At 33.7% G+C, this 133,635-nt stretch overlaps 14 protein-coding genes and 1 long non-coding RNA gene across 21 annotated transcripts; 9 read left to right on the top strand and 6 right to left on the bottom strand.

Annotated features, from left to right (window-relative positions):
* Nucleotides 1-2,451: 2,451 nt before the first annotated feature.
* LOC108217098 (glycosyltransferase BC10) lies at nucleotides 2,452-4,651 on the top strand. Its single transcript, XM_017389948.2, has 2 exons — nucleotides 2,452-3,091; nucleotides 3,944-4,651. Exons 1-2 carry the CDS (start codon nucleotides 2,480-2,482, stop codon nucleotides 4,577-4,579), a joined length of 1,248 nt encoding a protein of 415 aa, XP_017245437.2. The 5' UTR covers nucleotides 2,452-2,479; the 3' UTR covers nucleotides 4,580-4,651.
* A 6,774-nt stretch (nucleotides 4,652-11,425) lies between these two features.
* LOC108218898 (rab GTPase-activating protein 22) lies at nucleotides 11,426-18,492 on the top strand. 2 transcript variants are annotated; one of them, XM_017392057.2, is made up of 6 exons: nucleotides 11,671-11,812; nucleotides 11,899-12,041; nucleotides 15,376-15,511; nucleotides 15,586-15,635; nucleotides 16,506-16,559; nucleotides 16,925-18,492. In XM_017392057.2, exons 2-6 carry the CDS (start codon nucleotides 11,920-11,922, stop codon nucleotides 18,162-18,164), a joined length of 1,602 nt encoding a protein of 533 aa, XP_017247546.1. In that variant the 5' UTR covers nucleotides 11,671-11,812; nucleotides 11,899-11,919; the 3' UTR covers nucleotides 18,165-18,492. The 2 variants fall into 2 exon arrangements, with proteins under 2 accessions (XP_017247545.1, XP_017247546.1); XM_017392056.2 differs by lacking the exon at nucleotides 11,899-12,041 and having other exon boundaries at nucleotides 11,426-11,812.
* A 1,765-nt stretch (nucleotides 18,493-20,257) lies between these two features.
* LOC108216690 (protein transport protein Sec61 subunit beta) lies at nucleotides 20,258-20,865 on the top strand. The gene has a single exon (XM_017389519.2). It carries the CDS (start codon nucleotides 20,370-20,372, stop codon nucleotides 20,688-20,690), a length of 321 nt encoding a protein of 106 aa, XP_017245008.1. The 5' UTR covers nucleotides 20,258-20,369; the 3' UTR covers nucleotides 20,691-20,865.
* A 144-nt stretch (nucleotides 20,866-21,009) lies between these two features.
* Nucleotides 21,010-27,240, top strand: LOC108215555 (benzoate carboxyl methyltransferase-like). Its single transcript, XM_064091768.1, has 4 exons — nucleotides 21,010-25,698; nucleotides 25,782-26,192; nucleotides 26,259-26,516; nucleotides 26,600-27,240. Exons 1-4 carry the CDS (start codon nucleotides 25,624-25,626, stop codon nucleotides 26,954-26,956), a joined length of 1,101 nt encoding a protein of 366 aa, XP_063947838.1. The 5' UTR covers nucleotides 21,010-25,623; the 3' UTR covers nucleotides 26,957-27,240.
* Nucleotides 27,241-27,371: 131 nt separating this feature from the next.
* LOC108215554 (benzoate carboxyl methyltransferase) lies at nucleotides 27,372-29,160 on the bottom strand. The gene is made up of 4 exons (XM_017388043.2): nucleotides 28,958-29,160; nucleotides 28,452-28,862; nucleotides 27,944-28,201; nucleotides 27,372-27,860 (listed from the first exon to the last, which is right to left on the bottom strand). The coding sequence occupies exons 1-4, from the start codon at nucleotides 29,030-29,032 to the stop codon at nucleotides 27,504-27,506; spliced, it is 1,101 nt and encodes a 366-aa protein (XP_017243532.1). The 5' UTR covers nucleotides 29,033-29,160; the 3' UTR covers nucleotides 27,372-27,503.
* A 1,401-nt stretch (nucleotides 29,161-30,561) lies between these two features.
* LOC108215556 (protein ABA DEFICIENT 4, chloroplastic-like) lies at nucleotides 30,562-33,477 on the bottom strand. Of its 2 annotated transcripts, XM_017388045.2 has the most exons (7): nucleotides 33,153-33,477; nucleotides 32,248-32,479; nucleotides 31,988-32,088; nucleotides 31,726-31,854; nucleotides 31,545-31,633; nucleotides 31,328-31,461; nucleotides 30,562-31,159 (listed from the first exon to the last, which is right to left on the bottom strand). In XM_017388045.2, the coding sequence occupies exons 1-6, from the start codon at nucleotides 33,195-33,197 to the stop codon at nucleotides 31,332-31,334; spliced, it is 726 nt and encodes a 241-aa protein (XP_017243534.1). In that variant the 5' UTR covers nucleotides 33,198-33,477; the 3' UTR covers nucleotides 30,562-31,159; nucleotides 31,328-31,331. The 2 variants fall into 2 exon arrangements, with proteins under 2 accessions (XP_017243534.1, XP_017243533.1); XM_017388044.2 differs by lacking the exon at nucleotides 30,562-31,159 and having other exon boundaries at nucleotides 31,246-31,461; nucleotides 33,153-33,474.
* An 8,245-nt stretch (nucleotides 33,478-41,722) lies between these two features.
* On the top strand, nucleotides 41,723-49,504 carry LOC108218368 (uncharacterized). Its single transcript, XM_017391283.2, has 6 exons — nucleotides 41,723-42,044; nucleotides 42,128-42,155; nucleotides 44,143-44,370; nucleotides 46,674-46,737; nucleotides 46,814-46,873; nucleotides 49,203-49,504. Exons 1-6 carry the CDS (start codon nucleotides 41,929-41,931, stop codon nucleotides 49,256-49,258), a joined length of 552 nt encoding a protein of 183 aa, XP_017246772.1. The 5' UTR covers nucleotides 41,723-41,928; the 3' UTR covers nucleotides 49,259-49,504.
* A 7,732-nt stretch (nucleotides 49,505-57,236) lies between these two features.
* LOC108218366 (beta-galactosidase 8) lies at nucleotides 57,237-65,924 on the top strand. Of its 2 annotated transcripts, none has more exons than XM_017391279.2 (20): nucleotides 57,237-57,444; nucleotides 57,760-57,984; nucleotides 58,078-58,173; nucleotides 58,454-58,566; nucleotides 58,684-58,750; nucleotides 58,848-58,940; nucleotides 59,038-59,181; nucleotides 59,297-59,385; nucleotides 59,465-59,570; nucleotides 59,694-59,781; nucleotides 60,062-60,180; nucleotides 60,821-60,985; nucleotides 62,417-62,619; nucleotides 62,702-62,811; nucleotides 63,420-63,529; nucleotides 63,646-63,759; nucleotides 64,041-64,142; nucleotides 64,907-65,118; nucleotides 65,188-65,524; nucleotides 65,606-65,924. In XM_017391279.2, the coding sequence occupies exons 2-20, from the start codon at nucleotides 57,814-57,816 to the stop codon at nucleotides 65,711-65,713; spliced, it is 2,547 nt and encodes an 848-aa protein (XP_017246768.1). In that variant the 5' UTR covers nucleotides 57,237-57,444; nucleotides 57,760-57,813; the 3' UTR covers nucleotides 65,714-65,924. The 2 variants fall into 2 exon arrangements, with proteins under 2 accessions (XP_017246768.1, XP_017246769.1); XM_017391280.2 differs by lacking the exon at nucleotides 57,237-57,444 and adding an exon at nucleotides 57,506-57,658.
* A 421-nt stretch (nucleotides 65,925-66,345) lies between these two features.
* On the bottom strand, nucleotides 66,346-67,773 carry LOC108218367 (uncharacterized). Its single transcript, XM_017391282.2, has 2 exons — nucleotides 67,341-67,773; nucleotides 66,346-67,253 (listed from the first exon to the last, which is right to left on the bottom strand). The coding sequence occupies exons 1-2, from the start codon at nucleotides 67,630-67,632 to the stop codon at nucleotides 66,535-66,537; spliced, it is 1,011 nt and encodes a 336-aa protein (XP_017246771.1). The 5' UTR covers nucleotides 67,633-67,773; the 3' UTR covers nucleotides 66,346-66,534.
* A 2,678-nt stretch (nucleotides 67,774-70,451) lies between these two features.
* On the bottom strand, nucleotides 70,452-72,494 carry LOC108217100 (uncharacterized). The gene is made up of 2 exons (XM_017389950.2): nucleotides 71,469-72,494; nucleotides 70,452-71,325 (listed from the first exon to the last, which is right to left on the bottom strand). Exons 1-2 carry the CDS (start codon nucleotides 72,436-72,438, stop codon nucleotides 70,595-70,597), a joined length of 1,701 nt encoding a protein of 566 aa, XP_017245439.1. The 5' UTR covers nucleotides 72,439-72,494; the 3' UTR covers nucleotides 70,452-70,594.
* Nucleotides 72,495-84,853: 12,359 nt separating this feature from the next.
* LOC108217101 (uncharacterized) lies at nucleotides 84,854-86,702 on the bottom strand. Its single transcript, XM_017389951.2, has 2 exons — nucleotides 85,834-86,702; nucleotides 84,854-85,744 (listed from the first exon to the last, which is right to left on the bottom strand). The coding sequence occupies exons 1-2, from the start codon at nucleotides 86,627-86,629 to the stop codon at nucleotides 85,023-85,025; spliced, it is 1,518 nt and encodes a 505-aa protein (XP_017245440.1). The 5' UTR covers nucleotides 86,630-86,702; the 3' UTR covers nucleotides 84,854-85,022.
* Nucleotides 86,703-92,547: 5,845 nt separating this feature from the next.
* Nucleotides 92,548-99,724, top strand: LOC108219577 (serine/threonine-protein kinase GRIK2). Of its 3 annotated transcripts, XM_017393084.2 has the most exons (13): nucleotides 92,548-92,753; nucleotides 92,849-93,055; nucleotides 93,723-94,148; nucleotides 95,168-95,242; nucleotides 95,322-95,366; nucleotides 95,675-95,749; nucleotides 96,125-96,212; nucleotides 96,338-96,462; nucleotides 97,743-97,838; nucleotides 98,593-98,659; nucleotides 98,754-98,869; nucleotides 98,998-99,076; nucleotides 99,334-99,724. In XM_017393084.2, the coding sequence occupies exons 3-13, from the start codon at nucleotides 93,786-93,788 to the stop codon at nucleotides 99,462-99,464; spliced, it is 1,260 nt and encodes a 419-aa protein (XP_017248573.1). In that variant the 5' UTR covers nucleotides 92,548-92,753; nucleotides 92,849-93,055; nucleotides 93,723-93,785; the 3' UTR covers nucleotides 99,465-99,724. The 3 variants fall into 3 exon arrangements, with proteins under 3 accessions (XP_017248573.1, XP_063948323.1, XP_017248574.1); XM_064092253.1 differs by lacking the exon at nucleotides 92,548-92,753 and having other exon boundaries at nucleotides 92,914-93,055; nucleotides 93,817-94,148; nucleotides 99,334-99,698; XM_017393085.2 differs by lacking the exon at nucleotides 92,548-92,753 and having other exon boundaries at nucleotides 92,915-93,055; nucleotides 93,811-94,148; nucleotides 99,334-99,698.
* A 2,476-nt stretch (nucleotides 99,725-102,200) lies between these two features.
* LOC108216252 (F-box/kelch-repeat protein At5g60570) lies at nucleotides 102,201-104,144 on the top strand. Of its 2 annotated transcripts, none has more exons than XM_017388961.2 (2): nucleotides 102,201-102,354; nucleotides 102,475-104,144. In XM_017388961.2, exon 2 carries the CDS (start codon nucleotides 102,788-102,790, stop codon nucleotides 103,946-103,948), a length of 1,161 nt encoding a protein of 386 aa, XP_017244450.1. In that variant the 5' UTR covers nucleotides 102,201-102,354; nucleotides 102,475-102,787; the 3' UTR covers nucleotides 103,949-104,144. The 2 variants fall into 2 exon arrangements, with proteins under 2 accessions (XP_017244450.1, XP_017244451.1); XM_017388962.2 differs by having other exon boundaries at nucleotides 102,222-102,354; nucleotides 102,524-104,144.
* A 10,872-nt stretch (nucleotides 104,145-115,016) lies between these two features.
* Nucleotides 115,017-115,670, bottom strand: LOC108217102 (peptidyl-prolyl cis-trans isomerase). Its single transcript, XM_017389952.1, has one exon. It carries the CDS (start codon nucleotides 115,668-115,670, stop codon nucleotides 115,017-115,019), a length of 654 nt encoding a protein of 217 aa, XP_017245441.1.
* Nucleotides 115,671-118,198: 2,528 nt separating this feature from the next.
* LOC135152366 (uncharacterized) lies at nucleotides 118,199-119,413 on the top strand. The gene is made up of 3 exons (XR_010291447.1): nucleotides 118,199-118,361; nucleotides 118,569-118,660; nucleotides 118,733-119,413. It is a non-coding gene; the product is annotated as an uncharacterized LOC135152366 (long non-coding RNA).
* The last annotated feature ends 14,222 nt before the right edge of the window (nucleotides 119,414-133,635 follow it).

Below are 133,635 nucleotides of genomic sequence, written 5' to 3' on the forward strand. Positions count from 1 at the left end.
TCTTTTCACACGAATAAAAAGTCTCATGAATTTACTTGCTCATATGTCCCACGTTCGGCTATTATTTGATGCGGCCAGTTTAATATTATAAAATTTAAAATGAGTGTTGACATATATATTTTATAAATATCTAGTTAATTTATCGTCATGACTATCGCTCTAACTTTCTAATATTATTGTGTTTTTAACATAACATGCATGCTATTTTTACACAAATTTTAAGAATTTTACTCGTTTGAACAATTTTTTTTTTTACTTGAATTTCTATAGTTTTCCATCCATGTAAAGGATCAAGTTTTGAATCCCGACAACAACATATATTATTAATTCAAACACATTTAAAAAATTATTAACTATTATAATACACACGTGCATCACATATAGGCGAGTATATTATTAAAGCTAAACATGAAATATAAAAATATCAAATATTCTTTTGTTTGTACGGCACACACATATTATATGTATGATATTAAAATGCAAATGACAAGCTAGCATAGTGTTATGAAAGAAGTGGATGCTAGTAGATGCACTCAAGTTCGATTCGACAAAATTACAATTTTTTTAACAAACATTAGCCAAAAAGTTAAATCTATCTTTTTGCACGAATAAAAAGTCTCATAATTTACTTGCTCACATACTTATGTTGGGCTATTATTAATATATAATAGATAATAGATAGATTCCATTAAACTTTCCTCTGGCTGAAATTTTTGGCTGCAATTGAACAATAAAACGGTTATACGCGGGCCTTCTTGATGTAGCATGTTTCATTACAACATGGGCTTCTTTATTGAACAAAACCTAGCGAGTAGTATTTATAATAAAATAAGAGATATAAATTTATTATAATTAATTTATATTATAATATGAAATAATTGAATTGATAAAATGATGGGGATGCACTACAAGAAAAAAGGGTAAATTTGACTTATTTTTTCGGTCAAATTTAGTTAAAAATAGTTAATTTTAGTGGATAAAATTGACCGGTTGGTGGATTTTAGCCTTTTCGATCAAAAATAGTTAATTTTGATCGGATAAAATTGACCGGTTAATATATAAACACAGTATGTTTGTCATTAATTTTTATAGTTAATATATAAATATTATATCCATATTATATATGAAAATTAGAAAATTTCGGGATTGAAAGATATTATTTACAGAATTTGTTCCAATCCTGAAACTTTTTCTAAATTCCTCTCCGTCCTTTGTCTTTATCCGAAATATTCATGATTCTCCGATTAAAACAGAAGGGAACGGAAATCGAATCACAATCGAACTGGACGTGAAAATGCGATCATTAGTACTATATCACCTCACTCAGTCAAGCATGCAGACTTGATGAAAAGAAAATGGAAGGATGCAGAATTTTAAGCTAGCGATTCTAAAAAGAAAATGGAAGGAGAAACACTGGGTCAAGACCTAAAAAAGGTCAACATGGCCATTACATCGATCCCTGCAATTGTACAGATGGAAATGGAGTGGGTCAATTGTTTCCTCGAATGGGACGGGCGAAGAGCCTGTTTTCTCACGGACTGAATTAAGGAACAATTAAAGAGTTCAGAGTTCGTGCAGTCGAATCTTGTTACGGATTGTAATTACACGTGTTTTCTTACTCATAAAAATTGCAGAAATGACAGCAAACACTCTTTTTTTTCTCCCGAGCAAAAACTCTGTGTTTGACCATGAAATAAGTTGTATAGAATCTACTCCAAGTAATTGTTTATTGTGACCGTTTTCAGAAAGTCAAGCATTTCATTTCAGTATGATTAGTACTCAAGTAACTGACTAATTGCCTAATTGACCACTAATTGTCTCCTTTTTGCTAAATAGGAGTCCTAGTATATTTATTGTTCAGTATACAATGACTTTTCTTAGCGTAATCGGTATCAAAGTTTTGTTAAGAAACACCACCCACAAAGTTTGTTTATGCAAATTGCGAATTATTTTTACTTAATTAACATTACTTATGTTAATGCTTATAGATGTGTCCACATTACACCATCCTTTTCTTCTTCTGATCTCTGCGACGAGTAACATTTAAATTTGTGTAAAATATTTTTTTAACTCCTATTTAAATTTCATAACAAGATTAACTTAGAGATGGCGTTCAAATTATATTGCATTTTACCGGGTTATCAAAAATTATGGTTTTATATATCGGTTCTCTCTTGAGCGCGACCATTTATATATATTCTATCAATTTACTCACGACTTATTCAATGTATTCAAAGGCTGGTAACACAAAATTGAAGTTTTGCCCAAGGAATAATTAACATGTATGAACAGCGAACAGTACTAAATGTATAAGAAGAGCTCGAGTGTCTGTGTGTGCGTTCATATGATCATATCTGTAAATTACTTAAACTTACGCGACCCTCTGTCAACTTGATTGTATATATAAAATCAAACAATTCATAACATAAACTCAAATCATTCCCTCTTTGAAAAATTTAGCTCAATACATGCAACAAAAATGGGCGAGATTAATCCTCAAGCTCCTCAGTCAACTTCCCTATTCAACTTTTTTCAGCTCAAATATCTTCTTTATTTGCTAATCTTTTGCCTAGGTGCATCAATGGGCAGCTTAAGCACTTCATATTTCGACAGCCTTTCATTCAACATACAAAACTTCATTTCCACTTCTTCATCTATTATCACATCATCGCCGTCATCACCTCCATTCCCTGCACCACTTCCACCACCACCGCCACCACGACAACCCGAAGAAGTAGTCCTCGTGTCAGCCGACAATGCAACTAGTCCTAATACAACATGTAGTGACAATTTGACTACTTCTAGGGTTGTTACATTAAAGGAGGAGAAGTCTATCATGCACAATATGAGTGACAAGGAGCTGCTTTGGCTCGCTTCTATGCTGCCGAAAATTCGAGATTTCCCGTACGAACGTGTCCCGAAAGTGGCTTTTATGTTCTTGACGCCAGGGTCTTTGCCACTTTCGCCTCTGTGGGAGATGTTCTTCAAAGGGCATGAAGGTCTTTACTCTATCTACGTGCATGCTCATCCTTCTTACCATTACAATTACCCGAAGAACTCCGTCTTCTATGGTAGAGCTATTCCTAGCAAGGTCAGCTAACTTGTTTCATCATTCATGTGTATACGTGTCTTTATCTTTGGTTTCTTTTACTAGTTTCCGGGTTACAAGTGGGAATTAGATTCTTCGTATAGTTTATTTGAATAAATTATAAGCTAATTTCTATTTTCTAGTAAATCAAAATAGGAGAAGTCAAAAATATTGAAATATAACATAAAATATAATATCCGCGTCTAATAACTTATAATTTTAGATGGATTAATTCTCAAACTGGTATCAGAGCTCATATTTGATAGAGGGCTTAGACTCGACTCTCCGTCATTTGCATGTTTCAAAGATAAGCACTCGATTATGATAAACTCTTCAACAAAAAAATACAATTTCGAACGAGAAGAGTGTTGAAATATAACATAAAATCTATTTGGTGTCTTCATCTAATATTTTAAGATTTTAAATGACCCGATTCTCGATGGAAAATGCTGCTACATTTTATGTTGTGTTTGGTTGGAGAGAATGGAATGGAATAGAATGAAATTTGTAAAAAATACTTGAAACTAATAGAGATAATAAGAAAGTTTTGAAAATTTTGAAGAAGTGCAAAATTGCTATGATGAGATTTGAGAAGAAATTGAGGATGGGAGAGAATGAAGCATTACATCTCAAATGGAAGGGGATGATATCTAGCATATGATGTAGGGAATGGAATGGAGGAAGGAATGAAATTTCTTAAAAATCATCCATAAAATAGTTCATTTTTCATTCCATTCCTTCCGGAATCATTCACTTCAACCAAACACAACATTAGTTTTAGAGGCTTATTTTTCCTGGTCTACTTATAAATAACTTGTATATAGCACGTAACTTAGTTATTGTCTCATGTGACAGCCATTATGGTGGGGAACAGTATCAATGATAGATGCCGAAAGAAGACTTTTAGCAAACGCCCTTTTGGATCTTTCGAACCAAAGATTCGTGCTACTATCCGAAACATGCATTCCACTCTTCAACTTCACCACCATTTACAGGTACCTCACCAATTCAAAGCTCAACTTTCTCAGCTTATACGATGACCGCTCAGGTGTCGGCCGGGGCCGATACCGACAAGGAATGTGGCCACCGATAGCCCTTGAAGATTGGCGGAAAGGCTCTCAATGGTTCGAAATTGATCGTGTCCTCGCTCTCCGAATTGCATCTGATAAACCATATTACGACGCATTTAGTAAATTTTGTTTACCACCTTGTTATAGTGATGAACATTATTTGCCAACATTGGTGAACATTTTGTACGGGGAATCGAATTCGAATCGGAGTGTTACATATGTGGATTGGTCTCAAAGGGGTGCTCATCCGAGAAGATTTGAGCGCGGTCAGATTAATCGTGAGAGTTTGGATCGAATTCGATTCGGATCGGAATGTATCTATAACGGGAACAATACAAGAATGTGCTATTTATTTGCTCGGAAGTTTCATCCGAATGCGTTGGAGCCCTTGTTGAAAATGGCTCCTGTGTTATTTGGTTGAACTTTAGAATCTATTCATTTATACAATCATATTGAAGACTTTACACATTCCTTGAACAAAGAAATATTATTGTTGACGGCCGTAACAAATGAATTACTTTTCCTTCGTTTAATAAGAAATGTTATATATTGTGGATTGCTGCTTATTTGTTACAACATAGCATGTGCGGTAGATTTTTATATCATTTTTAAAAACTAACAATATGATTTATTGAATAACATAACAATCCTAACACTATTTTTAACACTTGTTTTATGATTATATTTTATTTGAAAAAAGTTGGGGAAGGATTCGCCAAAAGTAATACAATCCGCGGAGTAAGATGAATATTATAGTGATGAATAATAAAAAGAAAGAGCGCCTATATATCTATACATGATTGAAATATTAAAAGTTTGGTCGGTCGGTACTTAAGCTAATTATGGGTCTACTTATATAATCATTTATTCTTTTTAACTAATTTTTTTCTTCATATTTTCTAACTAAGACACACAATTTTCTAAAAATAACATTGGACAACATGACAACTATTCATTTTAACTAAAACACATTATCGATTTAAGTGTACACAAGTACACAGCCTCCATTAGGGGTTGAAAAGCCGTCGTCTTTTTTCAAGCTAGGTGAGGGGCTTCCATCGATTTCTTCTCCGGTGAAAAACCCCAATCCCTTTGTTTTCTTTCATCTTCGTTGATTTTCTTTCAATAAAACCCAACTTTTTGGGTGTTTGTGTGTCTCTCCTTTTGGAGTGTGTTTGGTTTGTCTCTACTTTTAGAGTGTTCTGTTATGTTTATATTTTAATTATGTTTGGATTCATCCGATGCTGATCTATGGAGAATGATTTTATTGATGTTTTTTTGGATTTGGAAAGCCCGCGTCAAATATCAGCAGGTGGTAATTATGGCAATAGCTCACCTTTCACAACCAAAGATAGTTCATCTGTTTGAGGGTTTACACTTTCTGCATGTCTATAGCTGGTATCCGGCATGTAGATAGTTGGGGTGCCGCTCCTCCAATCTCAGTTTATGAGATTAGGGTTCTCGAACACTGTTCTAACACCGGCTTTTATGTGATAAGGTCAATTGTGATGTTGCTGCTTCCTGTGATGTTGGTACAATTTGGATCGCTTGGAAGATCTTTGATTTCATTTTTAGCTCTAAAAATGTTTAAATTCCATGTGTCAAAGGATCAGAAAACAAATCAGCTAATTGTTTTTAGTATGATATTTGTTTTCCAACCTGGTTATATGGTCACCTGGGGGTTTGTCTCGACTGTATTATTAGATGATTAATGAAATTGTTTTTCTTTGTGTGAAAAAAAACACATTATCGATTTCAGATTGCTAATTAAAAAACCTATTTCCTAAAAATAACACATGCTACATACCTATAAAAAAAATAATATTATATAATTATTAATAAACAACTGATGATACGTTTCAACTAAATACATTAGTGTTAATTTTAATTACTTCATATTATGATTTTAAAAGTAATATCATAGATCTATATTATCTATTTATAATATATATTATATATTATTGTTGTTATTATTATTCTATTAAAACTGAAATATTAATACTTTTATTGGTCTGTAAAGTTTTTTCAGCTAGTCGGTATTATTCTACGAGTCTCCTTAATATATAAAGTGTTTTAGTAAATTTTTATTATCAATTATGCCAAAAAATTTAAAAATTTGGTATGTATGATCGGTTTGTATTTCAATTAAATTTAAAAATATAGACGATAAAATTTTAAATATTAGACGATAAAATTTCAAAATATAGACGATAAAATTTAAAAATATAGACGATAAAATCGTAACCGGCCATCAAGATGTGGTTTCTGAAATTGAAAATTAAAATTGAATCATAATTATCAGTGTGATTCGGTGATTGAAGCAGTTTCGATTTAAAACTTTGCGGTTCAGTTTTGAAACCAAGTTGATAACAAGGATCCTTCCATCCTGGAAAGTTATTATATCTACTTGGTAAAGATATCCTTTTATATAGATGTAGGGAATTTCAGGTGAGATTCGTAGTATCATAATGGGTTTTTTGTTGTTTAGTTCATCTATCTTCTGTCTTCCTTCCTCCTTTCTTCTATATCTTGTGCCCCTTGCCTTTTTCCTCCTGCATGATTTTACTTAATAATCTCAGAAGAAGCCTCGCGGGTTCTTCATCACCACCATGTTAAAGATATTTTATAAGCATCTGCTCACCACCCTACTTTAGCACCATCCTCCTCTGAACACCTATCTCAACTATAAAGAGGTTATATAGTGGAAGATATATAGCCAACCAAGGGTGACAAGGTTCTACTTGAGGGACCTGTTTATGGTTGAACCACACGTGGATGAGAAATCTATGACTATACTTGTAAGTTTTCGAATGGGCTCACTCATAGCTTTAGTCATCTCGGAGGGGACTAGAATAAGGAAGACTCAGAGGTATGAGGTATTAGGACCGTAGAAGAAATTTGGCGCCATCAGAGGCCCCCCATGCGAGAGGGTACCCTTTAGGGGACCTAATTCTTGTGGAAAAAAGAGGGAGATGGCAGCGAAAATGGTTTTATGTATTTTGAATTTTCACAGGGAAAATGGAGTGGAAAATCATATTTCATACTTTCTTTGTAAGGTTTTGGCCCTTTGAATATTCCATACATTATTCTAGTTTTATCAGAATAAGGTCGTCATGGTGACGTGTGTTTGTCCATGCAGAGTCGTTACTAGAAAATATCATCTTGCTGCTTAGACTATGACGAATCTCGTATAGAAAAAAATAAACAATGTTAGAATTCCTAGAGTGTATGATTATTTTGCATTAAGAGTATTTGACATGGTAGACTTATTACCTATAAAATTTTACTCCGAAGTTGTAGAAGATATTATACTTGCTGTTTAAGAAAATACATGCGATATTTTGAAAGAAATGACATATATGTCAGCAATGAATTAGAAAGTAGGATGCAAGACATAATACTACCATCTGCTGTTTTGCTTTGCAGAGATAAACAGTCTAAGAAACGGCTTGGGGATCGCCAAATTTTAGGAAAAGAGAAATACATAATGACTCTTGTGAGTTTATATAATTGTTTCATTAGAAAACTTTCCAATCAGATATACAAGAGAGGAACAAAATTGAAATGACATATAGATTCATAGAAGTACTAACATCAGATAATCATGAAAGATAAAAATGAAGGTTTGAAGTATTGGTGTCTTTACAAAGATTTTATAGAATTAGTAATGATAATGCTTAGAAAATGGTAGATTGGAGTTGTAAGTTGTTTGATAAATAGGATTGTCTGGATATTTAGTGCACGTTATTCATCTAGACTTATTTTAACGATATTATAATCATGGAAATATTCGAGAATGAATTACTCTACAGCTCCCACATTTTTAGTCCAACATCCTCATAGTTCTCTTCATTTCTTTGCATTGTTCATTTACAGATTTAGTTTGTGATTCTCTTATTCACTTATAAGTTTTAAGTTCATCAGAATCCGCGCCAACTTTGTAAACTCGATTAAATTACTTGACCAGACCATGAGAGTTTTAAAATTATGACACATTATATTATTTTATATTTTGTGATGTATCTGTAATTAACTGAGTAACTTCAAATTTTTGTGTATGTTAGCTCGATACATTCCATCCTTGATACACATGAAAGGCTCACAATTACCCATAATCTTTAACAAAGATTGAGGTTGAAAACATAATTATGCTATTGTTGTAATATATGTAATTGACGATTTTTGATATATACAAGTCTTATTACGTAAAGGCAAATATCCTAGTGGTGCTCTCATGGATGCATTTTGGAAAGCAGTAACTACAACTCACCAAAAAGCCTTCAAGTCTGCAATAAAATTATTGGAATGTTCCTCCAAGGGTGCATTTGAGAAAATCAATGAACTTGATCCTGGTGTGTGGTCCAAGGCTTTCTTCAAGACACATTCACTAACTGATTCTCTTGGGAATAATATTAGTGAATGTTTCAACTCCTGGATTCTCAAAGCAAGGTACATGCGCCTTATTAATATGCTCGTCAAAATACATGATATGATAATGACAAGAGTGCATGGAAATAGGGATAAAATGGATAGAAGAGATTGAATACTTGTTCCTAAAGCTTAAAAAATTCTGGATCAGGCAGTGAAAGACTCATGTGGTTACTCTGTGCTTTAGGATGGGAGGGAAACTTATGTAGTGAAAATGGTACTTCATGTTATTGAATTTGAGAAATAGAAGTTGTTCATGTAGATTCTGGAATTTGATAGGAATACCATGTACTCGTGGGGTTGTTGCAACGACATATTTGAGATGTTATTCTCACTACTGGATGTAACAAGGGGGGAAGGATTCTGGGATGCCCCCATTGATTGTCAAATAACTCAAGGGTAGGCCTAAAATGATAAGAAGAATAAAGGGTTGGGAAGGTGTTGTCTCTAGTGGTAAGAAGGCCAGACTTAGCTTCTCAGGTAAAAAAATGCACTGTGGTCTGTGTAGGAAGGAAAGTCACAAGAGAAATAAATGTCCTGATAAACACATGTATCTAGAGCAATCAAAGGATGAAATGGTGAGTCCACAAAGAGAAGTAGCCTGGTTCTGAGCCTATGGAAGAAGAAATTGTAGAGGTGCACTTACAATAACAGGAAATCCTAACTGGTGAGGATAATCTGATGAATGAGGCAATGTCACACATGGAAAATACAGTTGCACAGGAAGATGGGCCTAGCAAAGGGTTGAAATTTTTAAGATTTTTTTTTTCATGTTTTATGATTACTTTTTCTGCATATTGTTTTACTAACTTACGTATTGTATTGTGTTTAATAGATGCCAACTCCTAATCTGGTCCAACTCACAAGTACTGGATGCACACCACCAACATCAAAACCTCCACCCGTTGCACACCAGCCAAGAAAAAAAATAAGAGAGTTTGTCAAGTCTTTGGCAGCCCCAAGACCAAAAAAGCAGTGATCATGCTACTTTAAATATTTAGAATAAGATTATGCAACGGAAATCTTTTGAGACATTTTGTCCAATACATTGTGATATGTTCACAGCTTTCCACTCTTTTGAGAATTTATTGAATATTAGTATTGATCTTTGTAATGAGAATCTTTTAAATATCAGTATTAATGTTCAATCTCTATTTTTATTATATGGTCAAGTTTGGTTCTGTTTTTTTATTAGCAACACACATCACACAACATTCAACATGGGAAATCCATAAGATTCATAAACTTCCATTACATAATATTTTTACTAAACAGAAATACCAAATTCATAACATCCATGACACTACTTGAAGAACCTAAGAACAACCCAGGCTATGATCATAAGCGATACCAACTTCTTCATTTTGCTGCCATCTCTTTTGTTGTGGATCGAAGCTGTCAACTCATCAGTTTTCTTACGAATGGACATACATTCTTTGTTCAAGACCACCTTCTTTTTTTGGACAAAACATACTCTGTTATAGCTTTTTCAAGTTGGTCATCTTTGGCTCTCAGTTTTGTCTTCAATTTTTGAACCACCTCTCTTGCTCTTTCTTTGTATGGGGGATTAGCCCATTGGAAAAAGTTATATTTTTTTTACTTGCATCCAAATCAAAATGGGTCGAGGTTAGCTTAATACAGTTAAAGACTAAATCAAAAAATACAAACAAAGTATACGTGCCTTGTATTGACTGCAACAGAAAAACCTTCTTCCCGGGTCCAATGTCCCTTATCTCCAAGTTTCTTGAGATGGAGCCAAAAGATCACACCTACATTTGATAGCATTTTAGCGATATTCCAGTTCAAAGTTGTAGTGTTTATGGGTCGTGAAGGAGTTGCTACTTATGCCGAACGGATTTCTAATTGGAGAACTATTACTCTTTTTATTCGACATAAAAGATGGAAGTGGAAAGGGGAAGAACCCTAATTGAGAGATAAAAATGGGGGAAATGAAGATTGAATGAGATAGTTAACAACTGGGTCGGTTGTTAAAATGCCCAGTTGAGATGGTAGCAACGTCAAACTACTCACTCTGCTTTCCATCCAATTTTTTACGTCGTTAACAGCAGGTGATCCTTTTGAAAAGTTTTAGGCGAAAAGTGAGTTGACTACAGTTTTTTGAGTCGGATGACCCAATTAAAAGTTAGTATCGAGTTCAGTGACCTAAATTCCATTTAACCCTAAAATAATAACATCCAAAAAACAGACACAATTGATTATAAGGTATTTAACAAGAACTAATATAAAAAGAATTAGAACTTGATTTTATTAAAAAACTGGTAAATAAGAGATATGGTGGAAAAGAGGAGAGACCTAATTAGGGAAGAAAATAAAAATTAAAGAATGGAAAGACTAGAACTCTAATTTTGGAAGTCGACTATGCAAACCCAAATATCATCCATAGCTCAACTATTCCGTAATATAGTATTATGTATTGAAAAAACTTGGTGTACATAATTGTGTACAAAATTTTGTACATAATGACATGCGGTGAGTTTTAATTGGAATAGACCCATACCCATATATTTCAATCAAAAACTCCAATTAGAACCCATCATATCAATTGTCATGTCATTATGTTCAAATTTTTAGGACACAATTTTGTGTACATATACTCATTATGTTGGCGTTGAGTTATAAACGAGAAAGAAAGCAAGTGAAAAGAATTAAAATTATGTAACCTCTACTCTTATTTGTACTCCCGAGTTTTTTATACGGACGAAAGCAAATAAAAATAGATATAATTATAACTTAATTTCACTCCAAAACTTTCACTCAAAAAATGAAATGAAAATGAAAATTTATCAGCTTTCACCTACATTCACTTTCTAAGAAAAACTTAAGAGCATGGTCTTATTTCTCATTGTTTATGACGAAAATTTCACTGGAAAAGGTACGTGATCAGATCTCACCTCGCAGTGCGAGGAGGAGGGATAAATCCGTCAATTAGAAAAAGTTAAAAAACACTCTCTCTGGACACCCATTCTCATTTGAAGCAACACGTGATGCTCTCTCTCCCCTTCACCACCGGTGCTAATGCTGTGAAAGACCTATCCATTTACAAACTAAGCGCGAGATTCATCGACATCCTCGCCGGCGAAGGCGGCGCCGGCGTCGGAACTGTCGGAATGTGGACCGACTCTTCTAATCCAAACGCCTCTGTAGTTGTCGCCGTCACTGCCGTCGCCGGAATCGTAATAGCCGCCGCCGTGTTCTACTCTAATAGGTAAACACTAAACACTACAATACTTACACATATATAGATAGTCACATATATAAGTACACGCTATAAACCCTAGATTTATGATTTAGTAACTAGGAAGTATAAATTAAATGAAAGGACTACGGCGAAGTAAAAGTTCGTCGAAATCATCTTCGTCAGCGTCTCGGAATCAATTGAGATCACTTTTTGTTGTTGCTTCGTCCTCACCCGCCTCCATTTCTTCTTCTGATCGGTGAGTTTTTTGTTCGCTTTCGATTTCTTCTAGTAGACACTGATTCAGCTCAAGCTTAGCTAATTCTCGATGTTTTTGTTCGGATCTCTTTTTCAATTGTGACATCTTTTCACTACTGCTTTTCTTTTCCGAATTAGGTTATCAAACAGTCGAAGAAGAATTTAACTAATTTTAATATTTTGTTTTGATTTCCATAATTAGGAAAACTCTTTTAACAGCCTAATATGTATTTATTCTACTATGTTTTAGTTATTGATTTGTTCTGCTTGTTTTGGTTGCTTTTTCAGTTGTTCAGTAGTAGTGATAAGTCAGTTGATGTTATCCATGTTCGCTAGATGCTTCTAAATTGGTTATACGTTTGTTCCTTTTCTACATTTCTTTTTTGCTTTGATTTAGACAGTATGAGATGTATGCTTGTGATAGCTTTACCTTGAATTGCCATTGTGCTGTGTTATGCGGAACACTTTGAGTTGTAACGGACTTTGCTTAAGCCAATAAATTTGTATCATCTTATATGAATGTTAACTAAATCATCCAGATGAGACTACACATGTAAGATATTTAAGTTAACCCTATTAATTGTGAAGGCTTCTTAGATTAATTCCAAACACCAAAATTGTCTGTTGAGCTCTTGCATTACCTGTTTTGGTACTTATACCAGAACAGAAGATGGGATGCTACATAAATATATTGGATTGCACTAGAAGACACTATAGCTTGATGGTATTGTTTGGAGAGATGTGATAAAATAATCTACGACTTTACATACTAAGAAGTTGTACATATATCAGTAGATCATTATTAAAAGCTGTGATTGAGGAGTGTACCTTCCCTTTTTTTTTGGATAATTAAACACACTCACTTACCAATCTTGTCTTTGACAAGATTTTGGCAAGATTTGAAACCTTAACCTCCAGTAAGTGGAGCAAGGAGATACCATCTGCCCAAGAGGTGTACCTTTTGTTTTACATATAGTCATTTAATTGCAATTTACATTATTCCAGAAAAATAAGAAACTCTTTTGTCACAGTTTTTGTAATTTCTATACCAAACGAAGCTTTACCTGGTTGGGTTTGGAATGAAACGGAGGTTGGAAGGTATTGAATAGAATAAATGGGATTAGAGGTGGAAAAGTAAGATGGAGGAGGTGAGTTTGGAGATGATAAGAGTGTTAAAATTTTATTAGTTTTTTGAAGAATATGACTTATGAGTGGTAGAAATGAATGAACATTTCTAACTTCCAATTTTGTTACATTCCATCAAACCAAAAGCAAAACTAGTTTGTTGTTTAATTCCTATTGTCCTTGTTGATTCAGTTGCATATCCTGTTCTCCATTCTTTATTCGTCGCAAGCTTTAACAGCTTTTTTAAACACTCCATCTTTCTCATCTACTCTGTTCTAATTTGCCTGCTTTCTTCCTTTCCCTTGGCATGCACTACTACAATATCGCTCTTTCTATTTTAGTGAAGGAATGGTATGGCAGCAAAAGAAAGCTTAACAAAATGTTTGTGCTTATGCATTTGCCAGGACATCTTATAAAATGATCTTAAATTACCAGAGCATAGTACTAACCTTCACCTGAATTTGATTTTGGAGGGTCATTTATAGTGGAAACGACAAAAGGGCGGGTCACTTAGTTTAGTACCAGGTCACTTTCTCTAGACTCTATCATACAATAAAATTGAAGTGGTATGGTTGTATGTGTTTGAAGTGGTATGATTGTACTTGTATTTTTCCACTGAAGCTGAAAAACATGTTATTTGCCTGAAAAGAATAATAAAGATCTGAGACCTAAGAGAAATATTTGTAATATAAAAGTTAATGAAGAAGATTAAAAATTTCCAGAACTCTCTGGGGAGAAGTGAGAAATAAGAGAACACCAATCTAGCATCAAGAATCACCACCCCCTTTTTTTAAAAATTATCGAAATCTAGTTTAATGAAGTTCTCAACCAATACTTTAGGTGACAAAATGATATGTCATAGAGGGGATTCAGTTAAATATTGAGAAGATATGATAGAATTGGGCTGTGACAAGATCAAAAGGACAAAAATGCATCCTGATGTCAAAGGCTGATAGGCAGACAAGTAACATATGATGTGGCTCTATTTTTATAATTTTTATTCACATCCAAAGGACCAAATAACTTAACAGTTAAACTGTTCATTGTATTTACTACATCACTGTATAATGAGCATAGCAAAAGCGAAAACCATAAGAGCAATGTTACATGGGAAGACTTGGACCCTCAGCATACATGTTCATTAGTTTATACTATATGCACCTATAAATTGATCTAAACTCTTACTTAATACTATGTAGTATGTACATAAAGATTTCATATATAATAAAATCAGTATCATTTTTATTCTTCCGTCTTATATCTATAGTCAAGAGCTAAAATAAAAATAATCAAGTGTTCTATAAGAATCTGAATTTCTTTTCTGTGAATAATAATGTCAAAAATTGACACACTCTCGTAAAGTTTCAATCTGAACCATGGGTGCAGTACTCAATCTGATGAATATTAATAAATTACCTTATTTACTTGTATAAAACTATAATGTTATTAATTTTATAATGAGTTTGTTGCTTTACGTATGTGCTGAACCTATATGAGATGCAAAGGATTTCTACGGTGAATGTATAGAGGGTATTTTTGCAATTGCAGAACCTATATTCACTAGGCCTGACAATCTGACACGTGACACGCTAACATGAAACAAAACAACACGAGAAAAATGGATATGGGTTTTGATTTCGATACACGAAACACGGAAGTACAAGGACACGAAATTACACGATAGATTTCTTATCGGATATGGGTTTTCATTTTGAGTACACGAAAGTTCATGAAATATTATAAATATAATTAACCCATATAATTTTATTTTTTATATGTTATAATATATTAAATACATAATTATGTAAACAACATATATTTATATGTATATGTAGATATATATTTGTATGGAATTGTATGCAAACATAAATATTTCATTCATTTAGTAAAGTTTTACATAAAAATATATTTTGATTAAAATTATATTACTAATATTTTTATATATAATGTACATGAGAAGTACATGAAATATACACAAAACGTTTAGAATCGGATACGGGGTTTATTAAGTACACGAAATTAATAACGGGATGGATACGGATTTCACCTTTAACCTTTAAGTACACGAAACATGAAAATACACGTCATGTAGGCACACGACACAACATGATCGCCAGCTCTAATATTCACTGAGATACCTTATTATGAAGTATATGATATTTGTAATTTGACTGTTCAAAAGCTTGATTAAGTGCGACTGCTAATATCAGGGGTCATCTGAACTCTCCATGGTCTCGTTCAAGAAGAAAACCTGCCCTGTCACCTGAGCAGTGGAAACTTCTCTTTACACCGGAGGGGAAATTTATTTGCGGTGGAGTTAAGTTTTTAAAAAAAGTCCGCAGTGGGGTAAGTCCAATTTGTATATTTTTCTCTGTTGTATATATGTTCGTGCTAATGTCTCAAATGACTTTGTGATGTAGGGTGTTGATCCTAGTATCAGGTCTGAGGTCTGGCCGTTTCTGCTTGGAGTGTAATTACCATTACCTTCGTCCTTCAATCTTTTTGCTAACTTGGCATTGTAAACAAGATATGAGATATTGTCAACAAACTTTATGACTTTTACTTTGCAGTTGATTTCATGCTTATCTGGTGTGTTTTCTGTGCATGATGTCTTATATTCCTCAAATCTTTTTACATGTACCAATATCATCATAATTGTTTTAGTGATAAGTAGTGTACATCTTGGAGTCGGTCATAACAGGAGGTTTTTAATATTATTCTACTATCACCTCCAGTATTCCAGAAACTTTGGGTCTTCATTGGTGACTAGTTTGTTACATTTCTCTATTACATGGCAAAGTTTGAGGGACTCGGTGCATTCAATTTTCTCCTTGTCAAATAATTAGCAAACATTTGGTCCGAGTTCCATGCCAAATCTGTTACAGGCCTCTGCTTACTATCCTATAATAACTTTTTAAATGTAAGTTAAAGCACACTTTTTAAGAACTGCTGGGTACTAGAGATGTGTACTTTCAGGAGTATGTGAGAACCGGATCTCCTATTTATATCATTTCTTGTCATCTGTACCCTGTCACGACCAAAATGTGCAGTAGAAAAGTTTTTCCAACCTGAGATCACTTGTTTTGAACGTATCTATAATTTTTTTTTTTTCATGTTTATGCTTTTTGAAATAGGCAATACAGTGTAAGGTTGAAGTCATGTGCGTGCGGAAGCTTTTATGTCTCAACGTTTGCATATAATTAGTAAAACAAAACCCATTTTTTTCTAATGTAAATCTTTGTTGGTAGTGTGCGATGTTGTGTGCATTAGTAACTGTATATGATCTTTCTCTGTGTTGATTAATTAGCTAATGATTTTGTTTATGGTTTTTCCTTTGCAGCTACGAATTGAATAGTTCTGAAGAAGAAAGACGTAAATTGAGAACCGAGAAGAGGTCAGCCTTCTAGCTTTATATCATACATTATTCAAGCTTCTTTTCTAGTAGATTAAAAACATGTTTTGACCCTATCATACTAGTCTATCCATCTATTAACATAATATTGGTATTGAGAGTGGTGTAAGGTATCAGTATTGCCAAATTCAGCAATAATATTAATTTATTTAAGTAGATAGTCACAAACAATGACTGTTTGACTCTACTATCAAGAAAATTGTGGGTAGACTTTTTTAGTTTGTTACCTTTGTTTTCATATGCATAAAGTAAGCATCGGTATTGTAGAGTTTGACTACCCGGATCTGAATTGTCGGATATTTCTAGCACATGTAGTAAACGGATCTGATATTTCGTTTTTGTTGCAGAAAGGAATATGAAAAACTAAGGAGGCAGTGCAAACAACTTCTAGATTCCAACAACAGTCTGAAGGTGAAAGAAAGTAGTGGGGATAACAAGATTGAAGATAACGAGAATCATAGTCATGTCATAGATTCTGCTGCTGACACTGAAGAAGACACAAGTACTAGGAATTCTCCATGTTGGAAGGAGATGAACCCTTCTGCTGAATGCTCAGATGATGTCTCAAGTGCCTTGCTGGAAAAGGATGCTGGTTCAGAAAGAGTCACAGATGTTAAAACTTCGGACACGGATTCATCAGACTCAGACTCGGACTCGTCTGTTGAAGTGAGTCAAACTTTTACTACAACAGAGAGCACCGAGGAGAAAGGTCCTGAAGTTGCATCTAATGCAGATTCTTCTAAAACTGAAAGCCAGTCAACACCGACCAAAAAGGAAGATTTTACCACTTGGCAGCGGATCATCCGTCTAGATGCAATTCGTGCTAATGGAGAATGGGTGGCATATTCTCCGGCACAGGCTGCAGTGTCAGCTGAAAGGGCTATGAGTTCTGCCGAGGCTGTTGGGCTGAAGGACTATGATCACCTTGAGCCATGCTTGATCTTTCATGCTGCTCGACTAGTTGCTATACTTGAAGCCTATGCGGTGTATGACCCTGAAATCGGCTACTGCCAGGGTATGAGTGATTTACTTTCTCCAATAATAACAGTGATGGAAGAAGACCATGATGCTTTCTGGTGTTTTGTTGGATTTATGAAGAAAGCTCGGCATAATTTCAGGCTTGATGAGGTGGGGATCAGAAGGCAACTAAATAGGGTTTCTACTATTATCAAATGCAAAGATTCTCGTCTTTTTAAACACTTGGAGAAGCTCGAAGCAGAGGATTGCTTTTTCGTGTATAGGATGGTGGTGGTTCTATTCAGAAGGGAATTGACGTTTGAGCAGACAATTTGCCTCTGGGAGGTAATGTGGGCAGATCAGGCAGCTATCAGAGCTGGTATCAGGAAGTCCGCGTGGAGCAGAATAAGGCAGTCAGCCCCACCAACAGAGGATTTGTTGCTTTATGCTATTGCAGCTTCTGTACTGCAGAGAAGGAAGCTAATAATAGAGAAATACAGTAGTATGGACGAGATAATCAGGGAGTGCAATAGCATGGCAGGACATCTTGATGTATGGAAGCTCCTAGATGATGCCCACAACTTAGTGATTAATCTGCATGACAAGGTAGAAACTCCATTTGATGGCTGAAGCTGGAAATCTGCGTGTATCTACTCTTTAGCACAAGAATATTGCTATGGTTGTGCATGGGTTTGTTGTACTAGTCCTGGGGAAGTGCAAACTGGGAAAGCAATACATCAGAGTGAAAGATATTGTCGAGTCTACAATGTGTTGCACCTTTGGCTTGAAAGATTTACGGCTATTACTTCATGTAAAGACTGAAAAAGATAAAAGTTGTAGCAAGGTAATCACATTCTGGGATCCTTTCTATAATGTGGCTCTTTCTTTATTGTCATGTTGTGATACTAAGTAGGCACATCTAAATTGGACAAAATTATCAGACGAATGGATTTGATGATACTCCCTTGTATTAGTCCCCACGTTTCCAAATTGTAGTCATATTATTGACTCTAGAGCAGTATTTCAAGGGGGATTAACGGATAACGGATAGTTTCACAAATTATTTGTTTGGAGTTGCTCTTTCGAAAGTGTTTTTTTTTTTTTTTTTGAACTTCTATTTAGAAAAATAGTTCTAATAACAACTGTTTTTTAAGTACGACATGCTGAGTTTTTGCACATATTTCAAAATACTTGGATTGTATGATAAAATTATAATTTTTATTAATTAATTTTGTAAATTCAGATTTTAATTACATATTTTTTCAAAAAATTTTTAAGATAACTATTTTAGTTGTATGATCAAAATATTCAAAATTATGTGTGCTTTAAATATTTTGGAAAAAAGGTCTGACGGCAAGGGTAGGGTTGTTAAACGGATAATTCGGATACGGATATAGATAATATTCGTTTTATTTGAAATACGGTCACGGATATTTTGAATAGATGTCGGATATTTTTATGACCAGGCTGTATTGATGATGATTTTCGAACCAAATTCATCAAAATGTTTAATAACCAAACCAGCAGAATCCCTGAATCCCACAAAGTGAAAGTGGATGCAGCTTACCAGGTCCCCATGGTACTGAATAGTGAATGCTGCTATATAAAATACTAAAAATTATCCAATTTTCAAGAGACAGAGAGAAAAAGTTAGATGTCCACATGCTTTAACCACTGCACTAGACGGCAGACGCCCATGCTAAAAACGACATGATAAATTATTTGTACCCTAAGTATGAAACGGTTTTTCTAGTATGTTGATGTGCGCATGTTCAATACTAAAAATCATGAGTTTGATTGATTCTTATTCCTTAATAATAGTGGATTCTCTTGCATATATAATAACCACACTACTTAGAATAAGCGAAACATATAAAATTTTGTGTTTAGCATATGCCTATGGGCATACACCAGATAAATCCTACGTCAAAATCACGGTAGCAAAAGAAAGTCAAAACTAAAGACGATGGACCCTTTGGGTGAGTTTAAAATAAGTGCTTATTTCTTAAAATAAAGAAGTGAAATAGAAGTGAGAAGCAAATTAAGACTTACAAGTGAGAAGTGAAATAGAAATTAAAAGTAAGTTAAGATTTACAAGTGATTAAAGTGTTTAGAAAAGAAGTAGAAAATGTGAAACAAAAACTAGCATTTCTAACTTATTATAGGTGCTTCTTAACTTTTTATATAAACAGTACAAATAAATGTTTCTAATTTATAAACCCAGAAGCCAGGCAACACCCTCGATATCTCCTTTCCCTGATCCAAAAGAATAATTGACATTATTCATCGATGAATGTCGAGACCTAATAAAGTTCAGAATCCCTATTACGGAAAAAAAAACCTCCAAAAATATTAAAAAGAAAACTTAAAATCTTAATAAATGAATTTTCAATCAATTGATTATTTTATGAACACCACCATATCTTTAACCTAAATAAATTAACAATATTACCTGAAATTTTCCAATTCTGAACGTATTAATTATAGAAATCAATTTCTAGCAGACAAATAGTTTTACATCAGATGATTTTTTCTCCTATATCTCCAAACAGCTAGGGTTCTAGTTCATTTAATACAATTTTTATTAGATACACTTTTTCTCGACAAGATTTATTGGATATTCAAATAACCATGAATATATCTATCAAGATCGCTCTTTTTGTATTATTATTCCGAATCTCGAATTTACATGTATAAAATGCAAGTATATACATCCAACTGAAAGTCTAGCAACTTACCTCATTAAAACAAACAACAGCATCACAACACAATCATTTACTCTCTCTCTCTCTCTCGATCTCGCTAATCTTCTTCCTCCTCGAAATCTCCGCAGCAATGGCACGAGGCTCCTCTCAATCTCAATCCACCTCCTCCGCGGGTTCCACCCGACCCGGCCCGGTCGGCATCGCTCCCCGTGGCACCGCCGCCGCGACCGCCGGCATGCGCCGCCGTCGCCTCGGCGGATCCTCCAACTCCTCCTCCGTCTCCGCCTCCTCCGGCGGCAGCAACATGCTCAGATTCTACACCGACGACGCTCCCGGCCTCAAGATCACCCCCACCGTCGTCCTCGTCATGAGCGTTTGTTTCATCGGCTTCGTAACCGCTCTTCACGTCTTCGGTAAGCTTTATCGCTACCGATCTGGCGCTGGTAACTGATTTCACTTCTTTTTTCACTATCGAATCCACTCGAACGCTTTCGATTTTATGATCTTGTAAATTTTGCTTTGTGCTACTGTAGACTTGATGATGATGAGGATTTTAGGTTCTGTGTCTCTCACTATGATGATGTTGATCCTTTCGGAATAATCGATGAGTACTGTTAGTTCTGCTAGTTATTGATAGTTCGCCATGCTTGCTTCGTAATTGAGGTTGATCTATGATAATCCTTTTGCTGACTCAGAATAATTGATAATTATTGTTAGTTTAATTATTCGTGAATGCTGATAGAATGATTACAGCTATGGGAACCTGGAAATGTAGATACTCGTGCAAGTAAATCGTTTACCTATTGTGTGTTTTCGACATTGTGATATGTTACGAAAATGAATCCAAGGTACATTTTTAATCTCTTTTTCTTTGTCAGGAAGGTACATTTTTAATCTCTTGAATATGATATATGATTATTATTTTTAATTAGAAATGACAGGGATGTAAATCGTGCTCAGGAAAACTTCTAATTAGATTAATAGTTTATCCTTATTTGTTCACGGATTGTGATTCAAGGAAACAGCTTTAGTATAGCTTATAATCAGAAAATATAATTTGTTACCATAAAACCTATGACTTCCTCTCTTCAAGTAAGTTTTTCTTTGTGAAGCTAATTCACAGAGATAACTATGGGGGCCTTTGGATTGTGAGTGAGAATGGAATCGGGAATATGAACAGGGCCATGGGGGTATGGGAATGGGTATCCCAAGTGAAGTAGAGCAAGTCCAACACTATGCTAAGAGGTTCCCTAAAAATATTATAAAATAATACTTCTTCCGTCCCACCCATTTCTTTCCACTTTCCTTTTTGGGTGTCCCATCCAATTCTTTACATTTCAAAACTTACCAAAAATAGTCAATGGGTCCCACCATTCTTTCCTTTTCACACTACTTTCTCTCCACTATCTATTTTTTATACATTAAAAATCAATGGGTCCCACCATTTCACCCACTTTTCTTCCCCTTTTCCACTATTTTATACCTATTTCTTAACCTCCGTGCCCAACCCATTCGATAAGAAATGGGTGGGACGGAGGGAGTATTTCTTAGTGATTTAGCACAAGATTTAGCACATGAGCTCCAATAGTACTCCCTATATCCATTCCCTATTATTATAATAATATTAAATTTAAATACTTTGAGATGTTGTGAAAAAGGAAATATTAAATTTAAACACTTTGGGATGTTGTGAAAAGGGAAATGATGTGGAGGAGAGAGGGAAATGAATATTTTAATGATAAAAATAGTTTAGAAGTGGCTAGCATATTCTAAAAAGCAAGTCCAATAGGTGTGCTAAATCAAGTCTTAAATCCAAAAATAGGGAATATGGGATAAAATTACGCTCCAACACTATGCTAGTGATGTGCTAAATCACTAGCACAAGCCTCCCCTTCCCTATTTTTAGAATATGCTAGCCACTCCTAAACTATTTTTATCATTAAAATATTCATTTCTCTCTCTTCTCCACATCATTTCCCTCTCTCCTCCACACAAAAGTTGTTTAAATTTAATATTATTATAATAATAGGGAATGAATATAGGGAGTACTATTGGAGCTCATGTGCTAAATCTTGTGCTAAATCACTAAGACATATTATTTTATAATATTTTTAGGGAATCTCTTAGCATAGTGTTGGACTTGCTCTAAGGAATGATTTACCCTCCAAGTGGGATAAGGGTTTCCTTTCCATGTCACAAAATTACAAATCCAAATACCAACACATGGGTTTGAGGTTTCGATTCTCGTTAACCGAGTTTATTAACCATGAACGGAACACCCCCTATATGTATGGAGTACGGAGCAAGTGGAAATTAACGTGTTTCATGATCATTTCCATTTTGCTAATGTGAAGGGAAGACTTGAGTATTGTAGTGTTTCAGTCATTGTAATTAATATATACCGAGTTTTAACACAGTCACGGAGTATAGTAGTGCTCCTACTGTAAATATATAATTTGACCTGCATGTTATCAGCCATCAAGAATGGAGACTCCGACTGGAGGCTATGTGTTACTGGTACTGTTAATCACATTCAATCATCTCTAGAATTCTAATTGCGACTGCCTACTTGCTATTTATCCATGTATGTTGTTATGTTTGATTTTGCTTTATGTTTGAAGTAATTTTGAAACAGGGGAGATTCTTAGGACTTTACGTAAAGACCCCGAGTCATTGTCTGCTAGGACATCCTTAGTTTTGAGATTTTAGGGATTAAAGTCTGTTACATTTTAAGGTGAGAGAGTTTTAGATTAGTTAATAGGGTCTTTCTGCCCACACAGTGGAAGATTTTGATTGGTGAGAATTTTTGTGCATGCAGAGGGGCCATCATTATTAATGGGATGGGATGAGAGTTGATTGAAATTCAACACCTAACTATAAAGTGATTGTTAGTGTGTGCCTAGGACACACACTAGAAAATCTGTAGTTAATATGGACTTTTGAACTTGTTTATGTTCTTTTATACTACTTTATAGTGATAAGAATATGGGTCCGGATTCGATAAACAACTGATTGATGACAAATGATAAGCAATAGATGTAGCATACTGTCATCCCTTTTTCTTTCGCAAAAGGGAAAATTATCCCTTCAAGGATTTTTTTTTCCTTCCCCGCAGCGGCGATGGTATGCTGCTAAGAATCGTTTAACACAGATCACTTGTATTCCCTATCCCAAATAGTTATATTAGAGGGAGTATCTCTTAGTGATAGTTATGGAGTTACTTGAGCTTGAACCATCACTACTCTCAGAAATACTCTAATCCGAATAACAGACGACAATATGATTATAACCTCAGCCTGCCAGGCTTCAAATTTTAACACGATCCACAAATGAATTTTGATTATGTTTCTTGGGGCTTGAAATGAGACGGAGGTTAGTAGATTGATGCGAGTGTTGGGTTTAAATGGTTAATTAAATAGTGGTTTAATAGATTAATCAAGTCATTTATTTAAATTTCGGTTTTTCTAGTGTTCCACTTATTGACTCTTATTTCTTAATAATGGTGGACTCCTTACATATACACAGTACACAACAAATTCTTTAGATTTTACTAATATTTTGTTAACCAGATGACATTTTATATCTGCAACTTAGAATGTAAAAGTATCATCGATAAATCATAAAAAACCCCAAATTTAAACTTATTGACTCTTATTTCTTAATAATGGTGGACTCTCTACATATACACAATACACAACAAACTCTTTAGATTTTACTAATATTTTGTTAACCAAATGACATTTTATATCTGCAACTTAGAATGTAAAAGTATCATCGATAAATCATAAAAAACCCCAAATTTAAAATTCGTATCTTGATGAATATAATGTTCCAAATATATATTTTCCGGTGAAAAGTGACTTGGACATGAAGGGATATTTTTACACTCATTCAGCCATTGTTGGGGCGTGATATTACGAATTTAGTTAAAGAAAACCATATTCGAAACCAAAGCAATTGGGTTTAATTTAATTACTATATCTTTTTATATTTCGGTTCTTTTAACAGGTTTAATTGAAATTTGGATATTTAAAATAAATTAAAACTTAAAAATATTTTTTATATTTATATTCAAAAAATGTATTTATTCAAAAAATTTAACGGTCCTGATTTTATTAATTTATAGAGATTTTATGGTATGCCATTTCGATAATTATATTTAAAAAGGCAGTATTCACACTATTTATGGAAAATCTTGTCTTTTTCTTGAACTAAATTATTTGTTAGAAATTTGAAATATACAAAGGTTATCATATGCTATCTCTGTCGCATTTAATTGTATACGTTTCTTTTTAACTGCTCGACACGCATTTCAATGCTCTTATGAAATATAGTTTGTAACTTATTTTTGAGATTTTCTGTTTCTGTATAAAAATATAACATCCAAACTTTAATTCAGAAAAAAAAAAATTTAAAATAGATTGCACAACAACACTTTACAGGAGTAAGAGCAACTCCAATGCATCCATTCCTTACCTATATTTGATCTACATGGACAAGATTTGAGAATTGAGAACAAAAATAGCTCCTCCAACGCAACTCCCTATCCTCTATTAATTTTAGGTGAGAGAAAAGTTCAACCCCTTATTTGAGGGATGAAAAAGCAACCCCTATATGCTCCATGTCATCACCAGCTCATATCTCACTCTTATTTTTCTGTTATTTATTAGTTCAATCTTTCTCTCTCCTTGAGTTGTATATATAAATTTAAAATATAGGAAATCAAATAGGGAACACCGTTGGAGTAAAATAGCTTTTTGATCCCCAATATTTTAAGTATCCATTAATATATAATATTTTAGGGGTTGAAAATAGGGAATTGCATTGGGCTTGCTCTGATAAAGTCCATGCCGCGTACCCCACCCAACGTATACTACTAGGGGACGGAGGTTAATACTGTGTTCATTAAATGAAATTGAGAAGAACAGAATGATAAATATATTTTAAATTGGAGTAATACTTTAATTATTTTATTTCAAATTATTTGGACCGGAAAGAAGGAATGCTGGTTGACTTCAATATTATGTTTCCCTACCATTTCCTACCATTTTCGTCGTAGAAAATCTACACAGACTTGTTGTAGATAGTCAATATTTTCTTAAAACTTCTTCATAATAAATTATTTCATGGTCTCCTCTCCTTATTAAATTTCACCCCCTAATATTTACCTTCCCTCATATAGAAATCATAATTCTTCGTTTGTACTCTTCCTCTGCCTTATTTTGAATTTGCTCAAATGAAAAAACTCATGTGATATCGAGTGTCGGCTTCTGGTCCCCGATAAATTTACCAAACAACAATGACTCTTCTGTCGATGATAAGCAAACCTCGTGACCAATGAACTAGAATCATTACAGAGAAAAGAAAGGAGAGAACAAAAAAAGATGGACTTGGTGAATGTTCTGCACATGAATGCAGGTAATCGCAAATGCAGCTATGCCAACAGCTCCTCCCTGCAGGTGCCTCTTTCTTTTCCCCCTGATCAATATTTATTTTTATATTATGTCCAAAAAATATTGAAACAATGCATTGTTATCTCCAGAAATATGTGATATTGAAGTCTGCTAAAGTGTTGGAAGACACCATCGAAGATTATGGTACAAACGGATTCTCCGAATGCTTCAAGCTAGCTGACTTGGGCTGCTCTTCCGGGCCTAATACCTTTTTGTTTGTTGCAAATACACTTGCAAATGTTCATAAAGCATGCGCGAAAAAAAATCTGAAAGCACCTGATGAATTTCAAGTGTTTCTCAATGATCTTCCAAATAATGATTTTAACATGGTTTTTAAAATGACACCCGCATTCTATTCGAAGCTTGAAAATGATGAAGCTCTTGCAAGAACTTTGAAGTGTTTTGTATGCGGAGTGCCAGGTTCTTTCTATACTAGACTCTTTCCCAGTAAAAGTCTTCACTTTGTTCATTCGTCATATGGTGTTCACTGGCTCTCTCAGGTAGTCATTTTAGTATACAGCATGCAATCAGAATAATTTTATATATACTGACAGAGTAGATCTCAGGTCCCTGAGAATCTGCTGGATAATAACAAAGGAAATGTCTATATTGCCAAAGCTAGTCCTCCGGGTGTTTATGAAGCATATTTTAATCAATATAAACGAGACTTGACGACATTTCTGCGCATGAGATCCGAAGAAATTATCCCTGATGGCCGCATGGTCTTAACACTCCTGGGTAGGAGAGCTTCAGATCCTGCCAGCAAAGATTGTTGTTATTTATACGAATTACTTGCTATGTCACTTCACGACTTGGTGGCTGAGGTACGAACAAAGATATAGCATATTAAATACTACCGATTCAATGTTGAGAAAATTTAAATTCAATTATGTGTTTGTTGTGCAAGGGTTCACTTCATGAGGAAGACATTAGCTCATTCAATCTACCGTTTTACACCCCAAGCCCCGACGAGTTGAAGACAATAATAGAATCTGAGAACTCCTTTTGTCTTGACAAACTTGAAACCTTTGAGGTTAAGTGGGATATGCGCGATGAAGATGAAATAATAAAGTCTGAGGATAGCAGTGGAAAGTTTATAGTGAAAACGGTGAGAGCTGTAATGGAACCATTGATTGCTAGTCATTTTGGGAATAGTTTCATGGACCAGATATTTGAGAGGTTTGCCAACCATGTCACTGAGCATCTCTCCCGTGGAGAGAAAGGTAGCTACTTCAATATTCTCGTCTCCTTGAGAAGGAAATGATGTTATCTTAGTTCATTACCATTTGTATGTGGTACTGGCAAGTAACAAGAATGTTGCAAGAGGCTAAACTCATGGGATTGCCAGCGAAAAACAGCACAACCGAAAAGGTACTATTGCAACTTGCAGGGCTATATTATATAAGCTATCTGCTTGACAGAGCAGTATCTTAAATATCCCATCTTTCTATTTTGTTGTCGTATTCTGAATTAGGAAATTTACTGTAAACATGGTTTCTAAAATAGCCAAACTCCGTAAAGTTCAGGATTTTAATATATTTTTTTTAACATACTTAGCGTTTTTTAATCGCTGAATGGGTACCTGTAAACAGTTAAAAAGGGCCAAACATCTTAAAATAAATGTTATAATTATGACCGCTAGATATTCATCTGACAGCTAGCTAAAAAACATCTTAGCAATCAATTGTTGGGGATCAGGACCCTTCTTTTATTTCCAAGTTGGTATAGTTGTGTTTGTTAAATAACAGGCATATTTAGGACATAAAAAGTCCATAAATACCCGAGATACAAATGATAATTTACTGATAACATCATTTCCTTCTCAAGGAGACGAGAATATTGAAGTAGCTGCCTTTCTCTCCACGGGAGAGATGCTCATTGACATGCTTGTCAAACCTCTCAAATATCTGGTCCATGAAACTATTCCCAAAATGGCTAGCAAGCAATGGTTCCATTACAGCTCTCGCCGTTTTCGCCATAAACTTTCCACTGCTATCCCCAGACTTTATTATTTCATCTTCATCGCGCATATCCCACTTAACCTCAAAAGTTTCCAGTATGTCAACACAAAAGGAGCTCTCAGATTCAACAATTGTCTTCAATTCGTCGGGGCTTGGGGTGTAAATCGGTAGATTGAACGAGCTAATGTCTTCCTCATGAAGTGAACCCTTGCACAACAAACATATAATTGAATTTAAATTTTCTCAACATTGAATCGGTAGTATTTAATACTCTATATCTTTGTTCGTACCTCAGCCACCAAGTCGTGAAGTGACATAGCAAGTAATTCGTATAAATAACAACAATCTTTGCTGGCAGGATCTGAAGCTCTCCTACCTAGGATTGTTAAGACCACGCGGCCATCAGGGATAATTTCTTCAGATCTCATGCGCAAAAATGTCGTCAAGTCTTGTTTATATTGATTGAAATATGCTTCATAAACACCCGGAGGACTAGCTTTTGTTATGTAGATATTTCCTTTGTTATTATCCAGCAGATTCTCGGGGACCTGAGATCTACTCGTGAGTTTATATAAAACGGATTTTCTAGTCACACTAACAACCACTTTTTAGTTAAGTGGTGGATTTCTATCAGTTCTCATCCCATCAATAATGATGGCATCTTTATGCACAAAAATCTCCACCGATCAAAATATCCCACCTAACGAAAAAGTAGTTGTTAGTGTGTGCCCATGGACACCCACTAAAAAGACACTGTATAAAATTATTCTGAGTGCATGCTGTATACTAAAATGATACCTGAGAGAGCCAGTGAAGGCCATATGATGAATGAACCAAGTTAAGGCTTTTTCTGGGAAAGAGTCTTGTATAGAAAGAACCTGGCACTCCGCAAACAAAACACTTCAAAGTTCTTCCAAGAGCTTTATCATTTTCAAGCTTCGAATAGAATGAGGGTGTCATTTTAAAAACCGTGTTAAAATCATTATTTGGAAGATCGTTTAGAAACACTTGAAATTCATCAGGCGCTTTCAGATTTTTCTTCGCGCATGCCTTATGAACATTTGCAAGTGTTTTTGCAACAAACAAAAAGGTATTAGGCCCGGAAGAGCAACCCAAGTCAGCCAGCTTGAAGCATTCGGAGAAACCATTTGTACCATAATCTTCGATGGTGTCTTCTAAAACTTTCGCAGACTTCAATATCACATATTTCTGGAGATAATTAACCAAATGCATGGTTCAATATTTTCTGGATACATGATGGAGACAATATTAAAAAAATGATTAGGAGGGAAAGAAAGAGGCACCTGTAGAGCGGAGGTGTTGGCATAGCTACATTCGCGATCACCTGCATTCATGTGCAGAACATTTACCAACTCCATCTTGTTAGTTCTCTCCTTTGGTCTCCAATTATTGCTGAGTTTTGTGGCTTATAAGATTCGAGTTATTGGATAACAGTAATGTGCTGATCATCAATACACCATCTATAGCCTATAGGTCCTGCGTCCTGGTAATTTAGTGGTGAGGGACCAGAAGCCGACCCTTCATGTCACACGAGTTTTTCATTAGAGCAAATTCAAGAATGAAACACGGAACTTGCTATATCCAGTGGTTTCTACTTTCTAACAAGTACCTATCAATAAAGTTGTGTAGTTGTGGCGAGGTCCAATTTGTATGTAAATTGTTAATGTCTATCAAAAGTGTAAAATCTTAAGAATGTGGTCATTGGCTTGTTATCATTGTTTTGTTTTATTTCATCTGCAGGACCATATCATTTAGAGCTAAAGAAATTTAAAACACACTCTGACAATAGTAACTTTTATAATGAAATACAAAAATATTAAATATGTGCACATGATTTCTAATCACATTGACTAAAATATTAGTCGGTCCCATTCACTTAGGAGTTAGGGGATGACAGTTTTATCCGACGTGATAAAACTGAGTTAACTCTCAACCCACTCACTTACCGAGTTCTCGCAATTAATCAAACTCAACAAACCCTGATCCTAGCCAGATCAGATCTTTACAACACCCCCTGTCCTCAAAAGCTCATCAACACCACTCTCAATTCCAGTATCTTCACTCTTGATTCCCACAATGTGAAGCTTAATTTGTTTTACGGGTGCTTTTCATCGATAATTCCTCCGTCACTGAACGTGTTTAGCTGTAATGTGAATGGTGCTGAGTCTAGTGATGCTTATTACTTTGCTGTCTTGGTTCCAGTGATCAATTATATTCATAGTACTGTCAGTGTTGTGGTTCCGATACTCGGGATAGCTGGAGAGAGATTGAGGAGTAATTTAGCTACTCTGGATGATGTTTTGGTGTCAGGGTTTGGAGTGAAGTATAGTGATCCTTTTAGTCATCAGTGTTTGAATTAATGTAGTATATCGGGTGGGCAATGTGGGGTTTTGGCTAATCCGATCCGACCTGTTTGCATTTGTCAAGATGAACTGTGTGCTGATGCAGGTATCTGATCATTTCATATACTGAATCATTGTTTGTTGTAATCGTTTGTTTTAGATGAATTGTATTTAGAATTACCACATTATAATTAATACACCAGTTTTTTTCACATGAACGGTAATTGTATGTTTTAGATGAATTTTATTTAGAATTATTAGTTAGTACTTTCTTAGGCTTCGTATTGATCAACTAGAGCTTGCCCTTGTGTTCTTATTGAATTGTGAGAATATTAGAGGTCACAAGGAGTCGTCCTCAAGTCTCCCTCCAGCCCCTAAACTCGTGTTAAATGACCAATTCTCATGAAACCTGGAAGGAAGGCTTACCAGGATCATATTATATTTTAACAATAGTTAAAGGGTCCGAGTAGACTACATTTTAATAGCTAGTGTGAGATTTAGTTCATTAGCTCAGTGGTACAGATGTAACAGGGAAAGCAATTTTACTGAATCCGAAAGTCATGTTGGCTTAGGAAAGGTCCGTGAAAATATTATACCTGGTTATGTCATTAACCCTGATTGATTCCCCTGGTGCGGTCACTGGATTAGCACGTAAAGTATATATAATTTGACCTATGCATTTCAATCCTGACGAAGTTGAATCATAAAAACCTAGTAAAGTTGTATGGATGCACTTCCAAGAGAAGCCGAGACCTCCTTGTTTATGAATATATACCAAATGGAACGGTAGCTGATCATCTACATGGTAAACAAGCAAGTTGAGGTCTGCTCTCTTTGTCTGTCCGGTTGAAGATTGCTATAGAAACAGCTGAAGCGTTGGCTTATCTGCATGTCTCTGGTATCATTCGTCGTGATGTCAAAAGTAACAACATTCTCCTGGACAACAGCTTCTGCGTAAAAGTTATATGTTCTTTTGCGAGGCATTCATATGTTCTTTCATGTCGTGGTTAACGGGAAGAAATTCTCTGTAGTTGTTACTTTCTTATTGTTTTGCTGTGGTTGCAGCAATGTAATGTTCAACTTCATGCATGGTATTTCAAGGTCAGCTGGTTTGCCATTGACAACTGTTTAACCGACTTGTTTCTGTGATTTTGTTACCAGAAGTTAGCAATTGTGAGCAATATATCATGGAAAAGCTAATTGAAATTGTAAAATGCAAAACCAGGAAATCTGCTCAACAAATATTGTACTTCTGTAGTCAAATGAAAAGCATGCTTTAGCCTTTAGGCATAAGTGAATCTTGCTACTTACTGTATTACTCTGTACTTTTGGTTAGTGCTTTGGTGACTACATGAGATATAATTCCTATAGGACAAAAAAGTAAGCAGAGGGAAATTGAATGCCGGGTCTCGATCTTGTTCTCCAGTCCATCATGATAAACCTGCCTGATAGGATCACAAAATGTCAAATGTTAGAGCTTGCTAAGTCCTACGACAAAGCTTTTCATCAACGAGGGAGAGAAACGGACCTTGCAGCAAAGAGATCTACAGCTAACAAATGAATCCATGCAGAAGCTAGTGTCATCTCACTGGAGAACATCTTTGCTATGCCAGATAACTGTCAGAATGTAAATATGTTAATTAAAAAATTTTAAACAAAGTATTTCTGCGAATAGAAAAACACGTGTTCTTCCCACAATTCAAACACACCTCAGGGAGCCAATATTCGCTTGCAAACATCAACTTCATTGTATCAGGTGTCCATGAGAGGTAGAGTAGGTAACCATACAAAAGACCAAGCGCAACATATGGTATGCCACTTTCAATAGACTTTTTGGTCTGAATATCGGAGCATGTAAACATTCATGCATATCAGTAATTTACCTCAAATTTTAGAAGAAAAAACATTTTGGATTCAGAATGGATCGTAGTATTTGCAATTCAGTAAAAGCTGTCACTATATTAAGCTTACCAGCTCAGATTTCGGAGCTACAACCATAAGGGTGTAGTACGGAAGAACAGCTGCAGTTCCCAGGGTGAAAGCACTACTTGCAATTTGAGGATTTGTCAACCCTGCAAGGCCACAAAAAGCAGTTCAACGTTGAACGCATGGCAATTTTTTTACTAAAGGATAAAAATAATTCTCAATATAAAAGATCGATAGTAAGATACCGAGGATAACAGCTTAGGGTATGCATAGTAAATTAAAATTATATGTGAAAATAAATTTACATAAAGCAAACACTCCACAGTTTTTTCTGTAACGAGCAAAGCTTTGAATATTTGGTCCAGTGATCACCCTCGATCCTCCTTTGAAACTCCATTCAGTTCTACTCTTTCTTTTTATGCTGTGTGGATGTCGACTAAAAGGGTCAGTTTCAACACTTTTGATAGAATAAGTTGTTATCTGGTCCTTTCCTGTATAGGCTAATAATGATTTTTTAGCCAGTCTTGATTCATCGTTCTACAATGTTAAAGCAGAAACAAGGTTATCACCAATAAGATATCTGAAGAGTGAAGACTATTCATTATTACAGAAATCGCATCAAGGTTAAACTCTCAACTAAATTTCACATCAAGTCTGTTATATTTTCTACTATAAACAGGGATAGATCATAGATCAAAAGCCCGACCACCATTAGTAAAAACATATCCAACAAAGCAAATAAACTCTACTGGCTTCAAACTTGAACTTCTCACTTAACTCGTATAACTAATGCAGTTTAAGATCCTTGTAGAATTTGAAATTCTTTTTGAAACCCGGAGTTCAATAAACCAAGAACTACAAATTGACAACATCATACATAAAGGCCAAAACCTAAACTTCAATGAAAACTGAACTCATCAGCGTCCTTTTTTATTCATGATCCAATCGCTTAACTGAATTGTATAATTTTCTTCTACTGAATGACACCTATGCATAACTATGATTTGTAGTACCGCTGAGGTAGTTTTCGCTTTATATCAGGGTGTTGCCGCCCTCTCTGTGAATAAATCATGCAAACACTTATGTTAAGTGACCAGTTATCCCAAAACCTCGAGATGTTAGAAGTATGGCTTACCAGAATTATATTATATTCTAACAATCTAACGAATACAAATAGAAACTATATGAAAAGCAAACACAGAACACATACCTTAAGAAACAGAGGAGGACTGCAGAGGCAAGACAGGGAAGCCATCAGTTGTCAAATGTTAAAAGAATCACAAAGTTTTTTCATTCGGTTACACCTTATATAAATAGGCTCGTGCCTAAATGAGAATAGAATCAACTTGTCGTAATGTTACATGATTATTTTCTCGTAATTATTCTCTCCTGTTCTCACGCTAAATTCGGTGAAAATTTGTAAAGATAGTCCGAGTGTAGTGGGGAAATTGAGTAGTACAGACAAGAAGATTCAAAGTGGGAAAGAGCTCCGGTGGCCATGTTCATTAGCTCATTGCCAACTGGCCACTTCCTAAATATTAGCATCAAAAGTTAATTGTAACATAATATAATAATAAATAATAAATTAATACTTATATAATCTCTTGTAAATTGATAGGATACTAGAGTAGATATTTGGACAAATGAATATTGACCATCTTGATAGCTGGCTTGTGTTGGTTGTTTTCTTTTAGTTTGTGCCCCTTGCGTTACCATTTTCATTATAAAAACTTATAATATTAGGATTTTTTTGTATTTATACAATTATATTGCACTAATTATAGATCATTTGTTACGAGGTGACCCGCATAAAGTTATAATGACATAAAACTATAAAATGGCTTTTTTTATTTTAAGTTGTAATGAAAAACACCGTAAAAAACAAGAAAGCCGGTGGAGTAATTACCACAGTAGTTAGGTTGGGTTGGATGCACTATTCGGGTTTTGAATCTCCAAATTTTGGAAGAAAAGGTACAACATTGACATATATTCCCCCGTCTCAATTTATAGGTCCCTTTTAGAAAAAAAATTTGTCTCAAAATCCTTATCCCTCTCTTCTTTCAATACAAATTTATCTACATATTAATTGTGATTTTTTTGAAACTTAACATTATTCTCATTTCTCAATGCACTAAATCCCTATATTTATTGTGATTATTTTGAAACTCAACTATATTCTCATTTATCAATGCACTAATTAATAATATATGAGATAAGATTCTATCTAACCAACTTTTTTCTTAATATGTGTGTTTATTCCAAAATGGACCTATAAATTGAGACGGAGGGAGTAAGAGAATTGATATTAGCTCGCAAGACAAGTTTTTTGCATTAATATTCTTAAAAACTTTAGATAAGTTATAAAATAATACATGAAGTGATTGTCAAAATTTTAATCGAGAAGCAAAACTTATCAAAAAAGTCTGGCGAAACTTACTAAAAGAAGACTCGCAAAGCTTATCAGGAAATGATGAAACTTACTGAGGGAAACTCACATAACTTATCGAGGAAGACTAACGATATTTACTCGAGAAGATTTGTAATATTTAATCTAGGAGTATTGCAAGCAAAACTAGTTAAGAAGATTTATCAACCAAACTCTATAAATAGCTGGTTTTGCTGAAATGAATTCTATTCTGAAATATTCTGAACTACAAATTACTTTCTCTCTACATCTTCTATTATATTTATACTTTCCAAGATAGTTTCTATTTTATCGTTGTGTAGTTTAATAATATATTACAAGATTTACAAGAAGATAGAGATTAATTGATATTACGGTTTGGCTAGTGTGTGCCCATAGGCACATGCTAAGCGCGGAAATTTTTGTATTTTGGGAGATTTTGATTGGTTTGGTTGGTGTATTTGCAGGGGGGTCCACCATTATCATTAGATAGGAGCCAATCAAAATGATCCAAGCACAAAATTTTCCGCGCTTAGCATGTGCCCAAGGGCACACCATAGAAAAACCGTTGATACTATTATAGTTAATAATGCATTAAAAGTAGGACAGAAATTAGCAAAGAAATAAATCTGATACAATACTGCTAGTGGAATGAAAAGGTGTCTGGTTGTCTCATCACTGATGTATCCAACTTTCAACTTTTTAATGCAACACAAACATGTTATTAGGCAATTTAGCAAGAATAAAAACGAACATGTTATTAGGCACCATGTTTGCTTCATTATCATACAGTACAGTATAGAACAATGAATTCAACCATGCAGGTAACCAGAAAAAGAAATCAAACATGTAACAAAAAACAATCTACTCAACCCCTCAATGTTTCCATTGATTGCTATTCCGATAAACCAACTTTGTTTCTACCGTATGTCGATGCCAAATCCGTATCACATTGGCGAAAAGGACAAATAAAAACTGAATAAAGATCAGATTCCAAAATTGATCTCCCATACTGATCCATTAGGGTTAAAAATCCAGTTTCTTCAGATTAGACCTAACCTTTATCTCAAGAACTTCAGTTTCTTCCGAAGACTGAAGCTAATTATAACATTTTACAAGTGTTCTAATAATTTACTAGCAATAAAGGCCGATCATTCATACGTGGCTTGGAATGTTTTTATGCACATAAACTGCAGAATATAGAGAAGCGAGAGGAGTTACCAAGGAATACTGCCGCAGTCAATATTTTCTTTCAGTACAGAAATAATTGAGCATTCACCGGAGATGGACCACTTGATCTGAAGTAGTTAGGCCCTGCTCCCGAGTGTGCAGAGGAGGAAAAGACAAAGATTCAGCAACAGCTGATTCAGCCTAACCAGGAATTTCTTTCAGCACAAATTGACTAGCAAAAGAAGTTATAAACATAGACGAAAACAAGTGGAAGAGGAAGTAAAATTATATAACTTTAACTCCTATTTATGCTTCCGAGTTTTTTGAAGAGACGAAAACATATGAAAATGGATGCAATTATAACATACTTTCACACCAAAATTTTCACTCCAAAATAGGATGCAAGTGAAAGCACACTTTTGCTTTCACTTACATTCACTTGCTTTCACTCCTAAAAAAACTCAGGAGCAGGGTCTCAGAATGTTGGATCATGAACAGGTAGGTCCGTAGGTGTGGTTTTAGTATGATCATCAAGCCACAAAATTATACTCCCTCCGTCCCTCTCATTTCTTTACAGTTATTATTTTGAGATGTCCCTCTCATTTCTTTTCATTACTATAAATAGTAAGTTTTTCTCATTATTACACCCACTATCTTCCCTTACTATCTCATATTTAACAATAAAAACTACTATAACACCCACTATTTTCCCCCACTATCTCAAATCTACTCCCTCCGTTTCAAATTAGATGTCCACTTTCAAAAAATTACACGGTTTAAGAAAAGTGGTTGTTCACAAATTAATTGCATTAAATGAGCCTAATATGTGGTGTGAGATTGATCTAGGAAATATAAATAAGAGATATGTGGAGAAGAATTGACTTAGGAAATATGATTTTGCATTGAAAGTTGAAGTGGACAAGTAATTTGAAACAAAATTTTTTCTTGAAGGTGGACATGTAAATTGAAACGGAGGGAGTATTATTAAATATTGATAGGTCCCACCACTTTACCCACTTTTCATCAAATTTTACTCATTTTTTATACATTGTTTTGGTCTCCGTATCCCTCTCCAATGTAAAGAATTGAGGGGGACGGAGGGAGTATCACCCAAAACACGAAGTATCATCTCATCTGGTTCGCCTTCAAGAAGGGATATATAGGCCTCATCGTACAAATCAAGTTTCGTATCTGAACTTTTAGCTTTGTCGTATAAAGCCTTGCTCACAGATGGATCAGTCACTACATCAGCTTTCACATTTAGGATGAATAACTGAAGTGAGATCTGAAAAAGATATGACTCTGTCAGAAACTTATTAGTGCTGTATTCGGTTTGCATCTACAACATCTCACACTAGATTTAAGTCCTGACTTTCCTGGTATATAAAAAAGCTTGACAACCAGCATAGGCTACATATTATCCCAAGGTTCATATATTGTTACGGAAACTGTAAAATGCTAACATGTAACTAAACTCTGACTGATTCGACACCATAATGCTAGTAGTTTACTAGATTGCTGTAATAATAGAGAAATCCACAAGTATATTTGCATAATCAACCGTTACATATTCTATTTACAAGGCAAGGTATAGTAAAAATTACATTAACAGGATATATAACCAAAAAATTGTCTTATATAAGACGTAGTTGACAAAAAAGCAGTAGGCCTAATAAAAAGAGCTCAAAATTTTAAGTAATGCCCAGGTCACAAAATACAAGAATAGCACCAGCCCATGAATATAGTTGCTTCAAGTGTACTTTGAGGGCCACTGCTCCACCCATAGATTGCCGGAGTAAAAAGCTTGGAAGAGTGTGAAACTCAGGGTTTTTTACAACCAGAAAGATCATCCAATTAATTCTACTCAAAAATTTAAAAAAATTATCAGGCATATTGCACAGATTGCACGTGCAAATGACCTTGCAATTTCAAACAATCAGAATACTAACAGAAAAGGGGAATAAATATGATCGTTGAAGTAGCTATTCGTATAAAAGATATGCTATTTCGTATCATCTGCTAAACAGACATACTCTTCATCTTACAAAGAGAAATGCTAACTGCATATAACCAAGAACATTAAGCTAGTTTGCGAAGAGCACAAACAACAGCTTACCAGGGGAGGGGAATAACTGAAAGAGATAAAATCAATTTAAGCTCCGGATATGGTTACAGATTGATAAAATGAATTTTGAAAGTATACATAGCTGCAATGTGTAATGATTATACAAGAAAATAAATAAGGTGACCAGTACCTCTAACTTTTGGGTAATGCTCAGCAACATCATCAACTAGCTTGTGGAAACTTGGTATATAACCATGAAGACCTTCTGAAAGACCAAATCCTGCATGATCCATGGCAAAAACTCCGTACCCAGAGGAAGCCAACTTCGAAGCAATCCCTATGAGCAATATGTTATAGAAGTAAGTATCTTTAATTCCAACTTACAATCTTTCAATTAGAGTAATTTTTATAATAGTGAGCTACATGCCTTCAACAAAAAAAGTACAAGTGTCCCCAAAACCATGGCAAAAACAAATCAATGCTATGAGAGGACTTGTCCCCGGAAGCCAGCTTTTAGAGAAAATCTCCAAGCCTCTGGAGTTCAACTCATATGACTGGTTATGAAAGAATCTCACACATTAATTTGGTATAAATAAGTTTGTTTAACATACATCAAGGCAATAGCAAATTTTTGCCAACATGAATAACAATAAGCCAAGGAAACTAATAGATAATATTTTAACGCTTTTAATTTTATTTTAAAACATGACAAAATAATTAGTGTGGTAGAATATATCTTTGCAGTTGAGATGGTTTCTTACCAAGAATTATGAATATGCTTGGACGTTTGAAACTAAGGTTTAGGCACCAATAAGAACAAGAAACCATACATATTATAATTAAGTCCTTTATACCTCTTTCATCTTTACACCTTCACAAGGAATCTGCAACAAAAATGGAAGAAGACCATGTTATGCCAATAGTTGGTGCATTTTTAAACTTGGAAAAAGAAACAACAAAAGAGAGCCTTGGTAAACTCCCAAAATTGAGCATATTGTATGAACTTCAATTTTAAGTAATTAAGTAATGCAGAAAAAGAACACGCTCAAAGATCAAAGAGAATCACAGTAGAAAAATTAAGCTAATATATGTGATGAATACTATTTAGCAATTATCAGAGTGACAACTAAAGCTCTGTCCAAACATAACATAAGATTCAACACATGTTTAGGGATGTTCGCAGTGCGGGCGGTGTGATTTTTTCCTAAAACCGCGAACCAACCCGCGCATGCGGTTTGAGAAGATTTATAAACCGCAACCGCACCTCGTAATATAATAATCGCGTAAACCAAACCACAAAATTGCGGTGCGGTTCATGCGGTTTGTGTGGTTTATACATTCAAAAAATTTATACTTTGAATGACAATATAAATATAATTTTGAAGTATGTGTATTTATAAATAATTTTAATAATATATATATATATATATATATATATATATATATATATATATATATTAACAAATTTAGAGTTATGATACTCATTAAAAGAAATATAAACTAAAATATAAGTATCATGATTAAGAAGATGAAATTATTTCAAAAGTAACAAATTAGTTTATAGAAAATAGATATAATTATAATATTTAATTATTCATATTAAAACTAACCTTAATTGATATTGTAAAATTATTAAAATTTAGTTGAGTAACTTGAACATATATATACACAAACACATAGGAGATAACATCATAATAAATAATTTATTGTATATTATAAATATTTGTAATTATATGTAGCATATTTTTTATATATTAAAAAATAGTGATGCGGTGCAGTTTGAACCGTGTTTGTATAATCTCGAACCGCAACCCGCACCTTATCCCGCGGTTTGTTAAAATTTCAATCCGCAATCGCACCACGAAAAATAAAAACCCCATTTTGCGGTGTGGTGCGAAGCGATGCGGACGGTTTATGCGATTCGTGCGGTTTGATGAACACCCCTAACAATGTTGTAACCTAGAAGAAAACTGAATTCTATGTGAGATCAGCTGAGCTGTGTAAATAAAAAGAGACACAGGATACAAGTCAAATAGTTCAGAACAGGCATGCTTGTAAAGTAGCTCATATACATTTAAAGCTGCTACAGGGTTGTTAGAAAAATTGTTTAAACTGCCAAATATTCAATATATTTAGAGAAACATAAAATTTATTTAGGAAAACATAGAATATTCAATATATTTAGAAAAAAATAAAAACATAATTAAATTTATATAATTTAACCAAATATTCAATATATTTAGAAAATGTGTGTCAAAATTAATTTATGAAAAGACGGGAGTGTATCATATGAGTATTATATAACAATCTGCGCTTTTTAGAAATAAATAATTTTTATGAATTTCGTCCTTGCCCCCCTTACAGGGATTTTGTCCTCGAAATCACAGAAAGAAGGTGGATTGCATTTATCTAATCCATAGAATACATATACTCACATGCAAACCATTTATCTTATCAGAATCACACACAATACTCAATTATAGCCAACAATAATATCTAGACAAATTAGGTCTATAATAATCATAACTTGAGTTTTAAAAACACGAGATATTACATTCTACCTCCTTATAAGGATTCCGTCCTCGAATTCTTGAAGAGATCTAAAACGTACTATTCATAAGATTGTACTACACGCTTTGTAATATTGTATCATCCTCCACCTTGATGGACCTTGGCTTACCTTCAACTTTTAAAGAAACACGAATGTCAAAACTTTCCTAAATACATAATTTATTTCTCCGAATCAATCTTTAAGAATTTAAAATGGAACAAGATGTTTTCAAAATAGGTCACATTTAAATAAAAGAGTGATTGAGAGATCAATATAATCAAACGAACTTAGTGTTGCGTGTCCATATTAGACACTACTAAAGGTTATTAACCTTCTTGTAATCATTTTAAGTTTGACGGGAAAGCGAAACGAATAAGGAGAGTTTTTTCTTGACGTGCTACCGATCGCCGCGGCAACAAGGGAAAAACGAACCACAAGGGAACAACGAACCATCGACTGACTACACCGTCGAAGACGTTTATATTACAGTATGGAGGGCTCTAAGCTCAAGACTCGGCACTTAGTTCGAGGCGTACATGTCTTCATACGCAATTCCTCGATGCCAATCTCGCACACACACAAGTGATGGCGTCTCATCCAAATCCTATCACACGTACAATACCAAAACTTTCACTTGGGTTACCAGCCCAAAAAAACTTTCAGTCAAACACCTGTACAATAAAAATATTTCGAAGAGGTTCCTTCCGTTAGTCCCCCGTTAAATTGACTAACGGCAGATGACATGACGACCCATTAGCTCTGATTGCCCGATTTAAACACCCGATTTCAGTCCTCCTTTCCTTTATACATACGAGCTCAATTAGGGTTCTTGATTTCTCTCTTCGCATACCCTAAATTTGAGATGAATAACATGATTGTACAACTTTTTCTTCGAGTAACCTTATGGTTCGAGCACGAAAATACCTGCAAAACACATAAATTGCGACTTCGACTATGACTATGCTGGTGTGAGATGCAAGTGTGATTTACCAGCACTTTGTCAAGAAACTTGAAAGGAAGGTACACTTGATCCGGACAGCTTGGAATAAAGCAGCAGCTGCAAACTTAAAGAAAAAGGAGACCGGAGGTTGCACCTCGAAGAAGATGGTGTTAATCTTTTTTGTTGTAGTTTGTGTTGAAATTTTTTCTTGACCGGTAACCTTAGTGAAAATTTTGATATTGTACGGTAACGAAAATGCTCATTAGTCTCTTTTTAATCTGCGTTTTTGATTTTGGTCGGGTTCTGGGTTTTTGATTTGGGTCGGATTAACGGCACTCCGTTAAAGTCAAAGACGATTTAACGGATGTGAAAATTATTTTAATTTTAAAAATGCAATTGACATATTTTTATTGTACAATAATGTTAATGAAAATTTTTTTGACTAATAACCCAAGTTAAAGTTTTTTTTATCATGCGGTAACGAAAATGCTCATTAACCCGAAACCCTTTTTTCCTTGAACAAAATCGATGAATACATGACAGCAAGAGGGCGAGAGTGGTGCTGAAAAATAAACTCGGTCAGACTTGACATTGACGCCAGTAGAATGAAAATAGCTGCAGCTTGATTATTCTCCATATCTGTCGCTCTATCATATTCATACATCCATACACACATACATGCATATCCACTCAAATCATTATTGCACTACGCTACTTTATTATATTATTGCTCACTACATTTCACATTACTCGCTCATTCCCTGCTGTCAATTGTCCCTTCTTCACCAAACCCCAATATATACATATCGATATTATCGCCGGAAATTCAGCCGACTTAATCGGAGGAGAAGATTTCATGGAGGTCCGTAACGACAGAGACGATCACCACCCTCGCCATCACCAATCTCCCACTCCGTCCAAGCAAGGCAAAGCTCCGATTAATTCGGTCGACACCAATTCCGTTACTCAGAGGTCTTTCTTATATACATATATGTATATATATTGCCCTAATTTTCATGTTTTTAATTGTGTTATTTGATTTTGTGATTTTGTAGGTTACAAAAGGAGCTCATGTCTCTTATGGTATGTATGTATAATTAATTGTATGATTGATTGTAATATGTGATTAATTTATTTTGAGATAATATGTTTTCGTTTCGATTTTTTTGAGAGTGTTTTCTGAGTAGTTCTATGTTGTATTTCGCAAAAAATATGAATAAAGTGTGATTATACTGTGTTTGATATGTGATTTTATAGGTTTCAGTTGTGTTTTTGGGCATAAGGGAATGGTTTCTGCTGGTATAATAGGCTAAACTACAGCAGAAAAGTAACTCAACCATGTTTGGGTTTGGTCTCTAAATTGATTTTGGTTTTTTAGGTAGTTTTTGTATTGAGTTCGAGAAAGATTAAGACCGGTTCTACTAAATGACACATATTATTTCAAACAATCTTAAAATTTGGATGACATTCTGGCAATTTTCTGATACCTGATTTTGCTGAAGATGGAGCGTCTCAGCCTCAATGGTCAAATTAAAAATTGGTGTGTACAAGCAGTATTAATTGGGTACTATGAATTGTGCCTTGTAAGTCGTAGCCTACGAATGCGGACATGATTGATGCTACAGCCTCTATTCAACTCAGAGTAATTTATGTTCGGGTTGTTCAGCCAACCAGTTGCTAGGGGCTGGAACAAATTTATGGGTATCATATCAGACATTGAACTTGGGGGAACTGAATGCATTCTTATATATTACATAAAGTTAAAAAGAGTAATTTTTGATATAAAAAACTAGGCCATCGAATATGTTCATAATTAAGATGATGCAGAATTCAAAAACTATTCCACTTAAAAAGATGAGGTTAAGTTTGGTACATGTATATAATAACTGAACAAACTTTAAGGAGTGGTTAACTCGAAGTGGTTCAAGATGACCCGGGTTTATTCTTCTAGGATTGTGGAAACTGGAAAGGCCTGTATACAATGAGAATATGTGGTTAACAGAGCTTTGCTTCAGTACGAACCCTCATCTTTTCAGGTGCAACTGTTCTAAGTCTTGTCTTATTCACTTCGCAATGGATTTCTGTTTCTTAATGTGCGTGGAAGAGAAAAATGTGTGTTCTTCATAGACTACAATCGGAGATCGGGTAGTCCTGCTGATTATAAAAGTTAGATTAAGTATTAGGCTCAATAGAAAGATCACCTGTGTGTGTTGGAATCTGGGACGTGATCATGAAACAATGCTAGTGCAATAAGCTATTTCTAGCACTTTTTGAAGGTTGACTGATCCTATAACAACTGGATTAGATGTATTTGTTACCTGAAACCCTTCGGACAATTAACCGATCCCCCTTAAGAACAAAAAAATGCCGAGGAAACGGTTTCTAATCAGACCACATCTTTACCACCTCTTTTGGTCATGGAATAGATGAAATAATTAAGAAATGGATGTTGCTTTAATGAATGTGGTTTATAAGCACTTGGCAGTTGATCCCTTAGGTTTGATAAGCGGCTGTTGAGTGAGTGGTTAGTAAGGGTAGAATTGATTTGGAGAGAATGGTGAATGATTACCGTTACTTGGATTAAATAGATGTCAATTTAACTTTCATATGGACTGTTTTTAAAATTCATAAACAAAAGTCTAAATTTGGGATGAGGTGTGCCTCAAATTTACAGCTTAATGTTTACTTGGTTTATTTTTCCTTAATGGCTTGTAAGCTAAAGCAAACTGTAAAAGAGGGAGTGAAATTAAGTTCGATAAACGTGTGAAGACTGAAATTTATTTGGAGGTCCCTGCATCAAATCTTGTTTTGTATTGTTTCTAAGTTTTAATTTACTTCCTATGTTGAAGATTATATTTTATGTATGTACTTGATAAATTTAGAAGTTAAAATTATAGCTTTAGTGAAAGCAACATTGTAATAAAATAATCCCTAATTCTTACATGATGCAACCTTGTTCTCATAAGTTATCAGTTTTATTGTTGTCCTTGTACTAATATCTATTTTGTGATTGCCTTTTCTCTAAAAGTTTAGTGTTGGAAGCTGATGACTTCTTTTGTCATATATACAGATGAGCAGTGATGCCGGAGTATCTGCCTTCCCTGAAGGGGAGAGCATCTTTACTTGGATCGGTACCATTGAAGGTGGTAGAGGAACTATGTATGAGGGTTTATCTTACAAGCTTTCTTTGCGATTTCCCCTTGATTATCCTTTCAAGCCTCCCCAAGTGAAGTTTGAGACAATGTGCTTCCATCCAAATGTTGACCAGTATGGGAATATTTGCCTTGACATTCTTCAGGTATTAATGATCTTGGTTGTCAGTTGTCTAGTAGTGCAAGTGTGTACTTGAGAAGTCTTAGAATTGTTTTTCTTTAGAATACAAATTTGGTGACCATATTTTCAGTTTGCATTAATTTTATCATACTTTACCCTCTATAATACTTAGCGTCCCCCTGGGTATTATATTTCCAATAGAGATGAAGTAAAAAGTGACTGAAATTTAGTCTATGGCATACTCGAGCAGATATAAACTAAAAATAAAGCACATAGGCCATATCCTGGTGATAGCTAATTTTATGAAACAAACATAACCTTAGGCTATATTTGTTTCAAGGACTCATAACCCTAGAAAATTAATTTATTCTGTATTTCTATTGTGGTTCATCCTTGCGTTATCCCATGCACAAAACTTTAGTTAATATTGTGGTTTGTTTTATGGGATTATAATACCTATTCAGATGGCGAGATTTAACAATCCTCAAAATGAAGGAGATCATCAAAACTTGCTCATAAGATTATTTAAAGGATTTTACTCAAAAAAAAGATTATTTAAAGGAATTAAGTTTTAACAAATCAAGTACAAATAATGTATAGTGAAGGGAATATAGTTGTTGTAAACAAATATGGCTTTGGGAGGTGGGGTGGGGTGGGGTGGGGGGGATGATGTCTTCAGGTTGTAAATAACTTTCTCGAACTAATTTTTTGAGAGGGGCGAGCCTTTAGTTCTTGTACTAACAAAAAGGATAGAAGTAAGCGGCAAGTTTCCCTTTGTGAGGAAACCATAATAGATAAAACAGCTATGTTATATAAGCTTTTCAAAAGATTTACTTTTAGTATATATCTTGGCAACATGGGGAACTGCAAAATCAATGGTAGTCAGTGATAACTTGTCACTAAATCCATAACTGTCTCATTCAAGTTCTAATAGGTAAATATAGATCATATTACAAATAAATAAAGAGTAAAAGACAAAATGGTGGTTGTAATTTTCCAAATTTTACAAAATATTGGCTGGACTTTAAAAATTACAGAATGGTGGCTGGAATTTACTTCCGTCTTTTAATAAGGTGGCGGCCATTAAATAATCGTTAACGCACCTAACGGAACCAGAAATAAAAGGAATTTTAAATAAAAATTTACTATCATGAGCCGTGAAATTACCGTAGTACCCCTTGACATTCTCCTTTCTCCTTCCCCTTTCCTCTTTCCGTCGGCTAGACGGTCAAGCGGCGGCGGCACCGTCCCTGCCCCTCTTCTCCCTCCGACCTCTGTCCAGCTCTCTCTCTCTCTACCTCCTGCTTCCCCCTCCCTCATCTGAAGCATAATGGTGCAACAAAGAGATGAGTTGTTTGAGTCTGAGCTTGAGCTTTCCTCTTTCGATCGTGACCACAAACTTACATATAACAATTATCAGACGACTCATGTTTCATTACCAGTGGAGCTCAATCTCGTGCCTTCTGTAGCCTCTAATCTTCTCTCCGAAAACAAAACTCAAAAATCTCACTCATCAGACGCTTTCACATGTTTTCCCCTCTTCTGCACATACAAACTCAAATCCAAACCTTTGTGTTCATCTTCCTCTCCTCTCCAGATTCTCCCCTCTGTCTCTCCCCCGCTTCTCCCCCGTCCTCAGCCGTCACCGACGGTTATGCCGCGGCGGCTCCCAGCCTCCGTTGCCAACAATCAAGCGCCTGAATACTCCCCTCCATACTCTAACTCAAACCTCAAATCAATTTCACGACCAATCAAACAGACATTAAAACCCCCAATCTGTAGTTTTTGGAGGTGGTGTGAAATTTGAGTAAAAACCCGTTTTTACCCTTCTATTTTTTATTTTTTCTTGGACTTAACGGTCTAAATTAACGGACCTTGACGGCAGCCACCTTATTAAAAGACGGATGTAAAGTCCAGCAACCAATCTGTAGTTTTTGAACTCCAGCCAACATTTTGAAAAACTACGGCCACTATTTTGTCGTTTACTCATAAATAAATCAAGCAAAAAAGCAAACATACTTTCATATAATAAATACAATGAAATTTAATTTAATTACATACAAAATCAACAAGAGGTGATTATACTACGTTTTGTACCACATCATTGTTAGACTTGGGAACAAGATTACTTTTGTTGGATATAATTGCAATACAACTTATAATGGATGATTGATGAGGAGTTAAGGTACCAATCAAGTAATATATCATCCTTGTATTATATCTTATCTTGTCAGCTCAAAGACTGCATAAAAACAATAATCAACCATCGAGTGTGGAACACACACTCCCTTTAAGAGGATGCTAACATTTTTATATTTTTGTTTGCAGGACAAGTGGTCGTCAGCTTATGATTGCCGGACCATTCTTTTGTCCATTCAAAGTCTATTAGGAGGTTTGTGAGATGAATACAAGAATTTACGAAACCTTTTGAGCGAGCTCTCCTAAAATTTTGTTATTATATCTTGCAGAGCCCAATATTGATAGCCCTCTCAACAGCTCTGCTGCCGCACTTTGGAACAATCAAGAAGGTATGCCAATTTGTATTATAGCTGTGACAAAAGCACATTGACTTAAGAATCTAGATTGACCTTATAAGTAAATGACATTTTGGTTTTCACGTGTACTTTTATGTTACATATATTCATTATATACATTTTAAAATTTCACAATCCTCGTTGCCATCTTTAAATAAAATGCATATTTTGAAATCTTTGATGTAATGAGTATAGTCCTGCTAACTTAGTTTGTAGTCGCTGCTAGCATTTGTAGCATGTTCATTGGGATAGACCAGTCTTATTTATATTGTCGGTTCTGGAGAAACATCTCTTCTCCTTGAAGGGCTCTATAATTATATTAGAAGTGTTTGAGCATAGTTAAGCGAGCCAGAACTGAATATATGTAGTTGTTGATTTTGTACTAGAACTGAATATATGTAGTTGTTGATTTTTTTGTATTCACTCACATATGTACCTTTCATTGAGCTGCATAAATAACAATAGTATGCCATTTTGGCTAGCCAGATAATATGTCTACTTCAGTCTAGGACCTAGAAATCAGGGATTCTTCACTCACCCGCCGCACCGCAGCGCACTAGATTCTCGGGAATTCTTGTTAAATAATAATTATGTAATCAGTTGATTACTTAATCACTTAACTACTTTATAATGCAACGATTGTGTTATCAAATAGTTTTTATGTAAATCATTAGGGATAAGGAACTTATTTACTTGATTGTTTGGTTTAATTATAAAAGTGACTCCTGAAATACATGCATCTTATATACTTTTAATATATAAATATATGCCGAATCCCCATATTTCTAAATTTCCGGACTTCCCGTATCCCCGTACCGCACAATCCTGCACTCGCACGCGCACTCATGCTTCCTAGACTTAGTCCACTGAGCTATTTGTAGCGTATTCACCCCTCCCCCCACATACATAATTTGTTATGCTACAAATAGCTCTGAATATAAATAATAATAAAAAAAACAAAACCGTTCTGGAAATAGCATTTTCCTACTTCTGGAAGTTGCACTATTCCAAAATGCTAAAGTTTTTCTTCAAATTCACTAGACACAGACTGTGCATGCAGCTGTATATGATAACATGGCTCAGTCTTATATTGTAATTGTCCAAGTAATGTTCGTTTGGATGAATGCTGGCAGGGGTGTGCACGAGTCGGTTCGGCTCGGTTTCTACCTAAAACCGTTACCGAACCGTGTATTTCGGTTCGGTTCGGTTTTTGGGTAGAAACCGTAACCGAACCGTTTCAAACGGTTTTTTTCGATTCGGTTAACCGTGGGTCGATTTCGGTTTTTTTCCGGTTTTTATATGATTAGAAACTACTATGCAAATTTAATATTTTTATTAATTTTAGAAAAATATTTATATACTTATTATATCAATTTCTCTTACTAAAATATATAATTAATATATTGTAGCACACATATATATATAATACGTTATATATAATAATATATAATAAATGTTACTCCCTCTGTCCCTCTCATTTCTTTACGGTTACTATTTTAGGATGTCCCTCTCATTTCTTTACGTTACTATAAATAGTAAGTTTTTCTCATCATTACACCCACTATCTTCCCCTACTATGTCATATTTAACAATAAAAACTACTATTACACCCACTACTTTCCTCCACTATCTCAAATTTATTATTAAATATTGGTAGGTATCACCACTTTACCCACTTTTCATCTAACTTTACTCATTTTTCATACATTGTCTTGGTCTCCGTGTCCCCCTCCAATGTAAACAATTGAGGGGGACGGAGGGAGTATATTCTTATTATATACTCCCTCCGTCTCAATTTATAGGTCCATTTTGGAATAAACACACATATTAAGAAAAAAGTTGGTTAGATGGAATCTTATCTCATGTATCATTAATTAGTGCATTGATAAGTGAGAATATTGTTGAGTTTCAAAAAAATCACAATAAATATAGGGATTTAGTGCATTGAGAAATGAGAATAATGTTGAGTTTCAAAAAAATCACAATTAATATGTAGATAAATTTGTATTGAGAGAAGAGAGGGACAAGTATTTTGGGACAATTTTTTTTTCCAAAATGGACATATAAATTGAGACGGAGGGAGTATTATATAAACGGTTCGGTTTCGGTTCGGTTTTAGGGATAAAACCGTAACCGTTACCAAACCGTTATTTCGGTTCGGTTCGGTTACGGTTTTTTCCGGTTTTTGTCGGTTACGGTTTTTTTCGGTTTGGTTTTTCGGTTTTTCGGCTCGGTTTCGGTTTTCCGGTTTTTGTTTGCTCACCCCTTGCTGGCAGCCTATATATTACTAATCTAAATGAAGTGATGTAAACTTCTGTTGCAGATTACAGACGGATGGTGCACAAAAACTACATGGCTGGAGAAACATTCGAAACTTAATATGAAAATCATTGTAGTAAAAGCCTCTTTGGCACTCTTTCCTTTAAGAAAGGAAATGAGGGGGGAACTGTGGCATGCTTTCTCTCACAGCATCGATTAGAACCTCTCTATCATTTTATCATAAGTCGTCCCTGTATACAAATTGTTTTCAGTGGAATATTGTCAATATCATGCTGTATAGTTTGCCCAATGAAATTTAATATTTGTTGCAGTGAATTGGAAATTTAGTCCCTTCTTTATTTCTCATTCACATTCTTATAGGCCCTATAGCATTGGCACAAGTAAAGCCTAAAAAGAGAATATATTTTTGGTTTTTACCTAGAACCATTAGTTTAAATCTGTATTAGAAGCATTTTGTAATTTTGTCAAAACTTACTTTAACAACAACTACATCCTCAGAAAAGAGAGTTTAGCATTAGATCTGCCACATGTATTAGCTTTCGTTGACAAGACTTCCTAGGGCAACTCCAACCTAACACCAAAACACCATTTTGGTGTCAAATTTGGTGTCAAATTCATTCATATTGGCCCCCATATTTTCAATTTGTATTCTATAAATAATTACAAATTTCTCTTTTTTTTCTTTAAACTAAACTTTTGTTTGCTGGTCATTTATATAACATGGTACCAAACCGACAACTACATTGTTTATTATAGTTTTTATAGACAAAGATTGGACCTTTTTTTTATAATAAAAAAAAGTATTTAATAGATGTTTAGCATTTTAATTTGTAAAAATAAGACACTTATTTTTTATTTTTTTCTAAAATAAGGAAATCTAAATGTGATCTAAATTTATACTCTCTTCGTCTCTCTCAATTGTTTATATTTGGGGACGGAGATTTGATACGCATTCTAATATTCTCATAAAATATAGTTTGACAGATTATTTTGAATTTTTTTTTCTTTAAATAAATATTTACTATCTAAAATTTTATATAAAAAAAATTTCAAAAAAAAAATTATGATTTTATATGCACTTTAAGATGCGTGTCAAGTAATACAAAAAAGTATAGAGAAATGATAAGAGGTAACGAGCATAAAATTTATTTACTAGTGTTGTGCTATTACCTGTGTGTTTATTCAATAAATTTTATAATGTCGTGGGAATGCAGATATTGTGAAAAATAATAGAGATCAAATGTTATCCGCATGAGCGAGGGAACTGAGGGTTTAATTCGGTGAAATATCTTTTCGAAGCAATTTAAAAACTGACTTACGACTTATAATTTCTAATTTATGATGATTTATCGTGATAAGTATCTAGTTTAAATTATTTATTTACTAATTTTCTATTGTAGATTACCTATGAAATTTAAAATATATAAAAAAATTAATAAAAAAAATTATGTCCAACTAATATCTGATTTTAAATAATTTTTGATTTATAAATAATTTTAACCCAACTTCATTTAATATATTTTTTTGACTTCAAAACAAAAATACTTCAATCCAGACATTAAAACGACAAACATGCCCTGTCTCAGAGTGCCAATGTCGCGCAAATATGTTGCGGAAGATATATTATATATTCTAATTAATTATTGACTTAAGAATAATATGTTGAATTTGTGTAGCAAAGCAAATGTTGAAATGAAAGGTGGTGGTACATGGACAGGTATTGTTGCCTAAACCATTTCAATCATGGACCATCATTCAACCTGTCTTTTCATGTGGCCCAAACTTGCTCCATTACTCCTGTACAATCTTCATTTTTGACTCATGAAACTGGGCAATTTTTTACTTTTATTAAAGTTGCTATCGAAGAAAATACACAAACGTGGTCACTGGGACCATGGAGATACATCAGTAACAATACGACTGTCAAAATTGAGAATGTCAAAATTGAGAATGAGAATTGATTGGTTAACTTATTAATTCAAAATTTTTAAAAAAATTTAAATTTATTATCAGACAAGTTAGGCATTTTTAATTCAAATCAAAATATAATCAGTAAAATATATTTTAACGGTTAATCGAGAATCGTGGATTTTTCAATAAATCAAGTTTTTTTTAAACAAAGATATGTAATAATAGTTTTTAACATGTTATCGTTCTGGGTCCAATATGAATATATCCAGAAATATTTTATCGAACATTAAACTTTTATAATTTGTATTTCTCGAGTCTTGGTATATCCGATTATTAGGATAACTTTATTTCAACATTAAATTCTTATAATTTAACTCGGATCTTTGTAAGTTCAATAATTAGATGATAAATTTTTTTGAGTAAAAGATCGGCAGTGAACATAATATTGTTGATCAACATTGCACCTAAAAGAGTAGTATTAAAAGCATGAGAAATCCAACATATCTGCATAATCCGTGAAGTGACAGAGACAGTGCACTCACCACCAGTACATTTGTATTCCTTTCACACACCATTTTAGAAAATGGACGTCACTGCTGGACTCATCACCAACAAACTAATAATCCACACAATCATGCATCTCCCCAATTATTACCACTCTCCGATTTCATCTCACAACTCAAACCTCAAACTCAATTTGTACAGTACTGCTATTATTAGCTTCACTGAAAAAACATGCACTAAACATACCAATTCATTCTCGTACAAATAGAATCTGAATAGTGGATTCGTAGCTTTATTGCAAGATTTTGTTTGAAGCAACTAATGCTAATGCCTAGCGTTTAGATATGGATAATCATTGTGCAGAATGGGATAGATAGATGATGATGATCATCTTTATTTACGGGTGGATGGATGGAATCAATGAGTCATTCAGTCTCTGATTAAGACACTCTATATGGGACTTGAGTGTTGGGACCGTGGCCGGTGCTGATCTCGACTTGATAATTTTTAATAATAAATATGTAATTTGGTTGGTCGGGATGTCTTGTAGTCATATTTATCGGTTGTATATTCCGAATACATCCAGAGTTTTCGTCTATAAGAAATTTTTCTAACATTATTCCAAAATTTGAGTTGTCAGGATTTTTTTAATAGTTCGAAGGTCAGCCGAGACTCTAACATTGACGAGTCCTCTTTAGTTTTAGCACTGGTGTATGTACTAGATGCATTATAGGTATGTGGGAGCAAGAATTTAGTGGGAATAAGTGATCAATGTCACTGCCGTATTGCAAAACACTTAATGGAGCAGCAGTTTCACATCTTTGTGCGAAGAAAAAAGAGTGTGAGTGCACAACTTAGGCAACTATAATACACATAATATGTGGATTTAAATCTCGCCCAACTCTTCCAATAAAATGAATGCGCTTGGTGTATGTATGTGAAACAAATTATCTCATCTTAACACAGACAAATGGTCCAATGTCAAAAGCTCACATTTCAAAATCCACCTGCCCTACTTACCAAATGCCTACGTTGATTTAGCGTCAACTGATTCTGCAGATACATATATTACTTCCTCAGTTTTTTAATATTTGATGTTTTGACTTTTGACACACATGAGTTGATTGGATATTAAAAATTATTATTTTTGATTGTTTTTTTTGTGAATTAAATTTTTGATTATATATTTTTATTCAGAAAAAAAATTTAAAAATAATAATTTTAACAACTCGGTCAAAGCACTTAAACATACGTGCCCAAAGTCAAAGCGTCAAATATTAAAAAACAGAGGGAGTAATAAATTATTTGCCTGAACGAGAATGCAATAATAGTGTCTCTCGCTCTTGCCTATATTTTCTCGGAAATGAGAATGTAACAAAAACCCAGAAACTTGGTTACAGTAGTTGTAACAACTTGGGATCAGTCTGAATCATAACAACAAGATGTATGACACATCACACAAGTTGTTCAAACAACTCCTTACATTAAAGACTCATAATCGGACACCAGTGAACTATTATTCTTTCACCCGTAACGAACTAAACCAAACCGAGTTTGAGTTTCTGCTGGCAAAGTTTAATGCTGTGTTTGGTTGGGATGAATGAAAATGGAGGGAATGAAATGAGATTTGAAATATAATTTAGTTGGAATGTATAATGATTGTTGGGCCAGCTAAGCGAGCCTAACTCCACGATAGTACGATATTGTCCGCTTTGGACATAGCTCGCACGGCATTGTTTTTGGGCACCTCCCAAAAGGCTTTGTTCTATTGGAGTTGTTCTGACTGTTTATATTCTAGCTTTATGCCCCTCCCACAACCGATGTGGAACAACTCCTAACAATCTCCCCCTTCACACATCGGGCTCGATTCTGCTTCCTGGTGTGTGATCGGGCTCCCCTTAAACCCATACTGGAAGTCCGTCTGGCCATCTGGCTCCCTCTAGGTCCAAACTGGAAGGTCCACTTGCCTTATCCTTAAGCCCATTCTGGGTAGCCCATCCGCCTTTTCCTGGGCCTGTTCTGAAGCCCACTTGAGATTGTTATGGACCGTTTCAACCTGTCTCTGATACCACTTGTTGGGCCAGCTAAGCGAGCCTAACTCCACGATAGTACGATATTGTCCGCTTTGGGCCTAGCCCGCACGGCTTTGTTTTTGGGCACCTATCAAAAGGCCTCGTTCTATTGGAGTTGTTCTGGCTGTTTATATTCTAGCTTTATGCCCCTCCCACAACCGATGTGGGACAACTCCTAACAATAATTTCATTCCTTCCACCATTCCATTCTAATGACTCTTAATTAGAGTTCAAACCCTCCATTTTGTGAAGTAATGCTCCATTCCTTATGATACCTATTTTCTACCCAAATGTTATCATACAAAATTTGCACTCACTCATTTTTTTCAAAATCATCCCTCCTACACTCTATTATTTTTTTTTTGTTTGTACTCATTCTATTCCATTCCATTCCATTCTTCCCAACCAAACACAACATAGGAATTATTCAAGATTTAATTTTACAAGTTATTATTTTGAAGTATTTATTAGATGATTATAAGATCGAACCAATAATATGTTGAATTTCGGCCGGATTTAAGTAAAATCAGTCGTAAAAATAATAAATCTAAAAATATATCATATATTTCCGAAATAAGTTTTAGAAAATTTTAGAGCTTTATCGTAGAAAAAATCAATACCCATAATCGTTCCTTTCTTGCTACCGGATACAAAAATTATTAGATGAGAGAAACTCCTCAATTTGAATGATTGCGAAAACGAATGAAACTGAATTGTGTACGAAATAACCTAAAAAATGGGTCCAAGTTGATCATCCTAAATTTCTTCTTCATCTAACCGTTCCTTCTAATATAACACAAAGTACCAAGTTGATGATTTCACGACACTTTCAGATGCAGACACCTAAGTCTTAGTGTTGAAACTCGATTTACATATGATTAGTATGATAATACATCCAAATTCCAAAATCGGTTCTTCTTAAAATATGTACTCTGCTTGATTAACAATAGACCGAGGGAGGATATATATTTGAAACGAGGACCATTCATTTATAAAAATTACAGTAATAGTAGTAGGGTATGTGACAAGTGACAAAAACACTAGAAAACTGTACCGGTAGGTCATGGGTCACCCATATTTTTGACCATATCATTGCAATTTTTAACACTTCACTATATATGTGCACAAAGGGCAACTCAACATCATATTTCTACTAGTATACTAAGAATCTAAAATATAGTAAATTTTATAAACTAACTATGACCGAAAGAGTCTACAATATTGTGCTATTTTGGAATGTTTAGCTCCTATAAATAAACTAGGAGCCTTGGTACTAATTTGAATTTTTGATTTCAAATTCTTTCCGCTCCCCTACTTTGAGAGTATATTTTATTACATGCCGTATAAATATTTGTTAGATTCAGAAAACTTGATTATGTTTAGTTTAAGACAGAGCTTAAAACGAACTCAAAAATTATGTACAAAAATAGAATAGTGCAACTCAAAATAAACCACTCATATCATAGGGTATCACAGTATGATTTCGCAAAAAAGTTGTCAAACTTAAAATTTTGTGCAATATTTTTTGTTATGAAATACTCCTTCCGCCCCCTAAATTGTACGACGGAAACGCAACGCTCATTTTAATATTTTCATAAAATATAGTTTTATAATTTATTTTTAAGATTTTATTTTTCTAAAATAGTAAATTATAATATAAGACTTAAGAGTATAAAAATAAATAAGACCTGGACTGCATGACAATATCACTGTATCAACATTAGGTTGCTCTGCCACAACAATAACAATATGACATGATAGTAAAATCATTGTGCAAACAAAACATACTGCATTCACCTTGGTAACTGGGAGTAAAAGAGATACTCATGTGTGTAAAACGTTCCGACAAAACAAAGATATTTTGGGAGATTATACTTGTAGATGAACTATGACAAGCTAATTACCGTGCTAATGTAAAAGTAATCGCGGCAGAGAATCTAGTACAAAGAGCTGGGTGTCAAAATTAAAAAACACCAGTCGTGACAAAAGGTTTAAGAATTTCATGTAATTACACCGCGTCGTCTGCAATAAATTATTCTCCCGAAGAAAAACAAGTCAAGATATGACCTTTCCACCAACCTTTTCTACCCGAATACTGTACTCTTGTCTTTTATCAACCGGCTTTGTTCCAATAAATTAATATATCAAGACTGTTAATTTTATATGCTTTGTTTGTCATCTCCTTTTCTTCATACAATAGCTAGAGGAACTACTCCGTCTTAATTAATTAATTTTAAACCATATGTATTATCTTAAAAAAATTATTTATTCATTGCTATGAGAATAAAATTTCAAAACACTCTCTCCGTCCCCTTTTAAATGTTCATTTTGATTTTCAAAATATCAAATTAACCAAATTTTGATTGAAATTACAAATTATCTATTCATTATTTTTAAAATCTTAAAATTACGTATTAAAATAGACTAAATTTATTTTCTAATGATATTATTATTATTATTATTATCAATTGTATGATATATCTAAATTTCAGTGAAAATATAGTCAATTTGATTGGTGAAAATCAAAATGGACATGTAAAAAGAGACGGGGTAACAAGTTTAAAGATAATACTAGCTAATCGGAAATCATATATTCCCTCCCTTCCATTTCTTGAGCTTGTTTGACTAGGATAATTTTTAAGAAATCAACGCTTGGAGTCTAGAGCAAGTAAAATAATGTTCTACAAGTGTTTCATAAAAATATTAAAAGTAATACCCTAATATTTAAGACAATATTTTAGTATATATTCTAACAAAATGTCATAAAATCATGTTTAAATATTTAATAATATGCCCCGTCTTTTTTTAGTTGTCAGGTAAACTCAACTCAAATAAATTGGAACAAATACTCAACCTCCCCAATAAATTCCATGTACGTTGGCTAAGGTCGAATATTGCAACCTAAACACCCCGGGTTCATAAAGATGGTGCACTACAACTACCATACTAAATGAAACCTGACATAAGAAGTAGATGACTTTGGATGACTTTAGATTCAAAGATTAACATGCATATAATTGTATGTCTAGTCGACTAAGTTCGTTTAGATACCCAGCTAATAAGAATTATACTTTATTAAATATTAATAAGCCCTATTCTCCTTTATCTGAAATATTCGAATATGACTCATTCCAAAAAATACCAAAAATAATTATAAAATATATAAGTCTAAATTGTTTAAAAACGACATCCACGTGACTATCGAGTTTATTTAAAATATAAAATCTCATGATTTACGTAGACACCTAAGCCAAGATTTTGAATGCTCATCTTCTTTTCTTTTGTAAACTACTAAATGGCAATTGCGTCCCAGCAAATTGTTTACATTCAATTATTTAAATGTATTTTAAGATTTACCTCGAATATAATTTCATAACATTTTTTTTTATTTTTTAAATGCTCGTCTCCTTTTCTTTGTAAACCAGAAGTATGATTATAGGCGAAAATAATGTGTTGCTACGTATATTCCTAGTAATTTTGTTCGGAGCACCGTAGTGATATTCAAAGCCGAATGGTCCCAAAAATAATGTCAAATTTCAATTTTATTTTCATTTTGTTTTAACAAAATGTCGCAATCATTTTGGTGGGTGCTTCTCGCAGAACCGTAAATCATAAAAGCTAGAAATTTAATGTAACCAACATCTTCTCTTCTTATCTACATGCACACACATGTATATAAATCCATTGTATATTTGTATGTCTTTGGTCCGTGACAGATACAGAGGAGTAACCAGAAGAAGACTACATACGACGACAAGGATAATTTGCTTGTACTAAAGTTGACGTGTCTTCTCCGGCGTAAGTTAGCTTCCCTCCGCTTCCACATTTTTATTCCTTCCCTTCCCACTCTTTCACACCTGCACACACAACTTATATATTTCCGTCACGGAATCAGGATTCCGAAATATTAAACTCAATTATATAATATGAATATTGAAATTTAGCTTTTTGTTGTTGATTTTTAAAGTTCAGTTGAGAATTGAAAAAATAAAATATCTTATATTTTTTTGAGGTATGTTGGAACTTGAAATGCGGATTTTATTAATTTTCGAAGTTCAGCTCGGACCACGTGTATTAGTTCTAAAGTGGTTAAGTAATGTCAAATTCTTGCAGCTGCAGCATTTGTGATTAACTACTACCAACTCAACGACATTTTGAGGGCTAAAGATGAGAGGAACAGAGTGTGTGATGATGCTGTTTGTTTTGTTAATGGTGGGGGATTATGCAACGACGACGTTTGGAACTACGGTGACATATGATCATCGGGCTATTGTCATCGACGGCAAGCGGAGAGTGTTGGTTTCGGGTTCTATTCATTATCCTCGGAGCACTCCTGATGTACATTTGTTTTTCCCGCTTTAATTCTGTTGTGTGTTTAGTACACAGTTTTAGAATTTTTTGTTTTGATTTATTTCCATGTGGAAAATGCAGATGTGGCCGGACTTGATTCAGAAATCGAAGGATGGAGGGTTGGATGTGATTGAGACTTATGTTTTCTGGGATTTGCATGAACCTGTCCGGAACCAGGTTCTGTTATGTTTTTTCGAGTTCTCGTGTTGAGTATAGTTCTCGTTTGAGACAGACCCGTGTGTGTATGGATATAATTTGAAATGAAGTGATTCTAATTTCTGAAGTAAAAACATATATAATTTGGGGGTGAGATGGGTTTGGCTGAGTGGCTTAAAATAACATTTCTAGAGGTGTGGTTGGTGATGAGTATACTATAAATGTGTATGTGTAGATGGATAATAGATTGATAATGATACTTATGTGTTATACTGATTTCCCTGCAAATATGATTATGCAGTTTAATTTTGAGGGGAGAAATGATTTGGTTAAGTTCTTGAAGTTGATTGCGGATGCTGGTCTATATGCTCATCTTCGAATTGGTCCTTATGTTTGTGCTGAGTGGAACTACGGGTAATTGTTATTAAACGCTATTAAATGATGGAATATCTGTTTCATACAGTTTATAATTCAACTATATTATAGTACTATTATCTCAAAGTAAGTTTTTTTATGTTTTGTTTACACCAGAGGATTTCCGCTTTGGTTGCATTTTATACCTGGGATTAAGTTTAGGACAAATAACGAGCCATTCAAGGTTTTTTCCCCTATTACACTTTCTAGTTTCTGTGGTCGTTATTCTAGATAATCTGATCAGGTAAATGAAGTTATATGGATAAGTTTGTCTTCTATAGGCGGAGATGAAGCGTTTTACTGCTAAGATTGTGGACTTGATGAAGCAAGAAAAACTTTATGCCTCACAAGGGGGACCGATTATTTTATCTCAGGTAATTTCTTCCATTCTCTGTTCATAAAATAGTTAGTTATCAGAATATTGTGATCTCTTCCCACTTTTCTGTTTCACATCTGTATCTTGAATATCAGATTGAAAATGAGTATGGAAATGTGCAATCTCACTATGGAGCTGGCGCCAAGCCATATGTTAACTGGGCAGCCGCAATGGCTACATCCCTCAATACAGGGGTTCCATGGGTGATGTGCCAGCAAGCAGACACTCCTGATCCACTCGTGAGTTCTTTTTGTTAGTCTATCATCATTGGTCTGTATTACTATGCATACTTTTAGTTATTGATCTTGTACAAGAAGTTTGATAGGCTCTCTAATTATACATTTTGTTTTACAGATCAACACTTGCAATGGGTTTTATTGTGACGGGTTCACCCCTAATTCTCCTAAGAAGCCTAAAATGTGGACTGAAAATTGGAGTGGATGGTAAGTCATATTCTCTTAGTCAACTGGGGTACGAGTTAATTGCTCAAAGTTTGACCTCCTTTTCATTTGGAATATGTAGGTTTCTTGCATTTGGTGGTGCTGTCCCATATAGACCTGTCGAAGACCTTGGGTTTTCAGTGGCGCGCTTTTATCAGCGAGGTGGCACCTTTCAGAACTATTACATGGTAATATTGTCCGTGGATCTTATGTGCAAGTTCTTCGTGATGATTACTATTGTTTCCTTGTGACCAGTTTTAGCCAAAAACTATGAACTGAATATAAAGAGGTGTTCTGTTTTCTTTTGACAGTATCATGGTGGTACCAACTTTGGCCGATCATCTGGCGGCCCATTTATATCTACCAGCTACGATTACGATGCTCCTATTGATGAATATGGTAAGCTATTAATAAAATTAATATTGTGTAGGTCTAGTACAAAAATGCGACAAGCCCACTATATTTCTTCCAGCATCACAACAAGGATTAGAATTTTCATCTATGAGTAATTGTGAATGACACAGAAAGTATGAAAACTGATTTTCTACTATATTAGGCACAATGGATTGCAGTATTTCGGGTTTTATCAGTATATCATGTGCATAAGAAATATATAGGATATCCCTGTTCTTATGCATGTAAGTGCAGCACAGGACTCATCACTTCACTTGTGTTGTAGGACTTCTCAGACAACCTAAATGGGGACACCTTAAGGATCTTCACAAGGCTGTAAAGCTCTGTGAAGAAGCAATGGTGGCAACTGATCCAACAACCACTTCCCTTGGTACAAATTTAGAGGTATAAAAATAGCTCTATAATCCTTAAGCAATTTTCTCATTGTGTCTTTGTTTCTAATCTTCTTAGCTATTGAGTCAGATAATTCCTTGAATATCATTTGCTTCCTTAAACTGAAAGCCATAAATTTCAAGACCGGATATTACTGCATCTCTGTGCAGGCAGTAGTACTCTTTCTGCCCACAATAAGCTTATATAATATCTTCTTTAGTAGCAAATGCCAAATGTTCGTAAGTTACATGAATAAAGTTGTGAAGTAGTAAGAAATATCACTAGCTACAGAAATTTTGTTTGCTAAAACTTCTTCAAATTTGTCAGTCTTTAACTTTGTAAATTGGTCAAATAAAAAGTTGAATTACAAAAAAATTTCTGTGCAAATATTCCTGGGAAGCAAAGAGAACATTTGCTTGTTTTTAACTAGTAGAATTTTAATATTTATGAGATGAATGGTATGAAGTGTCCTTTACTAATGATACTCATATTTAACAATTAACTTCTGGGATATATGTATGGGCTTTTAATGTGTTTGACGTCCGGAGTCTGTTTAGTTGAATTTTAACAATGCAAAGTGTCTTGGTTGTAAATGTCCTTGCATGCTTAACCTTTTGTCTTCTAATTGTAACATGAATTCTACCTGTTTTAGGCCAGTGTTTATAAATCAGATTCAGGTTCATGCTCTGCTTACCTTGCCAATTTTGGTACCAGTTCTGATGCAAATGTGACCTTTAATGGCAAATCATACTACTTGCCTGCATGGTCTGTAAGCATCTTACCTGACTGCAAGAATGTCGTCTTCAACACTGCAAAGGTGTGCATCAAATTATTATGCCATACTCTAAGCTACCATGCTTAATTGTCCTTTTCTTTCCAAGTATGATCAATTGATTTTTTTTTCTCCCAGTAGTTAATTGTCTGATAGACTGGTGGCAACCTGAAGTTTATGCAAGAGCCTTTGATTTTATTATATTGATCATTTGCTCCCCCCCAATATTTATATATGCAAGAGTCTTTCAAGTCTTTAGTTTTATCAGATTGATTATTAAACTACCTATTTGATGTTTTACTACTGGTGTTTTCACACGTCAAAGTACATCTGTTATATATAACGCCAATTTCTTGATTTCTAGTGGCAATACAAGGCAAGGGAGATTCACGTAGGAAAATATCAAAATGTGTATGTCCCAAATTTTGTCAGGAGACAGTTCTTTCGATGCTTATTCACACAGCTTTATCTATTTGAAGCTTTACTCCTTGATATAAATACTAGAAAAAGCAACCCTTGTCACTGAGTGGTGGGTACATATTATATAGTTGAGCAATGGAAATAAAATGCTGCAAGTACTGCATAATTGGTTTCTCAGCTTAAAGGCTGAGACTGAAGATAATCAAAAATCATTTGATATCTGAAGGATAAGAATAAATAGTTCTAGAACTTGAAAGCCTTCTTTGATTCACTATATTTTTCCTTTATCGTACTTCACCTCTTCTCCACATTCTCAGCAACCATTTCACTGAAATCTTCCTGCTTATTAAGGAGGTTCTCTGAAATCTCCGCAACCATGTCACTGAAATCTTCCTGCTTATTACGGGGCTTCTCCTCATCCTGGGCTTCCTCATACTTGGCTGGTAGCATATTCTCCATACTAAGCGCATCTTTCAGTTCTTGGGACAGCATTCCCGTCTTCCTCTCCTTTAGTTGACCACAAACTCTTTCCCTTCATAATACAGATCACCATGTGTCATCAATGGTGGTTTCTTCATGTGCGTATAGAACGCATCATGGAAAACCTCGTAATCAATTATGTCCAACTTTACCTTCTTACCCTGCATCCGATCACATTGCATCCGTCTAAATTGACTAAATTGTATTTACATTTTGTGTAGAGAAAACTGGAGAGAGAGCCTAGTGTTTATGGATAGATATACAAGATGTACCACTTTCTTCTAAATTACTTTCCCGCCTAATCTTACTAACTGAGAGTTCTTTTAAGTTACGTTTCTGTCCTTAAGCGTGTGTGATGGAATTGGTATGCAGTGTACTAATGTGGTCAATAGTTACCATTAACCAAATCATAAATATACACAAAAAAGCTAGGCTATGTCAACAATTTATACTTAAATTTTGTGCATAGTGTATTAATTCTGTTATTCAGTATGATCATAGTCATGAGTTGAGTGCACTATTGATTTTATTGAACATAAGAGGCATCAGCTAATTATATAACCCTTTGTATGATAGATCAACTCCATGGCCACAGTTCCAACATTTGTCAGACATTCTTTAGGAGATGAAACTACTTCTTCTAAAGCACTCGGATCTGGCTGGAGTTCAATCAAGGAACCTGTAGGTATTTCAAGTAAAAGTGCATTCACAAAATCTGGATTATTGGAGCAAATAAACACGACAGCTGATAAGAGTGACTATATGTGGTATTCGTTAAGGTACATATACATTCTTTGCTGAATTTGTTCTGTTTTTAGGTCTCATTAGTAGTGGTATTTTACTACAGTTCTCTTACTGCAGCACCGAAGTAAAAGGTGATGAATCTTACCTTGAAGATGGATCTCAAACAGTTTTGCATGTGGATTCACTTGGTCATGTTCTTCATGCTTTTGTCAATGGTAATCTTGAAGGTGATGGCACTAAACTTTTCTTCTAAATAGTTTTTGGCTTCTGTTTCCATATCTATTGATGCCTTGACAATTAAAACTGCCTATCTAATTTAGTACTCCTAATCCTTCCATAGATCATGTACTTAATCCCAGTCCAAGATTTATAGTGTAGTACCAATTCATCATCTATTAGTAGGTAGCTTTCATATCAGAGAGAGAGAAAAGCAGCAGTAACAGAAAAATATATGTGATACACATATTCCTTATTCTTTCTGGGTACTAAACTTACTTACATTTCATTATATCAGAAATAAAATTTATCTGCCAAGTTTTAAGCTTTTGCTTGCTGCCTATTCTGACACTGTAAAAGTCAAACCAAGAATTTGAAATTATCTCTGCAATGCCTAGAGTACACCCCTCTACTCTTGGTAAGAAGAGGTTGCGGATTTGAACCCCAGCAGAGGCAGGGTGGTGAATACAAATTTCTGTAACTGACCTTTTACCAAAATGTTACAAAAAAAAAAACTATCTGTTCCATGTTTCAGATTTAAAATTTTAAGCTGTCTAATTAGTCTCTCAGAACTTCTCACAAATGTACTTGCGTTTAAATACATTATGGCTTTATGTAGGGAGTGCAATAGGAAGTAATGGTCATCCTAAAGTGTCCCTTGATGTTCCCGTCAAGCTCAAACGTGGAACAAATAAATTCGATTTCTTAAGTTTGACAGTGGGACTTCAGGTTTGACCTTTAAAAGTTCTTTTCAAGCCATTGTATATATTGAAAAGCGTATTCATATTCATATCAGGTGCTCTTATCTCTTGATGTATTTTCTAATTAATGATTCCTTTGGCTAGAATTATGGAGAATTTTTTGATTTGAGCGGTGCTGGGGTAACTGGTCCAGTGCAGCTTAGAGGCTCAACAAGTGGAGCTGCTGCTAATCTCTCGTCTCAGCAATGGACATATCAGGTTGGTTATATATGTGATTCGGACTTCAGAATTAGATATATTTTCTGTTATCAAAACATACAATTCAAGTGAAATGCTTTACACTTCCTATGTAAGTGGTACAATACTAAAAAAATGAAGTATATTAAATTAATAATAGTGTAATAGTGAATTTTTAATCCTCCTAATAAATAGCCACCTCCTGTACTAGGTGTGCCATAATCAGCAAAAGAAATTCTCAAGCAAGGCTAAACATTTTTGCTGTTTGTTACTAATTTAGCAATTAATTTCTTTCATCCCAGGTTGGACTGAAAGGGGAAGACTTGGGCCTTTCCAGTGGAACTCAGTCTATGTGGGTAGAACAGCCCTCCTTGCCTGCAGGACAGCCATTAACATGGTACAAGGTAATGTATAATGTCCTATTACAGCTATTCCTTGTAAAGTTTAAGTTTCCAAAACTAAGTAGTTGATACATGTAATCACCCTCAGCTGATAGTAATATATAAAGTAGCCAGAGTACGGTTGCACTATAATTTGGGGCATAATATGTAATTGTCAGTAGGCTAACTTAGCACTATGTCTGATACACTATTTTTCAAAGTAATATCTTGCTCCTAAGTTCTGTATGAAGAATATATATTTTCTATCAAGTTTGATTACAAATAAGAAGACAACCTATAGATAATCAAGCAAATACAAACAAGTGCATGCTACTGGTGTATACAGAAAGCTGAACTACCATTATAGTAATAAATAAAGACAATGTATCGGTGCAAGGTAATTTTTTTTTTTTAAGAGTATAGCCTTTCTTCGCTAGTTAAAAGATTGCAATCAGTGAACGAACAACAGAAATGAACAGCCTTTTCATCTAGTTATGTATGCTGGAGATTTGCGTCCTTTTATAAGACCTCTTTACTTATTATTGGTGTTCGGTAATTTAAAAGTTATTAAGAAATCCAGGCTGATAAAACTAATTATTTGAACCCTACCAAATTTAGGATATACAGTCTGGCCTGACTATGATCGCACTTTAGTAATTGCTGCTTTTTAAGTTTTATGATTCTAAAGCAATCAACCGGAAGATGACACCACTCTGTTTATCCTACTGTTTTGATTTCTTATTCAAATCTAAAGGCGCTAACATAAACTAATAATCATGTTGGTACAGACAACTTTTGATGAGCCTAGTGGAAATAACCCGATTGCACTGGACATGACGGGAATGGGAAAAGGTGAAGCATGGGTAAATGGACAAAGCATCGGGCGTTATTGGCCAACGAACATTGCTCCAAACAGTGGTTGTACTGACTCTTGCAATTACAAGGGATCTTATAGTTCAAGCAAATGTCTTCGAAATTGTGGAAAACCATCCCAGGCAATGTAAGTGTTGCAATTAACAAAAGGAATTACTTTTTCAGTACAAATTTTAATTCTGATCTAACGGTGCAGGTACCATGTTCCTCGCTCATGGTTGAAACCAACTGACAACATCCTAGTATTGTTCGAGGAAATAGGTGGTGATCCCACAAAGATCTCTTTTGCTAATAGACAGGTTGAAAGTTTGTGCTCACAAGTGTCAGAGTCTCACCCACTTCCAGTAGACATGTGGGCGACAGATAAAATGACTGAAAAGGCATCAAGACCAGTAGTTTTTCTGGAGTGTCCTCACTCTGGACAGGTCATTTCTAAGATAAAGTTTGCAAGCTTCGGAACACCTAACGGGATGTGTGGAAGTTTCAGCCATGGTCAGTGCAGCAGTAAGAAGGCTCTTTCTGTTGTGCATAAGGTTTGATCTCTTTGACCATTTTGAAATCAGTTTTTTTCACCAAGAATATTAGTTCTTAACCAATTATGACAACTGTTACAGGCTTGCATTGGCTTAAAAAGTTGCAGCATCGACGTATCAGTGTCAACTTTTGGGAATCCGTGTAGAGGAGTTACAAAGAGTTTAGCAGTAGAAGCTTCCTGTTCATGATAAAATCCTGCATTCTAATCTTAACTCTTGGGATAAGCAGAAAACTATCCCTAGGTAAGTGTACAATAATAGAATAAAGTGTCTTAGAGTTGAGATTATGCAATCCTCAAGTAGGGATGAACTCCTAATAGAAGAATGTGATTTTTCACCACCTTATATATCCCTTGCATTACAAAGAAAAAGAAAATCACACATCTTTACCAGTGATCCATACCAGTTGAGCAACATGTTTTGAACTTGCCAATCATGCTTTTACATTGAGCCTAGTCTTCTTAATTTGATACCATATATCCAATTTGTATATTTCACTATCCACTGAGACAAGACTCTGCAGGTAAAAGCTTGATAGATCACCAAGTTTTGGATTTTAATAATTTTGACTTCTTGATCTCTAATATCGTAGTTTAATGGATATCCCTCCCGTCATAGACAAATAAGTGCGTGAGTATTCAAATTTCTATTAATCGTCTTTTATTAAAAAGGGAAAAAGCCTGTCGAATCAGATGAAGGAGAAGCAAGAAAACTTTCTCTCTTTTTTGAGAAAGGGTCTTAGTGACAATTGAACAAGTTCAAATTAAATAATTACAATTACTTTGTTTGAAAGTAAATCATTATTGAATAGGCAACTAGAATCCAAATTAATCCCATAAACATTTGATAAACATATTAAGTAACCTTTTACAAGATAATAAATGGGCAAAGCTATATGACCCTTATTCACACTAGAAGAAAACTACATAACGTACTGACACATATTAGTGCATGCTTAGTATACCAAGCAGAATGTTATAGTTGCTGGATGTTTCAAGTACTTAGTAAAACTACAGTGTAGCAACAGAAGAATCTCTCTGAAACCTGCATACTTTGCAGACTGGAGAGTAAAGAGATGGGGTTTGGTACTTGTCCTCTCCTCCCATCATTGGCATGGGCACCCCTCTCTTCACAGGGCTCACATAACCAGCCCGATAAGTCTTTCCCAGGATTCCCTCGACGAGTTCTGATAGATTAGTAAACCTGAATTGTGTTTCCAGGTGAGCAAAAGCATCATCTGATGGTAGCTGGTAGTTGTGAATCTTGTTTTCTTTTTCTCCTATGGGGGTCACCTTCAGATCGATCTCCACTAGTCCATCAACAATGACTTTTACTGAGTTGGTTTCGTCTGTTCTTTCAATAACCACTTCTCTCTGTTCACCATTGATCCTCCATTCAGCTTCTCCATCAGTGGGGATGCTGACATCCTCCCCATCCCACTTGACAGTAAGAGACTCCACCTTGTCATCCCAGTTGGTAACTCTTTTAGCTGCAAGGACTAGAGTGTGGCTGTCGAACATGACTGAGAGAGCCTGAACCCATGTATAATCACGTGTCCTTCCTGTAGGCCGGCTGCCAATGAAATGTGCATTGATCTGCAGATTGTTGTCTGAAACAACTGCAAAGTCGCTTCCCTTGGCTCCATGGAAGTAAAACATCACTCCATCACCGCCAACAAACCTAGGATCGTAGCACAACGAGCCAAATCCATCACATTTAGGTTTTCTATCTGTCAAATAAGTACAATTCATCAGCTTTCAGTACACAACTTATAGGACTATCATAAACTACAAAGATCCAAGATAAATGTACTTACTCTTGCAAGTAGCTTCACACTTGCTACTGCAGTTAATGAAGCATCCCTTCCCCTTCTTGTCCTTAGGCTTCCTGTCAGGACACTGAGATGGACAGGTCAACGTCGTGTTGAAACATGCACTAGCCTTTGTCTTACACACAGCCCGAACCTGCGTTGTTCCTGGCAATGGCTTCTTGACGTCGTATTTGTTAGCAGGATCTTTACCACTACCCTGCCCCTGAGCAGTTGCACATTCAACAGATACAAAAACCAGAAGAATGGCCAGTAAAACGAAAGCCCTTTTCATATCCATCTGCTCTGTTTATTTGCCGTAAATGCACCTCCAAATGTTTGATCTATATTTCTACTTGTGTTTGATCTTATGTTATGAAGACAATATGAATCTGCAGAAGGTTAAAAGGAGTTTATATAGTTGCATGGCAAGTAGCTAGGCCTTATTCCTTGCAATGTGGCTTCATTCTTGCAAAGGTAACTTCTGAGGTAATAAACCAGCAGAGAGCCAGCTACTTTTTACTTGTGCATGTGGCCTCTAGTTTTGACCAATTCAGTGTGTGACTCTGTGGAACTTGGTGTATATTTCTTGTAGATTAGCGTTGAGTTGATGAGAAGCAAAGAGTAGACAACTCTTTGGATCGAGATTGATGTCAAAATATATTTTATCTGATACTGTAGAAAATAATTTGGATTCAGCATTGCCCCGTACTGAGTGGGCGTTTGGGAGCGGGACTTCTGCGCTTAAAAGCTCAGAAGCCCGCTTCCTCTAATCTGGTGGACCGTTTGGCAAAAACTGTGAAGGGCTCAATTATGGGGAAAAAAAGCTCTGAAAAGAAGCTATGATATGTAGCTTTTTTTTTACTCAACTTCTTTAATCAGCTTCTTTCTAACATAAAATCATACATTCGTTCCGTCCTATCAGGTTCTTTAGGTTATTTTTTAGCAAGCATTTTAAAATTCAAATTTAGATTATTCATGTACAAATGATTTATTTATAAATTAATTTAAAATAATAATTTTCAGACTAACTTATAAGTTAAGTTATCCAAACACTTAAAAAATTATAAGTTACGGTATCCAAACACTTGTAATAGTTTAAAAGTCCAGAATTACTTTTCACTTTTAATCAACTTTTTTACTTTAAGCAATAAGTCAATTCTTTTAAGCCCAGCCAAACGGCCCCTGAGTCGATCTCATTCTCAGGCCATCAACACTCGAATCGATAAGATTTAATGCGCGTTAGATATTAATTGTAGCAGATGCATAGGACCAGAAATCCATATCACATGGGATTTTCACCGGAGGAACAAAAAACTGGGCTGGTCTTCAAAATTTATCGAAAATTAAATCAGTTTTACTTAATATTTTTGTAAGACTGCTTGGATATATGAAATGTAACAACATATGTACCGGTGTTGGTCCTTTATCACATCTCAAATAATAATATCTTAAATATCACTTCTAGAAAATATGATCCTGAATATAATTTTATAACGTTACATCGTCTAATGTTTTTAAATTTTTTAAAAATGACAAAATCACCTCCTCATGCAGGGTTTACAATTTTTTTTTTTTGTCCAAAGCCACAGGAAAACAAACCTTAAGAATCCTATTAGACGATGTAACCTTGTTTCATTAATTTATTTATCTAGTGTCGAAAGTTCAAACAAAACAAAACTTATATAAAATATCTTTTAAATGATGTATCATTTATCGTTTTATCGTTATAATTCTAACGCTATATGATATAGTATTTTAATATACTATTCGGGACCTTATTTTCACACGATATAGTGTTTTAATATAATTTTGAAACCTTATTTTCACATGATATAATATTTTAAAATATTCGGGACCTTATTTCGGGATATGTTATTCAGGACATCTTCCAAATTAAATTGTGATATTTAGATCTTGTTCGGACATAGGCCGAAAACATTTGTTAGTGTATGCGTGGGCGTGAATTTGATTATGAACAAAGCTAGCTCATGACCGAGTATGTATAATGTGTAGTCTTATGCTTTGTTTCCAATCTAGCATGTCTATTATTCTGAATTTATGGTGGATTATAACATAATGGATGTTCACACTTCACATTCGAGATATTTGTAGTTTTTCACGGAAAATATAATTCGATTTCCTTTTCCTTTTGACATCTAGTTCGGTTTGACCGGATGTTAAAAATTATAAAACCCAGGTATTGTGTGTATTTTTGAGTTGTGTATATAAGACAATATAAGTTTCTATTCTCTTAAATAACGATCATGCGTTCGAGTAACACAAAATAAATTTTAATTTATCAAATTTCAGAACATTTTATTGTCAAACTTGTTTTAAGTGTTACTTGCAAAGCACATTTGGAAAAATATAAATAAATGTTAGGTAGGGTGTGGCCGGTAGTTTGTGCTAAACAATGAATTGATGAAAACCAGAAAAGTTGAATATCATGAAGGTGATTGTAAGTTGCAGTAATGTAGGTAGTTGCAGTTTTATAAACCACCTTGAAACTGTGAAAAATCTGATGATTGTGTGACAAGCAACTGCTGTTTCAAGTTACCTACTCATAATCTCATGTATTGTGCCATGTTATAAAATGCAGAGATATATAATATGGCACAGACCATATTGTAGCCTGTATCTATTTATATTTAAGCTTAATTAGTGCAAAAAGAAAGAAAGTCAAGTGCTCACTCCCGGTTTTCCGGGTCCTGGACAGGAGTTGGGCCTGCATTGAAAATGAAAAATAATGTCAAATTAGGTCCAAAACACAGGTGTACAGGCCCAGAAGAGAGGGAAGCTGCAGGTGGTTCACAAAAAAAATGCACAAGAATCTATTACAACTGATAAACTAGACATGGGCTATAAATCTAAATCAAAAGAGAACCAAGCACCTCCCATCCCATTTTCAGGTCCATTAAAACAACCCCAACTTTCAGTCCAGATATAGAACCAGGCCTTTACTTGTATTAGCTTTGCAGAATTGTAGGAGGTTTCAGCTTGCAGTACTTAACATTGGTAGGAGTTTTGTCCGAAACTAATGAAAATATAAACAATTAATTAATAATTTTCTGCATCATAATTACCTGGAATATTAAACTTTAAAGAAAATAGGCAGATGTTTCTGGCCTTTATTGCAATATTATTCAGAGGTTACATCACATGTTGCTGCATTGCATTGCATGCATGCTTGTTTACAACAGAAAAAGAAATTACTTACTGATCACTATCAGCTTGAAAATAAGCAAGTACTTAAATCAAAATTACATAATAGAAAATGCAGCAGATGGTGCAGATTGTCTCTGAAACAAGCAAACCTTGCAGAGCGGAGAGTAAAGAGACGGAGTTCGATACTTGTCTTCCCCTCCCATTAGTGGCATCAGCACTCCTCTCTTAACCGGACTGATGTAGTCTGTCCTATAAGTCTTTCCCAGAACTCCCTCTACGCGATCCGATAAGCTGAAAAACTTGAACTGCGTCTCCAGATGAGCAAAAGCATCGTCTGATGGTAACTGATAGTTGTGAACATTGTTCTCCTTTTCTCCAATCGGGGTCACCTTGACATCGATCTCCACGAGGCCATCGACACTTAGTTTAACCGTGTTGGTGTCGTCGGTTCTTTCAATGACCACTTCTTTTTGTTGGCTGTTGATCCTCCATTCGGCCTCTCCGTCGGTGGGGATATTGACATCCTCCCCGTCCCACCTCACGATGAGGGACTCGACATTGTCATCCCATTTTGAGACTCTTTTGGCTGCGAGGACTAGAGTGTGGCTGTCGAACATGACTGAGAGGGCCTGGACCCATGTGAAATCGCGGCGCCTTCCAATAGGCCGAGTGCCAATGAAGTGAGCATTGATCTGTAAATTGGTGTCTGAGACAATAGCAAAGTCGCGTCCCTTGGCTCCGTGAAAGTAGAACATCACTCCATCACCGCCAACAAATCGAGGATCGTAGCACACTGAACCGTATCCATCGCAGTTAGGTTTTCTGTCTGCGGAACAAATTAAATTTATTAGGTCCCATCCACTGTAAGAAAAGCCGGGTATTTATTTAAGGTCAAATTCGTATGATATCATGTAACTTAAAAGAACACAATTATAAAGAAATCGATGAGAGAAAAATATATGTGCTTACTTCTGCAGGTGGCTTCACATTTGGTATTGCAGTCGATGAAGCATCCCTTGTTTTTCTTGTTCTTGGGCTTCCTCTCAGGGCATTGAGATGGGCAAGTTAAGGTGGTGTTGTAACATGAGCCTTTACTTTTGCATACAGCTTGTTCCTTGCGTGAGCCTGGCTCGGGTTTCTTTACGTCATATTTGTTAGAAGCATCGTTGTTGCCGTTTTTGTTGTCGTCATTATCATTTCCGTTGTTGTTTTCATCATCGTTGTTGTTGTCATTCCCGTCACCATTTCCATTTCCGTTGCCATCTCCATTCCCGTTTCCATTACCATTCCCATTGCCGTTTCCATTGCCACTACCACTGTTGCCATTGCCATTCCCGTTGCCGTTGCCATTTCCATTGCCATTACCGTTCCCATTCCCATTGCCATTGCCGTTACCGTTCCCATTCCCATTGCCATTGCCGTTACCATTCCCATTGCCATTACCATCGCCATCAAGTCCATTACCATTTCCGTTGCCATTACCGTTTCCATTTCCACTTCCACCATTTCCATTGCCATTCCCATTTCCATTTCCACTTCCACCATTACCATTTCCATTACCATTACCGTTGCCATTACCACCATTACCATTTCCATTACCATTGCCATTCCCATTTCCACCGCCTCCATTCCCATTCCCGTTACCATTGCCATTCCCATTTCCACCGCCTCCATTCCCATTCCCGTTACCATTGCCATTCCCATTTCCGCTTCCCTCGTTGCCATTACCATTTCCATTCCCATTCCCGTTGCCACCGCTTACATTCTGGTCATCGCTTTGTACTTCTTCATTGCCACCAGCATTACTACTTCCATCAATCCCTGTCTCAGCATTTTGATCATCATAGTTCCCGCTTCCTTGACCTAAAACAGTGACGGCCTCCATGGCTACAAAAACTACAAGTATGCCTACCAAAATGAATGCAGCTTTTCGAGCCATCTTGGTCGTCACTCAATATTATAAATGTGTATAGATGCTGTTTCTACTTGTGTATGAGTTATGTGTATGAAGAGGATATGAAAATGCAAAGGAATCAAAGGTGCTTATATAGTTGCATGGCAAGTAGCCAGGCCTTGGCTTGCGGCTCCATTCTTGCTAATTAGATACCTTCTGAGATACTAAATTAGTATATAAGCCACAGAGCCAGGTACTTTATACTCACTTATAAGTGTGCATGTTTCCTTCATATTGACTAAACAGATCTAGATTATATCCAACTCAATACAAATTGTGTTGATTACAAGTAGCTAATCCTATTTAAGCTCCTAATATCTGGGGATTTCTGCATTTTGTTGATTACAGAGTCTGTTTCGTCGGTCTTGATGCAATTTTCATGTAACCCTAGGGATTTTTATTATTTTAAACAAATTCTAGGGAGTTCTAATTAGTGTTTTTTGCATGCCTCTGTGGGAAACTAAGAAGATAAAGCAAAAACCCTATGCACTATCCTCATATAAATTGTTTTCTTCTTTATTCGAGGCGGCCTCCGTATTTTTCAAGTAATTAAATAATATTCATTTTTCATACAATTCTATCATGCAAAAACCCAAAAGTTTATATAAGATTTTCTGGCAATAAAATAGAGCTGAAGTATATATCAAAAAGTGATACAACGTGAAGACTTGCTGTAAAGCTTGCTGACTTGATCTGCATTGTAATATTCCTACGACTGACCTTACATACACAGAATGCATAATATGCATGCATGTTAAGTATAAATGGTTTAGTTACGTGCGCAGAAGGAAACTAGATACACAGATGTGAAGAAATCAGATGAGAGCTTTCCGACTTTTCTCATCATTGAATCTATCCTCATTGCTGGCAACTAAATGATGCTTCTTTATCCAGGATTTATCATTTTGACATTGTGTATATTTGTAAAAAGATGCTTGTTTTTCCTATATCTCAAGTAAAGTTGTAAATGGTTGTTCACACTTGCCAATCAATAATGGAGGCAACGCCTAGAAATTTTTTACATTTACACATTATTATTTTAATTACATATAAGAAAATTTTAATATTTTCCATTTACAAAAAAATGAATTTTTTTTAAAAAATATACATTTATATTCTTTTTCTCATGAAAAGAGAGTAATTTTTTTATTGCATATTTACACGAGGATAAGTAATCTTTGGGTCCGATTGACTTATGAAAGAGCATAATTCGAAATCGATCCAAATCGATCGATCTTAAAAGAAATCATCCAAAAAATTGAATTTTCAATTTTCTTTTTAACATCTTGGTTTGATTTCAATTTTGATAATTAGAAAATTGAAATTTTTCGATTTCAAGTTCTAACCGAAATAGCTGTTAACACATATATATTACAAATAAGAGTTTTATAATTTGATTCCAATGTTTTTCATAATCATACTCCACTTTTATCTCCGTCCTTATTTTCTTATAACCAGTTAATAATCAATAATATCTTCTAAACGATAAATAATTTCTTTTTCTCATTAAATAAGCCATTTTTTTCATAAAAATTTAAAAAGAGTAACACCTAGAATCAATCATCAATATACTTATATAAAGGAGAAGCGAGGGACGTGTAGGTGGCGCCTCTCACATCGCTCCGTTCTATTTTTCTAATTTTCAGGAATTTTTAGAAGATAAATATAAAAAATTAAAACTATCTTTTTTAGTTTCAGGTATATTAGAAGCAAGTTTCAGAATCTGCTTTTGTTTCAAATTATTTATGGAATACAGTTAGGGCTGTTCACGAACCGAGCCGAGCCGAGTATTGACCGAACCGAGCCGAGCTTTAATTTTTTTTTCTGACGAGCCGAGCCGAGCATTTTAATCGAACAAAAATTGTGTTTAAGCTCGGCTCGTTAACTAACGAGCCGAACACGAGCTTGTTCGCGAACAAATACGAGCCGAGCCGAGCCGAGTCGAGCCAGAAAAAAAATAAGGACAAACCGCTAGTTGACTCTTAAAATAGCTAACCTAATAATTTCAATTTTTTTTGAAACTTTGTTTATATCACTAAAATGTATATATGTTAACATCCATACGGTTGGATCGGTAAATTTTTTTTTTTTTTTTAAATATTGAAACACTAAATTAGGATTAAACACTAGTTAGTGGTACTAGTCAAACTTCTACTTGCCTGTTAAAAACCAAACAAAATTATTATTTCCTAAAATTTTGTTTACATCACTAAAATATATATATATATATATGTATATATATATATATATATATAGGGATAGGATCAAATAAAAACTTTTTTAAGTTATAAACTTACAAACTTTTTTTTATTCTTCCATGGTGTTAATCCTTAGTTATAAAAAGTATCCATGTTGAAAATTCTTGAAAAAACATCACAATTTTTAAAAATAACGAATAAATAAATCGTACATTCAACACATTAATAACTGGGGTTCAACATAGGGTGTAGAACACTAATTATCATTGTGTTGAATATATCTAAAAAGATGTTTAAACTATACCTCTGGGACGGGTAGGGTCTAGAAACATAAATATTAGTTATATAACACGTTTACCTTAGTTCTTACATTTAAAAATTAGTTTATGTACTTCTCCACCACTATTTTAATCGATGTTCAACAAAATATGTTAAAAAAATGTTGAACTCAAATTATATATGTGTTGAACACAGAAAGTTTGTAAGTTTGTACCAGAACCCACCCCTATATATATATATATATATATATATATATATATATATATATATATATATATATATATATATATATATAGGGGGCTGTTATACAGCCACCGTTGGATAGGGAACCACCAAATCTCAGCCACTGGATGAGAAGGACTCCCCGCAATGAAACATTGCAGGGACTTAAGTACCCGCAATGAAACATTGCGGGGTCTTTGGTACCCGCAATGAAACATTGTGGGAAACTTTGTATTTCCTTCGTGTCAAAACTACCCCTCAAATTTCTTCTCTATTTTATTTATAATCTTTACTTTTGATTCAAATAAATCAAAGAATGAAATGGGGGAAGGAGATAGAGTAATTTTGTTGTAACTGGTAGGTAAAAAACATTAATTACGGTCCCCGCAATGAAACATTGCGGGTACCAATACTCCCCGCAATGTTTCATTGCGGGGTACTTTTACTCCCCGCAATGACACATTGCGGGGATCGTAATTAATGTATTCACCTACCAGTTACAACAAAATTACTCTATCTCCTTCCCCATTTCATTTTTTGAATTTAATTCATTGTATTTTTGCATAATATTATTTTATCATTAATTTAATTCATTATGTTTTTGTTTGATATTATTTTATTATGATTCGAAATCATTTGAATTTTTAAAAACTTAAATAAATATTAATTAAATTTTTAAGTTTTTTTCTTGAAATTATTTTATTATAATTCGAAATCATTTGATTTATTATTAAAATTATATTATATTATTGATTAAGTTATATTTTAAATTTAATTTTAAATTTTTTGGTATTTTTTATTATTATTCGAAATCATATGAATTATTATTAAAATTAAAGTATATTATTAATTATATTATATTATTAATTATATTATATTATTAATTTAATTTCTTTTATGAAACTCTTTTATTTATTCGAAATCATTTGAGCTAATATTAAAATCAAAAAATATTTAATTATTTATATTATTAATCAAATTAAATTATTTTGTTATTAATATAAAACTGAATTTTTATAACTACAAACTTTAAATAAATATATAGCAGAAAAACATTCTTATTCATAATGTCAAATTAATAAGAAATAAAATTAAGTTACATTATCAATTTAAATATACAATAAAATTTATTTATTATTGATTTTTCTTCAAAGGTTATATATCTTCCTAATGGACTGGTAGGAAGGAAATTTCGATTGTCAAACTGTCATTACAATTTGTCTTAGAACTGTAAGGTACCATGTTCGAATCATGATATGTGTGTTTTGGATAGGGATGACAAACGGGTCGGTCGAAACGGGTTTCGTAAAAACCAAACCCGAACCCGAACCCGAAAAACCCGAACTATGTAAACCCGAACTCGGCGGGTTTTATTCAGGTTCGGGTTTACCCGAAACCCGAAAAATATAATTATTTAGAAAAATTGAAAATTCAAAAATTCAAACAATTTAAAATGAACTACAGAGAAATCGATGAGCTGCAATGTCTGCTCATAAATTATTAATAAACATCAAATAATATGATAGTAATACCAAACAATACATACATGTTCTTTGGGAACAAGCCAACAACAGTCGAGAGCAGCAAATCGGACAATGAATTAATCCATTCATTACAGTTTAAGCACATTGTAATTTCCCCTCCCTGAAATATTTTCTCCATATATATGTACATATTACTAATAAATATTAATAATATATATATATATACACGGGTCGGGTTCGAAACAGTATACCATAAACCCGAACCCGACCCGAAAATAATTCGGGTTTAAATATTAAACATGAACCCGAAATATTCGAGTTCGGTAAAGTCCAATCGGGTCAGCACGGATCGGGTATCCATCGGTTCGGTACAAATTGCCATCCCTAGTTTTGGAGTATAACATACTCCCCGCAATGATTCATTGCGGGGTGTCTTTTAAAAAAAATACTCCCCGCAATGAATCATTGCGGGGTATCTTTTTAAAAAAAAACATTTCCGCAATGACTCATGGAGAGTGTTTTTTGCAACAAAAACTATCCACCTCAACAAACCACCTATAAATGAAGATTTAACACCCTGCAATGAATCATTGCGGGGTACGTAATCCCCACAATGTTTCATTGCGGGTATGAAAATTGTGTAAACTATCCCCACTATACTTCATTGCGGGGAGGATAATATTACTTATTTTATTCAAAATATTTGAAAAAGTCTAATAAATTGTAAGAATTTATTCGACTTTAGCCAGAAAATATTAATATAGTTGTTCTTACTAATATTTAACTAATTTAGGTAACATTTATTAATAATTTAGATATTTTTATTTGATTTGAATTTGTTTGAGTATATTTGAAAACACTACTTGTACATATGAGAATTTGAAAAAGTTAATAATTTGTCAAAAATTATTAAATTCAAACATGTGTTCGATATATTTAAGAAACAAACAATAATATTTAAATAAATAAAATTATCCGTAACTAAAAGACATAAAAAAGTCAATAAGATAAAAACATAAAGGAATTAGATAGAAAATTATTTCTACATTATACTAAGAAAAATAAATTTTCTCAGTATTTCTGACCTTGACAATATTTTAAATTTTATTTAATAATGTTAAATGATAACAATTTAAATTGTACAAGGCATATGATATGTGAAGGGAGGGGTAAAAGTGTCCAGAGAATCAAAAAGGACTCCCCGCAATGAAACATTGCGGGGACTTGTATACCCGCAATGATTCATTGCGCGGTCTTTCATACCCGCAATGTTTCATTGCGGGGTTGCAATGTTTCATTGCGGGGAGACTTTTTTTTAACCGTAGGATCACAGAATGGAGGGATGTGATTTGGTGGCTGGAAACCGGTCCCTATCCACCGGTGGCTGTGGACCGGTTTCCATATATATATATATATATATATATATATATATATATATATATATATATATATATATATATATATGGGAAGGTTCAAAAGAGACCGTAGCTTATCGAGAGAATGGGGAGACCACATCTGTAGTCGTTGATTTGATTATGATCGGAGGGCTAAGAAATTTGAGTTATTAATTAATAATACTTACAGACATTTCCGTTTTTATATCAAAAGGGTAGTCTTGGGAAACCAATATTGAGAAAATTAATAGCTAGATACCAATCAATGCAAGAATATGTATATCAATCAATGCAAATCTCTTGCCTAATATATCATTTTATAACTGATTAATCAATATATAGAAATTTTGTATCAGTTTTGGAAAGTAAGTAAAGAGATGATCCTATACAAATAAAATCATTATTATATGTTTTTACAGCATCTATTTCACAGATGTGATAGAGTTTCTGATAACAAATATCCATGAAAACCTCTTTCAAACTTTTGCAATCCATTATATGTGTTTTTCTATGGAACACGTATTTAATTATCAGAACAATATTAATTCTGCTTAAGAGGTATAATGATGAATGACCACATATAGTAAATGTTGGAAAAGTATTGTTGCTGTTGGGAGGCAACCAGCATGCAAGAAACAGAAGCAAAGCATGAAAAGAGGATGTGGAGGATTTGTGTTGGAAAACGTTTCATGATTTTAGGTTGTATTTTAACTAGGATATGAGACAAACTAGACTAATGATCTTAATTTTGCTTCATAGTTTTTTAGGGTTCTTGTGGTTTATACTATGAGTATAGATATTCTTTTGTCTGATCATCCTTAGTGAAGTCATATGTATGTTAAAAGCTTGATGGCCTATTTTTGACATGTACTCAAGAATATTTTAGTTACAATGACTTAGATATATAAACATACTTCTTATTTTAGTTGCGTTATTTTGGAGTTTAGAACAAGATTATAATCACTTAAAGGAATCTATAAAAAAAGACTAAGTAAAACTTAAAGCAAAATATAATTGAACACTGAATAGAATTTTAAATTTAATGTGATAAAGAAATATAAATTTTCAAAAGTTAGAGAAAAAATCTGAAGAAAAAAAATTAATAAATCTTCCTCAAAATACCTTAAAGAATCTTTGATTTTACATAAAAGTAAATTCATTATTAATATATATTGGTGTCAGAACAAGATCATATTATAGAACACTTAAAAAAATCTATAAAAACCCAAGTAAACTTTAGAGCAAAATAGAATAGAACACTGAATAGAATTTTAAATTTAATGTGACAAGGAAATATAAAATTTTCAAAAGTTAGAAAAAAGTCTGAAGAAAACAAATTATAAAAAAGAAAATTAATAAATTTTCCTCAAAATATCTTAAAAGATCTCTGAGTTAACATTAAAGTAAACTCAAAGATTTATCAGAATTTCTAACAAAACATTTAACTGAATTTTTTTTATTATGAGAGCTATCATATTTAAACAGCTTATAAAATATTTTTTGATATTTTTTTTATGTATTTGAGGTTTTTAAAATTGTTACTAAATTTGAAATAAGAACTTTACTAATAATATAAAATTAAATATTGATTATAGTACAATAATTAAATTTGAATAAAAGATTTCACAATCAAAGAGTAATTAATTTAGATTAATAACTACTTAAAAATTTTAATATAATAATTAAAAGAATCTTGTTATATTTTTTTAAGATTCTACTAATCGTCCGGCAAAAAAAAAAGATTCCACTAATCGATGAATAATATTTTTAGTTAATTAATATCAGTAAGATATAATTAATATTTTTTTGAGATATTTTTTTAAGATTCTACTAATGGATGAATAATATTCTTTAATTTTCTTTCATATAATTTTTTTTCTTCAGATTAGTTTTTTAAGGTGTTTTGAGGAAAATTCTTTAATTTTCTTTCATATATTTTTTTTCTTCAGATTTGTTCTCCAATTTTTGAAAATTTTATATTTTATCATCACATTAAATTTAAAATTCTATTCAGTGTTCTGTTATGCTTTTCCTTAAATCTCATTTACTGTTTTTTATAAATTCTTTTAAGTGTTCTATAATATGATCTTGTTCTATTATCAATATATATAAAGAATCTATTTACTTCTATGGATGTAAACTCAAAGATTCTTTAAGATATTTAGAGGAAGATTCATTAATTTTCTTTCGTATAATTTTTTTTCTTAAGATTTGTTTTCTAACTTTTGAAAATTTTATATTTTCCTTCTCACATTAAATTTAAAATTCTATTTTGCTTTAAATTTTACTTAGTGTTATTATAAATTATTTAAGTGTTCTATAATATAACACTTAAAAAAGTTAATTCTGCTAATGATCTTAATTCTCTGCTTCATAGTTTTTTAGGGTTCTTGCTTCATAAAAGATTTCACAATCAAAGAGTAATTAATTTAGATTAATAACTACTTAAAAATTTTAATATAATAATTAAAAGAATCTTGTTATATTTTTTTAAGATTCTACTAATCGATGAATAATATTTTTAATTAATTAATATCAGTAAGATATAATTAATATTTTTTTTAAGATTCTATTAATGGATGAATAATATTCTTTAATTTTCTTTCATATAATTTTTTTTTCTTCATATTTGTTCTTTAAGGTGTTTTGAGGAAAATTCTTTAATTTTCTTTCATATAATTTTTATTTCTTCAGATTTGTTCTCCAACTTTTGAAAATTTTATATTTTCTCATCACATTAAATTTAAAATTCTATTCAGTGTTCTGTTATGTTTTTTCTTAAATCTCATTTAGTGTTTTCTATAAATTTTTTTAAGTGTTCTATAATATGATCTTGTTTAATTACCAATATATATTAAGAATATATTTACTTTTATGGATGTAAGATTCTTTAAGATATTTAGAAGAAGATTCATTAATTTTCTTTCTTATAATTTTTTTCTTCAGATTTGTTTTCTAACTTTTGAAAATTTTATATTTTCCTTCTCACATTAAATTTAAAATTCTATTTTGCTTTAAGTTTTACTTAGTGTTTTTTTATAAATTCTTTTAAGTGTTCTTCTTGTTCTAAAGTAATGAAATTATAAATGATAAGTGTGTTTATATATTTTGTTTTTGACGAAAAGATGGGAATATTCTCGAGTAATGGTCAAAAGTATAAATAGATCATTGTGCTTTCACATACATATGACTTCACTTAGACGAATGATCAAACAAAAGAGAATTTATACTGATTGTATAATCATCGTTGCATAAATTCTCTTGTAACCAAGAACCCACATGAATATTAAGATTACACAAGAGATCAAGAATAGCTAAACTTCCTTCAATATTCAAACCTTCAAATAATCTTATGTCGTTACCATATATATTTCAGGACTACAAATAAACTGAACATCTTTTTGCTATCCACCCTTCACAATTCTCAGTACACTACACCAATTCTGGTCAATTACGACGGATATCTTACGACGGAGCTTCCTATATGTAACATATATACCGAGCAGGAACACCTAAAGCATGCACTAATAATAATTGTGCAGATCATCTTGAAGGAGTTGGTTGAACTATCAAAATCTAATCTTTACGCCTTCTCGCTCTCACAGTAGTAGTTTTCAATGCTCTTTGAAATCTGATGATGTGTCGACCATTCTCAAACCACTTTTTGTATAGTTAGGTTTTTGGAGACATTGGCTTGACAGAAATCTATTTCCTCTTGATAGACCCTCAACTTCAATACCACTACAACCAGAAAAATATAAAAATCACAAAAATACGAAGAAATACCACTACATCACTGCAACACGATGAAACACTTTATAGAACAGCCTTACCTAATTGCAGAACACAGTATAGACCATCGGCTGAGACTCATCAAACTTATAATATTCTCCATTGTTGTCTATCATAATTTTTTTTGGAGCTCTCTGTTTATGGAGATGTTTTAGGACGTGTATACAACGAGACATACTTTGATAATATATTTCTAGCCTATTCAAATCCAATCTGGTTGCCATATTTACAAAGATATGGTTGTATCAATCAAAACCCTAAATTTATGTTGTTTGCCTTATCAGAGGATTCACGCGTGCTCTTAAATTTACATATCCTTGATCTTTATACTAATCACAAGAATGCCACTATCAGTTATTAATTATAATTTTAATAGATCAACGGTCTTAGATGAGGTCTCCCGATTCTCTTGATAAGCATAGTCTCTCTGGAACTCAACTCATATATATATATATTATGTTGAATTCTGAGTCCAATAACATATATAAATTATAAAAAAACCCCGAAAATATTACATTTTTTCGAGTTTTAACGAGCCGAACTCGAGCCGAACGAGCTCGAGCCGAGCTCGAGCCGAACATACTAAAAGCTCGGCTCGAGCTCGTTTTCTTAACGAACAATTTTTTGTGTTCGAGCTCGAGCTCGTTAACTTAATGAGCCGAGTTGAACGAGCTCTTAACGAGCCGAGCTCGAGCTTGTTCGCGAACAGCTCGGTTCGTTAAACAGCCCTAAATACAGTAGCTCGAAAGTTTTAATCTGATTTTGTTTCAGATTATTTAATTATGGAAAAGAGTAGCACACAAGTCTCTCTGCACCTATAAATGCCCCTATAGATTGTAGGATTTTGGATCATCTAAACACAACCTCCTCTCTCTCAATACCACAAGTTTACAACCCTACTTCTCTCTGGTGATAGTATTCTTGCTCGATTTCTAACTCGAAGGTGACGTTGTTCTGCAACGATAAGTTCTCTTGCTCGATTTCTAACTCGGAGGTGACGTTCTTCTACAACGATAAGGGAAGGCTGTTTATACAATATTAAAAAAATAAAGTTTGTTGCAAGCAAAGGTAGCTATAAACCGCTATATTGGAGTCAACAAATCCAAACACGAGAAAAGAATATAGTCTTGACATGATATTGATGGTTGAAATCAATAAATTAACTATCAGTGATGTATGTTTGTTGGTTATTCTTTTATAATATTTGTTTTGTTCATCGGACATGCTTGTTGTTGTTAATTTATACAGGAAAAAAATTATACATTATCTGTTTGCTCCGTTCAAGCAACTTTTAAGTAAAAGTTGTTTATACAGTATTAAAAAATAAAGGTTGTTACAAACAAGGGTAGTTATACACCGCTATCTCACCGATTTAAGTTAGATGTTTTTGTGCACAATCAATCCAAAAAAATTGGAGGAAGGTGACAATGTAAGAACATAATTACCTTTAAAAAAAACAAATAAAATTAAGATTCGTCATGTTTTAAATTGTTAATTACGTGTATAAATTTATTTTCATTTTTTCACCATGAATTATAGTCCAATTTCGCAATTTTATATTTGGTATTGGTATTACATCAAGATTTATATATTATAAATTTATTTTATCCTACAAATATTTATTAATTTTAAAATATTAATATACTTTTTATGGACTTTGCCAAAAAATCATAAAAGAATATACTTTTCATAAACAGCCACAAAATTATTTTATTTTACAAATATTAATATTGAATCATTAATATAATTTTTATAGAGTCGACGCAACGCGCGGATTCTCAACTAGTTAATATATTGGGAAGTTATACAAGTATCCTCTCTATTTTTTATCTAAGCGTTTTGTTGAGAGACAATAATGATAACACTTAAAATTATTTATTTTAGATTAATAAGAAAACATAATTTTTAAAAACAATTTTGATGTTAGAGTCCTGGAACCTATTTAAACCGATCTAATCCGTTAAAGATCAATTCGGTTGGATGTTTATCAAAAATATCTGTTTAGCTTGATTTAGACATCAAAACCTGTCCAAATCGAGTTATACTTGGCCCTACTTAACTTAAGAGAAGTATATATATATTGTCTTAAATTACTTGTAAGTAAAATACATATTAATTTACATGTGAGAATTTTTTGTGATATTTCCAATTCAGTTTTAAGGAAAAAGAAGAAAGTATGAGATAATAGTGACAAAATATGAGTGTAGTTAAATTTCTTTGAGAAAGATTGGGAAGAAACATGATGTAGAAAATTAGTTAAAATAATAAGATTGAAATGATTGAACCTAAAAAGTAACTACAACAACCTAGAAATCAACTAAAGAGCAACTAAAAATTCAATTAAATTAGGGTTGTAGTTGACGTGTGTATGAAATAATTTAGGTAAATGCATAAAGATATCAAATATTTTTGAGTTTATATTAAAATTAATTTAAAAAGTTAAACACAAAAGAGAAAGATTATGAATAATCACAAATTTATAAATAATGTAGTTTTTCAGAACTAAGGGACAACACAGTCGTAACTAGGAATCTAATAGTGCGGATCAAAATAAATAAAAGTAGAAATATATCGATTTATTTGAGACGTGCTCTTTATTTTGATTAAAATAAAATTTTGTTTAGTAGGGTTATACTATTTTATATATATGTGTGTGTTCTATTAATTATTAAAATTAATTAAATGAGCAAATTTTATTCTTTTTACCGAGCAAAATTAGAATAATTTAGTTTAGTTCATCTCAGTTATAATTTTTATTTTGTAATATTTAGGAGGATCAAATTCTTTGCAAAATATTCTATAAATTTTATAATTTATTATAAGATTATTGCAAAATTGGCCCTGACCTGAACTCCCTTTGTTCCCCAAGTTTCTCCCCTGCCGAAACATGAAAGACCTAATTAGCTTCTCAGAAAAATGTATTGCTTCATATATTTCTTACTACTGCAAGCAAATTTTTTTCTTATTAAATAATTTTTTTAGTAAAAATCATAAGTCTCAAAACACAATTCAATCAGCACTACATCAGAATTCAAGAGAATTGAAAAGAGGTAATCTTATACATCATGAAATATGGGCGCACTTTTCTGGCCCTTATTACATACATTATTCAGATGCTACATCACATCTTCACAGATTTAGTTAGTTACAGAAAGAATACAAATTTATGGACATAAAAAATAGACAAGTAAATAGGTAAATTACATAGCAGCTGCAAGAGCAGATTGTCTGTGGAACAAGCAGACTCTGCAGACAGGAGAGTAGAGAGATGGAGTCTGGTACTTGTCCTCCCCACCCATCATTGGCATGGCCACCCCTCTCTTCACAGGACTCACATAATCCGGCCTGAATGTCTTCCCCAGAACTCCCTCCACATTCTCCGATAAATCGAAAAACTTGAACTGTGTCTCCAGATGAGCAAATGCATCATCAGATGGCAGCTGGTAGTTGTGCACCTTGTTTTCCTTTTCTTTTATTGGAGTCACCTTCACATCCACCTCCAAAAGGCCAGATACACTGACTTTCACCGTGTTGGTGTCATCAGTTCTTTCGACAATCACTTCTCTGGCTCCGCTGTTGAGCCTCAATTCGGCTTCTCCATCAGTGGGGATGGTGAGGGTCTGGCTGTTCCAGGTCACGGTCAGGGACTCGACGTTGTCATTCCAGTGAGTAACTCTTTTTGCTGCGAGGACTAGAGTGTGGGAATCAAACATGATTGAAAGAGCTTGAACCCATGTGTAGTCACGCGTTCTGCCTGAGGGTCGAGTGCCTATGAAGTGAGCATTGATCTGTAAATTGGTGTCTGAGACAATAGCAAAGTCGCTTCCCTTGGCTCCGTGAAAATAGAACATCACTCCATCACCACCCACGAATCTAGGATCGTAGCACAGAGAGCCGTATCCATCACATTTAGGCTTTCTATCTACACATCGAAAAAGTGGACTTGTGTTTTAGTATGTCTGCAATTTTTATGTAAAGGCATTTGAGTAAGTGATAAAAAGATTAACTTACACTTGCACACGGCTTCGCACTTGCTATTGCAGTTGATGAAGCACCCCTTTTGCTTCTTATTCTTCTTGGGCTTCCTCTCGGGGCATTCAGATGGACAGGTCAGAGTCGTATTGTAACATGCGCCTCTGGTTTTGCAAAGAGCTCGTTGCTGCCCTGTCCCTGCTACTGGTGCCTTCATGTCGTATTTGTTTGCATCTGCCACTTGCCCATTGCCATTTCCATTGCCATTCCCGTTTCCGTTGCCATTACCATTCCCATTCCCATTACCATTACCATTACCATTGCCGTTCCCATTACCATTACCATTACTATTGACATTACCATTGCCATTTCCATTTCCGTTTCCATTACCATTTCCATTCCCACTACCATTATTGCTGTTCCCATTGCCGTTGCCGTTGCCATTGCCACTTCCACTATTGTTATTCCCATTGCCGTTGCCATTGCCATTTCCACCGCCATTCCCATTTCCATTACCATTTCCATTGCCATTGCCATTGCCATTGCCATTGCCATTGCCATTGCCTCCGGTGTTAACATTATTGTTACCATTGCCATTTCCATTTCCATTTCCATTACCACCTCCAGTATTGCCATTACCATTGTTGTTACCATTACCGCTACCAACACTGCCGTTGCCATTCTTGTTACCATTACCATTGCCATTTCCATTACCACTACCAACATTGCCGTTGCCATTGTTGTTACCGTTGCCTTGACCTACAACAATGGCGACTTCCATGGACACAAAAACAACAAGTATAGCCGCCAAAATGTAAGCCCTTCTTTTATCCATGTCTAGCTATACTCTAGCTGCCAGATATATATACGCAGCTCTCTAAACTTTTTTCTTTAAGCCTCCTTTTCCAGTTATGGTGGGAAGGAAACATATGAAAAAAATGGTGCGACAGAAGGGGCTTATATAGAGCTTTGCATGACCAAATGAAGAAAAACTAGGCCTTGGATCAAGGCTCCAATTTAGCACAAGTAACTTCAGGTGATAATAAAGCAACACAGAAGCAGCTTTTCAAATCAACAAGCTAGCATCGGATTATGACTCGCTACAAAGTCAAAACTACTTAAAATAGTTTTATAATGAATTATTTGAAGTTATATACATGAAATGAGCAATAAAGCTTTGTTGAAGCTGTAGTCATCGAATCTTTTTGGCGTGAGATGCATGATCTGATATGAAGAAACATATCTATCATCTTACTACAATCTAGGTTCAGAGACTTCAGAATTGCTTGCCATGCACTACATGGATCATTGCACGCTTGATTCCGAGTTTACAGATAAAGTAATACATTAACTTTATAAATAAATAAATACTTATCAACAATTATATGGGAAAAGTTTATAATGGGTCGTCTTAAAATTGTTTGTAATTCCTTTGTATGTATTAACTTTAGGAAAATTATTTAGTTCGAAAATATATAACATATACTCGCTCGGGTTAACCGGACAAAGAAAGTGTTAGTTTTTGACATAGAATTTTGTAATTTCTTTTTTTTTTTTTTACAGGGGATCACTTACAGGGCTCCAAAGATTATTGACAGTTTGTTGCAAAAATCCCTCTCTGATGACATTTTTGGATATGTGATATGAATTTAAATAAATTATGTGTTCTTTTTAAAATATAAACAAATAATTTTTTTATTGAGATTTTTTATTGAACTTGTGAGAAAACACTTCTTAAAATATATGTGAGAATTTCTTCCACTAAACTTATTTTTTTATTAAAATCACAAATGATGTTAAATATTAAAGGAATAAGTATTCAATTATAATATAATATTCCATGACAAATATAATTTAATATTTTAGAAATAGTATAAATTTAGAATATCTTTTTGTTTAATTTAATATCATATATGTGTGTCTAATACGTAGTTAGTTAATACAAGGAGTGTACGTTTGTGCAAAAAGAATAAATCTAAGCTTACAAGTGTGTATGTAAAACTTGAATCAGATTCAACAAAACTTCTAATCATTTGAGTTTAATAAACTAGCTTTGGACCTGCTAAGCACCTGAGATTATATATTTTAAAATTTATTATTTCTAATTTGAATTTTTAATATTATTTTATCATGTTTAGTATTAACACATTGGAATTTGATTAAATTATATTAACCGACCGATTATATTCGATCTTATTTTTTATTGAAAATGTAATTTTACAATATTTTTTAGATTATAAATTGGTAGTATAATAAAATATTTTTATTATCTATCTATAATTATTTTTCTAATATTAACATATGATAATGTGTTTTTCGATTAATTTTAAATCATATTTTCGTATTTGATATATCTTCATTTGTAAGGAAAAAGACTTGTAATGATGACCAGAGTAGTAATTCGAGTCGGGCGGCTCGCGAGCTCGCCCGACTCAAACTCGTTTAAGTGAGCTCGGCTCGGCTCGTTAAACGAGCCAAGTTCGGGCAAAGGTTTCGGCTCGTTTAATTAAACGAGCCGGCTCGGCTCGGCTCGACTCGTGAAATGAAACGAGCCGAGTTCGGGTAGAGATTTAGGCTCGATTAAGTGTAAAATTATATGAGCTGGCTCACTCGACTTGTTAAAACCGGCTCGTTTAGCTAAACGAGCCGGCTCGACACGACTGGTGAAATTAACCGAGTCGAGTTCGGGCAAAGATTTAGGCTCGATCAGTTAACCGATCCGGCTCAGCTCAACTCGATTAAATTTGGCTCGAATTAGGCTCGGCTCAAAACTAGCCTGACTCGACTCAAATTACAGCAATGTTAGGTTAAAAAGGGTTATAGGATGGTTAGTGTTTGTGTTAAAATAGTTATGATGCAATGGCAGGAACTAAATTTCATCTAGGCTAGTTTCAAAAAAAAAAAATATTGTTAACTCGTAAACTATCAATACTATAGACATAATAAAAAATTATCTTAAACAATAAAAATAAAACAAAAAATTAGGTCACATGTACCACTGTTAGAAGGAGATCCATATATAGGTCCGAATGTATATCAGATCACCTGTATGACTATAAAACAAGATTAAAACCAGACCTCGTTTATAAAACGTCCAAGATGGTGTTCTACGAAAAACTAAATACCAAATTTGAGTAATTTTTACTTGTTATTTGAGTTGCAACCTTCGATTCTTAATAGAATATAATTCATCTATTATCGAATTTGAATCGACATCTTCAACAAGGTCTCGCTCAACGGAAATCATCATAGAAACTACTAAAAATTCCTCTTCCATTTTATTGCGCAAAGCTGTTTTAATATTTTCATTACTGAAGAAGAGCGCTCCGTCGTGGCGGTGGAAACTAGTAAAGTCAAAATTAGACGAATCAGACGGTTAATCAAATTGTAGTGCTGCGACTTGTTTGTTTCAACCAATCTGCAACACAATTCATTGATGGTAGACAAGTTCTAGAAGTTGTCATGTTAAATCACATCAAGCTGATAATGCTCAAGTTGACATTTCAAGTAATGCATTTTCTGTCCAATGAAGTCTTCTGGGTATAATTTCTCCAAGCATGTAAACCTTCTCAAGTTTAAATGATTTAAAATTATCTTTAGGGTATGACGCAGTGAACTAAGTACAAGGAGTTCTATTGCTCCACCACTAAACCTGGAATTTAACTCTTTTCGCTGAAAGTCTATTGCTGAATTGAACGCCCTGTCGCACTTCTGTACAAAGCTTCCATATCTGGAATTCCAATGTCATGTTGTATACAAATAGATAACACATATGAAAGGAGATGATCAAATCCTTCTTCCCTCAAGGTAAGAATTAAGTAGTGCTTTAGTAGTTGAGACAAGATCCATGGCACTTATGATGTCAAGAGATTTGTGTTGTAACGCTCGGCAAAGTAAGTCAATGACCCGCATAATCTTATGCATCATATGAAGTGTAAAAATAAAATCAAAAGATCTCATAATTATCAAACAACTAGTTGCTTCTCCTTGTAATGAACTAGAATTTCCTTTTTTAATAATACTTTCAAGCACTAAATTGGTTGCTCCATACATATCAATTAAGCTGCAAATAGAATCAAAATGAGAGCTCCACCGAGTAGCAACGCTCTGATGAAGATTGCTAATCTGATTTAAGCCTCTACCAGTATCACGTTCATCCGAATTCACCATATGAGCAATTTTAATAGCTTGGGCAGAATGTAATTTAGTATATTTTTTTAAAATATATTTAAAAATTAATCATACATTTTTTAATATACCCGAGATTTTTTTAATCTTGATTTAGGGTGGTGTATTTAATTGGGATTTTAATGAATCATGTATTATTAATAAATTAACTTTCTAACTCGTGCAAATCATGGGTTGTTTTTAATTATTTTTTCAATATTTCTTATATCTCATTGTTCATTTTCTTAAATTAATATTATTTGTATTATAAAAAGATTTTAATTTGATATTTAATTTTTCCAACATCTAATAAAAAAATCGAATGAACCTAGCGAAAAAGCCGTGAACACTTTGCTGAGGAACGAAGCTTCGTGTTTGTTTTTCCTCGAACCCCCAATCCGTTGTCGTTCGCTGCTATATAGTAACGAAGTCCGGATTGATTTCCCTTCCTTCAGCTACTCATATGTTTGAATTCATATTTTGAGTCGTATTATGTTGATGTCGATATACGTATATTCTATCTTACCACCCACCTAAAATTGTTAAATATTTGATAAAAATGAGATTTTTGTCATATCAGAGTTTTTGTCATGTAGTTATATATTATATTTATAATTATATATACATAATTTTATTAAATCATAATTAAATATTCTAAAAAGCGGCCGATTAATCATCGATTTTCTGACCCCCGCTTTTTTAAAATACTAGATATTTATTTATTTATCAAATCATAATTATAAATATCATATACATAGGAGTTTTAAGTATAAATAACCAATGTATATTAATGAATTGATATTAATGTCTAATAATTAGCTCAGTATCAAACGTCAATGATAAATTGTGGGATAAATTAGTTTAGTGGGTAAGAGCTTATGCTTAAAATAGAACCATAGAACCACTAAGGTTCTGCTGCAGGACCCTATATTTTTCATAGATTTTCAAGATCTAAATCTAAATACATGATTTATTGGGAGTGTGTTTAAAAGTAATTTCAAAATATAATACATAAATAATACATTTTTTTTATGTGCAGTTCTGCTGCAGAACCCTAACTAATACTAGAAATAAGGTAGTGGTTTCAAAGGATGGTGTCTCTGGAACATGATCCATAATATACGTATTTGTATTGAAGTTTTAATTATAAAGTGATTAATGTATATTAATGAATAGGCATTAATGTCTAATAAATAGGTTAGTATTGAAAGTCCATGATAACCTTTATAGTATATATTAATATATGTATAGTGAGCAAGGGTAGTTTAGTCATCGAATTAAATTACTCGTAGTTGCTCTATTAGATATATAATAGATAGATGTGGGATGAATTAGCTCAGTGGTTAGAAGTTTATGCTTAAAATAGAATCATAGAATCACTAAAGTTCTGCTGCAGAACCCTATATTTTTCATAAATTTTCAGGATCTAAATCTAAATACATGATTTTTTGCGTGTGTTTAAAAGTAATTTCAAAATATAATACATAAATAATACATTTTTTTCATATGCAGTTGTGCTACAGAACCCTAACTAATACTAAAAATAAGGTAGTGGTTCTAAGGTATGGTTCTCTCCGGAAAATGACCCATAATATACATATTTGTATTGAAGTTTTGATTATAAAGTGATTAATGGGTATTAACGAATAGGCATTAATGTCTAATAAATAGGTTAGCTAAACAATTCAACAAAACATTTTAGAAATACTCCATCGATCCCATAATACAAGTCTCTTTTAAAGAAAATTTTTGTTTCATATTACTTGTCTACTTTTAGTTTCCAATACAAATATATTGTCAATATTCTAAAATTACCCTTCTTGAAAGTTGTATAACAATTAATGGGGGTTGAATAAGACATGTATTGTGGGACGGAGGGAGTACAAAAATTCTATCATCATCTAGGTGTGAACATTCAGTCCGTTCTATTCGATTCAAATTGGACTGAACCGAATAGACCGACAACCGAAATTACATTTTTTTCCTCGGATCAAACCGGACGAATTTTTATTATGAACCGAACCAGACCTCATCGAAATAATTCAATTCTAAAAGGGAGATAGTGGAATAAAAGTAGTGTGAAAAAAAGAAGGAAACGTGGGAAAATGGTGGAACCCCTTGACTATTTTTTAGTTTGTTTTGAAAGTTAAATAATTGATGAGACATCGAAAAGGAAAACGGTAATGTAATAACCGGCACAGAGACAGTGGCCGTGTTTGAAAGTTAGCGGTTTGGGAAAAAATTAGAGGTTTGGGGTGAGTCAGAGGTTTAACCATTTCAATACGCTAATGATAGTGTTTGATAGTTAGCGGATTGAAATAGAGGTTTGACCTTAAAAAGCTAATTTTCAAAAAGCTACTTTGATGAGTTTTTTGGGTTAGCGATTTTGATATGTGTCATAAAAAGCTAATGAAACAGCTATTTATCACACAATTTTACACGAAACTGCTAATTCAATTCGCTAGTCAAAATATCTATTATTTCAAGCAGCTAGTCAAAACATCTCGCGCTGACAACTAATTCCCAAACCGGTCGTATCTCAAAATTTTGATATATTTTCCAAGTATCTCAAAATCTCCCTCGGTCTAATATATCTCTCTCTCTCTCTCCCTCTGTGGCCCTCTCTCTCTCGCGCTCGCTCTTGTGTTTGTCTGTATGTATTAAGTTACCACCCAATCGAGCCCCAGTGTTCCCAAATCTCCCTATCAATCAATCCATCTATATTCCTTTCCATTCTCATCTCTGTCTTTTCGCCCAATTATTCTCCAATTGACATATACCAAATCAAAAAGGTACACATATCCCCCAATTCAATCTCACTCTCTAAACATGTCGCTCTTATTATAATTCTTTGCACCACTGATGCGTGTTTGATGATTTTATACAGGTGAATGAGTTGAAATCAAGCGGATTGCAGTGGTTTACATCCAATTTTATCTAAACTGGAGTCCTTGAAATGTTGGGGTTGAATCGAAATGGAATTAACTTGATTAGCTGCTTTTTTCACTTTTCGGAATGGCATCCTTTGGAATAGCAAAGCTTAGTTAGGGCTTCTAGCCCTTTTCGGCATCCCTCCCTGCTTATATAATTAAGGGTAGTTAATCTTGCTCTGTATCTCGGAATTTATATCGCTTTATTAGTAATGTTGGAAGTTCAATACTTAATAGAATTTGTTGTTCGTATATGTTGGTTTAGGGTGTTGTATTTATGTTGCTAGAAATAGAAAATTTGAGCTTGGTTATATATGTATGTTAATATCGGGAGTTCGGTGTTAGTTACGTGTATAATAGAATTTTTAGTTCATGTGTGTTAGTTTACAGTGCTGTATTTATTTTGTTAGATAGGGAATTTTGGATTGAAATGATAAAATAGTTAATTTAGAGGCCTGAGTTTCATTGATATCTTATTGATCTTTTAGTAGGTTGGGGGTGCTCTGTTTCTTGCTATTATAATCGTTCTTAGGTTTTGTTTGATGCTTTAAGTTGCTATGATTCTGTTTACTGGTTATATGAGAAATTTTAAATTAGTGATTTTAGTGTTGTTAATTTCAAATTTGTTCCCTACAAAAATTGAGAGTTGGGTTTATTTTTAATATTCTAGAGAATTTGTGGTTTTGTTATATTATTCTATGGTATATTGTGTTTATATTGTTAGATTTGGAATCTTCTATTGGAACCTAGAAAGAAAATGAATAATCATATTAGGTTTACATTTTAAGGGCGTGTCTTATCTTGATATTTTAATTTTTTCTTTTTTAATAGGTCGGGGGATCAGACATATCTACTGCAGTATATTTTATTTCTTTAAAAGAATCAAAGATTCGCATGTTTATTAAGAGGTACTTTATAGGAACAGCAACGGGAATGGGTTGCTGTGGTTGCTTTGGATTTTCATTGGCTAAGCGGTCTAAAAAGATGGCAGGGCCTACCGTGCCCTATGGCAATCGCTTGTCACATGAGTTGTTGCTGGATGAAGATATTGAAGATGAAGATGATGATTGTTCATATAATGGCGATATAACTGATACTTATGATGATGGTGATGTAACTGATACTGGAAACGGGGATGATAGTGAGTTGCCTGTCACTGTAAAGCGATCTGAAGACATCATTCTGTACAGAACTCAAAATGGATTAATCTGCAGAGAGTTTCCTGTCAAGGAGACTCGGACAGTCATCCGCTCCGAGGTACATTTAGAAATTTTGACAAAGTTATAAACTTATTTGTAATACAAGATTCAGTGCTATGTTGTACACTGTGTAGTTGAATTGTGTCATCACATAAAGTTACTTTATAGTAAGTTTTTGCTTTATGATTCACCACAAGCTACTAAGTACGTTAGCTTTATCTTTACTTGAACCAAAATTTGTTATTCTTTAATAAATAAACAAATTTGTCAATCATCTATATATTTTAGTTTATGTAAACCTCGGCTTGTAACAACATGGGTGAAATTATTCTTTGGCGAGTAGATAGTGATGGGTATACACTATACACATACTATATGTAAGATTAATGTTACTGATTTCTCAAAATATTATATTCATAGATCAAGTGCAAAGCTGCTGTTAAGAAAGTTTTGCTAATAGTGTCTACTTAATATTGCTTACTGCTGTATATACTTCTGAAAAGTTATAAGATAATAAGCGGACTGTCCCCTTATTATTTCGCTACTCATTGTAATGGCACGTCAGTTCAATTTTAATCAGTGCATCTCCAAGGCAACTATTGTTCAGCTGAAGATAAAATGTTAAATCTACCGTTTCTTTTAATGAATGCACGTGGTCCTTAATATTCTTTGAGCTTTTGCATATATCATATCATATTGGATCAAGTAAGTAATTGATAAACTAAAATTAACATTTCATTTACTTAGTTCAACCCTTGCTTTGGGATAGGTTGAGTGGACATAACTAGGGGGATTGTATTAATTAAAGTAGCCTGAGTACAGTAAATTTGCTGTTAGTTTGTTTAAGAGAGCTTGTCTATAACCTCAAGGTCATGTCAAGTTCCTAGTTTGTTTTTGTATATAAGTTTATCTGGTTACATGTATGGTAATGTCTATGTATGGTAATGTCTCTTTTTTACATTATCTACTTGTGCATTAAGAAGCAAGGATATGATGTTGCATACTTTTACGTAATAGGTGCTTACTTTTATGTTAGGATCTTATTAAATTGCTTCTTTGGGTAAATATTTTTTTAAGGATGAGGATGGGATCAAGACGGTTAATGAGTACATTCGTGAGTACAAGATCGGCTCTGGTAGCTATGGGAAAGTGGTAAGCTCGTTATTGTTGACTTTATTCTGTCAATTCTTGTAAAGAATTTATCCTTAACCTAATATCTTAAGGGAAACAGGTTTTGTATAGAAGTCGTGTTGATGGGAAGCATTATGCGATCAAGGTAGTGTTCATCTTCAAAATACATGCCCATTTTAAATATACACTTGTTATAAAACTTGTCTTTTTGGGTACCTATATATTATCCCAACTCAAAGCTTCTTTCAATTATCAGGTCTGATTTCTTTTATGAATATCTTACATGTTACAAAGATGTTTTGGAGTGATTAAACTAATATATGCCAAACAGTCTGACATAAAGTCAAATTGCCCCTCTCACTAGTGGGAGGAGACATTGTTTTATGTACCATGTGAACTTGTATCTGAAATACATCATGACGTGACTAATTACTGCCAATTTTTTTAGCGCAGGCCTTTCACAAATCTCACTTGTTAAAGCTCCGAGTAGCACCCTCTGAGACTGCCATGGGTGATGTTCTTCGTGAGGTAAGATTTATATTGTAACATTATAAATGTTAGTAGTTAGGAAATTGGTGATTTTGTCTCTTGATAGTATAGCTTGAACTGGGGCTCCATTGCGTGCTGATCTATGCCGCTATGCATCTTTTGCTGTCTATTTACCTCTTATAATGAAGTATATTGTAAAGTGCTTATGTAGATGGCACATCTTAGATCTGTTTCCAGATCTAATTAAAGAGGTTTTGCTTGAAAATTGGAACTATTTAATTTTATCAGTTGCTAGAAATCATCTTGTACACAAACTGATTTAGTTGCTAGAAATCATCTTGTACACAAACTGATTTAGGCCTTGGTATTTTGTATATATGATATTCGATTTAGTTATATAGTTCTATGGAACAGGTTTCAATAATGAAAATGCTGGAACACCCGAATATAGTGAATCTTGTTGAGGTGATTGATGACCCCACAATGGACTACTTTTACATGGGTACTCTCTCTCTCTCTCTCTCTCACACACACACACACACACTTTGAACTGTTCTCTCTCTAAGGAGCTTGAAAGTAGGAGCTTGTTTTGACCATAGATACATTGTTCTTTTGTTTGCTCTTCAGTTCTCGAATATGTTGAAGGCAAATGGGTTTGCGAGGGTTCTGGTCCACCAGGCGGGCTAGGAGACGATATAGCACAGAAGTACTTGCGAGATGTAGTTTCTGGGTTGATGTATCTACATGCTCATGTATGATCTGGGCGCTTACTATGTTCTGCTAGAATGACAATGCTCTTATTTGCACGAACTCTCTATTTGTCATAATTTTTGTACTTTTGCAATATGTATAGTTGAACATAGATGTTTAGTGATTATAGTATTTGACCTTCAGGAGGATAGTTTTCGTATCTAGACAACACTTGGCACATGGGTTAAATCATGGTTGAAAATACTTATTTGAGGTCAATAAGGGGTCAAATCATTCATAAGTACTTTCAAGTATGTTGTAGATTTATTTATTAGAATCTATTATTCATAAAACTAAATAATTTGCCTTGATCCCACATCTTAGGGCAAGTCCAACAGTATCCTAGTCCATTCCCCGTAAATATTATAAAATAATGGATCCTGAAGGATCCTAGTGATTTAGTATCACCATTTTGTGTGTCAACTCCAACAACAATCCCAATTTCCATTCCTCATTAATTTATGATAATATATTTGAACTAGTAAAGGGGAAATAATGGACGAAATAAATAGTGGGGACCAAGAGTGTAGAAAGAGAGGGAAATGAATTTTTTATTTCAAAAAAATGAAATAGGGGATGACTAGTGGTCACCTAAAAATGGGGCATGGCTAGTGATTTTGAGGATGTTCTAGTGATTTATGGAATCACTAGGACACTGTTGGAGTCGCACTTTATGTCATATTCCCTATATTTGAGCTTAGGAGCTCATATAGGAAAGCTGTTGGACTTGCTCTTACTTTTGCGTAAGTTCCTAGGATAACATGTCCCAGATTATAAAATTGGGTGAGTTTGTATGAGCTGAGCCCCAATGATTGACCTAAATTGGTTTAGTATTAGGCCGGCTTTGAATGTGTGCCAAATAGAGGTGAAGTATATGAATCTGTAGTTCTTAGAAAACTTGATTCATTTCCTCACATATTAGATAAAAATCAGTTACTATGGCCGTTTCTGGAAAAACCATATCATCAATTTTCTTATAGGTGATGTGTCTCAGTGCTGTTCAAGGGTTGTCTCCTTGGATTATTTATAGACGGAAAGACATAGATATGCTAGTCATACAATATTAAAGCTGGCAAGTGCTGAATCATCTAGGCTAGCGGAGCTAATATATTATACCTTTTAAATTTATCTTTCATGCATTTAATTATCATAAATCAGACTCATCAATGAGTTAATTTTTCCATATCGATTACATAGCATAGTCTAACCATTTTATTTGTGCCCTTGATTTTGTTGGATTACGTAATGTGAATACTCACATATTATATACTCTAAATTGCAGAATATCGTGCACGGTGATATTAAACCTGACAATCTTTTGGTTACTGGTACTGGTACGGTAAAGATAGGCGATTTCAGTGTCAGCCAGGTTTTCCAGGTAATGAGCTGATCATTCCCTTTTTTGCCAACCTAATTACTCTCAAGTTTGGTACCCCAGTACTCAAGAGTGTTATAAGTAAACTGCAGATATATCATTTTGCTCCTTTTTATCATCTCGACCGTGGTTATAGCTCCTCTTGATTTCATGTAATGCTTTTATTGCCCAGTTCACATTCATGATTATAATAATGCCCTGTTTGGGAACTTGGATTTCATTTGAAGTCCTGGATTTGATCGAATGACATGTTTGGATCGACAAAAAAAGTTGGATTTGAGTTTCATTTGAAATCCAGGACATTCAAATACTAGTATAAAACTAAGAATTTATAATGACACCTCAAACCATGTCATTTGAAATCCAAGATTCGAAATGAAATACATGTTCCTAAACGCAATCTAATATTATATAACCTGACCAAGGGAAGTTGAGGTTTACAAGAGTTAAAACTTAAAGCAATACTTCAGAGTTCAGAGAAGAGGGTTTTCCTTATATTAGTTACGAATATATTTTTGCTATCTAAACAAGCTTTATATCAGATATTACTTGTCAAATGATCTCTTTGGAGTATGGTTACTAGCCTACTGGCTACCAGGCGTGCACTTTTCAGCTGTTTGCTTATCAGATTTTTAAAAACTTTTAAAATTAATGTATCAGTGAAGTGTCTGGATTCTAATTAAATTAAATTTATCTTTATATATTTCTGTGTTTTTCGAACACTTTCTTTACCTTTTCCTGTAATTGTTACCTGTAGGATGACAATGATGAGCTTCGACGCTCCCCTGGAACTCCTGTTTTTACTGCTCCTGAGTGCTGTTTAGGTTAGAGTGTGATTATGACTTGATGTACTTAACATATTAAGGAGCCTCGCTATTATCTATAAACTCTAATGCAGACAATCATTCTTGATTGCAGGCTTAACCTATCATGGCAAAGCTGCTGACACTTGGGCGCTTGGAGTTACCTTGTACTGCATGGTGCTGGGGAATTACCCTTTTCTCGGAGATACTCTTCAGGATACATACGACAGGGTAAGCGGATAACGTTTATTCTTATTCAAAAATTATTATCTGTTTCAGTTCTTCGTCTTATGTAGTCCTTGTCTTTTACTTTCACATTGTCTAAAAATATATTTTATTTTTTGACTAAATCCCCACAGATTGTTAATGATGAAATAGCACTTCCTCCTGACATGAATCCTTTGCTCAAGAGCTTGATTGAGGGACTTCTTTGCAAAGGTCAGTCTTTAACCTAAAATTTCTTGTACAGTACCTTTATCTGATATTTCCGTTCTTGGTGCCTTGATACTTGTGGGCTTTACTTTCTTAATAGATATGAGAATACCGAAATAATAAAAATGCCAAAACAAAATTAATCGGTGATAAGTTGTCAGTATTTAGGAAAGACATCCGAGCTATTCTTTAAATAATTACCCTCTAAGCTTACGATCCACATATATTACATATTTCTGAGTACCCGTATTTTTATCTTGCAGACCCGAGGCAGCGGTTGTCTCTGGAAAATGTTGCTGATCATCCTTGGGTAGTTGGAAAACAGGGGCCTATTCCTCAATATATTTGTTGTTGTAAACGTAACAAAGTAGGTGAAAGGTCTGAAATGCTTTGATATGAGCTGGAGAATACTAACAGAAATGTCCAAGTCTGTTGTATCTGTTTGTACATTACCAGCTAGGTTTTATCTCTTCCCCGCCCTCTCCTTGTGGTGAGTCATCAAACTAGTAGCAGACAACTATGCTTCTCAGTATACCTTGTAGACTTGTACTAATAGGTCCTCGATTGAATATACTTTGAGTGGCCTTAATTGCAACTTTGAATATGACCAAAATTTTCTTTCATTTAATGGATTATCCTGAATATTCGGTTATAGTCCAACTTCTCAAAATAGATATTTTTGTTTTGTGAGCTTCAAGCTTCACCTCAAGCAATGTGCCTCTTTTGGGATTCAAAGTTATACATGTATGAACCCTAATTTATTTCGTCCCAATTATTTATTTAAGGGTCTTGGGCAAATATGACTCGTATTTTAAAAAGATAGTTTTATTTTGGTTTATTGGGCAGAAAGTATTGGATTTAGTCAAATGTTTGGGCTTTCGAAAGAATTTGGTTTTTCTATTTCTTTCAGTTATATGATCAATTGATTACTCCCTCCATCCCAAATTAGATGAGCTTTTTGGAAATATTAGACGTAACAATATAAATTTCGAGAATTTCAAATGTTAAATTCAAAGTTCAACCCATGATCTAAAATCAACTATATGTTTCATTTTCAATGCAAAGAAGTCGAAGTCTGCAAGATGAAAATACCGGTACTCATTTTGGGAGTATTTGGATAGACAATCGACCTGTTTTTCTATAAAAGCTAGCATTCCTTTCTTTCCCTCTCTCTAAAACTAGTGGCATTTTTATTCCAACTTTCTTTTTTTCCCACATGAATGTCGTTTTCAAAACTCCAATAATTTTTCAAAAATCACAAAAATAAAACTTAAGTAAAGAGTAGTATGGCCTATTTGTGAAACTTTTCAAGAGGTAGGTGTAATGTTAAGCTTTATATTAGCCTTGAAGGTGCCCATCAATCCTGTGTTAGGCACTCAGACTTACTCTGTTAAATCTAAATGCATGGTAATCTTCTAATAGTATGGTTTATGGTCTAGCTAGTATGAATCTTGTACGGATATTATATGCAGATCAAGCGGTTGTTATTTTAATTTTATTTTTCGATCCTAGGCTATTCTCTCATTTCCCTTACTTTTATGATAGCATACTCCCTATAAATCAAATAGTCAGAATATTTTCAATCATCGTTGTGTATGCAAATTCTTTTTCCGGCTCTCCTATAAATAATTTGCTTTTTATGTTCTTATTATAAGTTTAACACACATATACAATTAGTAGTTTTTACGTGTATGCATTCAGGGCTTGGAAATTAAAATTCTTTTATTACTTGTTTTGTTCATAGAAATTGTAGCGTATCAGCTTTTGTTTATTTCAAAGCGTTCTTTTTTGAGGCCATGCATGGGGTTTTTATTAGAAGAAGACACGCCTTCGCAGCAATACAATTTTCACTGTATAAGGAACAGTTTGTGTATTGTTAGTTTGTGCAAGTGTTTTGGAGCTTGAAAACAAATAAAATTGCTCCACGTTTTTAAAGATAAAAGAATGCCAAGTATCTTAAAAATTGTTCCGAATTTTTTTTCTCAAATCTAGTTAGCAACATATTATTGATTCTAACTCACATTAATAATAATAAATCTTGTTATATACACATCAACCATCCGATTAAAATTAATCATCTATCAATCACATCACTTGAGAAAAAAAATGGAATATTATATACCGAGCATTATTTGGAGTCCAAAAAATATTTTCATTATATTAATAAACATACTAAACGCAGTTGGATATTATAAGTGGTTAGGTTTCATCCTCTATTGTCCAAAGTCAGGTGACCATAATTGTTACGAGAGTAATTAATTGAACCGAATCAGAATTTTAAATGTTCTGGAATAATTTAGTACACTACCAAATTAGACAAAACCAGTTACATACAATTTACTCAAAATAGTCAAATACTCATTAAAGACAAATTTATTAGAGCATCTCCAACCATCTAAAACCCTTGGCTAAAAGGTGAGTTGACATACTTAAAATAAAAAAATTTAGTCAACAGTTCCAAGAACTCAACTCCAACCATGATCAGCTGTTGTCTATAAATTTAGCCATCGAACCTCTACAGGTATGTAAGAAAATCTGTAGGAAGATTGTACATCATTTATTACCATATTGAACTGATATATTCTATTTTAACAATTTAAAATATTAATAACATACTATTTTTAAATTATAACCAACCAATATAGCGAGTACCATTGAAGCAAAATGTCTTACAGATTCAGCAAATTTTACATAATATCTTACAGGTCCAATTTAACCAAAATGCTCTTAAGCATTTTCTCACACTTGACCATTTTAGCTAAAGGCAAACACGAATCAAACCTCCAAAAGTATCGGATGTTTATGAAAATTTTAAATATAATTTTACTACAAATATATATATATATATATATATATATATATATATTAATTCATAATTCACTAATATTATTCATTTATCAAAATTTTATAATTTATACTTCTTATAGTCTTCAATTTTCAACTATTGATTTAATATTTCAAATCACTGCACCATAAAAAATTTACCAAATGAAAATTCATTAAAATATTTTATTCTCAATTTATCTTAGAAAATTATTTCCCCTTTCTTGTATCTTGTGTTCTCTTTATACATATTGACAACAAAATAATAAAATTGTAAGGGACCCTTGCTCAAAAACAAACAAAAATGATGCACCTAATTGCAATATTGTTTTTTTGCTTTAAGACAATCTGTTTCAGTTCTTCTCCTGTTTGTAAGAAACCAGCGATACATACTTGCATACTTACACGCACATGTTGACACCTCAGCCGATAAAACTTTTTCCGGCCATGTAAAACTTCCGGTAATAATCAAAAGCTCTATAGCCTCTTTGTATTTATATTTATTATATTTTTATTCATCTCTTTATATATATGTTTGTATGTAGATATTTTGACCCAGTTCTTTTTTTTTTTTTTTGCAGGCAAGATCCTAGTTCATGTATTAATTTTTATATATGTTTATATATGCAGAACATTGATGGGGTTTGGTGATTGATGTTATTAAACTGGAATGTTGGATTTTTGATTGTGATTTTGATTGGTTTTTGTTGTGTATATGAAATTAATGTGAGATTTTTTGTGGGTTAGTGGAAGTTGAGAACTTTAGGTTAGGGGGTAGAAGGGTGTGGTTTAGTGATTTATTGGATTGGTTGATGAATGATTGAGTCTGTTAGAGTGTGAAAAATCGAAACTTTTTTGGGGGTGTGATTGATTTGTGTGAGAGTTTGGTTCGTAATGGATTTTAAATCTAAGAAGAAGTTGAAAAATGAGTCTTTTGTAGATAAGTTTTTGGAGGGGAGAGATGGAGAAGGTAGAGGAGATTATGATGGTGGTTTTAAGTCTGGATCGAATGATTCACTTATACCTGGTCTTTATGATGATGTTGCATTGAATTGTCTTGCTTGGGCTTGTAGATCAGATTATTTTTCTTTATCTGGCCTTAATGTTAGGTTTAGTAAACTAATGAAAAGTGGGTATTTATACGAGTTGCGCAAGAAGTTAGAGATTGTGGAGCATTGGGTGTATATGGTTTGTGATCCGAGGGGGTGGGAGGCGTTTGACCCGATGAGGAATAAGTGGGTAAAGTTGCCTAAAATTCCATGTGATGAGTGTTTTAATCATGCTGATAAGGAGTCATTAGCTGTAGGCAGTGAGTTGCTTGTTTTTGGGCGTGAGTTATTTGGGTTTGCGACGTGGAAGTATAGCTTAATTCACCATAGTTGGTTCAAATGTGAAGGAATAAATCATCCTCGTTGTTTGTTTGCTTCGGGTAGTCTTGGATCGGTTGCTGTCATTGCTGGAGGGAGCGACAAGAGTGGGAACATTCTAAAGTCTGCTGAGCTCTATGATTCTTCAACTGGTAAATGGGAAATGTTGCCCAGTATGCACTCTCCACGCAAATTATCCTCTGGTTTTTTCATGGATGACAAGTTTTACGTGATTGGGGGGATGACAAGTCACACTGAATCATTAACTTGTGGGGAGGAGCTAGACCTTAAGACAAGGAAATGGAGAAGAATTGAAGGGATGTATCCAAACGAAAATAAGGCGGCCCAGGCACCCCCTCTTGTTGCAGTTGTTGATAATCAACTATATGCAGTTGAGTACTTGACCAACGATGTAATAAAGTATGACAAGGAGAACAAAAAGTGGGATGTGTTAGGAAGACTGCCGGTTCGAGCTGATTATTCAAATGGTTGGGGGCTGGCTTTTAAAGCCTTTGGAAAGCAACTTCTAGTGGTGGGCGGCCAAAGGAGCCAAGAAGGTGAAGCTATTGTGTTAAATACTTGGTGCCCGAAATCAGGGATCAAGAATGGGAGTTTGGATTGGAAGGTACTTGGTGTGAAGGAAAAAGTAGGGGTGTTTGTTTATAACTGTGCTATCATGGGTTGTTGAAGATTTGTTTCTGCAGATTGGCTCAGGCAACAATTTGCAATCTGAAATGCAATTGACATCCTTAGAAGCACAATTGCTTGATTGGTTAGAACTTCTTACATAAATTTTCACCATCAGAGATTTAACAATTTTCTTTCTAACATTTCAGTACTGAATGCTCATCATTTTAATGTCATTCAAGAGTTCTTTTGAGTTTCGGGTGGTTGTGTTTTTTTTGCTAGGCATATCACTGATTCCTAGCCAAATGCCTCATATTAACTACTTCTTGTTTTTTATAGTTTGAGTTTGCTTATATCCCATTCATCTCCTAGTTTCACATCCTGGTTGACTGAAAGCTCAATGCACATATATTACATAATATGACTACCTAATTAATCATTTCCAACTTCTATATGATAATCTACTGGACACATCACTTGTATATCAGTTTCAGGCTTATGTTCTTGATATTACTATATTCCGGCATGACACTGTGTCCGTACATAAATATTCCGGCATGAGACTGTGTCCATACATAAATACTGTTTTATTATTCAATAGCCTATTTATGGAGGGTATATGTAGGGCCGGCAATATCAGACACGACCCGAACCCGACCCGAACCCGACCCAAACTCGTAACCCGATTTACTGAGACAAAATCCGAAAGTGACCCGAAAATCACCCGTTTTGACACGAAATGGACCCGACATGACCCGAAATTCTAATTTTATTTCTAATAACTTCAATTTTCAGTTTTATTCAATTTTAAGTGATTTTAGCTTGACCCGAAATCGACTCGAAATTGACCCGATTGCTGACACGAACACGACCCGTTACCCGAAACTGCCACCCCTAGGTATATGTATGATAATATTGCATTGCCTGTCATAGGAGTATAGAGGTTGTTTCCGTGCTGGCAAGAGTATGGAGGTTGTTTCCGTAATGATTCCGTCTTATTGGTGTCCGTAATGATTCCGTTTTTCGTCTTACTAAAGCCTATCATTACTTGGAAAATTAAACTCAGAAAGAAAAATAAATTGTGAGCATCTTTAAAAGGAGAAAATAAGGGGTGGGGATGGTAGTCTTGACATTGATGATTTAAGTCTGAAAAAAATGATGGGAAGTAACAGGGAGTTTCTTGCAAAAAAAGCTGAGAATGTGAAAGAAAATGGGGTAGGACAGAAGCAACAGTTAAATGAGGGAGAGTATTAATTGGTTGAGGGTAGGGTTGAATCATGGCTGGCTGGGGGCAATCATACAAGTAAAGATTGCAGAACAACATGTGAATGGGGATAACTTAAGCCCCACCATCTTCAACAATCTTCTTGTTTTTGGCAAGTCGTTACAGTTGTGTCTGTGTCATCTCTAACAAATTTAGGAAAAAAAGTTACTTTTGTAAAGTCATTTATGATTTTGCATTTCTTTTCTACCCCAAACTCATTGTTTTCTTACTTTATTCATGACTAGCTTTCGAGTCATGTACGGATTTTGAAAATATATTTTTATATTTTAATTAATATTTATATAATGATTTAATGAATTTCATGATATTAATATTAATATCTTATTTATAAGTCAAGACTTAACATGACTTGTATTTAACATGCATATTTACATCAATAAAAAATTTAACAAATTTCACCGTATTTATATACAAACACATATATATATATATATATATATATATATATATATAGAACAAAGTTCTATGTAGTCCACATATTTACTGTAGTACCGTAGACCACGTATGTTCTGCAACAATAGAATGACATAAAAACATTGCAAAATGTGTTATTTTGCAAATCATGTTCTATAAACATCATTATTTTGTTAAAATTTTTGACAATCCTAAACATCCTACTACAAATTAAATAGTGAAAAACACATTATTCTGCAAAACATGTTAAGTTTGCAGAACATATTTACATGTTACAGAACATATGTGTTTTATTTGTCAAACATAAATGATTTTCAATATTTTTTATGAAATAGTGATATTTATAGAATGTATTTCACAAAATAACAAGTTTCATACATTTTGCAATGTTTTTATGTCATTTCATAGTTGCAGAACATACGTGGTCTACGGTACTACACTAAATATGTGGACTACATGGAACTTAACTCTATATATATATATATATATATATATATATATATATATATATATATATATATATATATATATATATATATATATATATATATATATATATGTTTGTATAATTCAAGACTTAGCATGACTAAGGGCTCATTTGTTTAGTTCTAGATGGAGCTTAATGATACTTAGCCCATCAATTTCTCTTATTCAACTTATTTGTTTTTTTTGCTAAAATTGGCTGATCCAATCTTATAATTACTTAGGCGTTTATTTACAAAATCTTGCATCGCACGTTCATACGCTTGTAGATGTCCACTCACTTCACACACATCTTAAAAAGAAATTGTGGTAAATTTATTTCATACATACGTACATATAGTTATTATATTTTCTATCAATAATCCGGATTTTTGATGTTCTACAAATTTTCAAATAATTTTATTAAATGACTAAGTAAATGAAAGGATTTGAGGAATTAATTCTTTAATATTTTTGTTTATTATAAAATTATAAAATATCATGTAGACATCGTGCACACAATCGAGATATATTAATAATACAGATTTGTCAAATAATTCCCAATTTTATGATTTTGTAGTTGGACTTTGCTGTTTAGAATCTTTTGATTGCGGGAAAATGTGAAATAAAACAAATTATAATTATTAAAAAAGGAATAAAATAAGTTTTAAAGATACTGATTGATGAAAGAGTGCTTATCTGCCTAAGAATTTTTTTTATTTTTTATTTGTCAAAATTTAGAGCGGATTTCATTAATACGAAAGAGACTCAATTGGGACAAACCCCCAACTCATCATGCAACCAGGTTGAAAACAAATAAACGAGCTATATAATTAGCCGTTTTATTTCCAGATTGCTTAACTAACTGAATACAAGTAGTCTGAAAATTAAAAATAAAGATGATGGTTTCTTGAGTAATCCAACCTGCATCTCTATCGAAAACAGTAGTTTCACAATTAACCCCCACATTAATTTCATGGATAGTGCAATGTTGAGAAGACTCAGTTGTAAAAACTGAGTTGAGAGGTCTCATATTATGAACAAAATATATTTTGTGAGAAGTGAGCACATGCGATTTTTACTACTGTCTCAACGGACCCCAGCTATATACCTGCTAGACACTAGCTATAAACCTGCCGAAAATGTTGTTATTCCGAAATCTCCGGATCTCCCAATACACCGTAAAATTCATTTTCAATACATAGAGTGAGACACATCGTACAAAGCGGGACACTCAAACACACATATAATAACTCATATAGAAGACAACGAAAATATCCAAATGAGTTTTCAGAATTTTGTCGAACAAAACTCAATTTTATTGATAAAGCAAACAAAGAGAATTGTAGACAAAAAATTAAAAAGAAGAGAAGAGGTGTTGTGTAGATGAAGAAGGGGCGGCTAGAGATTGAGATGGGATGAAAGAACATAAGAATAGAGATGGGTAGAAGGGGTGGAGAAAAAGATGGAAGCGACGATAAAGATGGAACGGTCGACTCTCCTAACACACCCTCTTATCTTAAATATTAAAAAAAAAATATCTGTCTAAGAAGTTAAGTGGTAAGCGTTTGAAAACTTTAATTTGGAGAGAAACAAGATACATGTAAGCGGTCGTTTTGTTGTATGACACGAGGAATCAAGCACGGGTATGAAATTAGTCAATTCATACATACCCATATTTCAAACCCCCACATTATGAATTTTTGAAACTCTAAAAGGTGGGTATGAGTATCATTTTAAATTTTCTTTTTTTTTTTCCGAAAAACATTAATAATAACAAAAAATATTTAAATGTACAAATAAATGTTACTCCCTCCGTCCCACTTCTTTTGTCTTATTTGATTTTTTGTGGTCAAATTGACCAAATTTTGACTGATAATAACTAATTATTCTCACATGATTTTTAAATATCACAAAATTCATCTTAAAATAGAACAAAGATAGATTTTAGTGATATATTTTTTGTATTTTTTTAATCACTTAATATATGTAAATTTCAGTTAAAATTTAGTCAATCCGACCACAAAAAGTCAAACAAGACAAAAGAATTGGGACGAAGGGAGTATTATTAATAATAAAAAAATTTATAATTTTTTATTTAATAAAATAATTTAATTTAATGAATAACATGATATTAGTTTAAATTAAATATATTCATTCCAACACTCAACCAAACACATGATATCAAAAATGATACTTTAACCTCATACCACCTTAACCGGATTTTTAATTCCAACCTGAAACCGCTCCGCCAACCAAACGACGCCTAAAAGGGATATGCTAAAGTTAATTATTATGATCAGTTGTTAATCAATATACTTGTACAAAGGAGAAGCGAGGGGCGTGTATGTGCGCCTCTCAAATAGCTTCATTCTATTTGTCTAATTTTCTGGATGAAAAATATCAAAAAAGATTATTTATGTAATATAGTAGCTTGCAAGTTTTTTAATCTGATACAGATATCGTAACCCGTTTTATCCTGGGAAACTATCGTTCTACACATACGGTGAGGGGGCGAATACGCTTTATAAACAATTTTTCTTTGCCTATTTATCTTCTCCATCTAATGCAATAATGAGTTACACTATGATAGATGTTTCGAATGGCGATAGAGATGATTGATTGACAAGAGTAAGAGTTTGTCGGATGTGAGAGTTGATAAATCCAAACACGGGAGAAGAATATACTCTGGACATGATATTGATGGATCAAAACAGTCAATAAATTAACTGTTAGTGATATATGTTTGTTGGCTATTCCTTTATAATATTTGTTTTGTTCATCTGACGTATTTGTTGTTGTTTGCAAGTTTACTGTCTGTTTTTTGGGTGATCGATGTATATGGCTAGATGTCATTAATCAGTTTTGTTAAAGAGCCGTATGCTTTTTATATGCAGGGAGTGGTGTATATGTCTAAGAAGTAGTGTTTGGAAAAGTTAATAACAATGTTAGTCAAGAACATGATTACTTTTCAAAGAAAAAAAAACACAAATAAAATTAAGATTCGTCGTGCTTTAAATCGTTAATTAATGTAGAAATTTATTATCATTTTTTCGTTCATGAATTAATGTCCAATTTTAAAATTTTAAATATTAATATTGGTATTGTATCAAGATGTTTATAATATAAAATTTATTTTATTCTACAAATATTAATTTTGAATCATTAATATAATTTTTATAGGCCGCCGCAAATTTATTTTATTCTACAAATATTAATTTTGAATCATTAATATAATTTTTATAGGCAGCCGCAACGCGCGGCTTCTCTCAACTAGTGTCATAATAAATACGACAAAAATACGACATCTACATCAATATCTACATCAATGATCAAGTCGAACAAACAGTAAATTGTAATCGTCTTTTCTCATAATAGAAAAACAGTTAAACGATATTTTGAAAATAATGTATATACAAATATAAGCACTCGCTTCATGCATTCTTTTTGAATTACTGATACCTTCTTTGTCATGCTCGGACGGAGTTATCGTTTGAGTTATCGACCAGATTTACGATTCCATACTAACTTCCATCACCAAAACCAAGACCCCCGCTTACAATTAAGAATAAAAAACAAAGCTCTCACCACGGAGAAAAAACAACCTGAAAATACAAATCGAAAATCGAAAATCGAAATAATAACAAACTGAAAAAAATGAAAATAAAAAACTAGGATCTGATTGTCGACACCACAAGATAGATCATTAACTCTTGAATCCGATAAGCTCCGCTTGAATCGAAGAAGAAAATAAATCAAAAGTTTTGATGATGTAGATCTATTAAAACAAACCTAATCAAAATGACAGAGGATGCAGAAATATGAGCAGGGCTGGTTTGGCACGGCATCAGGTCAAGTCGATTCCTAATTTAGAGCCTTTCCAACCAGTAAAAGCCATGACGTGATGCTTTTAGAGCATCTCCAGCAGAGTCCTAACATGTTCTCTAAATATATAATAAAATATGTATTTTTTAAGGATTACTACATTTTATTGAATGGGTACTCCAACAACATTCTCTATTTGTATTCCCTATTATCATTATAACATTACTCCCTCCGTCCCATTTTAACTGCTTTTGACTTTTTTACACGTATTTTAAGGTGTTAAAAAAATCACTTCTAAACATAATTATTTTTTATAAAATTTATATCAAATAAAAGTTTAGAATCTAAACTTTTATTTGATATTAAGAATTGAAATTTTTTATTGAGTATATATATTGTTTTTTTACACCTCAATATACGTGTTAAAAAGTCAAACATCAGTTAAAATGGGACAGAGGGAGTATATTCAAATTGGAAGTAGGAGAGAGAAAGGAGGGAAAGGGTGGGAAAAAGGTAGGAAAAAGTAGAGAAGTGAATATTTTATTTCTAAAATAGTATGAGGAATGGTCGAGGAATGGTTCCACAATCCTTCAAAATGAGGAATGAAGTGGGCATCCTAACTTTTTAAGAAATCGTTAAGACTCTGCTGGAGTTGTGTTTTATGTCATATTCCTTATTTTAATAGTTTAGGACATCATATAGCTAAGCTGCTCGAGATGCTCTTAGAAGTCACAATGGGTTGTGTTATAAATTGATATGTGGTTTTATATCAAAAGGGCTACTCGTTTTACCCAAAAATCTCACCTAGACCACTCATTAAAAAACCATATCATTTAGATCACTAAATTGAGTATATATATCATTCTGTTTGATGATTTTATGGTAATTGACAGAAAATGTTAAGTTTTTAAACTTTCTGTCCCAATTCAAAATTGATGTGTTTATTAACGTTGCTTATGGCATGCATCTGACATGGCGTCCAGAAAAAAAAGATAAATTAAATTGATTAATTAGGCCCACCTAATAAAAATGTGTAAGTAGAATAAAATGCCTTAATTAAACTATTCATTAGGGATAAAATGAATTTGAGAGATCATAAATTCGACCCCTCAAGTTTGAATAGGGACATAAAGTTTAAAAATCTAACGTTCTCCGTCAATTACCATGACGTCATCAAACGGAATGATATATATACTCAATTTAGTGGTTTAAATGATATGATTTTTTAATGGGTGGTCTGGGTGAGATTTTTGGACAGAATGAGTAGCCCTTTTGATATAAAATCCAGTTGATATGAAGCTGACATTTTTAAAATATGCCTTCTCCAGGAAGATTTTGCATATGCTCTTTACCCCGATCGTGTCTAATTCTGCTGTTTCCCTTTATGAACTCATGTGCAACCTTTTGCTTTTATACATGAACATTGCCTTTCCTTTCTGCTATTATTTCTTAACACACTCTCCATCTATGCATAATGTAGAAAACTTGTTCCGGGAGATACGTATCAAGAGACTGTTGCTTAAAATAGAAGTGGAGAAAACAGGGCCGTTCCATACCTTTTGAGGGCCCAAGGGTGAAAAGAGAAAATGAGCTCTAATTTTTTTTATTCCGCTAAATTTCATAAAATATAACTTGTCGCAATACAAACTCAAATGTTAGTTTACTTTAATAAGAAAATGACTTAAGAAACACCCAATTTTTAACTATAATTTAAATAAAAACAAACTACAAAAAACAACTTCATCGAGTTAGTATATGTATTGGATGTACAAATACAAAAAATTTAAACAGATGCTTGATGATATTCATGAGTGTATGTGGAGCAATCAGTAGATCAATCGACAGTATTATTACTTTAGGTAGAGACGCATCACGTGGGTAGGATAGGCACAATGCACACACGAGGTTAAACTAATAGAAAGTTTAAGTTTTTCCTCCTACTAAACTCATGTATACTTCCGGTTTCAAAAAGGATCGGATCCGGTTTCAAAAAGGAAAGCGCGCTAATTGTGCCTTAATTGAGGGCGGTAATTGTGCCTGGTTAATTGTGTCTCTTTATTGAGGGTGTAAATTTTGCCTCAATTATTGAGTGCGTAAATTGTGCCTTTTTATTGAGGGCGTTAATTGGGCCTTATTTAAGGGCGTTAATTGTGTCTTAATTAAGGATATTAATATTTTATTATTATGCCTTAATTAAGAGCTTAATTGTCTCAATCATGAGTTATCATGATTGTGGGAATATTTTGATGTAATCTGTTAAATATATCGACTTATATTCTTCTTGTTTCTCTTGTTTTATTTTGAGGATTCTTGGAAGAAGACCGGTTTTCTTTTCGGACATTAAAATTTTATTGTCTAAATTTCCCCGGTCATCTTGCATGTCCGACGGTTAGATAATAAGCTTTCTTGAATGAAAGAATTATCACTGTGAATTGCCGATGCTCGTTGAGATTTATTCTCATTTTCAAAAAAAAAAAAAACAAAAAAAAACTCATGTATACTAGTAAAAATACATGAATTATATAATTTTTGGGCCCCTAAATTTTTTGGGCCCTGAGCGGTCGACCTGGATGCCCTCCCTCTGGGCCGGGCATGAGTTACTGAAACTAACGTTCGATGCTGCAAATAGAGGTTGGCGCGATTGCAATTATTGGTTTATTCACCAAGATCACCGTTGAGAAAAAGATAGTTCCAGTTTTTGAATAAAAAACTTGGATGCCGAATAATTCATGCCCAATATCAGAGCCGTTTAAATGGTTCAAAGCAAGGTACAGTGACTATTCTAGTTTAATGGGATTTAACTCTGCAGTTGCAGTGGGAAATGGTGCTATTAGAAGGCACTCAACAGGGGATACGAATGCAAGAGCATATGAAGAGGAAGAAGGTAATGGTCCAGCCTTCACTAGACAATTCAGCTCGTGATTATAATAATGCAATGTTAACGGAAACAAGATCGTTCAACACTGCCCATTAATTTAGAAGTTCCTCGGGCCCCTGAGAGAACTGGCAGAAATGATCTGAGGACAAAACAAATTTGGAGACTAATGCTTATCAACTAGATAATATTACTCAAATCAGTCACTCAATTGAAAAGCTCGCTGAAGCTGTAAAGTCATTTGATATTGCTCGGTATAGTTGTTTCAAGGCACCACACTTACTGGACACCTTAGCAAAGAAGATTGAGTTCATTATAATGATCCTGAAGAACGCTATGATTGGATAACTTATGAACTGGGAGAGACATAACTATGCAGTCAATTCTTTGCCTGAAATTTCTAGATGAGTTTGCATCTAAGCTAATTAATAACGGACTCGCGCCATCTTAACCTGTAGATACGAATACAGACAAGGCATTTATCGACACTCAAGAGAAACAAAGAGGTATTCCTAATGCATTGAGAAATGTAGTACTATATATGTTTACAAAATACTTTGCTATAATATTTTCGTATCTTATTCTTTAATAAGTTGCTCACTCTCCATTGTGTTTATTTTCTCAGGAAATATTTCATTAATGCTGATAAACATAGACATGAGGCTTAGGCGAGACAATCTGCCAATGTGCTTCTCACAATCAGAACTAGCAAACCAAAAAGGCGTATAAATGAACTTTGCAGCGCCTGGCAGCTAACAAATAGTTCATTTCGACAAAAGCATAATGCCATTTCGTCCTCTTAATCCAACATACATAGAGGCTCTTTGATGCTTATAGCCTCTGTAATTTCTGGAATAATCCTTCCCAGAGTATACCCAGCGAAAGCTTCGATCACATGATCATTATGATCCCGAGCTAGAAGACCGGCTCCATATGCATTTTCTTCTGCAAATACAGTTCCATCAAAATTTATCTTAATCATATTAGTTGAAGGTTTAGTCCAGCGCTCAGTACCACTTTGATTAGCCCCATCGGGAACTAGAAGTGGCTCAAATCTTCGAGAATAAGTGTGTTTCCATTGATCAAGAACCAGACGCACCTAAGAAACTACATCAGCAGTCAATCGTGACTTATTTGTCTACATCATATCATTTCTGGACTTCCATATTGACCAGGACACCATGGCAACTTCTTCTAATCAGCTGCGTTGCCTATTCAACAAAATCCAAGGAATGCAGATTTTGATTTAAAAAATCCAGAATGCAGATTTCAATTTAAAAATCAAAGGGATGCTATCCCGTATCCATGTCTACAGTCTACCTTGACTATATGTACAGGGATTGAGGGTCAGCAGTGACGGATCTTGAAGGGTGCTCAGGGTGCTTGAGCACCCCCGACTTCTATAATATTTTTATTAATCTTATAATTTGAGATAGGTCGCGATTCAGCCCCCTTCCAAATTTGAGCCCCCTTGTTAAAACTTGATTCTGAACTATATTAGTATGCTCTCTCTGTATGATTCAGGTGTCCTTTTATGATAGTATTTAAAGATAATTTTATGAATTTATGTTTAAAAATTATAAGAAAAACATGTAATTGTTCTACACTTGAAGGCCCCCCTCTTGCCCTGGATCCGCGTCTGCCAAGGGTGTGAATTAAACTGGATCCTTTCTGCAATGACTTCCAGCTGCTACTTACTGTCATGTAAGATTTTGGACACAGCCGCAAAATTAAGAAACTCTGCAACTCCTCCTAGTATTATTAAGTAAATTTGATTTTCACAATATATATTGGTTTGTGCCAAACTAGAGCCAAGTTAGTATACAACTTCGTTCATAGCGAAATGAAATAACTGGTTCATAATGTGAAATAACTTCATTCATAGATCCAGTTCACTTCTCAAGTTGAATCCATATTGGCCAACAAAACATTACATTGCGCACACTAGTGTAACTAGACACAGATAACTACTCCATGGCACTTGTGGTTAAATATATTTTATACTTTTTGAACTGCAAATAAATACTATAAGACATGAAAGAAAACATGAATCGAAAACAAGGGAAATATTCCCAGCTAGAACAGATAGATTTACGCTCTAGACTGGAGCTACAATACAGTATTAAAACCATCAACAAAGCATTATTGCAATCTGCTCATTTACGGAGCTAGTTGAGGTACGTAGCATTACTCAATAAAAAAACCAATCCTTCAGAATTTCTTTTTATTTTTAATCAAGAGAACAGACCTTATCACAAACCGTTTGTTTCAGTTTTCCCCTCCAAAGATAAAAGCCATGAAGGCCTTGGACTCCAACATCCTATTCAACAGATCCACCACACCAAGAGAAGAATAACGACAAGACAATCCAAACACAGAGCGACGCTTATGATCCTTCCCCTGACCTGATCGGTACACATATTCATGAGGCACATTAGACCCTTTGATCAAATTGTGATATCTAGGTCCATAATTCTTCAAATTATGATATTTCAATGACTGATCACTAAGCTGCCCACACGTAACCCTAATTACAGGCTCAATCGTGGTCCTTAGTACCATGCCTTTGCGGCCATACCTGTAAATCACTCTAACACTCTCAAGAGCCTTCACTACATCAACTCCATCCAAAACTTTTCCAGACACAACCCCCCATGTCTTTGACAGTCTTAGGTAAAAATTTGGTCCGGCTTCGAAAAAATATACGTCTCGAATAGTACTGGAATAATCAGTGTAGCGAGCCCATGGCCCACCGTTCTGACCGTCATAGAGTGCCCAAAACTTCTCCACGGCTTTGGGACTGATGTCGGCGAAAAGTTCGATTACTATACGGCCTGCATGCACACCGTCGATCTCTATATCGAAGAAAACCCTAGGGTTTTTCACGTCCTTTGCATCCAAGATTGATTTAGGGTTTCCCATTCTTTAAGCAATTAGGGTTCTTGATGGTAAAATAAACGTGAATGTGAGGTTTCAGCCTCTTTTGTATCAAGTTTGAGAGAATTGAAGGCGTATTCGATTGGGATTTTAATAAAGTGTTTTAGTCAATGGATTTTAATGTATTGCATGTGATTTTGATTTTGTGCGGAAATCTGATAAAATGTCGCAGAGTTGACAGGATTTAGATGTGTGTATTGGATTGAGATTTTAAAGTATTTTTTTGCATTCATGAAATCCGAGGGTATTTGATTGGTATTCAATTATGATTTAATTTTTTTTTAAAGCAATTATGATTTTAAATTATACTACAAAATCTGGTGCTATTCAATTGGGATTTTAAATTATGTTTTAAAATCCGAAGGTATTCAATTGGGATTGTTTAAAATCCATGAAAATATGATGGTATTCATATGCCGATGGATTTTTTGCATTTCATAAAATGATGGATTTTGTGGCATTCTTCAGTGTATTTTAAGTTTTTTGAAATCCCACCAAAATTAATGGGATTTTGAAGCATTGTGCTTAAATCCTATCAACTCTGCGGCATTTTATCAAGAATCCGCACAAAATCAAAATCACATACAATCCATTAAAATCAATAGACTAAAAACAATCCATTAAAATCCCAATCGAATATACCCCGTAAACACAATGCTTCGAAATCTCATTAATTTTGGTCGGATTTCAAAAAACTTAAAATACACTGAAGAATGTCACAAAATCCATCATTTTTATGAAATCCAAAAAAATCCATCATCATTTGAATACCATCAGATTGTAATGGATTTGAAACAATCTCAATTGAATACCATCAAATTTTAAAGCATAATTTAAAATCTCAATTGAATACCATCATATTTTAAAGCATAATTTAAAATCTCAATTGAATACCACCAGATTCTGTAGCATAATTTAAAATCCCAATTGAATACATAAAAATTGTATTTTTTAGGTTATAAAATTATTATTTTATATTTGTGTAAATAAGAATTTTATTTGTAGGTATAAAAACTGGAGGAATTAAAGGCTGCATAATATCAGTTGTCCAGAACTATATGACCAAAATAACCATTGTGGATGAAATTGCCCAAAGCACGAAATCATATATGCATGTTTATTATGAGATATTTGTATTTGTATCCGGCATTTCCGATATTCTAGACACATGTTGCACTATCATTTTTATTTTTGACAGATTTGGACTATAGTTATGGACATATGTTGCACTACAACACATTCTGTTTTTTAATGGATTTTAAACTCTAAATCCGTCACAAATAAGTATTTTTGACATATTTTATCTGTCCACTATAATTTTGTTTAAAAATAATATTATTATCACGAATTCATGTGTAGATCCCGATCTTAATAATTTTTTTATTTTAGACCGATAGTTCGTCAAATGTTTATTAATTTATATATTTATTTTCAAATAAAAACAAAATCAAAGGCGAAGATTGTGACCCAACTGCTACACTGTGAAAATGTCATACAATGTAACTCTCGAAAAAATGGGGACAAACAAGTCAAACTCGACATCTTTAATACTCTTGAAGTGTATATTTTTACATGTTTTATATGAACAACTAATTTCACCATTTGCTTGATAGCAATTCTTTGTGCAAATGTTAAAAAAAAAATTGATACCTTCATAATATTCACATGTCCTACCATATCTCTTCGCTTGATTCAACTATAATCACTAGACATCTACAATATGGCATGGATAATATATATTTGTAAAAACATTATTTAGTTTATAAGAAATATATTTACATCAAATAAATATAAAATCATCATATATATTCGTGTGAATGATAAATATGCCAATAAAAATGTTAATAGTGACAAAAATTACACGTATCTTGGATATTCACCCTTCTTCATAAATGTACACATACATAATCCTGAAGAGAGATACATATATACTTAATTAAATATAAAATTATAACTAATGAAATAAATTATTAACTTGAAAAAAATACACACATTGATTAAGGATACACTACACCATAAAAGGGCTATAGCAACGCCAAGTCTAAATTTTGCTCATAAATCGTTGCTGTTTCTTAACAAATTTAAACAGACTTATAGCTATTGCAATATTTTTAAGAAATGTTACAAATGAGCGTAATTTTCTACAAAATCATTACCAATTGCAATGAATTTCTATGACCGTTGCAATAAGGTTCAAAATTTTGGGCCCAAAAATTTCCCGGGCTCTAGAAGTAAGCGGGCTCCTTTTATTTTTTAGTTTATGCCGGCTTTCCACCCGGTCAACACAGATACATTATTATTACTAATACGGTTTGGCTAGTGTGTGCTCATGGGCACATGCTAAGCACTAACATTAATAAAAATGGAGGGTTTTGATTGGTGTGGTTGTTGTAACTGCAGGGGGGTCCACCATTATTAGAGAAGGTAAGCCAATAGAAACCCTCCAATTTCATAAATTTTGGTGCTTAATGTGTGCCCATGGGCACACCATAGAAAAACCGTTACTAATATTATTACTGGATACATTATTGTTTGAAGATTGAAGCTCAAAACGACCATCACTCAGGCTAGAAAGGGGAGATTCGAGTTGGACGATTCAGGCTAGAAAAACTCTCGAGCTCCAAGATTCAAGCGCAAAAAATCGCTCAATTGCTAGGACAATATTCAAGATCAAAGGTAATAACTGAACTTTATAGTTGATATTGTTCCCCAAATCAATTTTCTTCCCCCAATCGATTATTATTTGTTAGTAAATCAAAATGGGTGTTTCAATTAAGACTTTGTTTGTTGATTAGGGTTTCAATTATGATTGTCTTTCTATTTAGGTTTGGGGTATCATCCTATAGTTTTAGATATATATTGCTGATTTGGGTTCTTTTCCAGGTGATTTAGGGTTTTATTTTGATATGAATATCGATTCAGGGTGCATCATCATGTCTAACTCTGTTCCGACTTTCATCAGTTAGTGATAGTAGGTATGCTTTTCTTGTGTAATCTTTGATGTCTTGCTGTAGTTATATTACCTTATAAATGAATTTGTTTTTCAGTTATATCACGTTAAATGAGCAAGCTCTCTTAAAGAGACCAACTTTCTGATTTTAATTAGTTAGAAGACAAACCAAGTGCAGGTAACCCAAGCCTCAGCTCAGTCTCATTAAGGTTGTTTTTTCCTTGTTATTAGTTGAAACATCAGATGAGGAGAGCTTATAATAAGTTTCCATAAGTCCTGATAAATCTATGTTATCAACTGTCCAATGATTCCGTCTCTCTTGTGTTTGTGTACTAGTTGTCCATAGAGGTGTAAATTACACTTTCTTTTGTATCGTTTAGAATTCTGCCTAAGAAAGTATTGCAGCTACAACTAATTTGTATATATGCACCATGTAGAAGTGGTATAGAAACAAGAGCATTTGTACATTCAAGGGTTACCTGGTTTTTTGATGTTAGCCTAGAATTTATCAGTTAATTCCAGGAACTGGTACTCTCACTTTGTATACTTATCTGTACCACTCATCTGTTATGTCGAGATGTCTTTCCTTTCAAATTATGTTTACTCTGATTTTGCCGCCCCCTAATTGAAAGTTTCAGCTTGTATATGCTCTGTTACGTGAACTTAATAGATCAGTACTTTCATAATCTAAACATGTCTCGAGCGTTTGCAGTAAGCTAATTTATGTTCTCCTAAGTTTTAGCTGGAAAGGTATCTATTGTTTTTAATTTATTTTCCTCCTGTTTTGTATCAGGTTCATTTGCACTCTGCCTTTGATCCTTTTAACTTGTAACTAATGAAAGAAAAATTAGTTTGGATAGCTTTATGGAAGAGAAATATAAAAATAACCATACACTTTCATCTTGTGTTATTGCCATTTTAAAGCAAAAATAGAAGCAGTATAAACTTAAGTTCTACCTAATGTTACAAATGTATCCTTATATAGTTTGTTAATGTATAAAATCAACTGAACCATAATATTACTCCCTCCGTCCCCCTGAATTATATACATTGGGGGACCGGGACGCGGCACGGACTTTAATGCTCCCGTAAAGTATAGTTCTATAACTTATTTTTAAGATTTTTCTTTTCTGTATAAAAGTTTGAATGTTATATTTTTATTCAGGAAAAGAAAATTTTAAAAATAAGTTATAGAACTATGTTTTATAAGAGCATTGAAATGCGTGTCGAGCAGTGAAAAAGAAACGTATAGAATTAAATGGGACAGAGGGAGTATCTGTTATATACTTTTCCTGTCAAGTCAACCATTTACTATTGGGAGCCTGTGAAATGGCCAAGTTTTCCTATCTTTCGTTTCAAATATTTAATCGAATTTGTTTATTCAGTTTATCTTGATAGTGTAGATGTTTTGGGAAAAAACTATGAATTAACCAGCTTCGGAATTAGATAATATAAACATATTTATAAATTAAATTCTGATCAATAAACGACATCAACTTTAAGTCTCATTACGGGACCTTACAACTAAATAGACAAACTACAGTAATTTAGTAACATGTATTGTACAGTATATTAATATGTCTTGCATAAAATAATTATGACTTCAACCCGTGCGAGGCACGGGGCATTTTCCATAACTTCTGTGAAGGCTTATGGTTGTCAAATTTGATGCATCCTTATTGTGTTAATGGGATGATAAAATCCGCAATCCCCACTACACACATATTCTCTCAAGGATACTCAAAATTGAAGTTCAAGACCTTTAATTTTTTTTGAGACCTTTTACTTTAATAAAAATTAAATTTTTATCAATCTAAAATTGAAGCTCAAGTACAAGACAAAACAGGAAGTTAACATTATAGATTATCCGCATGATAATGCAAATAAAACTACAGTTTTGTAGCAGATATTGCAGAATACCAAAAAACACGCATACATGACATTTATGTGATTTTTAATTTATCTTTACTGTCTCGTAGCTGAGGACTGTGAAGCAATTGCAACTCTGAAAAAGCCAAATCGAGTTTTAGAAGATCTATTACTCCCAGCTTTTACAAAGCTACTTTTAAGATTTTTTAACCTCCAAACACATCTTTCATCAAAGGAAAAAGAATCAAAAACTATATTATTTATTTCTTTTATACCAGAGTCGTGTAAAAAACAATTGACAATAGAAATCCTATTCGGTTACTTTTCTCTTAATATATCGACCATAATTGTTTACAAAGAGAAAAAAATCTTGATTGCGCAGTGCATTGTTCAATTTGAAAGGAATGTGCTTAGAAGTAATGCATTTCTATTTAAAATTAAACACATGCCTTTAGGACAGTCTTGCGCGATGGTGTTGAGGGCATGTAAACCTTCATTAGTGTGAATATACTGATGTCAAGTGGGACTTCTATGTATGTGTAACTCCTTATACAAGAATGACCTAAGAATAAGAGAATGAAGAGGTAAGGAAAAAACAACTCTGTGAATTTGAAATAATGTATTGTGACGGTGAGGGAGTGGGAGGGAAGGGGATCATAAAATATATCTCGAGAGAAAGAGATTTACTAAGAGCTCGTGCAGCAGTCATTTGTTTATAGGTATTTATTCAAAAGACGCTAATCCTTTGCCTCTAAGGATACTGAAGGCCAAGGTTTTTAGTCAAAACCTGGATCAGACTTAACAACTTCTCGAAATATGCTAGACTCATTTCAGGCCCGAAATGAGCGACTTCCACACAGAAGTATATATGATACGTGACCTCTACTCCATACATCAGCCTCCATGCTATAAGATTGCCACTTCCGAAAATGTCATTCAGTTTTGAATCTGCACAGGTTATATACAGTTGGTAAATGATGTCCTAGAGTTACAATAAGAACACATTCTTGTAAGATCCATTCGGAATGATCCTTACCTGGACTGATAAAATCAGAGAGCCCAAAGTATTTTGCTTTTAACTGTGAGTTTTCATCCGTTGTGCTAAAAAGAAAACTCTGCTCCAGTAAAAATTAAACTTTAACATTCACATGACAAGTTACTAAAGTAAATAAATATCTGGATAGATTAACTTTAAGGTAGCAACTCCTTCGCATCATTATCTGAATATTTTCCACCCAAGTCCAGTAGAGTAATTCAGAACACTAATAAGAGACTCAACACACATCATATATTATTATAAAGATAAATATGAAAACGATATTTGATGACCATAGGCTGTGGACAAAGCAAACAATTGCGACATACTAATAAAAGAAACACCTTGCAAGTATTCTGTCAAGTTACTTCAACGATATATAAATTTAACACTATATAGAAAAGTTGTACGACCTTTTATCCTCAATTTTGTTAGTTGTTATTTATTAGAACTCCCCACAAATAATAATAATTATTATATACTAACAAATTAATTTTTATCAAACTTAAGTATCTATATATGTGCACAGCTAGTTTGTAAATATCGCAGAGCTGATGGCATGCTTTAATTTGATGTCTCATAAGGGCTTATACATAATTTTCCATTCAATTTCTGGATATTTTTTGCCCCAGATTCTGCTTTAAGATATATATAAGTATATGGTATTCATACATAGAAAATGCGTATTTATAATATAAGCTGAATTGGTTATAATGCTAATGAGTACTAAGTAGAACTATGTTGATGGAGGAATTTGGTAATCAACAAAGATGAGGTTCATAGCCGGAATCAAGATCTATGACGGTGGTTTTAGCTGCCGGAGTGTGGTGGTTGTGTGTTTTAGGGGGTGGCTGAGATTAGGGTTTTGAGTTGCCTCCTTGTGCTCTCAACTCATGATCCCCTAATGTGCCTACGTACCCCTATATTTATAGGGGATCAAGCCATACGTAGTTCTATCGAACCAAGACTCCTAGTTTGATCAGGACTAGGCCTCTTGGGGATAAGACCAACCTTAAGCTGGTGACTTATCACTTAGAGTTCTACTCCAGTTAGAATTAAGCCTTGAGGCCAACTACCTAATTTGACTCCTAGTCCAAGTACATCACGGATACGGCATTATCTCCGCTACGAGAGATAAAACTAACCGCTACGTTTCGCAGCATGGAGGAGACATCTGGTAGAGTCGTGACCAATTCCCTGAGGTGTAGGGATGCGTCCTTACCCCCTAGTAAAGGTTCTCACTAAGAGGTAAGACCATTAGGGAGCCATGTTACACGATCGTCTCAATCCCCCAATGAGGGCTAACTCACCAGAATACAGGATTCAGACATATGATTGGCCTTCGTGTTACCCCTGAGGGCCTTCGACAATCATGATCACCTCAAGCCCCCACACGAGGGTTAACTCAGCAAATAGCAGGATTGAGGATTATAGATCATGCCCGCATGTAGCCCGGGAACTACCAGATGAGCCTGATAACTACCAGATGAGCCCGACACTAGTCTTCATGTCCCTAGGAAGGGTAGATCTTCATATCCCTTGGAAGGGTAGGTCTTCGTATCCCTCGGCAGGGTCGTCATCGAGACTCACTCATCCTCTCACACAATATATATACTTGTGGGCGCGACCCCTGAGGGCGCGCCTTAGGTCTTCGTCCTCATGTCTCATCGGATGTCTGCAGCCAAACACCTCCGCATTATAAGGCCGCGCCCTCGGAATCACACCGAGAAGGGTGCGCCTTTTGTCTAAGTTATGTGGCTAATTTTGGCCATAACAAACTACTAAAGCCAAAGTTTTTGCAGTTATATTATTGGCATCCGTAGATGCTGGAAACAACAACGAAATTCCAACAATTGCAACTGATTTCATATTTGAAGCTTTCGGTCTCAGGCCAATTGTAAATTGGAATCCCGATAAGATTGATTAATTTATCTGCAGACTGCAAATTACATCATAACTTAATGACTCTAAATTACGTACATAATGTGTAAGAAGTATTAGCAGTTGAGAAGTTAATTCAATAGTCTAAAAGCGCGAAGTAATAGGAGTGTTCAATATACTTAAAATGAGATTGCGTTATCTTAGAAATTAAAAGTAAATAATATGTATAAAACGTAAATAATAACACTAGAATAATGGAATTACATTATGAAAAAAATTCTATTCAAAATCATTAATAAAGAAGCTACTAGTTCATACTTTAAGGAAAAGATAAAATTAAAATGGGGTATTAATTACACATTTAGTTTCAGGAGGGCTATACAAAGCAGACCTCTTTCTTGGTCTATTTTCTTCCAACTGTATCTTCCATTGGACTCCTTATCCCCTTCAAAACTTTCATCGTTGTTTCTTCTAATACAGCTTCTTTCACTAATGATGGCAAATCAAGATAACTACCACTTCTTGCTTTCCCGTGTTTTTTCCTAACAAAATCTCTAAAAGTAAGATCCCAAAAACAAAAACATCGGTTCTAGAATTGCATTTCTTCATCCTCTGTAGTTCAGGTGCCTTGCAACCTTCAGCTTTGGAAAGTGCAACAATTTCATCAGCTAAGTTTGGTATCATCAGCTTGTGAAGTCCAAACTCAGTGAGTCTCGCCACAAAGAAGTCATCAACAAGGACATTTTTTTACCTCACATTACCATGAGTAATCGGTGTTTCAAGACTGGTATGAAGATGTGCTAGCCCTCTTGCTATACCTAAGGCGATCTTGTGTCGTTTGGACCAACTCAATACCCGCTTTCCAACCCACCCTTCTGGTTCAACCAGGGCAAAATTGATATTAAGAATTGGTATATGTCACGAGTTCTTAAACAGATATGGTGCTTCTGATATCATTGTGGTCCTTAAGAGACGATACAACTATACGGTGTAAAATGTACTTCTCCACTATTTATTACGCTAGGCACAATCATAAAAGGTTCAAACTGTAGGAGATTAGTAAAGTACTTGGCCAAACAGACTTATGTTGGGTGGTGATAGCATCCACAAATGAATAGTGAGCACAAGTTCAGTATGTATAAAACGTAAATAATAATGCAATTGCATACACTATACTTAAAAGGAGATTGCGTTATCTTAGAAATTTAATCAAGTCAATAGAAATGGACTAACCATGTAAGGGATCAAAGAGGTTTATCCATACATTGCCAAAATAAAAATAATTTAGCCATCATGCTGGAATGAAAAATATTTTAGCTATACCCGTGCAAAAACAAAATACTTAAGCTACTTAAAGTGTAATTAAGTCTAAAAAGTATAACACCTCTCCTTCTGTCTTATATGTCTGAAGAATTTCAGGATGCTGCTGCACACCACTGGAAGAAGTTCATTAATATGTTCAAGCCTCAGTGTACAAATAATCTTTTGTAGCACGTCCAGAAGTCCAGAAGGTATAAAGTTTTAATACTTTATTTATTCAGAAGATTCCATACTATTGTTACTAATGAAGAAGAACTACGAAGACAAAGAATCGACGAACAAGCCACGTCTCAAATATTTATTTGATAAAGAATATTTAATTCAGCTAGATACAGATGAACCAGACAGTACATTTGTGTGTCAGCTACTCAGATTAAGTGTTCTGCATCAACTACAAGTGGCCGTTTGATCAAGACAAAGATCTACAAAGTTTAATCAAGCCTGCAGTCTCTGCTGATGAAGAAATATAATTTTATAAGTATTTATTTAATTATCTCACTAATCAAAATAATTAAATTGGTTGTGTAATTTATTTATTAAATTGATTCACCTTCGAATTAATTTAATTTATGAATTTATATAATTAATATAATTAAGTGGGTAATTATCTAATATTTATACAATTATTAAAACTGATTTATTGCATCACATGACTCGGTATGACATTATTTAAAAATGTCATACCGTGCCCTACTACATGTCTTTCCAGGGTATGACTTGTGAAAGTCATTCTGACATTTGATTTAGTCTAAATCAATCGGTATGACATTCTAATTGAAAAGTCATACCGTTTGCCCTTAACAGACTTCATCTGGTATGACATCAAAATCTCATACCGTGTTCTTTAATCAGGCTTTCTGATTTGTGTGTATGTCTTGCGTGGTTATGACTTAGAAAAGTCATACCGAGTGGACTGTATGGCTTTTGTTGTATATGTCATACCGAATGACTTGATGGCCAAGTCTGATTAAGTCATACCGAGTTTTTCAGTATGGCTTTCTCATAAAAAGTCATTCCTTCCCTTTGTTTAGCATGACTTTGTGTTTTAATGTCATTCCTTCTTAGTGTTTGGCATGGCTTTGCTTTATAATGTCATTCCTAAGCTAGAAAGTCATTCCTTTCTATGTCATACCTAGATCCAAGTGTTTTGCCTATATATATGGCTTCACTTCTTCATTTGTAAAGTTGTTCAAGCATTGTAAAAGCTTTCAAGTTGTTTGTAACTTGCAATTGTTATATCCACAGTTTTCTGTGCTTTGATCACTCGGTTGTTTTAATCACTAAACTAGAATACATCCTGTCGAATTTATTCTACGAACTTTAGTGGACATTAAAACGAACCTTATTAATTATATAACGACTTAAAACATTGTTATATTAATTAATTAAAATCTGATTAACAAGTTTAATTCAAATCAGATTATTCCGCCGCGATTTTTAGTGACGATTGTATTCAACCCACCCTTCTACAATCGTTTCAGGACCTAACACATCGACTATGATATGGCATTTTAGAGTGACAGCATAAGGAAATGTTAACGAAATCTGATCTAACTGGACTCTCAATTTCGTACTGATGATTAATACAAAGATGTATCTTTTATGTGCTACTCCGGTTCTTACATCACTATCAACTTCTGGTAAAAATTCTTAATTCTTTTCAAAAACATTAACTTCAAGATGCTTATGTTCGTGCACCAGGAGAGAGATTGGCAAAAGCTGTTTGGATGTATGAGAATCATAGTCAAACTTCAGCTTAGCCCTGACACTATGTAAATCCAATTTAATTCTGCGATTTGGATTTTCGAACTTCAAAAAAAGAGTAGCATTGATATAGCTGAAGTTAAAATTATGAACATAAGCTTTTGGAACTGCTAACTTAAGATGAGGTGGAATTGGTCTGTAATAAACCAATACAAGTGCGAACAAAAGTTATATAGTAGTAAAGGGAATGGAAAGGATAAAAGTAACAAAACGGCAGCGATCTTTGGATGTAACACAAGTAGCACGGACATGAGAATCAGGCCGCACAGTGGAAAGAGGACTGACTGGTAAGTGATCAGACTCTTGAGAAATGTTATGATCATTACTATCAACAAAGTCTTCATCAAAGATTTCTTCGATTTCATGTGTAGAAGGAAACATCCTGAGTTCTTCTACGTCTTGACTGGTGGAAGTCATTTTAACTGCAGAAAAACATAAAAAAAATTCCCATGAGAGTCCAATTTAATATGTAAACGATATGTTCACTGGTAATGTTAATTTAGTGTTGATTCAATCAAGTGTACACATAACTGGATATACCTTCTGTGGTGGCAACCAATCATCGTAAAGTGAGATTGAATTTTAATATTATACTTATATTAAATTATATGCACAAAAAGTGCACGAAAAGTGCACGACACTTTTCGAAATGGATATGAGGTTATGATTAAGTGCACGAATTCTTAACATGTCAGATATGAGTTTCGCCTTTAAGTACATGAAACATGAAAATACATGACACGAAAGTAAATGAGACAAACCATTTGCTAGGTCTAATGCTAACAAAAACTTTTATGAGCATGGGAATAGAAAAGTAGTCTAACTAGAGTCCTACAGCATAAAATCAAGTATATATTAAAAATGTCTTAATTTTAATTTGCATTTCATTGATGCTAACAAGAACATTTTATGACCATAGGAATAATAAAATAGTCTACATAAATCAAGTTGTGAAGCAGGAATACGCGCGAGAAGGACAAAATTTGTATTTTCACAACTAATTAAACACAAACAAAAAACAATGGGGTTCGGGTTCTTTACCGATTGCAAAAGCAGAGAGAGGTTTTGGATGTTGAAGCCCTGGCGTGTGGTGGCTTTTTCTTCTTCTCTTAAGGCAAAGAGTTACCTTGAAAAGAGCCTTGACTGTCTGGAAATATGATACAGAGATGGAGAGTGGAGAGAGATATTGGGAAAGAGGGAGAGGAGAGGCTGAGAGAGAGAGGCGAGATCAGCAGACACGAACAATGTAAAAAATAAGATAGAGATAAGTGAGAAGAAACGATGTATTGAGTGAGGGGATTTATAAGATTCACAGGGAATCAATTTTGATAACCCGGGCCCCGGGGTACATATGCTGGGTTTGTGTTAACAGGTACAAGTATACTAGTTCCCATTACTCTCTCTCTCTTAATATTTAATCTAATCGTAGTTAACTTATAAGAAAACCTGCATTGTAGCCCGTGTGAAGCACAGGCATGTTCTCGTATGTGTGTATGGATATTGCTATTCTTGTTATTGTCTGACAATGTCAATAATAGAGAGTTTGTATTTTGGATCCTTGTTGTTGTAATGTGGTGTAAATATATCTTTGATTTTTTGTGCGTGCACTAACCGTTAATGTGAGCTAAAAGTAGTTGTCCTTAGAATAATGTAACCAAAATATCACAATGATATTCTTATACCAGTGAAGTTCAATCTTGATATTCAACTGGTTGTGGCGTATCTTCCTGAATCAACTTCGATAGTGTACTATCTTGTGGGTAGTTAAGGCCCGTTCTGACTAATTATTCATATTTGATTAAACGTTGTTCAAAATTGGGTATTCCGGCCAGTAATCGCCCAAGATTTTAATTAAACTTATAAATATGTTGTTCCCCTCCCAGTGGAGTGTCACACTGATACTCCTCTACCCATAGAGTATCACCCTGATACGTATCCGGTTGTGACGTACCATCATGATAATTCTCTTATAGTAAAAATTTTGTAGATATTTAGGGCCTTCCTTAGCAAAGTATCACAATGATATTCCTCTACCAGTGCAGCATCACCTTGATATTCAACTGGTTGTGACGTATCATCCTACTACTCGTTCGATATTGGAGTATCTTGTGGGACTAAAGCCAATTCTAATTGAATATTTATATTTTGATTAAATATCATTGAAAAGTGGTTATTTCAGCCGGTAATTTGCCCAAGAATTTAATTAACTTTATAAATATATTATTCCACACCCCATAGGAAATACACTGATACTCCTCTACCCGTGGAGTATCATCTTGATACTCAACTGCTTATAACATATCATCATGTTAATCCTCCTATAGTCAAATTTATTTTTTTTTGGTATTTAAAGCCTTCCTTACTGAATATAAGTATTGTGGTTAAATATTATTGAGACACGAGTATGTTGGGTATTTAGGACCCCATCTTACTAAATATTCATATTTTGGTCAATTGTTGTTGAAAATAGGGTATTTTAGCGGGGCATTCACCCAAGAATTTAATTAAAATTTTATAAATATATAAGTTGCTCCATTCCGAGTGGAATATCACACTGATAATCCTCTGTCATTGGAGTATCACTATGATACTCAATTAGTTGGACGTACCACCATCATAAACCTTTTACAATCAAATATTTTGTGAACATTTAGGACCCTCTTTACTAAATATTCATATTTTAGTTAAATATTGTTGACACACGGGCATCTTCTCATACGTGCGGATAAATGTTGCTATTCTTGCCGTTGTTCAATAATGTAGTTGATAGGAGTTTATTGTTGTGTTAGGTTTGGGTTCTTGTTGTTGTGGAGTGGTGCAGTGACCATTATGAATTAGAAATAGATGTCTTTAAAATAATACGAGCAAAGTATCATACAGATATTCCTTTACAAGTGGAGTATCACATTGATATTAATATTTAGGTCAAATATTCTTGAAAATTGGGTATTTTGACCCAACATTCACCCGAGACTTTAATTAGCTTTTTTTGTTAAACGTTGCAAAAAATTGGGTATTTCGAATTTTTGCCAAATATTTTAAGCAAACTTATAAATACATATGCCCACATATAAGTATATCGGCTGTAAATTAAATGTTCTGTGTTAATTTTGGGTTCTTGTTGTTGTCTGTAAGGTGCAAACATGTTTTCAATTGCTTAAGTGTTGCACTAATTGTTATAGTCCGATGCAAACATATTTTTTATTACTTGAGCGCTATATCAACCATTAATGTGAATTAGAAATAACCCACAATGTGAGCAAAGTATCACAATGATATACATCTACCTGTAGAGTTTCACCTTAATATTCAATTGGTTGTGACGTATCATCTTGATACTCCTCTGATAATGAAATATCTTGTTGGTATTTAGGACGTTTTTATACTGAATATTCATATTTTGGTAAGATATTGTTGAAAATTGGATAATTTAAATAGACATTCATCCAAGAACTTGATTAACGTATTTTTGTTAAAAATTATGCAAAATAAGATTTTTTGACTCTTTTCTTAAGATCAAACCTGTTGATATTATAAATTAGTTAGTGTTATTCATACTTTGACGATGTAATTAATTATCTACCCATCAATAATTTAAATATTTTTTACAAATTTAATTATGAATAAATTAATATGTTAGATATAATCACACATATTAATTACAAACATTAATTTTATGTATTAATAAAGCATGTAAACACATTAATTACATGTCTAATTATAAGCTCATTAAAGTTTTAGATATAATTATGTGTATTAATTGCAAGTTATTAATTATATTTATTAATGAAAGATGTATTACAAGTTATTATTACCTCTGTCCCTTTTTACTTGTCACTTTGACTTTTTGCACGTTATATAAGGTGATTAAAAAACATACTTCTACTTATTATTTTTAAAATTTTCTTTTTTTTTGAATTAAAATTTATAGTTTATATTTTTATTCATAAAAGGAAAATTTAACAAAAAAATAAGCGGAATTCACCTTAAGTTACGTGCAAAAAGTTAAAGTGACAAGTAAAAAAGGACGGATGTAGTAATTATGTGTATTAATGAAAGGGAGGGTTAAAAAAGTAATTTGCATGATGAATAAAATGTGGCATGTTGGTCTATTATATATAATAATAATAATAATAATAATAATAATAATAATAATAATAATAATAATAATAATAATAATAATAATAATTATTGATAGATAGATAGATAGATTCACTATTATAAATTGGTAGCAGAGGATTCACTATCATATTTACATTTACAAAAATGTAAATATGATAATAAATATGAGTACTAACTACCAAGAGACATATTATAATAATATAATCATTTCATACAAATTTGGTATAATAGTAATGCGAGATTGATAAAATAATAATTAACTATTATTTGAAGAGATTTAACAATTAACAAACATATATAACATAATTATAAATAATATATATGTATAATATAATTTTATTTGACAATCACTAATATATATATATATATATATATATATATATATATAATAATATTGCGGTGCGGTGCGGTTTGAACCGCACTACTAATATGTCAAACCGCAATCCGCACCGCACCGCGCGGTTTGTGAAAAATTCATACCGCAACCGCACCACGAAAATTAAAAACCGCGTTTTGTGGTGCGGTTTGGTGCGGTGCGGGCGGTTTATGCGGTGTGGGCGGTTTTTTGATCACCCCTAGTTGTGACATGTCTCGCTAAGCACGAAAAGGATTTAAAATTATTAGAGTCTCATTTGACGTGCGTCACATTACTATCTAGAAGACGGAATATAATTCTGATATTATTCGTAGTTTTTGAATAATACTTCTTCTCGGGAAAGTTAGATCCAGAGCCATCGGAGATTTCGTTGTCTCTATTCCAAGCGGGTGAGTTACAGTTCGATTTTTCTTGTTTTTGTGGTTCTACTCCAGATCTATTCTCGAGGGATTCTTAGATCTAAAACCATCGGAGATTTCGCTGTCTTTCTCCTCCAGTCGGATTTCTCTTGTTTTTGTGGTTTCATCTAAGGTTGTTTTCTCTCCCTGGTGAGAGTTTTGTTTTTCGCTTCTTAATTGTAAGCGGGGTTAAATTTGGTATGAAAGCTTGTATGGAATCGCAGCTCTGGTCGATAGCTCAAACGATAGCTCTATCGGGACATGATGAAGAGGGTACCAGTAATTCAACGAGAATGCATGAAGCGGGTACTTGTATTTGTACATACATTTTCTTCAAAATATCGTTTAACTGTCTCATTGTGAGATCAGGCGATTGCAATTTACTGTTTGTTCGACTCGATCATTGGTGTAGATGCCGTATGGCCTTTTATTATTAGATTAACACCTTTGTTTCAAAAAAAAAAAAAGACGGAATATAAAACTAAGATCACTAATTTAACCACCCAAGTGACTATTATCGGTAAATAGATAAACCGTAGCTGAGTGGTTCCAAACTAATCCACATGATGATCCCAATCAAAAGATACTCATTCTTTCCCACTAGTAACATAATCAAAAGATATTCATCCTTCTCCCACTAGTAATCTTCATAATATTCTAATTTTCATTTTCAATATTTACAACTAAGAATAAAATTGTTCATTCATAACATATATATAAAATTTCCATTTAAATCACTAAAGATTAATGTCTAATGATCGTAATATAACTTTAATTGATGCAAATAATATTATAATACTTTTTAATATTATTATGGATACAGATAAATACAAAAGGTATTAAATTTTTTTTGATAATTTTTTTTTATAATTGATAAAATAACATATGATGAGATACATAAATGAATCTATAACAGATTATACGTGTATGTATGTAAATACATACGTACATATGTATTTTTTTATGTATGTATGTGCGCGCGGTTTGGATTTAAAGTGCCAAACTAAACCAATCCATGAATTGCGATTTATTAAAATAATAAAATCGTTATCGTGAACCGCACTTCAGTATCTATCCAAATCGGATCAAAATTTGACCGAATTTCATGGATTGTATGGCTCTTGGATCATGATACCCCTATTAATTATTTGGTTCATATTTTCTCTAAAATTATATCATCATACAATCGATCAAAATCTATTTAATTATAAATTTTTATCGGTACAAATAATTAAATCAAAGATTGATGGAATGTATATGTGGAACAAGTTGTTTTTATTAAAATATACATGTTGATGTGATAATATTTATAAGTAAACATAGTTTCTTGAAAACAATATAATTAATTAAACTCATATTAAATTATTGCATAATGATATATTTTATAATAATTTCTATAATTGCTCTCTTTATTCAATCTCTTATATCGATTTCATTATAAACAATAATTTAAGTAAAATATAGACATGTAAGAGAGATTTTTTTTTCCAATTAAGAGTATAATATATTAGAAATTGAATTCAATTTCAGGGTCATGATCCCCTTAGAATCCTTAGACTAAGAACCCTTAGAATTTTCTAATATTAATAAGGATTCTGCAGCAGAACTATAACTAACTTTGAAAGATTGTTTTCGAAGATACTACCACCCTTTAAAACAAATTGCAAAAATACTACATTCCTAAAAATATTTCCGAAAATACGGTGGTTGCATATGCAACCACATTCTGCAACTGCCAGCAACCACATGCAACCAGGATTGCAATTTTTTTTTTAAATGTGAAAATTATATTTGTTTGCATAATAGGTTGCAACCAGTTGCAAGACAGGAAAAGTAACCCCTGCGGGGCCAATTCTAATATGCAACCTAAAAAGCAACTAAACACAAATTCTACTACTGCACCTTCATCTTCACGGCAGTGTTGACGTTCACATTGCTCATCTCCTCAACCACAATTACAGCACACAACATCACTGCAATCCTCAACAAATACCCTGAATTCTCGACTTTCAACCTAATACCTCACTGAAACACATATCGCCGCCGAAATCAACCGCCGCATAACCATTACCGTATGCGCCGTCGACAATGCTGACATGGCTGTCGGAACCGCCATTGGCACCTCCGGCTTCGTCAACATCACTGACCTCAAAGGTGGAAAAGTCGGCTTCGGTGCGGAAGACAACAGCGGCGTCTTGCCCGCTACCTTTGTCAAATCAGTCGATGAGCGTCTC

The sequence above is a fragment of the Daucus carota genome, chromosome 4 (assembly GCF_001625215.2).
Source record: "Daucus carota subsp. sativus chromosome 4, DH1 v3.0, whole genome shotgun sequence".
NCBI classification, from domain to species: Eukaryota; Viridiplantae; Streptophyta; class Magnoliopsida; order Apiales; family Apiaceae; genus Daucus; species Daucus carota.

Coding starts and splice junctions, on each gene's coding strand:
- LOC108217098 (XM_017389948.2), top strand. CDS start 2,480: ATGGGCGAGATTAATCCTCAAGCTCCTCAGTCAACTTCCCTATTCAAC. Junction 3,092..3,943: donor GTAGAGCTATTCCTAGCAAG/GTCAGCTAACTT, acceptor CTCATGTGACAG/CCATTATGGTGGGGAACAGT.
- LOC108218898 (XM_017392056.2), top strand. CDS start 11,592: ATGCTCTCTCTCCCCTTCACCACCGGTGCTAATGCTGTGAAAGACCTA. Junction 11,813..15,375: donor GCCGTGTTCTACTCTAATAG/GTAAACACTAAA, acceptor TGCTAATATCAG/GGGTCATCTGAACTCTCCAT. Junction 15,512..15,585: donor TAAAAAAAGTCCGCAGTGGG/GTAAGTCCAATT, acceptor TTTGTGATGTAG/GGTGTTGATCCTAGTATCAG.
- LOC108216690 (XM_017389519.2), top strand. CDS start 20,370: ATGGCACGAGGCTCCTCTCAATCTCAATCCACCTCCTCCGCGGGTTCC.
- LOC108215555 (XM_064091768.1), top strand. CDS start 25,624: ATGGACTTGGTGAATGTTCTGCACATGAATGCAGGTAATCGCAAATGC. Junction 26,193..26,258: donor GTGTTCACTGGCTCTCTCAG/GTAGTCATTTTA, acceptor AGTAGATCTCAG/GTCCCTGAGAATCTGCTGGA. Junction 26,517..26,599: donor TTCACGACTTGGTGGCTGAG/GTACGAACAAAG, acceptor TTGTTGTGCAAG/GGTTCACTTCATGAGGAAGA.
- LOC108215554 (XM_017388043.2), bottom strand. CDS start 29,032: ATGGAGTTGGTAAATGTTCTGCACATGAATGCAGGTGATCGCGAATGT. Junction 28,863..28,957: donor CCAACACCTCCGCTCTACAG/GTGCCTCTTTCT, acceptor AATTATCTCCAG/AAATATGTGATATTGAAGTC. Junction 27,861..27,943: donor TTCACGACTTGGTGGCTGAG/GTACGAACAAAG, acceptor TTGTTGTGCAAG/GGTTCACTTCATGAGGAAGA.
- LOC108215556 (XM_017388045.2), bottom strand. CDS start 33,197: ATGGCTTCCCTGTCTTGCCTCTGCAGTCCTCCTCTGTTTCTTAAG. Junction 32,480..33,152: donor GTCCTCCTCTGTTTCTTAAG/GTATGTGTTCTG, acceptor TTAACATTGTAG/AACGATGAATCAAGACTGGC. Junction 31,634..31,725: donor GCGAATATTGGCTCCCTGAG/GTGTGTTTGAAT, acceptor ACATTCTGACAG/TTATCTGGCATAGCAAAGAT.
- LOC108218368 (XM_017391283.2), top strand. CDS start 41,929: ATGGAGGTCCGTAACGACAGAGACGATCACCACCCTCGCCATCACCAA. Junction 42,045..42,127: donor ACCAATTCCGTTACTCAGAG/GTCTTTCTTATA, acceptor GTGATTTTGTAG/GTTACAAAAGGAGCTCATGT. Junction 46,874..49,202: donor ACTTTGGAACAATCAAGAAG/GTATGCCAATTT, acceptor CTTCTGTTGCAG/ATTACAGACGGATGGTGCAC.
- LOC108218366 (XM_017391279.2), top strand. CDS start 57,814: ATGAGAGGAACAGAGTGTGTGATGATGCTGTTTGTTTTGTTAATGGTG. Junction 59,571..59,693: donor CCTTTCAGAACTATTACATG/GTAATATTGTCC, acceptor TTCTTTTGACAG/TATCATGGTGGTACCAACTT. Junction 63,530..63,645: donor GTTTGACAGTGGGACTTCAG/GTTTGACCTTTA, acceptor TCCTTTGGCTAG/AATTATGGAGAATTTTTTGA.
- LOC108218367 (XM_017391282.2), bottom strand. CDS start 67,632: ATGGATATGAAAAGGGCTTTCGTTTTACTGGCCATTCTTCTGGTTTTT. Junction 67,254..67,340: donor GTGTGAAGCTACTTGCAAGA/GTAAGTACATTT, acceptor CTTATTTGACAG/ATAGAAAACCTAAATGTGAT.
- LOC108217100 (XM_017389950.2), bottom strand. CDS start 72,438: ATGGCTCGAAAAGCTGCATTCATTTTGGTAGGCATACTTGTAGTTTTT. Junction 71,326..71,468: donor ATGTGAAGCCACCTGCAGAA/GTAAGCACATAT, acceptor TTTGTTCCGCAG/ACAGAAAACCTAACTGCGAT.
- LOC108217101 (XM_017389951.2), bottom strand. CDS start 86,629: ATGGATAAAAGAAGGGCTTACATTTTGGCGGCTATACTTGTTGTTTTT. Junction 85,745..85,833: donor GTGCGAAGCCGTGTGCAAGT/GTAAGTTAATCT, acceptor TTCGATGTGTAG/ATAGAAAGCCTAAATGTGAT.
- LOC108219577 (XM_017393084.2), top strand. CDS start 93,786: ATGTTTATTAAGAGGTACTTTATAGGAACAGCAACGGGAATGGGTTGC. Junction 94,149..95,167: donor GGACAGTCATCCGCTCCGAG/GTACATTTAGAA, acceptor TATTTTTTTAAG/GATGAGGATGGGATCAAGAC. Junction 98,870..98,997: donor TTCAGGATACATACGACAGG/GTAAGCGGATAA, acceptor AAATCCCCACAG/ATTGTTAATGATGAAATAGC.
- LOC108216252 (XM_017388961.2), top strand. CDS start 102,788: ATGGATTTTAAATCTAAGAAGAAGTTGAAAAATGAGTCTTTTGTAGAT.
- LOC108217102 (XM_017389952.1), bottom strand. CDS start 115,670: ATGGGAAACCCTAAATCAATCTTGGATGCAAAGGACGTGAAAAACCCT.